General features: G+C 54.4%; 1 protein-coding gene across 2 annotated transcripts; it reads right to left on the bottom strand.

Moving 5' to 3' along the window:
- Positions 1 to 16,724: 16,724 nt before the first annotated feature.
- On the bottom strand, positions 16,725 to 130,271 carry klhdc3 (kelch domain containing 3). Of its 2 annotated transcripts, none has more exons than XM_070870685.1 (11): positions 130,208 to 130,271; positions 102,740 to 102,981; positions 88,813 to 88,989; positions 85,824 to 85,939; positions 80,129 to 80,200; positions 58,241 to 58,454; positions 56,267 to 56,353; positions 51,980 to 52,088; positions 25,465 to 25,538; positions 22,310 to 22,388; positions 16,725 to 18,133 (listed from the first exon to the last, which is right to left on the bottom strand). In XM_070870685.1, exons 2-11 carry the CDS (start codon positions 102,891 to 102,893, stop codon positions 18,067 to 18,069), a joined length of 1,149 nt encoding a protein of 382 aa, XP_070726786.1. In that variant the 5' UTR covers positions 102,894 to 102,981; positions 130,208 to 130,271; the 3' UTR covers positions 16,725 to 18,066. The 2 variants fall into 2 exon arrangements, with proteins under 2 accessions (XP_070726786.1, XP_070726787.1); XM_070870686.1 differs by lacking the exon at positions 130,208 to 130,271 and adding an exon at positions 114,411 to 114,563.
- Positions 130,272 to 137,906: the final 7,635 nt, after the last annotated feature.

The raw sequence follows: 137,906 nt of genomic DNA, 5'->3' as shown, positions 1-137,906 counted from the left end.
GCCCCAGCCCCTCTCCCCGCCCCAGCCCCTCTCCCCCTCTCCCTGCCCAGCCCCTCTCCCCCCCCAGCCCCTCTCCCTGCCCCAGCCCCTCTCCCCGCCCCTCTCCCCTCTCCCCGCCCCAGCCCCTCTCCCCCTCTCCCCGCCCCAGCCCCTCTCCCCCTCTCCCTGCCCCAACCCCGCTCCCCCTCTCCCTGTCCCAACCCCGCTCCCCCACTCCCTCTCCCTCTCCCTGCCCCAGCCCCTCTCCCCCCCTCCCTGCCCCAGCCCCGAGCCCCCTCTCCCCTCCCAGCCCCTCTCCCCCCCTCCCTGCCCCAGCCCCGAGCCCCCTCTCCCCCCCCAGCCCCTCTCCCCCTCTCCCTGCCCCAGCCCTCTCCCCCTGTCCCAACCCCTCTCCCTCTCTCCCTGTCCCAACCCCTCTCCCTCTCTCCCTGTCCCAGCCCCTCTCCCTCTCTCCCTGTCCCAGCCCCTCTCCCCCTCTCCCTGTCCCAGCCCCTCTCCCCCTCTCCCTGTCCCAACCCCTCTGCCCCTCTCCCTGTCCCAGCCCCTCTCCCCTCTCCCTGTCCTAGCCCCTCTCCCCCTCTCCCTGTCCTAGCCCCTCTCCCTGTCCTAGCCCCTCTCCCCCTCTCCCTGTCCTAGCCCCCAGCCCCCTCTCCTGTCCTAGCCCCCACTCCCCACTCCCTGTCCTAGCCCCCAGCCCCCACTCCCCATCCTAGCCCCCACTCCCTGTCCCAGCCCCCAACCCCCTCTCCCTGTCCTAGCCCCCAACCCCCACTCCCTGTCCCAGCCCCCAGCCCCCTCTCCCTGTCCTAGCCCCCACTCCCTGTCCTAGCCCTCACTCCCTGTCCTAGCCCCCAGCCTCCACTCCCCGTCCCAGCCCCCACTCCCTGTCCTAGCCCCCAGCCCCCACTCCCTGTCCCAGCCCCCACTCCCTGTCCTAGCCTCCAGCCCCCTCTCCCTGTCCTAGCCTCCAGACCCCACTCCCTGTCCCAGCCCCCTCTCGCTGTCCCAGCCCCCACTCCCTGTCCTAGCCCCCAGCCCCCTCTCCCTGTCCCTGTCCCAGCCCCCTCTCCCTGTCCCAGCCCCCTCTCCCTGTCCCAGCCCCCAGCCCCCTCTCCCTGTCCCAGCCCCCACCCTCTGTCCCAGCCCCCTCTCCCTGTCCCAGCCCCCTCTCCCTGTCCCAGCCCCAGCCCCCTCTCCCTGTCCCAGCCCCCTCTCCCTGTCCCAGCCCCCTCTCCCTGTCCCAGCCCCCTCTCCCTGTCCTAGCCCCGAGCCCCCTCTCCCTGTCCCAGCCCCTCTCCCTGTCCCAGCCCCTCTCCCCCTCTCCCTGTCCTAGCCCCGAGCCCCCTCACCTTGTCCTAGCCCCCAGCCCCCTCTCCCTGTCCCAGCCCCCTCTCCCTGTACTAGCCCCTAGCCCCCTCTCCCTGTCCCTGTCCTGGTCCCCAGCCCCGAGCCCCCTCTCCCTGTCCTAGCCCCCAGCCCCCTCTCCCTGTCCCAGCCCCCAGCCCCCTCTCCCTGTCCCAGCCCCCTCTCCCTGTCCTAGCCCCCAGCCCCTCTCCCTCTCCCTGTCCCTGTCCCAGCCCCCTCTCCCTCTCCCTGTCCCAGCCCCTCTGCCCTTACCTCGGTCAGTCTCTCAGCCCCCTCTCCCGCTCTCCCACCGATCTTTATACCCGCCGCCGGCTCAACCTCGTCACCTTTGTTTATAAAACAGCTAAAGTTACTCGGAGTGTTGAGGGGAAAAAAAAGCCAGTGACGCAATTACGAAAAGAAAACACACACAATCTTGAGCTTTTTATAGAAAGATTGGGTCTAAAAATAGCCCAGAGCGAGACTGAGACCCAGGGCTCCCCTGGGGCGAGGGGAGGCTGGAGACCATCGGCAGAAAGTCGTCAGATTCTCTGTTTCCCTAAACCCCATCCAGGTAAGTGTATAACCCCCAAATAATCCCCACCCAGGTAAGTGTATAACCCCCAAATAATCCCCACCCAGGTAAGTGTAAAACCCCAAAATAATCCCCACCCAGGTAAGTGTATAACCCCCAAATAATCCCCACCCAGGTAAGTGTATAACCCCCAAATAATCCCCACCCAGGTAAGTGTATAATCCCCAAATAATCCCCACCCAGGTAAGTGTATAATCCCCAAATAATCCCCACCCAGGTAAGTGTATAATCCCCAAATAATCCCCACCCAGGTAAGTGTATAATCCCCAAATAATCCCCACCCAGGCAAGTGTATAACCCCAAATAATCCCCATCCAGGCAAGTGTATAACCCCAAATAATCCCCATCCAGGCAAGTGTATAACCCCAAAATAATCCCCACCCAGGTAAGTGTATAATCCCCAAATAATCCCCATCCAGGTAAGTGTATAATCCCCAAATAATCCCCACCCAGGTAAGTGTATAACCCCCAAATAATCCCCACCCAGGTAAGTGTATAACCCCCAAATAATCCCCACCCAGACAAGTGTATAACCCCCAAATAATCCCCACCCAGGTAAGTGTAAAACCCCCAAATAATCCCCACCCAGGTAAGTGTATAACCCCCAAATAATCCCCACCCAGGCAAGTGTATAACCCCCAAATAATCCCCACCCAGGCAAGTGTATAATCCCCAAAATAATCCCCACCCAGGTAAGTGTATAACCCCAAATAATCCCCACCCAGGTAAGTGTATAACCCCAAATAATCCCCATCCAGACAAGTGTATAACCCCCAAATAATCCCCACCCAGGTAAGTGTATAATCCCCAATAATCCCCATCCAGGTAAGTGTATAACCCCAAATAATCCCCATCCAGGCAAGTGTATAACCCCAAATAATCCCCACCCAGGTAAGTGTATAATCCCCAATAATCCCCATCCAGGCAAGTGTATAACCCTCAAATAATCCCATCCCAGGCAAGTGTATAACCCTCAAATAATCCCATCCCAGGCAAGTGTATAACCCTCAAATAATCCCATCCCAGGCAAGTGTATAACCCTCAAATAATCCCATCCCAGGCAAGTGTATAACCCCCAATAATCCCCATCCAGGTAAGTGTATAACCCCCAATAATCCCCATCCAGGCAAGTGTATAACCCTCAAATAACCCCATCCCAGTTTACAGCTCAAAACAATCCCAATTAGCACAAAAACCTCTCCACAAACTTACTCTTTAATCATTCAAATCCCTGCATCAATCCTGAAATTATTCTGATGGGTTATATTTTATTGAGGGGAGAGAGACATAGACAGACAGAGAGGAAGAGACAGAGAGGGAGATAGAAAGGGAGAGGGAGAGACAGAGAAGGAGAGAGCGAGGCAGAGATGCAACATCTTCCAGAAACACGGAGTCAGTTTCCACATGTACACTGAGACACCCAGCTCTACCTCACCCCCACTTCTCTCAACCCCCCCCTCGGTCTCTAAATTGTCAGACTGCTTGTCCCACATCCAGTACTGGATGAGCAGAAATTTTCTCCAATTGAATATTGGGAAGACCAAAGCCATTGTTTGCAGTTCCTGCCACAAACTCCATTCCCTAGCCACTGACTCCATCCCTCTCCTCAACTTCCGTCTGAGGCTGAACCAGACTGTTCGCAACCTTGGTGTCATATTTGACCCTGAAATGAGCTTTCAGCCACATTGCCGCAGCATAACTAAGGCCACCTATTTATCCTCCGTAACATCGCCCATCTCCACCCCTGCCTCAGCACATCTGCTGCTGAAACCCTCATCCATGCCTTTGTTACCTCTAGACTTGACTATTCCAACGCACTCTACGTAAACTGGAGGTCATCCAAAACTCGGCAGCCTGTGTCCTAACATGCACCAAGTCCCACTCACCCATCACCCCTGTGCTCGCTGACCTACATCCGGTTAAGCAACGCCTCAATTTCAAAATTATCATCCATATTTTCAAATTCCAACATCACCCCTCCCTATCTCTGTAATCTCCTCCAGCCCCACAACCCTCCCAGATGTCTGCGCTCCTCTAATTCTGTCCTCCGGAGCATCCCTGATTGTAATCGTTCAACCATTGGTAGCCGTGCCTTCCGTTGCCTGGGCCTCAAGCTCTGGAACTCCCTGCCTAAACCTCTCCGTCCTCCTTCATGACGCTCCTTAATGCTCGTTGACCAAGCTTTTGGTTATCTGCGCTAATTTTTACTTATGCAGCTCGGTGTCAAATTTCTATTGCATAACACTCCTGTGAAGCACCTTGGGGCACTTCACTACGTTAAAGGCGCTATATAAATACAAGTTGTTGTTGCAGAGACAGAGGGGGAAGAGACAGAGGAAGAGAGAGATGGCGACAGAGATAGAGAGAGCGACAGAGAAGGAGAGATGGAGACAGAGAGAGAGAGAAAGAGGGATGGAGAGAGAGAGAGAGGTGGAGAGAGGGATGGAGAGAGAGAGAGAGAGATGGAGAGAGAGAGAGAGAGAGAGAGAGAGAGAGGGATGGAGAGAGAGAGGGAGGGATGGAGAGAGAGGGAGAGAGAGAAAGGGAGAAATGGAGACGGAGAGAGACTGAAAGGGAGAGACAGAGAGAAAGGGAGAGAGAGAGAGAAAGGGGGAGAGACAGAGAGAAAGGGGGAGAGACAGAGAGAAAGGGGGAGAGACAGAGAGAAAGGGGAAGAGACAGAGAGAAAGGGGGAGAGACAGAGAGAAAGGGGGAGAGACAGAGAAAGGGGGAGAGACAGAGAAAGGGGGAGAGACAGAGAAAGGGGGAGGGAGAGACAGAAAGGGAGAGACTGAGAGAAAGGGAGAAACAGAGACAGAGACAGAGGAAGAGATAGAGAGCGCGACAGGGGCTGAGAGAGAGATGATTTTTTGGAGGTTCCAATAATCTTTGGAAGCCATCAATCTGAATCACGTGTGGAACCTGCCCACCGTGTTGACTCACCTATTGCAGTGGCTGTACACACCAAACAGCCCAGCCTTCTACACCACATGGGATTACGGAGACGTGGCTCCAGGATGATCAGGGCTGGGAACTCAACATTCAGGGGTATTCAACATTCAGGAAGGATAGAATAAAAGGAAAAGGAGGGGGGTAGCATTGCTGGTTAAAGAGGAGATTAATGCACAGTTAGGAAAGACATTAGCTTGGATGATGTGGAATCTATATGGGTAGAGCTGCAGAACACCAAAGGGAAAAAAACGTTAGTAGGAGTTGTGTACAGACCTCCAAACAGTAATAGGGATGTTGGGGAGGGCATCAAACAGGAAATTAGGGGTGCATGCAATAAAGGTGCAGCAGTTATAATGGGTGACTTTAATATGCACATAGATTGGGCTAGCCAAACTGGAAGCAATACGGTGGAGGAGGATTTCCTGGAGTGCATAAGGGATGGTTTTCTAGACCAATATGTCGAGGAACCAACTAGGGGGGAGGCCATCTTAGACTGGGTGTTGTGTAATGAGAGAGGATTAATTAGCAATCTCATTGTGCGAGGCCCCTTGGGGAAGAGTGACCATAATATGGTGGAATTCTGCATTAGGATGGAGAATGAAACAGTAAATTCAGAGACCATGGTCCAGAACTTAAAGAAGGGTTACTTTGAAGGTATGAGGCGTGAATTGGCTAGGATAGATTGGCGAATGATACTTAGGGGGTTGACTGTGGATGGGCAATGGCAGACATTTAGAGACCGCATGGATGAATTACAACAATTGTACATTCCTGTCTGGCGTAAAAATAAAAAAGGGAAGGTGGCTCAACCGTGGCTATCAAGGGAAATCAGGGATAGTATTAAAGCCAAGGAAGTGGCATACAAATTGGCCAGAAATAGCAGCGAACCTGGGGACTGGGAGAAAATTAGAACTCAGCAGAGTAGGACAAAGGGTTTGATTAGGGCAGGGAAAATGGAGTACGAGAAGAAGCTTGCAGGGAACATTAAGGCGGATTGCAAAAGTTTCTATAGGTATGTAAAGAGAAAAAGGTTAGTAAAGACAAACGTAGGTCCCCTGCAGTCAGAATCAGGGGAAGTCATAACGGGGAACAAAGAAATGGCAGACCAATTGAACAAGTACTTTGGTTCGGTATTCACTAAGGTGGATACAAACAACCTTCCGGATATAAAAGGGGTCAGAGGGTCTAGTAAGAAGGGGGAACTGAGGGAAATCTTTATTAGTCGGGAAATTGTGTTGGGGAAATTGATGGGATTGAAGGCCGATAAATCCCCAGGGCCTGATGGACTGCATCCCAGAGTACTTAAGGAGGTGGCCTTGGAAATAGCGGATGCATTGACAGTCATTTTCCAACATTCAATTGACTCTGGATCAGTTCCTATGGAGTGGAGGGTAGCCAATGTAACCCCACTTTTTAAAAAAGGAGGGAGAGAGAAAACAGGGAATTATAGACCGGTCAGCCTGACCTCAGTAGTGGGTAAAATGATGGAATCAATTATTAAGGATGTCATAGCAGTGCATCTGGAAAATGGTGACATGATAGGTCCAAGTCAGCATGGATTTGTGAAAGGGAAATCATGCTTGACAAATCTTCTGGAATTTTTTGAGGATGTTTCCAGTAAAGTGGACAAAGGAGAACCAGTTGATGTGGTATATTTGGACTTTCAGAAGGCTTTTGACAAGGTCCCACACAAGAGATTAATGTGCAAAGTTAAAGCACATGGGATTGGGGGTAGTGTGCTGACGTGGATTGAGAACTGGTTGTCAGACAGGAAGCAAAGAGTAGGAGTAAATGGGGACTTTTCAGAATGGCAGGCAGTGACTAGTGGGGTACCGCAAGATTCTGTGCTGGGGCCCCAGCTGTTTACATTGTACATTAATGATTTAGACGAGGGGATTAAATGTAGTATCTCCAAATTTGCGGATGACACTAAGTTGGGTGGCAGTGTGAGCTGCGAGGAGGATGCTATTAGGCTGCAGAGTGACTTGGATAGGTTAGGTGAGTGGGCAAATGCATGGCAGATGAAGTATAATGTGGATAAATGTGAGTTTGTCCACTTTGGTGGTAAAAACAGAGAGACAGACTATTATCTGAATGGTGACAGATTAGGAAAAGGGAAGGTGCAACGAGACCTGGGTGTCATGGTACATCAGTCATTGAAGGTTAGCATGCAGGTACAGCAGGCGGTTAAGAAAGCAAATGGCATGTTGGCCTTCATAGCGAGGGGATTTGAGTACAGGGGCAGGGAGGTATTGCTACAGTTGTCCAGGCCTTTGGTGAGGCCACACCTGGAGTATTGTGTACAGTTTTGGTCTCCTAACTTGAGGAAGGACATTCTTGCTATTGAGGGAGTGCAGCGAAGATTCACCAGACTGATTCCCGGGATGGCGGGAATGACCTATCAAGAAAGACTGGATCAATTGGGCTTGTATTCACTGGAGTTCAGAAGAATGAGAGGGGACCTCATGGAAACGTTTAAAATTCTGACGGGTTTAGACAGGTTAGATGCAGGAAGAATGTTCCCAATGTTGGGGAAGTCCAGAACCAGGGGACACAGTCTAAGGATAAGGGGTAAGCCATTTAGGACCGAGATGAGGAGAAACTTCTTCACCCAGAGAGTGGTGAACCTGTGGAATTCTCTACCACAGAAAGTAGTTGAGGCCAATTCACTAAATATATTCAAAAGGGAGTTAGATGAAATCCTTACTACTAGGGGGATCAATGGTTATGGCGAGAAAGCAGGAAGGGGGTACTGAAGTTTCATGTTCAGCCATGAACTCATTGAATGGCGGTGCAGGCTAGAAGGGCTGAATGGCCTGCTCCTGCACCTATTTTCTATGTTTCTATCTTGTGGAGAAACCGTATGTTTTACTTAAGGTGATATTACCCTGGGGAAAGGAAGGGAGTTAGCGAGGGAGCATGAGTCAGGAGGGAGTCGGGACCCGAGCAGGTCTAGCAATACGTTAAGGATCGCGGTAAATCAACAAATGTTCAATTACCCACCCAGCAGGCCTTTTACCACCGTACATGTAAAGATGTGACACCAGATTCAAAGTAATATTTGGCAGCATGTCAAGTAAAGTGTGCAATTCTGGCCACCGCACTTTAGGACAGATGTTCGGGACCTGGAGAGGGTGCAGAAGACATTGATGAGAATGGTTCCAGGGATGAGGGACTCCAGTTATGTGGAGAGACAGGAGAAGCTGGGCTTGTTCTCCCTGCAGCAGAGAAGCTTAACGGGAGATTTAATAGAGAAATCAAAATCATGAGGGGTTATATAGAGTCAATAAGAGAATGTTTCCAGTGACAGGAGGGTCGGTAACCAAAGAACATAGATTTAATGAACCAGAGGGGAAGTGAGTTTTATTTTTACGCATCAAGTTGTTGTGATCGGGGACGCGCTGATTGAAAGAGCGGTGGGAGCAGATTCAATAGTAACTTTCAAAAGGGATATTGGATAAATACTGGAAGGGGAGAATGTGCCGGGCTGTGGGGAAAGAGCGGGGAGGAGTGGGACTGATCGGATCGCTCTGTCACAGGCTCGATGGGCCCAATGGCCTCCTTAGAAACATAGAAAATAGGTGCAGGAGTAGGCCATTCGGCCCTTAGAACCTGCACCACCATTCAATAAGATCATGGCTGATCATTCACCTCAGTCCCCCTTTCCTGTTTTCTCTCCATACCCCTTGATACCTTTAGCCGTAAGGTCCGCATCTAACTCCCTCTTGAATATATCTAACGAACTGGCCTCAACAACTCCCTACGGTAGAGAATTCCACAGGTTCACAATTCTCTGAGTGAAGAAGTTTCTCCTCTCGGTCCTAAATGGCTTACCCCTTATCCTTAGACTGACCGCTGGTTCTGGACTTTCCCAACATCGGGAACATTCTTCCCGCATCTAACCTGTCCAATCCCGTCAGAATCTTATACGTTTCTATGAGATCCCCTCTCATTCTTCTAAACTCCAGTGTATAATGGCCCAGTCGATCCAGTCTCTCCTCATATGTCAGTCCCGCCATCCCGGGAATCGGTCTGGTGAACCTTCCCTGCACTCCCTCAATAGCAAGAACGTCCTTCCTCAGATTAGGAGACCAAAACTGTACACAATATTCCAGGTGAGGCCTCACCAAGGCCCCTGTACAACTGCAGTAAGACCTCCCTGCTCCGATACTCAAATCCTCTCGCTATGAAGGCCAACATGCCATTTGCCTTCTTCACTGCCTGCTGTACCTGGATGCCAACTTTCTCCTCCTGTGCTGTCCCAGTTTATCAGAGTAAAATGTAAGGGCCATAAACTGAAGCTTTGCATTCATTCAAATAATACCAACCCCTGGAGGAAAGAGCCGGAACAGACAAGGAAAAGATCGCCCCCTTCAGATCAATCAAATCACGGAGTTGAAATGAATGGCGAGAGGAGGGATGCCACGGGGGGGGGAAAATACTAAACACAAATCAGACTGAGCGTGGGGGCAGCAATCACGGAGAAGGCATGGCATGGTACCGGTCAGGGCAAGGCCCCTGATCACAGTCTGAGGGGTGATATTGTCATGTATCTTACATTATTATATATAACTGTATCCTAACATGCTATACATGACTGTAATAAGATATGACCTGTAACCACCAGCATACCTTACCACCAGGGGTGCACTTGCAAGAGACAGGTATATAAGCACAGGTCTCAGGCAAGTGCAGCATTCCAGAGCTGTGAAATAAAGGTGCAGGTCCAGAGTGACCTTGACTTCACCACATGCCTCATGTGAATCTGTACTGAGGGGACAGGACTTTACAGTGGCGACAAGTTACGGGATTACAGAATCCACAGAATGGCGAACAACGGATCAGATGAAAAATACAATGCGGGAGACAATTGGGAGGACTTTATAGAAAGGCTCCAGCAAAGCTTTGTAACCAAAGACTGGTTCGGAGACAATAAGGCAGACAAGAGAAGAGCCCATCTCTTGACCAGCTGTGGCTCAAAAACATACTCTTTAATGAAGGATCTGTTGGCACCCGAGAAACCAGCAAGCAAGTCGTTTGAAGAATTGAGTACACTGGTAAGAGACCACCTGAAGCCAGCGAGCAGCCGACACATGGCCAGACACAGGTTCTACAACTACAGACGCTGTGTGGGCCAGAGCATACCCGACTTCGTGGCGGAACTTCGGAGGTTGGCTAGTTTATGTGAGTTCTCCGATGAACTGAGGAGAGAAATGCTGAGAGACTTTTTCATTGAAGGAATAGGCCAAGGAGGCATATTCCGAAAGCTTATAGAGACCAAGAACCTGACCTTAGAGGCAGCAGCACTGGTTGCACAGACATTCTTGGTAGGGGAAGAAGAAACGAGGTTGATTTACAATGCAGGTACGACAACTAACAAAATATCAGAAGAAGTTCACAGCACTAAACAAGCTGCTACCCCCACACACAGACAAAACCGGGAGAATAGGCTCTCGACAGCAGGCATAAGCCATCAAGGGCCACAGGAACGGCCGTTCACACCTCATCAACCCACAATGCGATCAATCAACTACAAACTGAGAGAAGCTCAAGAGAGATCAGCCAGATGCAGCTCATTCTTTGGGAACACTTTGAACAATGGAACAGGTCTGTGCTGGAGGTGTGGGGGTGGGCACTCGGCAAGGGGATGTCGATTTCAGCAGGCTGTTTGCAGAAATTGTTAATATACAGGGCATTTGGCCCGCATGTGCAAAAAAACGGCAGCTCGGCTGGTATACGAATCGGATGGGTTGGAAAGCGGAACAGAAGATGGTGGGGACAGTACCCAGGACACCGATGTACAGCGGGTCAACACGATCAATGGCCGCTGCTCCTACAAACAGGATGCCTCCTATAATGATGAGGGTTCTACTCAACGGGATATCTGTCAACATGGAGCTGGATACGGGAGCGAGTCAATCTCTCATGGGCGCTCAACAATTTGAACAACTGTGGCCACATAAAAGAGACAGACCAAAACTCACAAGGGTCGACACCACACTAAGGACCTATACCAAAGAAATCGTACCAGTCCTCGGCAGCGCCATGCTCTCTGTCACACACAAAGGGACAGTGAACCGACTTCCCCTGTGGATTGTCCCCGGAGACCCCCCAGCACTGCTGGGGAGAAGCTGGCTGGCAAAACTAAACTGGAAACGGGATGATGTCCATGCCATGTCATTAGAGGAACGGACCTCCTGCTCAACAGTTATAAAGCGATTTGAACATCTCTTTCAGCCAGGCGTGGGCACTTTCAAAGGGGCCAAAGTCAAAATCTACATCACACAGGATGCTAGACCGGCCCATCACAAGGCCAGAGCTGTACCCTATGTGATGAGGGAAAAGATTGAACATGAACTAGACAGGCTTCTGTGGGAAGGCATTATATCACCTGTGGAATTTAGCGACTGGGCAAGTCCCATCGTCCCAGTCATGAAGCCTGATGGATCCGTACAAATCTGTGGGGACTACAAATCTACCATAAACAGAGTCTCCCTACAGGACCAGTACCCGCTGCCCAGAGCGGAGGACTTATTTGCCACATTGGCTGGAGGTAAACTTTTCTCAAAATTAGACCTCACATCTGCGTATATGACGCAAGAATTGACCGAGGAATCCAAGCTACTCACCACCATCAACACACATCGAGGCCTTTTCATGTACAATTGATGCCCATTCGGCATCAGGTCGGCAGCTGCCATATTCCAGCGCAACAAGGAGAGTCTGCTCAAGTCCATCCCGGGGACGGTTGTATTTCAAGACGACATACTTATCACGGGCAGGGACACCGACTCCCATCTCCGTAATTTGGAGGAAGTACTAAAGCGGTTGGATCGGGTAGGCCTACGAGTCAAGAAATCCAAGTGCCTGTTTCTCGCACCCGAGGTTGAATTTTTGGGCAGAAGGATTGCTGCTGATGGAATCCACCCAACAGAGTCCAAAACCGAAGCAATTCGCCTGGCACCCAGGCCCCGGAATGTCTCAGAACTGCGCGCCTTTCTCGGGCGACTCAATTACTTTGGGAACTTTATGCAGAACTTAAGCACGCTGCTGGAGCCTCTCCATGTGCTACTCAGGAAGGGGTGCGATTGGTTTTGGGGGGGGGCCCAGGAACGCGCCTTCAATAAGGCACGCAACCTTCTGTGTTCCAACAGTGTTTTGACTTTCTTTGACCCAGGTAAAAAGCTAGTTCTCACATGCGATGTGTCAGCGTACGGGGTCGGGTGTGTTTTGCAACATGTCAAGAGTGCGGGCAAATTACAACCTATAGCTTATGCCTCCAGATCACTTTCGCGGGCGGAGCGTGGGTACGGAATGGTGGAGAAGGAGCTCGCGTGCGTGTACGGTGTCAAAAAGATGCACCAATACCTTTTCAGGGCCAAGTTAGCGTTAGAAACCGACCACAAGCACCTCACGTCCCTCCTATCCGAGAACAAGGCAATAAACGCCAACGCCTCGGCGTGAATTTAACGGTGGGCACTCATGCTGGCGTCCTACGATTACACGATAAGGCACAGACCAGGCACAGACAACTGTGCCGACGCGCTCAGCAGGCTACCCCTGGCGACCACGGAAGGGTCTGACGAACAGGACTGTGAGATAGTCATGGCAATCAATGCCTTTGAGTCCACAGGTTCGCCCATGACGGTTCACCAAATCAGAGCCTGGACGGCCAGCGACCCCACGTTATCCCTAGTAAAAAGATGTGTCCTAATCGGTGACTGGGCAGAGGCTCGCGATGCCTGCCCCGAGGAATTAAAACCCTTTCACAGGCGCATGCATGAGCTATCACTATAAGCAGACTGCCTGATGTGGGGCAGCCGAGTAGTCATGCCTCTGCGAGGCAGAGAGGCATTTGTCCAGGAGCTCCACCGCGAGCACCCGGGGATCGTTCTCATGAAGGCCATAGCCAGATCCCACGTCTGGTGGCCTGGTATTGACGTGGACTTGGAGCTCTGCGTCCGAAGGTGCATCATTTGTGCCCAACTGAGTAATGCCCCCAGGGAGGCTCCACTGAGCCCCTGGCCCTGGCCTACCAAACCGTGGTCACGTTTGCACGTAGACTATGCGGGCCCATTCATGGGCAAAATGTTCCTCGTAGTTGTGGATGCATTTTCAAAGTGGATCGAATGCATCATTTTAAACTCGAGCACAACCTCCACCACTGTGAAGAGCCTCGCAACCATGTTTGCAACGCACGGAATCCTTGACATATTGGTCAGTGACAATGGTCCGTGCTTCACCAGCGCAGAATTCCAAGACTTTATAATTGACCACGGCATAAATTACGTCAAGACAGCACCGTTCAAACCAGCCTCCAAAGGCCAAGCGGAGAGAGAAGTGCAAATCATTAAACAAGGCATGCTTAAAATCCAAGGTCCCACGCTGCAGGGTCGCCTGTCGCGTCTGCTGCTGGCATACAGATCTCGTCCGCACTCATTGACTGGGATCCCCCCCGCGCAACTGTTGATGAAAAGGACTTTAAAAACAAGGCTCTCATTAATCCTCCCAGACATGCACAAAATAGTTGAGGCAAAGCGCCGTAAGCTGACTGAGTACCATGACTGAAATTCGAGGGGACAAAGTGTTTGTACTAAACTATGGCAGGGGTCCCAAATGGCTTGCAGGGACAGTAACGGGCAAGGAAGGAAATAGGCTACTGGTAGTACAAATGGACAATGGCCAAACCTGCCGGAGGCATGTAGACCAAGTCAAAAGCAGATTTACCAACAACACTGCGGAACCAAAGGCAGACTACAATGTGGAACTCGCACCACACCTGGTGGACAGACAGAGGGAACAACCTGAGGAAAGGGCAATCCCAACAGAGAGCCCAGGCGAGTCAACAACAATCACACCAATCGAAACAGACAGCCCAGGCGAGATACCAGCAACCACACCCAAAGAAAAACAGACACCAAGGCAAACAACTGAACCATAACTCAGACGCTCCACGCGAGACGTAGACCACCTGAGAGACTGAACCTATAAAGACAATAAGACCTTGGGGGAGGGTGATGTCATGTATCTTACATTATTATATATAACTGTATCCTAACATGCTATACATGACTGTAATAAGATATGACCTGTAACCACTAGCATACCTTACCACCAGGGGTGCACTTGCAAGAGACAGGTATATAAGGACAGGTCTCAGGCAAGTGCAGCATTCCAGAGCTGTGAAATAAAGGTGCAGGTCCAGAGTGACCTTGACTTCACTACATGCCTCGTGTGAATCTGTACTGAGGGGACAGGACTTTACAGATATAATCGGCTGCAGCGGTCCCTGGGTGAGTGAGGGTAAACTCGGGCTCCTGCTCCCGATTACTGTCGAGCGACGCTGATTGGAACGTGTGTGGAGACTGGGTTGTACAAATTATTCAAAGCTCACGGTCTACACCCTCACAACACAAACATGCAACAGAAATGGGGTGAGAATGAGCCCAGAGAGTCAACAAGGCCAGACAAAGGAAAGCTTCAGCGGCAATAGAAGATATAACAGGCTCGAGGGGCTGAATGGGCCTCCTCCTGTTCCTGCGTAACAGGCTCGAGGGGCTGAATGGCCTCCTCCTGTTCCTGCGTAACAGGCTCGAGGGGCTGAATGGCCTCCTCCTGTTCCTGTGTAACAGGCTCGAGGGGCTGAATGGCCTCCTCCTGTTCCTGCGTAACAGGCTCGAGGGGCTGAATGGCCTCCTCCTGTTCCTGTGTAACAGGCTCGAGGGGCTGAATGGGCCTCCTCCTGTTCCTGTGTAACAGGCTCGAGGGGCTGAATAGCCTCCTCCTGTTCCTGTGTAACAGGCTCGAGGGGCTGAATGGTCTCCTCCTGTTCCTGTGTAACAGGCTCGAGGGGCTGAATGGCCTCCTCCTGTTCCTGTGTAACAGGCTCGAGGGGCTGAATGGGCCTCCTCCTGTTCCTGTGTAACAGGCTCGAGGGGCTGAAGGGCCTCCTCCTGTCTGTGTTCAATTGGTCAAATGTGAATGCAGGTGAAGTAATTGGCTCTCTGCTCCAACAACTGGCGCAAAATAAGAGGCAGACACCAGCTCAAAAAATGACAGCTTTATATTTTTATACAAGTGCATCAACACATTTGTTTTTACAAAAAGAAAATGGAGAAAATAAATTCCAAGTTGCTCGAGGTGCGGACTGGGTGTGGAGAGGTGACAGGTCGGAGAGAGTTCACAGGTCGGGGGTCGTGTCGACACCACGCTGGGCGATGGACGGAAGCTCCCCCGTGAATTGGCCGCCGAGCTCCCACTGCCTCCCCGAGGGGTGGGGTCCGAGCTGGGACCAGGCAGCTGGGCGCGGAGAGCAGGCCGGATGGTCCAGACACCAGGCAGCGGCTCCTGCTCCCAGCACTGCTCCTCTGGTATGGGACGGGGGAGGTGCTGGAATGGTGGGATCGTCAAGTGCCCACCCTCCACCCCCGGCACCAGCAACACCCGCCCAATGTGGCTACAACAGGCACCGAGGGGGCTTGGCGAGGGGGCGGCCCCTGCCCCTCGGTCAGTGGTTCCTGCACCACACTGCAAGGGTCGGGTGTCGGAGCCTACATCCCACACGGTCCTGTAAACGACCCTGGCCGGGAGGCAGCTCTCTCCGGGTGGGCACAGCGTCCTCAGAGTCCCACTGTGTGCCCAGCTCAGCTGGGGCAATCGGCCTGGGAGCCCCTGAGCTGGGGGGGGGGGGGGGGCGGTGGGGGAAGTGCGATGGACAGAGAGGTGATGAGAGGGAAGAGTATGATGAGGAGGGGGCAAAGGAAGGAGAGAGAGGGCACTAGGAAGAGAGGGGTGTGGTGGGGGAGAGCGCGACGGAGAGAGAAAGAGGGAGGGAGAGATAGCGTGAGAGAGAGAGAGAGAGAGAGAGAGATGTGGGGAGGGTGATGGGGTGGGGGTGAGGGGAGAGAGGGAACACAAGGGAGAGAAGGGGAGAGAGAACGATGAGGAGGGAACGATTAGGAGGGGACGAAAGAAATGTGGGTGAGGGGGAGAGAGAGAAAGAGAGAGACGGGTGAGGGGAAGAGCGAGAGAGAGACGGTGAGGGGAAGAGCGAGAGAGAGAGAGACGGTGAGGGGAAGAGCGAGAGAGAGAGAGACGGGTGAGGGGAAGAGCGCGAGAGAGAGACGGGTGAGGGGAAGAGCGCGAGAGAGAGAGACGGGTGAGGGGAAGAGCGAGAGAGAGAGAGACGGGTGAGGGGAAGAGCGCGAGAGAGAGAGAGAGAGAGACGGGTGAGGGGAAGAGCGCGAGAGAGAGAGAGAGAGAGACGGGTGAGGGGAAGAGCGCGAGAGAAGGGCGAGGGGGAGCGAGAGAGAAGGGCGAGGGGGAGCGAGAGAGAAGGGCGAGGGGGAGCGAGAGAGAAGGGCGAGGGGAAGAGCGAGAGAGAAGGGCGAGGGGGAGCGAGACAGACGGGCGAGGGGGAGCGAGAGAGAAGGGCGAGGGGGAGCGAGAGAGAAGGGCGAGGGGGAGCGAGAGAGAAGGGCGAGGGGGAGCGAGAGAGAAGGGCGAGGGGGAGCGAGAGAGAAGGGCGAGGGGGAGCGAGAGAGAAGGGCGAGGGGGAGCGAGAGAGAAGGGCGAGGGGGAGCGAGAGAGAAGGGCGAGGGGGAGCGAGAGAGAAGGGCGAGGGGGAGCGAGAGAGAAGGGCGAGGGGGAGCGAGAGAGAAGGGCGAGGGGGAGCGAGAGAGAAGGGCGAGGGGGAGCGAGAGAGAAGGGCGAGGGGGAGCGAGAGAGAAGGGCGAGGGGAAGAGCGAGAGAGAAGGGCGAGGGGGAGCGAGAGAGAAGGGCGAGGGGGAGCGAGAGAGAAGGGCGAGGGGGAGCGAGAGAGAAGGGCGAGGGGGAGCGAGAGAGAAGGGCGAGGGGGAGCGAGAGAGAAGGGCGAGGGGGAGCGAGAGAGAAGGGCGAGGGGAAGAGCGAGAGAGAAGGGCGAGGGGAAGAGCGAGAGAGAAGGGCGAGGGGCAGAGCGAGAGAGAAGGGCGAGGGGAAGAGCGAGAGAGAAGGGCGAGGGGGAGCGAGAGAGAAGGGCGAGGGGGAGCGAGAGAGAAGGGCGAGGGGAAGAGCGAGAGAGAAGGGCGAGGGGAAGAGCGAGAGAGAAGGGCGAGGGGCAGAGCGAGAGAGAAGGGCGAGGGGAAGAGCGAGAGAGAAGGGCGAGGGGGAGCGAGAGAGAAGGGCGAGGGGGAGCGAGAGAGAAGGGCGAGGGGAAGAGCGAGAGAGAAGGGCGAGGGGAAGAGCGAGAGAGAAGGGCGAGGGGAAGAGCGAGAGAGAAGGGCGAGGGGGAGAGCGAGAGAGAAGGGCGAGGGGAAGAGCGAGAGAGAAGGGCGAGGGGAAGAGCGAGAGAGAAGGGCGAGGGGAAGAGCGAGAGAGAAGGGCGAGGGAAAGAGCGAGAGAGAGAGAGAGAGAGAGAGAGAGTGTGAGAATATATCAGCCAGGTTCCCCGGATTCCTCGCCACCCCGTGTTGTGCGAGGAGCAGGCTCGGTCATGCTATCCCTCACACACCAGCCCCAGCCCACCAGTGGGGGCGATTCCCAATCCGGTGGGGGGAAGCGGTCACGGAGTTGGGGAGGGGTTCGAGGGAAGGCAGGGGTGGGAGCAGATTAAAGATGGGGCCGGAGGAGGAATAATCCCAGTCCAGCGGGGTATGAGGGGGACAGATTGACCCCCCAGTGCTGTCAGGGGAGGGGCAACACTGGGACACGTTTGATTTCTCTGCCCCACGACTCCACACCCGGCAACGGCAGGCTTGTTTTTAAAACAAAATAATAACCACAAATGTCTCCTGGCCTGGGAGTCTCCAAGACCCAGCAGTGAACGAGACCCGATCCGGCTAAGGGTCTCGCAGCTGGTGTGAGGTATTACACGTCAGAGCACCTTTGGGTGACAGCATCCGATGCAGTCCCGTGTCACAGCACCCACAACGCACGGCAGCAAAAACAGCACCTTCTCGCCAAGGCGTCAGAAATATATTTCAGCCAGAGCACTCCATGGCCGCAGGGTTCTCGCGCCGCGCAGGAACCGGGCTGCAAAGATCCACACGAATCCGCCGGTAAACGGTGGTGTGTGTCTCTTCCCCCTCCTCCTGGTGTTCAGGTGAAGTCTCCCTCGCCTGCAGTCCCCTCCCGCACCACAAGGGGCAGCGTCCAGGGAGCTGCTTACAGTCACGGACTGAGGAAGAGGAGCTTGGTTAGCCGTGGGAGGAGAAGATGGGCCGACTGATGTTGCTGTTGGTGGTCATCGCAGTCAGCTCCCACCTGCAACGGAAAACGACAAACACTCGCATCATTCCTGCACGCCGCGTACTGAAAATCCACACGTAAACATTCATCATGGCAAAGTCCCAAAAATAAACTTTCTGCTGGCCGAATGGCCTACTCCTGCACCTATTTTCTATGTTTCTATGTTAATGAAGCATTCGAATCTCTTAAATTGATTAGACAACCATGTTCATCGACACTCCCAGTGCAGTACTGAGGGAGTGCCGCACTGTCGGAGGGGCAGTACTGAGGGAGTGCCGCACTGTCGGAGGGGCAGTACTGAGGGAGTGCTGCACTGTCGGAGGGGCAGTACTGAGGGAGTGCAGCACTGTCGGAGGGACAGTACTGAGGGAGGGCCGCACTGTCGGAGGGGAAGTACTGAGGGAGTGCCGCACTGTCGGAGGGGCAGTACTGAGGGAGTGCCGCACTGTCGGAGGGGCAGTACTGAGGGAGTGCTGCACTGTCGGAGGGGCAGTACTGAAGGAGTGCTGCACTGTCGGAGGGACAGTACTGGGGGAGTGCGGCACTGTCGGAGGGGCAGTACTGGGGGAGTGCCGCACTGTCGGAGGGGCAGTACTGGGGGAGTGCCGCACTGTCGGAGGGGCAGTACTGGGGGAGTGCCGCACTGTCGGAGGGGCAGTACTGGGGGAGTGCCGCACTGTGAGAGGGGCAGTACTGAGGGAGCGCCGCACTGTCGGAGGGGCAGTACTGGGGGAGTGCCGCACTGTGAGAGGGGCAGTACTGAGGGAGCGCCGCACTGTCGGAGGGGCAGTACTGGGGAGTGCCGCACTGTCGGAGGAACAGTACTGAGGGAGCGCTGCACTGTCGGAGGGTCAGTACTGAGGGAGTGCCGCACTGTCGGAGGGGCAGTACTGAGGGAGTGCCGCACTGTCGGAGGGGCCATCTTTCGATGAGACATTGAACCGAAAATCTGCCCTCTGAGGTGGATGTAAAAGATCCCATGGCTGTATTTCAAAGAAGAACACGAGAGTAATGTCTATCGCTCAATCAACATAACAAAAACAGATTATCTGGTCATTATCGCATTGCTGTTTGTGGGAGCTTGCTGTGTGCATGTATCTGCAGAGATTCCCACGGGGGTTTAGGGAGGGACACGGGGGGAGGGGGAGGGGTGGGGGGAACGGAGGAACGGTGGGGGGGGGGGGGGGAGAAGGCGGGGGGGGAAGGGGGGGAAACGGTGGGAGGGGGAAACGGTGGGAGGGGGAAACGGTGGGAGGGGGAAACGGTGGGAGGGGGAAACGGTGGGAGGGGGAAACGGTGGGAGGGGGAACGTTGGTTGAGGGGGGAACGGTGGTGGGAGGCGGCGGTGGTGGGGGTGAAGGGGGAATTGTGGGGGGAATGGGGGAACGAGAGGGTGGGGAGCATGGGGTGAGGGGGCACGGTGGGGGGGGGGAATGACAGACTGGGTGAGTTGGGTTATGGGGAAGTTGGGGTACAGGGGACGATAGGCTGGGGGAGTTGGGGTACATGGAACGATAGACCGGGGAGTTGGGGAATGGGGGAGTTGGGGTACAGGGGACGATAGACCGGGGCAGGGTGGGCTGGAGGGATCGAGTAATGTCCTTATATCAGAGCTCACTATGTGTACAATGTACAGCACCACCCTCCCTTCCACCCTCCTGGGGGTTCCACAGCTCACCCTCTCCCCTTGGGGGGGGGGGGGGAGGAGTCCACAGCACTGCTGTCGTCCAGGAGTGCGCCCGAAATAGGGATGACTGAACCTGGCAGCATTGCTGAGGGCTGGCCCCAGGAAGCCCATCAATTCTGGATCAGCAAATCCAGGACGAGTGCCCCAACTCCCCCAGTCTATCGTCCCCTGTACCCCAACTCCCCCAGTCTATCGTCCCCTGTACCCCAACTCCTCCAGTCTATCGTCCTCTGTACCCCAACTCCCCCAGTCTATCGTCCCCTGTACCCCAACTCCTCCAGTCTATCGTCCTCTGTACCCCAACTCCCCGGTCTATCGTCCCCTGTACCCCAACTCCCCGGTCTATCGTCCCCTGTACCCCAACTCCCCCAGTCTATCGTCCCCTGTACCCCAACTCCTCCAGTCTATCGTCCCCTGTACCCCAACTCCCCGGTCTATCGTTCCCTGTACCCCAACTCCCCGGTCTATCGTCCCCTGTACCCCAACTCCCCGGTCTATCGTTCCCTGTACCCCAACTCCCCCAGTCTATCGTCCCCTGTACCCCAACTCCCCGGTCTATCGTCCCCTGTACCCCAACTCCCCCAGTCTATCGTCCCCTGTACCCCAACTCCCCCAGTCTATCGTCCCCTGTACCCCAACTCCTCCAGTCTATCGTCCCCTGTACCCCAACTCCCCGGTCTATCGTCCCCTGTACCCCAACTCCCCCAGTCTATCGTCCCCTGTACCCCAACTCCCCCAGTCTATCGTCCCCTGTACCCCAACTCCTCCAGTCTATCGTCCCCTGTACCCCAACTCCCCGGTCTATCGTCCCCTGTACCCCAACTCCTCCAGTCTATCGTCCCCTGTACCCCAACTCCCCGGTCTATCGTCCCCTGTACCCCAACTCCTCCAGTCTATCGTCCCCTGTACCCCAACTCCCCCAGTCTATCGTTCCCTGTACCCCAACTCCTCCAGTCTATCGTCCCCTGTACCCCAACTCCCCCAGTCTATCGTTCCCTGTACCCCAACTCCTCCAGTCTATCGTCCCCTGTACCCCAACTCCCCGGTCTATCGTCCCCTGTACCCCAACTCCCTGGTCTATCGTCCCCTGTACCCCAACTCCCCGGTCTATCGTCCCCTGTACCCCAACTCCCCCAGTCTATCGTCCCCTGTACCCCAACTCCCCCAGTCTATCGTCCCCTGTACCCCAACTCCCCCAGTCTATCGTTCCCTGTACCCCAACTCCTCCAGTCTATCGTCCCCTGTACCCCAACTCCCCCAGTCTATCGTCCCCTGTACCCCAACTCCCCCAGTCTATCGTTCCCTGTACCCCAACTCCTCCAGTCTATCGTCCCCTGTACCCCAACTCCCCCAGTCTATCGTTCCCTGTACCCCAACTCCCTGGTCTATCGTCCCCTGTACCCCAACTCCTCCAGTCTATCGTCCCCTGTACCCCAACTCCCCCAGTCTATCGTTCCCTGTACCCCAACTCCCCCAGCCTATCGTCCCCTGTACCCCAACTCCCCCAGTCTATCGTCCCCTGTACCCCAACTCCCCCAGTCTATCGTCCCCTGTACCCCAACTCCCCCAGTCTATCGTCCCCTGTACCCCAACTCCCCGGTCTATCGTTCTCTGTACCCCAACTCCCCAGTCTATCGTCCCCTGTACCCCAACTCCCCCAGTCTATCGTCCCCTGTACCCCAACTCCCCGGTCTATCGTCCCCTGTACCCCAACTCCCCCAGTCTATCGTCCCCTGTACCCCAACTCCCCGGTCTATCGTCCCCTGTACCCCAACTCCCCCAGTCTATCGTCCCCTGTACCCCAACTCCCCCAGTCTATCGTCCCCTGTACCCCAACTCCCTGGTCTATCGTTCCCTGTACCCCAACTCCCCGGTCTATCGTTCCCTGTACCCCAACTCCCTGGTCTATCGTCCCCTGTACCCCAACTCCCTGGTCTATCGTTCCCTGTACCCCAACTCCCCGGTCTATCGTCCCCTGTACCCCAACTCCCCGGTCTATCGTCCCCTGTACCCCAACTCCCTGGTCTATCGTTCCCTGTACCCCAACTCTCCCAGTCTATCGTTCCCTGTACCCCAACTCCTCCAGTCTATCGTTCCCTGTACCCCAACTCCCCAGTCTATCGTTCCCTGTACCCCAACTCCCCAGTCTATCGTTCCCTGTACCCCAACTCCCCCAGTCTATCGTCCCCTGTACCCCAACTCCCTGGTCTATCGTTCCCTGTACCCCAACTCCTCCAGTCTATCGTTCCCTGTACCCCAACTCCTCCAGTCTATCGTCCCCTGTACCCCAACTCCCCGGTCTATCGTTCCCTGTACCCCAACTCCCCGGTCTATCGTCCCCTGTACCCCAACTCCCTGGTCTATCGTCCCCTGTACCCCAACTCCCCCAGTCTATCGTCCCCTGTACCCCGATTGGACAGTTTGTCCAGACCCGTTGATCATTTTTAAACACATCTCCAGGCAGCAGAGTCCTGGAGAACAGGAGCAAACGAGAATGAACTTGCCTGATGTCGTGCGGGAGCACGGACTGGTCTAAGCTGTACTGAATCACCGCCAGTTTGCATAAAGTCTTCAGACTTGGACCTGCCAAACAATGAAACAAACCCTTCAAATGGTCCTCGTCAGCGTTATTACACACTACTCTAACACACTGGGCGATCATTATACTGCACAGAATCCCAGAGTAATTACACTCTCCTCACCCCATCCCCCACCTTCAACACTCACTCCCTCCACCACCGGCGCCCCCTGGCTGCAGTGTGCACCATCTACACGATGCACTGCAGCAACTCGCCAAGGCTTCTTCGGCAGCACCTCCCAAACCCACGACCTCTACCGCCTAGAAGGACAAGGGCAGCAGGCTCATGGGAACACCATCACCTCCACGTTCCCCTCCCAGTCACACACCATCCCAACTTGGAAATATATCGGCCGTTCCTTCATCGTCGCTGGGTCACAACCCTGGAACTCCCTCCCTAACAGCACTGTGGGAGCACCTTCACCACACGGACTGCAGCGGTTCAAGAAGGCAGCTCACCACCACCTTCTCAAGGGCAATAAATGCCGGCCTCTCTCCAAGGCCAATATATCCTCCCTAAGGTGTGGTACCCAGAACTGCTCACAGTGCTCCAGGTGTGGTCTAACCAGGGCTTTGTACAGCTGCAGCATAACTTCTACCCTCTTGTATTCTGGGCCTCTAGATATAAAAGCCAGCATTACATTAGCCTTTCTGATTATTTTCTGTACCTCTTCACGATATTTTAATGATCTGTGTACCTGAACCTCCCAAGTCTTTTTGGACCCCACTACTTTTATCTTTTCACCATTTAGAAAGTGTCCTGTTCTATCCCTTTTAGGTCCAAAGTGGATGACCTCACACTTGCCTACATTGAATTCCATTTGCTACTGTTCTGCCCATTCACTTAACCTAGCAATATCCCATTGTAATTTTATCTAGCCATCTACACTGCCTCTATGCCGCCTATCTTTGTGTCGCCAGAAAACTTGGATAAGTGGCTCTCTATCCCATCATCCAAGTCATTAATAAATACGGTGAATAGCTGAGGCCCCAACACAGATCCCTGCGGGACACCACTAGTCACATCCTGCCGACAGGAACACCCGCTCATTATCCCCACTGCCTGTCTCCTGTCGCTCAGCCAATTTCATAACCCGGTCAATAATTTGCCCTCAATTCCGTGGGCTACTACCATAGTTTATTTGAATTTCCAGATGGCATTCGATAAGGTGCCACATAAAAGGTTACTGCGCGAGATAAAAGTACACGGGGTTGGGGTTAATATATTAGCATGGATAGAGGATTGGCTAACTAACAGAAAACAGAGAGTTGGGATAAATGGGTAATTTTCCAGTTGCCAACCAGTAACTAGTGAGGTGCCGCAGGGATCAGTGCTGGGTCCTCAACTATTTACAATTTATATTAATGACTTGGATGAAGGGACTGAGTGTAATGTGGCCAAGTTTGCTGATGATACAAAGATGGGCGGAAAAGTAAATTGTGAGGAGGACACAAAAAATCTACAAAGGGATATAGACAGGCTAAGTGAGTGGGCAAACATTTGGCAGATGGAGTATAATGTGGGAAAATGTGAGGTTATCCACTTTGGCAGAAAAAAATAGAAAAGCAAATTAAAATTTAAATGGAGAAAAATTGCAAAGTGCTGCTGTACAGAGAGACCTGGGGGTCCTTTGCATTAAACACAAAAAGTGAGTATGCAGGTACAGCAAGTGATCAGGCAGCCCAATGTAATGTTGGCCTTTATTGCAAGGGGGATAGAGTATAAAAGCAGAGAAGTCCTGCTACAACTGTACAGGATATTGGTGAGGCCACACCTGGAGTACTGCGTACAGTTTTGGTCTCCGTATTTAAGGAGGGATATACTTGCATTGGAGGCTGTTCAGAGAAGGTTCACTCGGTTGATTCCGGAGATGAGGGGGTTGACTTATGAAGAAAGGTTGCATCTATATTCATTGGAGTTCAGAAGAATGAGAGGTGATCTTATCGAAACATACAAGATAATGAGGGGGCTTGACAAGATGGATGTAGAGAGGATATTTCCACTTGTAGGGGAAACTAAAACTAGGGAACAGAGTCTCAGAATAAGGGGCCGCCCATTTAAAACTGAGATGAGGAGGAATTTCTTCTCAGAAGGTTGTAAATCTGTGGAATTCTCTGCCCCAGAGAGCTGTGGAGGCTGGATCATTGAATACATTTAAGGCGGTGATAGATAGATGTTTGAGCGATAAGGGAGTAAAGGGTTATGGGGAGCGGGCAGGGAAGTGGAGCTGAGCCCATGATCAGATCAGCCATGATCTTATTGAATGGCGGAGCAGGCTCGAGGGGCCAAATGGCTGACTCCTGCTCCTGTTTCTTATGTTCGTAACATTGTCTTATGCGGGACTTTATTAAATGCCTTCTGGAAGTCCATATAAATAACATCCATAGACATTCCCCTGTCCACTACTTTAGTCACATCCTCAAAAAATACCATCAGGTTTGTCAGGCATGACCTGCCTTTCACAATCCATGCTGGCTCTGTCTGCTCAACTAAAAATGTTCAGTGTTCAGTCACTCTTTGCTTAATTATAGACTAGTAATTTCCCGACTGATGTTAGGCTAACCGCGCTATAATTCCCTGCTTTCCCCCTCTCACCATTCTTAAATAGCGGAGTGGCGTGTGCAAGTTTCCAATCTAAAGGGATGGCTCCTGAATCGAGAGAAGTTTGGTAGATTATAGTTGGGGCATCTGCAACGTGCTCACCTACTGAACACTGGCCAGAGCAGTGATGCTGACAGGTGCTGTGACACATGCGTTACTGAGCCAACATACGATAGGCGGACACTGGGCCCTGCGCCCCTCCCAGTGCCCCACACTCCGGCCTCTGCCCGTGAGCTGGTGTGAACGACAGGTATGTAAGGTAACAGTACCCTCCCCCCCCCCCCCCCCCCCCCCCCACCTTTCTGTAACATCATTATCACCCATACAAGCCACACCCCAAACTGGAGGTAACAATTAACTCACATATAAGGCACACCCCCAACACACACACATGATTTGCCTCTTTCTCGGAGGAGTGCAGCCTATATGCGAGTTATCGCTCCACACAGAAACAGAGAGCAAAGAAAAGGCTTACGTACTGAAATCCAGGATGTACAGGTCTGAGTGATCCATCAGGTTAAACTCATCCCCCATTCCTTGCTCTGGGCATGGGCTATGGAGGAGAGAGAGAGACATTAGTGCAACCGGTGGTGAGGGACAGGGGGAGAGAGAGGCAGGGAACAAGGGGAAGGGGCAGGGATGGGTACCAGGCGAGGGGCAGGTATGAGGGGGGGCAGGGAGAGGGGCGCAGGGAGAGGGGCAGGGCCCATGTCCTTTAGCAGAGTGAGCATTGGTACCAAGCAGGTGGACTTGCTCCACTTATCTTTTCACTTTTCTCTTCAAACATTAACTTTGGAATCTCTTTCTACCTTTCGTTTCTCTCCCACGACTAGTTGGCAGTCAGCCCACGTCACATTAACGGAGGCAGGAAGTAAGCATCTGCTCGGTGATAAGCTAATTGCCTCGACTCACGATACAGCAACATCCCTCTTGTTACGGGATATTGTTCACTTGCTATTTACTCTCAGCTCGTCTCTCCGGGGTTGTGTGTTTGAGCCCCAAGCCCGGCACGGGAGCACATGGACTAGGCTGACACAGTGGGTCAGTACTGAGGGAGTACTGCACTGTCGGAGGGGCAGTACTGAGGGAGTGCTACACTGTCGGAGGGGCAGTACTGAGGGAGTGCTACACTGTCGGAGGGGCAGTACTGAGGGAGTGCTACACTGTCGGAGGGGCAGTACTGAGGGAGTGCTGCACTGTCGGAGGGGCAGTACTGAGGGAGTGCTGCACTGTCGGAGGGGCAGTACTGAGAGAGTGCTGCACTGTCGGAGGAGCAGTACTGATGGGGGGCTGCACTGTCGGAGGAGCAGCACTGATGGGGGGCTGCACTGTCGGAGGGGCAGTACTGACGGAGTGTCGCACTGTTGGAGGGGCAGTACTGAGGAAGCGCTGCACTCTTGGGGAGGGGGGGCAGTACTGAGGGAGCCCTGCACTGTGGGAGGGGCAGTACTGAGGGAGCGCCGTACTGTCGGAGCGGCAGTACTGAGGGAGTGCCACACTGTCGGAGGGGCAGTACTGAGGGAGTGCTGCACTGTCGGAGGGGCAGTACTGAGGGAGTGCTGCACTGTCGGAGGGGCAGTACTGAGGGAGCGCTGCACTGTCGGAGGGGCAGTACTGAGGGAGTGCTGCACTGTCGGAGGGGCAGTACTGAGGGAGTGCCGCACTGTTGGAGGGGCAGTACTGAGGGAGCCCTGCACTGTGGGAGGGGCAGTACTGAGGGAGCGACGCACTGTCGGAGGGGCAGTACTGAGGGAGTGCCGCACTGTTGGAGGGGCAGTACTGAGGGAGTGCTGCACTGTCGGAGGGGCAGTACTGAGGGAGTGCCGCACTGTTGGAGGGGCAGTACTGAGGGAGTGCCGCACTGTCGGAGGGGCAGTACTGAGGGAGCGCTGCACTGTGGGAGGGGCAGTACTGAGGGAGTGCTGCACTGTCGGAGGGGCAGTACTGAGGGGGGGCCGTACTGCCACTATCGCCCGGGGATACCATACCCTGAGTGAGCAGAGTGCTCTCAGTAACCCTGTGGCCTGTATTTCTGTCATGCAATGGTTCGTCAGTGACGCAGGAAATAATGTACGAGGTGAGTGAGCTAAAATAATGCACTTGCCAGTGATGGACTGCATCTGGTTGGGTCACTGTGGCCCAGGCTATCTTATCTTTGAATATTAAACAACCAATGTCACAGGAAGCCCACTGAGTGCTTTAAAACACACGCACTCCATCACAGGCGCTGCATTGAGACGGAGGAATCGCTGCAACACCACATCAATCAGAGAGGGTGTTTAATTCCACCACTCGTTGCCTCAAGATGGAAACAGGTCACAGAATCAAAGAAATTTACAGCATGGAAGGAGGCCATTCGGCCCATCGTGTCCGTGCCGGCCGATAAAGATATCCGGCCTAATCCCACTTCCCAGCTCTGGGTCCGTAGCCCTGCAGGTTACAGCACTTCAGGGGCACATCCAGGTACTGTTTAAATGTGGTGAGGGTTTCTGCCTCTACCACCCTTTCAGGCCGTGAGTTCCAGACCCCCACCTCCCTCTGGGTGAAATTTCCCCTCAAGTCCCCTCTAAACCTCCTTTAAATCTACGCCCCCTGGATATTGACCTGCTGAGTGAAATAGATCCTTCCTATCCACTCTATCTAGGCCCCTCATAATTTTATACACCTCAATTAAATCTCCCTTCTGCCTCCAAAGAAAACTAACCCAGCCTATCCAATCTTTCCTGATAGCTAAAATTCTCCAGTCCCGGCAACATCTCCAGTCCTGGTAAGTCTCCGCTGTACCCGCTCACCTGTAATTCTAACTGTGATTGTACAACGGTTACTGCACAGACAGAGGCCATTCGGCCCATCGAGCCCGTGCCCACTCTCTGCAACAGCACCTCAGCCAGTCCCACTCCCCCGCCCTTTCCCCGTAATTTATTTCCTTCAGGTACTTATCCAACTCCCTTTTGAAAGCCACGATTGAGTCTGCCCCCACCACCCTCTCAGGCCGTGCATTCCAGATCCTAACCACTCGCTGCGTAAAATCGTTTTCCCTCATGTCGCCTTAAATCTGTGTCCTCTGGTTCCCGACCCTTCCACCAATGGGAACAGTTTCTCTCTCTCTACTCTGTCCAGATCCCTCATGATTTTGAACACCTCGATCAAATCTCCTCTCAACCTTCTCTGCTCCAAGGAGAACAATCCCAGCTTCTCCAGTCTATCCACGTCACTGAAGTCCCTCATCCCTGGAACCATTCTCGGAAATCTCCTCTGCTCCCTCTCTAAGGCCCTCACATCCTTCCTAAAGTGCGGGGCCCAGAATTGGACACAATACTCCAGTTGGGGCCGAACCAGTGTTTTATACAGGTCCATCATCATCTCCCCGCTTTTGTACTCTGTGCCTCTATTTATGAAGCCCAGGATCCAGATAGCTTTCTCAACCTGCCCTGACACCTTCAGCGATTTGTGCACATATACCCCCAGGTCTCTCTGTTCACGCACCCCCTTTAGGATTGTACCCTTTAGTTTATATTTCCTCTCCTCATTCTTTCTACCAAAATGTATCACTTTGCACTTTTCTGCGTTAAATTGCATCTCCCACGTGCCCGCCCATCCCACCAGCCTGTCTGTGTCTTCCTGAAGTCTATCACTACCCTCCTCACTGTTCACTATACTTCCGAGTTTTGTGTCATCTGCAAATTGTGAAATTGTGCCCCGTACACCCACATCCAAGTCATTAATATATATCAGGAAAAGCAGTGGTCCCAGTACCGACCCCTGGGGAACACCACTGTATACCTTCCTCAGTCCCAGAAACAACCATTCACCACCACTCTCTGTACAGCTTGCAGTGCCCCTCACTCCCAGCACTCATTCCATGACCCAGGCAGTCAATGCCAATGGCAAATCTGCCCAGCCATCACCGTTCCCGACTCCTTCCTCGGCCGAGATCCAGACACGTGCACTTTCCCGCACGGGATGGGGAGGTCACTGGATGGTGTTCGGGAGCAGAGATCCAGTCACCCCCCACCCCCTCCCCCGGGTGTGGGTGTGAGAGGGCGATGAGGAGGGGAACGAGTTGGGACACGCCAACCACTGTCCCAAGAACCGCAAACAGAGACTGGTTTTCGAAGAAGAGCAGAGGAGTTATGTTCGGTGTCCTGGGGCCAATATTTATCCCTCAATCAACATCGCTAAAACAGATTATCTGGGTCATTATCACATTGCTGTTTGTGGGAGCTTGCTGTGTGCACAATTTGGCTGCCGCGTTTCCCACATTACAACAGTGACTGACAACACTTCAAAAAATACTTAAGCAAAATACTGCGGATGCTGGAATTCTGAAATAAAAACAGAAAATGCTGGAAATAGTCAGTAGGTCAGACAGCATCAGAACTGCTGAAAGGTCACCGACCTGAAACGTTAACTCTGTTTCTCTCTCCAGACGCTGCCTGACCCGCTGAGTATTTCCAGCATTCTCTGTTTTTACTTCAAAAGTACTTCATTGGCTGTAAAGCACTTTGGCATGACCTGAGGTTGCGAAAGGCGCTATAGAAATGCAAGTTCTTTGTCTGTTTTGGGTATAACCCCAGCACCAGGACTTTAATTCGGGCACTCTCCAGATGCTGCTGGTTCCCCACGGCAGTTCATTTTCTCGGTTAGATTCGTACTGCCACGATTGAGATTGGCTAACACAGCCTGGAGCAGGACCTCGGCCCAACAGCTTAGGGTCTGCGTAGGGCCATGTACTGCACAGGGACTGTGTGCACACAGTAGGCCACTCGGGAACTTGGAGACCCTGTGATACACAGCCTCTACGATACACTCAGTCTCCCAACGACAAGCATGGTCAGCTGGCCAGTCGACTGAAGAGTTAGACCTTTGGCTGTGTGCTGTGTTTGAGGTCACCTCACCGCAGTTTTACCCGTCTTCACAAAGTGAAAATATCCAGATAAAGTCAATGCGCTGGCTAGTCTCAGCCAAGGGGGAGCAGGGAGAGAGAGAGAGAGGAGGGGGAGTGAGAGAGTGTGAGAGGGAGAGAGAAGAGGGAGCGAGAGAGAGAGAGACGAGGGGGAGTGGGAGAGCAAGACAGAGAGAGCGAGAGAGAGAGGGAGAGAAAAGGGAGCAAGAGAGAGAGAGAAAAGAGGGGGAATGGGAGACAGGACTAAGAGAGAGAGAGAGAGAGAGAGAAGGGGGAGCGGGAGAGAGCGAGAGAGAGAGAGGCGAGAGAGAGGAGAGAGCAAGATAGAGAGAACGAGAGAGAGAGAAAAGGGAGCAGGAGAGAGAGAAAGAAAAGAGGGAGAGCGGGGGAAGAGAGAGAGAAAAGAGGGGGAGTGGGAGAGCAGGACAAAGAGAGAGAGAGAGAGAGAGAGAGAGAAGGGTGACATGAATTAATGAGACTGTACATACTGATGAGAGGGGGAGAGCGAGAGATCACACAACGTCACGGGGGGGCAGTGGGCTGGTATACCGCCGTTTGTGCAGCATCATTGTCGGACTGTGGATTTCCCCGTTCCTGCGCAAGGAATACAGAGATACAGGTTGAGGTCTGTGGTACCCCCAGGGTCTGTGGCTGTTAACTGAGTGAAGAGCGCTGGCCATCACAGCCAAGTACACAAACACTGCTTGGGTCCCGCAGCCTCCCGCCAGCAGCCCGTTAAAGGCTGCGTACGTGTAAGCTCTGCCGATCAGATGCACTGTGACTGTGAGCTCCCCCTAAATCACGACGCACAGGACTGGGCGCCATGTGCTCAGAGCGAGAGAATGCTGAACACACACAGGCGGGGTTTTACGACGGTGTGATGGGCAAGGGGGGGGGGGCGGGGGGCCCTGGGAGCATCAGTCCACTGCATGTTGTAAGTCAGAGTGTCGTGAGGGCCGGGAAATGCTCAGGAGCCGGTGTGCAGCCTCCGCACAAAGTGGCTGAGCTTCAGTTTGAAAAGCAACGTGACTGAGATCCGGAAAGCACTTCTCAGAAGCTGCTTCTGGTTTTGTGCAGAGGAAAGGGGTAAGTGGGGGTAACGGAACGGCAAAGCAGGAGCAACACAGATTAATCCTCCCACAAAACCAAATCCACACTCGCACTGCCATGGGGAACACAAGCTTAGGAGAAAACCATTTCAAAAAGATTTGCATTTCTGTAGCGCCTTACACGACCTCAGGATGTCCCAAAATGCTCTCCAGCCAATGAAGTACTTTTGAAACGCAGCAGACAATTTGCACACAGCAAAATACCACAAACAGCAATGTTTTACTGATGCTGCTCGAGGGATAAATATTGGCGGGGACACCGGGGAAAACACACCTGCTCTGCTTCAAATAGTGCCGTGGGATCTTTCATATCCACCTCGGTTTAACGTCTCATCCCTCAGTACTGCCCCTCCGACAGTGCAGCGCTCCCTCAGTACTGCCCCTCTGACAGCACTCGCTCAGTACTGCCCCTCCAACAGCGCGGCGCTCCCTCAGTACTGTCCCTCCGACAGCGCGGCGCTCCCTCAGTACTGCCCCTCCGACAGCGCGGCGCTCCCTCAGTACTGCCCCTCCGACAGCGCGGCGCTCCCTCTTTACTGCCCCTCCGACAGTGCGGCGCTCCCTCAGTACTGCCCCTCCGACAGTGTAGCACTCCCTCAGTACTGCTTCTCCGATAGTGCGGCGCTCCCTCAGTACTGCCCCTCCGACAGCGCGGCGCTCCTTCAGTACTGTCCCTCCGACAGCACTCGCTCAGTACTGCCCCTCCGACAGTGCGGCGCTCCCTCAGTACTGCCCCTCCGACAGTGCAGCACTCCCTCAGTACTGCCCCTCCGACAGTGCGGCGCTCCCTCAGTACTGCCCCTCTGACAGCACTCGCTCAGTACTGCCCCTCCGACAGCGCGGCGCTCCCTCAGTACTGTCCCTCCGACAGTGCGGCGCTCCCTCAGTACTGCCCCTCCGACAGCGCGGCGCTCCCTCAGTACTGCCCCTCTGACAGCACTCGCTCAGTACTGCCCCTCCGACAGTGCGGCGCTCCCTCAGTACTGCCCCTCTGACAGCACTCGCTCAGTACTGCCCCTCCGACAGTGCGGCACTCCCTCGGTACTGCCCCTCCGACAGCGCGGCGCTCCCTCAGTACTGTCCCTCCGACAGCGCGGCGCTCCCTCAGTACTGCCCCTCCGACAGCGTAGCACTCCCTCAGTACTGCCCCTCCGACAGCGCGGTGCTCCCTCAGTACTGCCCCTCCGACAGCGCGGCGCTCCCTCAGTACTGCCCCTCCGACAGCGCGGCGCTCCCTCAGTACTGCCCCTCCGACAGTGCGGCGCTCCCTCAGTACTGCCCCTCCGACAGTGTAGCACTCCCTCAGTACTGCCCCTCCGACAGCGCGGCGCTCCCTCAGTACTGCCCCTCCGACAGCGCGGCGCTCCCTCAGTACTGCCCCTCCGACAGCGCGGCGCTCCCTCAGTACTGCCCCTCCGACAGCGCGGCGCTCCCTCAGTACTGCCCCTCCGACAGCACTCGCTCAGTACTGCCCCTCCGACAGCACTCGCTCAGTACTGCCCCTCCGACAGCACTCGCTCAGTACTGCCCCTCCGACAGCACTCGCTCAGTACTGCCCCTCTGGTGCTTTTGCCAATCACTGTGAATCTATGCCCTACAGTTACTGACCCTCCAGCCACTGGAAACAGTCTCTCTCTATTTACTCTATCAAAACACCTCATGATTTTGAACATTATTACATCTCTGCTCTGATCATTATATTAAAACAAATCTCCCTGATGTCGAAAAGCTACATGTGTGTTGATATAGCACCTACAATGCAGAGAAGCACCCCGGGACTTCACAGAGCATCCAGGACAGACCAACTCGCTTCCGATGACAAATCACTCCCGTAAACACTAACCTGCCTGTCCCCTTTTCAGACACTGTGTATCTGACATTATCTGTTTTTTAAAAATATAATCACAGACGTCAGCTCTCAATGTTATTAGCCTCGCACCTGGAGAAGGCATTTGGAGTCAACGAGCCCCCAGAGAGCTGTCCTTCCGCCCCCCCCCCGCCCCACACACCCCCCTAACAGGGCAGGTCAGTGCAATGGGGCATGCTTCGGTTTAAACCGTGACTGTTTCACATCAACAGCAGAGGTGTCGGGGGAGTAACGGAGACACCAGATACTTGCTGCAATCTCCATTACTGCTGTCAGGAAAAACTCACGGTTGGGCTGGGGGTGGGGAGAGCGCGACAGAGAGAGGGAGGGAGGGGGCAGGAAATGGAAAATACACTTGTGATGTTAAGCAGATGGCGTGTGGCCCAATAGGTCCCGTCTACTGAGAATACTTCACCCTGCGCGGTGTCTCCTTTCTCCGAAGCTACACGTTGCCCCTCCTCCGATTCCCAATCGCGTTCACCCAGCGCGTTCCAGCGCCAACGCACGCCCTCTGCGCCCGTCCCCCCACCCAGGACTGGCACACGTCCCCTTCTGGTGCCGACACGACGCGCACATTTCACCAACCCCGGGACAAGCTGGACCGGACATGACACAGTGGCAGAGTCCGCGTGGTGGGGTGGGATCTGGACGCACTGCGCTGGTCGCGATGGGGTGAGTTTGTTCCAGGAGCGCTGCTCTGCTCCAATGGCTAGGCACTGAGCGCCGCCGGACTGCTTCGATGGAGAGAGCTGCCCGATCGTGTCACTCGCCACAACCCACACACACACACACACACACACACACACACGTTCCCCCCGGGAGGGGCGGCTGGACAGCACGGGGGGGTGGGGCGCGCGGAGGAGTAGGACCATCGCCGGTATTGCTGTTCCTAGACCAGGGCACTGAGACCTGCTCCAGTACCCCCTCCCACCACCTCAGCCCGGACCACAAGATATCAGTGAACTGGTCAGGTTAACATTGGCAAATGGAATTGAATCCGGAGAACACAAGAAATAGGGGCAGGAGTAGGCCATACGGCCCCTCGAGCCTGCTCCGCCATTTAATACGATCATGGCTGATCCGATCATGGACTCAGGTCCACTTCCCCGCCCGCTCCCCATAACCCCTTATTCCCTTATCGGATAAGAAGTGTGAGGTAATGCATTTGGGGAGGGCTAACAAGGTACAGGAATACACATTAAATGGTAGGGCACTGAGAAGCGTAGAGGAACAGAGGGACCTGGGAGTTGCAGGTCCACAGATCCCTGAAGGTAGCAGGCCAGGTAGATAAGGTGGTTAAGAAGGCATACGGAATACTTGCCTTTATTAGCCGAGGCTTGGAATACAAGAGCAGGGAGGTTATGCTTGAACTGTATAAAATTCTGGTTAGGTCACAGCTGGAGTACTGCGTGCAGTTCTGGTCACATTACAGGAAGGATGTGATTGCACTGGAGAGGGTACAGAGGAGATTTATGAGGTTGTTGCCGGGAGTGGAGAATTTTAGCTATGAGGAAAGATTGGAAAGGCTGGGGTTATTTTCTTTGGAACAGAGGAGGCTGAGGGGAGACCTGATTGAGGTGTATAAAATGATGAGGGGCCTGGATAGAGTGGATAGGAAGGACCTGTTACCCTTGGCAGAGGGGGAGCTGTGTCTCGGTTCCTTCGGTGTTTCTCTGTCTCACCGCTCGGATCCCAGACGCCTTGCTGTGTGTGTGTGTGTGTGTGTGTGTGTCCTTTCTTTACCCCGCTCGGAGGAACTGCAGTCTGCTTTGGAACAATCCCACTGCTCCCTTTCCACAATCAGGCCGGGATCTGAGTGAACAAATCCCCAAGTGGCTCAGAAAGCCCTCTTCAAATCCCACCGAGGCCTCAACAGGATGTACGCGCTGTCAAACAGGCTGAACCACGGGTAAGCTGACACCAAACTAATCACTTTCAAATTCTCGCCTGCTTCAGCTGGCTGAGCCTCGTGCTGCCAGCCGGGGTCAGAGGTCAGAGCCCGCACAACCAACTCTCTCAATCCGTACCACCCACCGCTCTCAACCCAGTAACTGGAGGAGCCACCTCAGTTCCATGCCCTCACACATTCTGGCCTCCGGCGTATCCAGTGTCTCCATCACTCCACCACTGGCTGGCCGTACCTTCAGTTGCCGAGGCCTCCACTTACATAAGAACATAAGAAATAGGAGCAGGAATCAGCCATACGGCCCCTCGAGCCTGCTCCGCCATTCAATACGATCATGGCTGATCTGATCATGGACTCAGTTCCTCTTCCCTGCCCGCTCCCATAACCCTTTACTCCCTTATCGCTCAAACATCTGTCTATCACCGCCTTAAATATATTCAATGACCCAGCCTCCACAGCTCTCTGGGACAGAGAATTCCATAGATCTACAACACTCAGAGAAAAAATTCTTCCTCGTCTCAGTTTTAAATGGGCGGCCCCTTATTCTGAGACTATGCCCCCTCGTTTTAGCTGCTCCTATATCGGAAATATCCTCTCTGCAACCACCTTGTCGAGCCCCCTCATTATCTTGTATGTTTCAATAAGATCACCTCTTATTCTTCTAAACTCCAATGTGTATAGGCCCAACCGTCTCAACCTATCTTCATAAGTCAACCGCCTCATCTCTGGAATCAACCGAGTGAACCTTCGCTGAACACTGTCGGAGGGGCAGTACTGAGGGAGTGCTGCACTGTCGGAGGGACAGCATTGAAGGAGTGCTGCACTGTCGGAGGGGCGGTACTGAGGGAGTGCTGCACTGTCGGAGGGGCAGTACTGAGGGAGTGCTGCACTGTCGGAGGGGCGGTACTGAGGGAGCGCCGCACTGTCGGAGGGGCGGTACTGAGGGAGCGCCGCACTGTCGGAGGGGCAGTACTGAGGGAGTGCTGCACTGTCGGAGGGGCAGTACTGAGGGAGCGCTGCACTGTCGGAGGGGCAGCACTGAAGGAGCGCCGCACTGTCGGAGGGGCAGCATTGAGGGAGCGCCGCACTGCACTGTTGGAGGGGCAGTACTGAGGGAGTGCTGCACTGTCGGAGGGGCAGCACTGAGGGAGCGCCGCACTGTCAGAGGGGCAGCACTGAGGGAGCGCCGCACTGTCGGAGGGGCAGTACTGAGGGAGTGCTGCACTGCACTGTCAGAGGGGTAGCACTGAGGGAGCGCCGCACTGCACTGTCAGAGGGGTAGCACTGAGGGAGCGCCGCACTGTCAGAGGGGTAGCACTGAGGGAGCGCTGCACTGTCAGAGGGGCAGTACTGAGGGAGCGCCGCACTGCACTGTCAGAGGGGCAGCACTGAGGGAGCGCCGCACTGCACTGTCAGAGGGGCAGCACTGAGGGAGCGCCGCACTGTCAGAGGGGCAGCACTGAGGGAGTGCCGCACTGCACTGTCAGAGGGGCAGCACTGAGGGAGCGCTGCACTGTCCTGGGGCCAATATTTATCCCACAACCAACATCACAAACAGATTATTGGGTCATGATCATGTTGCTGTTTGTGGGAGCTTGCTGTGCACAAGTTGGCCGCTGCGTTTCCCACATTACAACAGTGACCACAATCCATTGTCTGCTAAGGGTTATGGGATGTCCCGAGGTTATGAAAACCAACAAAAAATAATCTACCGATGTTGGTCTTGAATTCTCTAACTGACCCCCAGCATCCACAGGGTTTTGGGGGAGAGAGTTCCAGATTCCCACTGCCCTTGGTGTGAAGAAGTGTTTCCTGATCTCACTCCTAAGGCCTGGCTCTAATTTTGAGGTTCTGCCCCCTCGTCCTGGGAAAGGTATGTTCCTCGCAGGCACATAAGAATTAGGAGCAGGAGTCGGCCATTCGGCCCCTCGAGCCGCTCCGCCATTCAATAAGATCATGGCTGATCTTCAACGTTCCTGTCCCATCGCCATATCACTTGATTCCCTTAATATCCAACAATCGATCGATCTCGAAAATAACCACAAATTGCATTTATATAGCGCCTTTAACGTGGTGGAACATCCCGAGGTGCTTCACAGGAATGCTATACTCAACGACTGAGCCTCCACAGGCCTCTGGGGCAGAGAATTCCAGAGATTCATCCCCCTCAGTGAAGAAATTTCTCCCCATCTCAGTCCTAAATGGCCGAGCCCTTATCCTGAGACTGTGACCCCTGGTTCCAGACTCCCCAGCCCAGGGGGAAACATCCTCCCTGCATCTACCCTCTCAAGCCCTGTAAGAATGTTGTGTGTTTCAATGAGATCACCTCTCATTCTTCTAAACTCTGGAGAATATCGGCCTAGTCTGCTCAATCTCTCCTCATAGGACAATCCTCCATCCCAGGAATCAGTCTGGTGAACCTTCGCTGCACTCCCTCTATAGCAAGTATATCCTTCCTTAGGTAAGGAGACCGACACTGTACACAATACTCCCGGTGTGGTCTCACCAGGGCCCGATATAATTGCAGTAAGACATCTTTACTCTTATATTCAAATCCTCCTGTAATAAAGGCCCACATACCATTTGCTTTCTGAATTGCTTGCTGTACCTGCCTGTTAACTTTCAGTGACTGGTGTACAAGGACACCCAGGTCCCTCTGAACACCAACGTTTCCCAATCTCTCACCGTTTAAAAAATATTTGGCTTTTCTATTTTTCCTACCCCAGTGGGTAACTTCACATTTCTCACAGTCAATACAGACGGCAATGTTGGGAGGGATCTGACAGAGATTCTCAGCAGAGGCTCATCCCGTCAGGGCAGCATTGCTGAATAGCACAGTCTCTGCACCAGGGACAGAAGGCTGGCCTGATGTGGAAGCAGAGCCCGTGTGTGTAGTTAGCCCCCCCCACCCCCAGCTTCCTTATCAACATGGACACTGCTCCGCCTCAGTGATACTCTGCCTTATCTCCGGTCAGATACACCAGGTGCTGACCAGCCCACCCGTGGGGAGGGAGGGAGGGAGGGAGGGGCCGACACTTTTTTCCGCTCCAGCTTCAGGAAACGTTTAACCCTTAAAAAGAAACTCTGCACGAGCAGCACGCGGCTTAAAGCGGTGAATCTGGTCAACAGATCGTTCCCTCTAACGTTCCCCTCACTCTCAGCACAGCAAGGCCTGGTGAGTGCAAAACGCTGGCACAGGAGGAGGCCATTCAGCCCCTCAGGCATGTTACACAGGAACAGGCCATTCAGCCCCTCGGGCCTGTTACACAGGGACAGGAGGCCCATTCAGCCTCTCGAGCCTGTTACACAGGGACAGGAGGCCCATTCAGCCTCTCGAGCCTGTTACACAGGGACAGGCCATTCAGCCCCTCGAGCCTGTTACACAGGGACAGGCCATTCAGCCCCTCGAGCCTGTTACACAGGAACAGGCCATTCAGCCCCTCGAGCCTGTTACACAGGGACAGGAGGAGGCCCATTCAGCCCCTCGAGCCTGTTACACAGGGACAGGCCATTCAGCCTCTCGAGCCTGTTACACAGGGACAGGAGGAGGCCCATTCAGCCCCTCGAGCCTGTTACACAGGGACAGGAGGAGGCCATTCAGCCTCTCGAGCCTGTTACACAGGGACAGGAGGAGGCCCATTCAGCCCCTCGAGCCTGTTACACAGGGACAGGAGGCCCATTCAGCCTCTCGAGCCTGTTACACAGGGACAGGAGGCCATTCAGCCCCTCGAGCCTATTAAATAGGAACAGGAGGAGGCCCATTCAGCCCCTCGAGCCTGTTACACAGGAACAGGAGGAGGCCCTTCAGCCCCTCGAGCCTGTTACACAGGAACAGGAGGAGGCCCATTCAGCCCCTCGAGCCTGTTACACAGGAACAGGAGGCCATTCAGCCCCTCGAGCCTGTTACACAGGAACAGGAGGCCATTCAGCCCCTCGAGCCTGTTAAATAGGAACAGGAGGAGGCCCATTCAGCTCCTCGAGCCTGTTACACAGGAACAGGAGGAGGCCCATTCAGCTCCTCGAGCCTGTTAAATAGGAACAGGAGGAGGCCATTCAGCCCCTCGAGCCTGTTACATTAGAACATAAGAATTAGGAACAGGAGTAGGCCATCTAGCCCCTCGAGCCTGCTCCACCATTCAATAAGATCATGGCTGATCTGGTCGTGGACTCAGCTCCACTTACCCGCCCTCTCCCCGTAACCCTTAATTCCCTTATTGGTTAAAAATCTATCTATCTGTGACTTGAATACATTCAATGAGCTAGCCTCAACTGCTTCCTTGGGCAGAGAATTCTACAGATTCACAACCCTCTGGGAGAAGAAATTCCTTCTCAACTCGGTTTTAAATTGGCTCCTCTGTATTTTGAGGCTGTGCCCCCTAGTTCTAGTCTCCCCGACCAGTGGAAACAACCTCTCTGCCTCTATCTTGTCTATCCCTTTCATGATTTTAAATGTTTCTATAACATCACCCCCCATCCTTCTGAACTCCAACGAGTAAAGACCCAGTCTACTCAATCTATCATCATAAGGTAACCCCCTCATCTCCAGAATCAGCCTAGTGAATCGTCTCTGTACCCCCTCCAAAGCTAGTATATCCTTCCTTAAGTAAGGTGACCAAAACTGCACGCAGTACTCCAGGTGCGGCCTCACCAATACCCTGTACAGTTGCAGCAGGACCTCCCTGCTTTTGTACTCCATCCCTCTCGCAATGAAGGCCAACATTCCATTCGCCTTCCTGATTACCTGCTGCACCTGCAAACTAACTTTTTGGGATTCATGCACAAGGACCCCAGGTCCCTCTGCACCACAGCATGTTGTAATTTCTCCCCATTCAAATAATATTCCCTTTCACTGTTTTTTCCCCCAAGGTGGATGACCTCACACTTTCCGACATTGTATTCCATCTGCCAAACCTTAGCCCATTCGCTTAACCTATCTAAATCTCTTTGCAGCCTCTCTGTGTCCTCTACACAACCCGCTTTCCCACTAATCTTTGTGTCATCTGCAAATTTTGTTACACTACACTCTGTCCCCTCTTCCAGGTCATCTATGTATATTGTAAACAGTTGTGGTCCCAGCACTGATCCCTGTGGCACACCACTAACCACTGATTTCCAACCCGAAAAGGACCCATTTATCCCGACTCTCTGCTTTCTATTAGCCAGCCAATTCTCTATCCATGCTAATACATTTCCTCTGACTCCGCGTACCTCTATCTTCTGCAGTAACCTTTTGTGTGGCACCTTATCGAATGCCTTTTGGAAATCTAAATACACCACATCCATCGGTACACCTCTATCCACCATGCTCGTTATATCCTCAAAGAATTCCAGTAAATTAGTTAAACATGATTTCCCCTTCATGAATCCATGTTGCGTCTGCTTGATTGCACTATTCCTATCTAGATGTCCCGCTATTTCTTCCTTAATGATAGTTTCAAGCATTTTCCCCACTACAGATGTTAAACTAACCGGCCTATAGTTACCTGCCTTTTACCTGCCCCCTTTTTTAAACAGAGGCGTTACATTAGCTGCTTTCCAATCCGCTGGTACCTCCCCAGAGTCCAGAGAATTTTGGTAGATTATAATGAATGCATCTGCTATAACTTCCGCCATCTCTTTTAATACCCTGGGATGCATTTCATCAGGACCAGGGGACTTGTCTACCTTGAGTCCCATTAGCCTGTCCAGCACTACCCCCCTATTGATAGTGATTGTCTCAAGGTCCTCCCTTCCCACATTAGGAACAGGAGGAGGTCACTCAGCCTCTCGAGCCTGTTACATTAGGAACAGGAGGAGGCCCATTCAGCCCCTCGAGCCTGTTACATTAGGAACAGGAGGAGGCCCATTCAGCCCCTCGAGCCTGTTACACAGGAACAGGAGGAGGTCACTCAGCCTCTCGAGCCTGATACACCATTGAATTACACTATGGCTGATCTGTATGCTAACTCCATTTACCTGCCTTTGCTCTATATCCCTTGATACCCTTACCCAACAAAAATTGATCAGTCTCTGCCTTGAAAGCTCCAATTGACCGCCAGCATCCACAGCGTTTTGGGGGCCAGATTCCCACTGCCCTTTGTGTGGAGAAGTGTTTCCCGACATCACCCCTGAACGGCCTGGCTCTAATTTGAAGGTGACGCCCCCTTGTTCTGGACTCCCCCCGCCAGAGGGAATGGTTTCTCCCGATCTACCCTAAAGAATCCTTTAACCATCTTAAATACCTCGAAGAGATCACCCCATAATCTTCTAAACTGGAGGGAACACAACACAATCTCTGTCCTCATATCTTAAGCCCCAGTCTCACTCTGGTGAATCAGAGCTACACCTTTCCTTACACTCCACGGCAAATCCCGCTTAAATCCGTCACATTCAACCCTACCTAAACTAGAGCTGATCCAAAACTCAGCAGCCCGTGTCCTAACTCACACCGAGTCCCACTCACCCATCACCCCCTGTGCTCACTGCCCCATGTCCTAACTCGCACCGAGTCCCACTCACCCATCAACCCCTGTGCTCGCTGACCCCGTGTCCTAACTCGCACCGAGTCCCGCTCACCCATCACCCCCTGTGCTCGCTGACCCCGTGTCCTAACTCACACCCAGTCCCACTCACCCATCACCCCGTGCTCGCTGACCCCATTTCCTAACTCGCACCCAGTCCCACTCACCCATCACCCCCTGTGCTCGCTGACCCCGTGTCCTAACTCGCACCGAGTCCCGCTCACCCATCACCCCCTGTACTCGCTGCCCCGTGTCCTAACTCGCACCGAGTCCCACTCACCCATTACCCCCTGTGCTCACTGCCCCGTGTCCTAACTCACACCGAGTCCCGCTCACCCATCACCCCCTGTGCTCGCTGACCCCGTGTCCTAACTCGCACCGAGTCCCGCTCACCCATCATCCCCTGTACTCGCTGCCCCGTGTCCTAACTCGCACCGAGTCCCACTCACCCATTACCCCCTGTGCTCGCTGCCTGTGTCCTAACTCACACCGAGTCCTGCTCACCCATTACCCCCTATACTCGCTGCCCCGTGTCCTAACTCGCACCGAGTCCCGCTCACCCATCACCCCCTGTCCTAACTCGCACCGAGCCCTGCTCACCCATCACCCCCTGTGCTCGCTGCCCCGTGTCCTAACTCACACCATTCCCGCTCACCCATCACCCCTGTGTCCTAACTTGCACCAAGAGGAAATTAATGCAATAGTAAGGAGGGACATTAGCTTGGATGATGTGGAATCGATATGGGTGGAGCTGAGGAATACTAAAGGGCAGAAAACGCTAGTGGGAGCTGTGTACAGACCAAACAGTAGTAGTGAGGTTGGGGACAGCATCAAACTAGAAATAAGGGATGTGTGCAATAAAGGTACAGCAGTTATCATGGGTGACTTTAATCTACATATTGATTGGGATAACCAAACTGGTAGCAATGCGGTGGAAGAGGATTTCCTGGAGTGCATTAGGGATGGTTTTCCAGACCAATATGTCGAGGAACCAACTAGAGAGCTGGCCATCCTAGACTGGGTGATGTGTAATGAGAAAGGACTAATTAGCAATCTTGTTGTGCGAGGCCCCTTGGGGAAGAGTGACCATAATATGGTAGATTTCTTCATTAAGATGGAGAGTGACACAGTTAATTTGGAAACTAGGGTACTGAACTTAAGGAAAGGTAACTTCGACGGTATGGGACATGAATTGGCTAGAATAGACTGGCAAATGATACTTAAAGGGTTGACGGTGGATAAGCAATAGCAAACATTTAAAGATCACATGGATGAACTTCAGCAATTGTACATCCCTATCTGGAGTAAAAATAAAACGGGGAAGGTAGCTCAACCGTGGCTAACAAGGGAAATTAGGGATAGTGTGAAAGCCAAGGAAGAGGCATACAAATTGGCCAGAAAAAGCAACAAACCTGAGGACTGGAAGAAATTTAGAATTCAACAGAGGAGGACTAAGGGCTTAATTAAGAGGGGGAAAATAGAGTACGAGAGGAAGCTTGCAGGGAACATAAAAACTGACTGCAAAAGTTTCTATAAATATGTGAAGAGAAAAAGATTAGTGAAGACAAACGTAGGTCCCTTGCAGTCGGATTCAGGTGAATTTATAATGGGGAACAAAGAAATGGCAGACCAATTGAACATATACTTTGGTTCTGTCTTCACAAAGGAAGACACAAATAACCTTCCCGAAGTATTAGGGGTCCGAAGGTCTAGTGAGAAGGAAGAACTGAAGGATATCCTTTAGGCAGGAAATTGTGTGAGAGAAATTGATGGGATTGAAGGTCGATAAATCTCCGGGGCCTGATAGTCTGCATCCCAGAGTACTTAAGGAAGTGGCCCTAGAAATAGTGGATGCATTGGTGATCATTTTCCAACAGTCTTTCGACTCTGGATCAGTTCCTATGGACTGGAGGGTAGCTAATGTAACACCACTTTTTAAAAAAGGAGTGAGAGAGAAAACGGGTAATTATAGACCGGTTAGCCTGACATCAGTAGTGGGGAAAATGTTGGAATCAATCATTAAGGATGAAATAGCAGCGCATTTGGAAAGCAGTGACAGGATCGGTCCAAGTCAGCATGGATTTATGAAAGGGAAATCATGCTCGACAAATCTTCTGGAATTTTTTGAGGATGTAACTAGTAGAGTGGACAAGGGAGAACCAGTGGATGTGGTGTATTTGGACTTTCAAAAGGATTTTGACAAGATCCCGCACAAGAGATTGGTGTGCAAAATTAAAGCACATGGTATTGGGGGTAATGTACTGACGTGGATAGAGAACTGGTTGGCAGACAGGAAGCAGAGAGTCTGGATAAACAGGTCCTTTTCAGAATGGCAGGCAGTGACTAGTGGAGTGCCGCAGGGCTCAGTTCTGGGACCCCAGCTCTTTACAATATACATTAACGATTTAGATGAAGGAATTGAGTGTAATATCTCCAAGTTTGCAGATGGCACTAAACTGGGTGGCGGTGTGAGCTGTGAGGAGGATGCTAAGAGGCTGCAGGGTGACTTGGACAGGTTAGGTGAATGGGAAAATGCATGGCAGATGCAGTATAATGTGGATAAATGTGAGGTTATCCATTTTGGGGGCAAAAACATGAAGCCAGAATATTACCTAAATGGCGGCAGATTAGGAAAAGGGGAGGTGCAACGAGACCTGGGTGTCATGGTTCATCAGTCATTGAAAGTTGGCATGCAGCCACAGCAGGCAGTGAAGAAGGCAAATGGTATGTTGGCCTTCATAGCGAGGGGATTTGAGTATAGGAGCAGGGAGGTCTTACTGCAGTTGTACAGGGCCTTGGTGAGGTCTCACCTGGAATATTGTGTTCAGTTTTGGTCTCCTAATCTGAGGAAGGACGTTCTTGCTATTGAGGGAGTGCAGTGAAGGTTCACCAGACTGATTCCAGGGACGGCTGCACTGACATATGAGGAGAGACTGGATCAACTGGGCCTTTATTCACTAGAGTTTAGAAAGATGAGAGGGGATCTCATAGCAACATATAAAATTCTGACGGGACTGGACAGGTTAGATGCGGGAAGAATGTTCCCGATGTTGGGGAAGTCCAGAACCAGGGGACACAGTCTTAGGATAAGGGATAGGCCATTTAGGACTAAGATGAGGAGAAACTTCTTCACTCAGAGAGTTGTTAACCTGTGGAATTCTCTACCGCAGAGAGTTGTTGATGCCAGTTCATTGGATATATTCAAGAGGGAGTTAGATATGGCCCTTATGGCTAAAGGGATCAAGGGGTATGGAGAGAAAGCAGGGAAGGGGTACTGAGGTGAATGATCAGCCATGATCTTATTGAATGGTGGTGCAGGCTCGAAGGGCCTACTCCTGCACCTATTTTCTATGTTTCTAAGTCCCGCTCACCCATCAACCCCTGTGCTCACTGCCCCGTGTCCAAACTCGCACCGAGTCCCGCTCACCCATCACCCCCTGTGCTCGCTGCCCCATGTCCAAACTCGCACCGAGTCCCGCTCACCCATCACCCCCTGTGCTCACTGCCCCGTGTCCAAACTCGCACCGAGTCCCGCTCACCCATCACCCCCTGTGCTCGCTGCCCCCGTGTCCAAACTCGCACCGAGTCCCGCTCACCCATCACCCCCTGTGCTCACTGACTGACATTGATTCCCGGTTAGGCAACGCTTTGATTTCAAAATTCTCATCCTTATTTTCAAATCCCTCCCTAGCCTTCACCCCTCCCTATCTCTGTAACCTCCTCCAGCCCCACAACTCCTCCCGCCTCCCGAGATGTCTGCACTCCTGTAATTCTGCCCTCCTGACCATCCCTGATTGTAATCGCTCCACCATCGGTGACCGTGCCTTTTGTTGCCTGGGCCCCAAGCTCTGGAACTCCCTCCCTAAACCTCTCCGCCTCTCCACCTCTCTTTCCTCCTTCAGGGTGTTCCTTAAAATTGACCTCACCTGTCCTAATTTCCACTTTTGCGGCTCGGTGTCAAATCTTTGTCTCATAACCCTCCTGTGCAGCGCCTTGGGACGTTTCATTACGTTAAAGGTGCTATATAAATACAAGTTGTTGTTGTCGACCCTACGCCCGCCCTGCACCGTGCCATACCGGGGTTGGCAGCTCGCAGACGAGGTCGCTCCCTTCCTGATCCGCGGCTACAGTCCCCGGCCCCAAACCCGTGGAGTGCGCCCTGGGGAGGGGGTCGGTACTGGGTCACCCCTTCACCATCGGGCACGGGGCAGAGGGGGGTCCCGCTTGGGTGGGCAATCCCCGAACCCTACCCCCCTCTGCCCAATAAAGCTGCGGTGTCCACACGGCCCCCCGACGCTCCTGGCTTGCACTGCGGGGCGAGGGTGGGCGAGGCAGCGGGCAGGGCTTGGCACAGTGCCTCGGGGCTGCCAGAGATACAAAGATGGGAGGAAAAGCCATGTGTGAGGAGGACACAGAAAATCTGCAAAGGGACAATGGCTAAGTGAGTGGGCAAAAATTTGGCAGATGGAGTATAATGTTGGAAAGTGTGAGGTCATGCACTTTGGCAGAAAAAAAATCAAAGAGCAAGTTATTATTTAAATGGAGAAAGATTGCAAAGTGCCGCAGTACAGCGGGACCTGGGGGTACTTGTACATGAGACACACAAGGATAGTATGCAGTTACAGCAAGTGATCAGGAAGGGCCAATGGAATCTTGGCCTTTATTGCAAAGGGGATGGAGTATAAAAGCAGGGAAGTCTTGCTACAGTTATACAGGGTATTGGTGAGGCCACACCTGGAATACTGCGTGCAGTTTTGGTTTCCATATTTACGAAAGGATATACTTGCTTTGGAGACAGTTCAGAGAAGGTTCACTCGGTTGATTCCGGGGATGAGGGGGTTGACTTATGAGGAAAGGTTGAGTAGGTTGGGCCTCTACTCAGTGGAATTCAGAAGAATGAGAGGTGATCTTATCGAAATGTACAAGATTATGAGGGGGCTTGACAAGGTGGATGCAGAGAGGATGTTTCCACTGATGGGGGAGACTAGAACTAGGGGACATGATCTTAGAATAAGGGGCCACCCATTTAAAACAGAGATGAGGAGGAATTTCTTCTCTGAGGGTTGTAAATCTGTGGAATTCACTGCCTCAGAGAGCTGTGGAAGCTGGGACATTGAATATATTTAAGTCAGAGATAGACAGTTTCTTGAATGATAAGAGGATAAGGGGAGCGTGCGGGGAAGTGGAGCTGAGTCCATGATCAGATCAGCCATGATCTTATTAAATGGCGGAGCAGGCTCGAGGGGCCGTATGACCGACTCCTGCTCCTATTTCTTATGAGTGCGTCGCCGCGGATGATAAAAACCGCGTCACGCTCAAACTGCAGTCACACAGGGGACCTGCGATGGTGTTGAACCAGCTCAGCTCCTCCCAGTGCAAGTCAGGCAAGGTCTCGGAGCTTGTTATCAGTCAGTCCGGCTGCCCAGCCTGATAAGGCGCTGTAAAAGCTCGCTTAAGCAGCTGATAACAGCTCCCGATTGCAGCCGCTGCTGGTTAATGGTGTGCCTGGCTTCAGCACTCTCCTCTGTCCTCGGCCCTCACCCCCAGGACAGCTGCTTGCTGAAAGGCCTGGCTGTTTGAAGCAAGGAATAGTTTCCATTCACTAATCAGGGCCTGCGATCTTTAGTAGCAGCAGATTGAGGAAACACACGAGCGGAAAGGCGGACCGAGGGGCTCCACGCACTGCTTTCCTTATCAGGGTCCGCGCGCGTGTGTGTGTGTGTGTGTGGAGCTGCTTGCTGAGCGAGAGTAAGCAGAGGGCTGCGAACTGCTGGGTAAGGAGCTCTCTCACCCCTGATCAGCGGGACCACGCTCCGCGCGGGCAACGAACTCAGCGTTTCCAGCTGCTGCTGATGGCGGGGACGCAGAGCACAGACCAGCGCCGCTCACCCTGGCGAGCTCCTGAACAGAGACAGGGCCCCTCCCCTCCGACGGAGCTCCGTGCGGCAGGGTAGCTGGGACTCCGGACCGGCTCCGTGGAGCAGGGTAGCCGGCGGAGCTCCGTGGGGCAGCGTGACTCGGGGCCAGCTCCGTGGGGCAGGGTAGCCGGCGGAGCTCCGTGGGGCAGCGTGACTCGGGGCCAGCTCCGTGGGGCAGGGCGACTCGGGGCCAGCTCCGTGGGGCAGGGTAGCCGGCGGAGCTCCGTGTGACGGGGTAACTCGGGACCAGCTCCGTGAGACGGCCTGTCACTCGCTCGCTCCCTGGCTGACCTGGATAGAGAGCGGGTGGGCCGCTTGGCCCGTTTCTGTGCTGGAGATACAATGTTAAGACGGACACTGCACCCCTTCAGTGATACTCTGCCGCTTCACCCCGGATCTGCGGTCAGATACACCAGCTGCTGACTGGCCCGCCCGTGCAGAGGGAGGGGCCAAATGTTTAACAGCGGCAGCTTCAGGAAACGTTTAACCCGAAAAACATCTGCACAAGGTTTCAAGCGATCAGTCTGAGCGACACACTCCGCCAATGTTCCCTTTGTGTGGCACGTTGAAAATACCGCACACACTTGTTTTTTCCTCTGTAATCGCCGGTGAGCTGTCTGTGTGGGTGCTGCAGAGCGCTGTACAGCCTGCATCATCAATGACTGCACAGTGTTCAGTGCCATTCACAACTCCTCAGATAATGGAGCAGTCCGTGCCCACATACAGCAAGACCTGGACAACATTCAGGCTTGGGCTGATAAGTGGCAAGTAACATTCACACCACACAAGTGCCAGGCAATGACCATCTCCAACAAGCGAGAGTCTAACCACCGCCCCTTGACATTCAGCGGCATTACCATCACCGAATCCCCCACCATCAACATCCCGGGGGTCACCATTGACCAGAAACTTAACTGGACCAGCCACATAAATACTGTGGCCACAAGAGCAGGTCAGAGGCTGGGTATTCTGTGGCGAGTGTCTCACCTCCTGACTCCCCAAAGCCTTTCATAGAAACATAGAAACATTGTAAATAGGTGCAGGAGTAGGCCATTCGGCCCTTCTAGCCTGCACCGCCATTCAATGAGTTCATGGCTGAACATGCAACTTCAGTACCCACTTCCTGCTTTCTCGCCATACCCCTTGATCCCCCGAGTAGTAAGGACCTCATCTAACTCCTTTTTGAATATATTTAGTGAATTGGCCTCAACAACTTTCTGTGGTAGAGAATTCCACAGGTTCACCACTCTCTGGGTGAAGAAGTTTCTCCTCATCTCGGTCCTAAATGGCTTACCCCTTATCCTTAGACTGTGATCCCTGGTTCTGGACTTCCCCAACATCGGGAACATTCTTCCTGCATCTAACCTGTCTAACCCCGTCAGAATTTTAAACGTTTCTATGAGGTCCCCTCTCATTCTTCTGAACTCCAGTGAATACAAGCCCAGTTGATCCAGTCTTTCTTGATAGATCAGTCCCGCCATCCCGGGAATCAGTCTGGTGAACCTTCGCTGCACTCCCTCAATAGCAAGAATGTCCTTCCTCAGGTTAGGAGACCAAAACTGTACACAATACTCCAGGTGTGGCCTCACCAAGGCCCTGTACAACTGTAGCAACACCTCCCTGCCCCTGTACTCAAATCCCCTCACTATGAAGGCCAACATGCCATTTGCTTTCTTAACCGCCTGCTGTACCTGCATGCCAACCTTCAATGACTGATGTACCATGACACCCAGGTCTCGTTGCACCTCCCCTTTTCCTAATCTGTCACCATTCAGATAATAGTCTGTCTCTCTGTTTTTACACCAAAGTGGATAACCTCACATTTATCCACATTATACTTCATCTGCCATGCATTTGCCCACTCACCTAACCTATCCAAGTCGCTCTGCAGCCTCATAGCACCCTCCTCTCAGCTCACACTGCCACCCAACTTAGTGTCATCCGCAAATTTGGAGATACTACATTTAATCCCCTTGTCTAAATCATTAATGTAGTGTAAACAACTGGGGCCCCAGCACAGAACCTTGCGGTACCCCACGAGTCACTGCCTGCCATTCTGAAAAGTACCCATTTACTCCTACTCTTTGCTTCCTGTCTGACAACCAGTTCTCAATCCATGTCAGCACACTACCCCCAATCCCATGTGCTTTAACTTTGCACATTAATCTCTTGTGTGGGACCTTGTCGAAAGCCTTCTGAAAGTCCAAATATACCACATCAACTGGTTCTCCCTTGTCCACTCTACTGGAAACATCCTCAAAAAATTCCAGAAGATTTGTCAAGCATGATTTCCCTTTCACAAATCCATGCTGACTTGGACCTATCATGTCACCATTTTCCAGATGCACTGCTATGACATCCTTAATAATTGATTCCATCATTTTACCCACTACTGAGGTCAGGCTGACCGGTCTATAATTCCCTGTTTTCTCTCTCCCTCCTTTTTTAAAAAGTGGGGTTACATTGGCTCCCCTCCACTCGATAGGAACTGATCCAGAGTCAATGGAATGTTGGAAAATGACTGTCAATGCATCCGCTATTTCCAAGGCCACCTCCTTAAGTACTCTGGGATGCAGTCCATCAGGCCCTGGGGATTTATCGGCCTTCAATCCCATCAATTCCCCGACTAATAAGGATTTCCCTCAGTTCCTCCTCCTTACTAGACCCTCTGACCCTTTTATATCCGGAAGGTTGTTTGTGTCCTCCTTAGTGAATACCGAACCAAAGTACTTGTTCAATTGGTCCGCCATTTCTTTGTTCCCCGTTATGACTTCCCCTGATTCTGACTGCAGGGGACCTACGTTTGTCTTTACTAACCTTTTTCTCTTTACATATCTATAGAAACTTTTGCAATCCGTCTTAATGTTCCCTGCAAGCTTCTTCTCGTACTCCATTTTCCCTGCCCTAATCAAACCCTTTGTCCTCCTCTGTCCTCCTCCCCGGGTTCGCTGCTATTTCTGGCCAATTTGTATGCCACTTCCTTGGCTTTAATACTATCCCTGATTTCCCTTGATAGCCACGGTTGAGCCACCTTCCCTTTTTTATTTTTCCACCATCTACAAGGCACAAGTCAGGAGTGTGATGGAATACTCTCCACTTGCCTGGATGAGTACAGCTCCAACAACACTCAAGAAGCTCGACACCATCCAGGAGAAAGCAGCCCACTTGATGGGCCCCCCATCCCCCACCTTCAACATTCACTCCCTCCACCACCGGCGCCCCCTGGCTGCAGTGTGTACCATCTACAAGATGCACTGCAGCAACTCGCCAAGGCTTCTTCGGCAGCACCTCCCAAACCTGCGACCTCTACCCCCTAGAAGGACAAGGGCAGCAGGCGCATGGGAACACCACCACCTCCACATTCCCCTCCCAGTCACACACCATCCTGACTGGGAAATATATCGGCCGTCCCTTCATCGTCGCTGGGTCACAATCCTGGAACTCGCTCCCTAACAGCACTGTGGGAGCACCTTCACCACACGGACTGCAGCGGCTGAAGGAGACGGCTCACCCCCACCTTCTCAAGGCCGGGGCCACTGCAGGGAGCAGCGCGTGCTGCTGCAGGAGGGCGACGGCTGCGAAGCCAGGTCGCTGATTGCAGTGCGGGCAGGCACAGCAGGAGGGGCGAAGGAGCGGCAAGAGATTGTAGAGGGAAGTGACCGGGGCCCAGGAGAGGCGTGAATCTGAAGCCCAGAAGCGGCGAGGGCCCAGGGGCAGCACGGGCCGAGCCCACACTGTGCGATATGTGTGGGCACTGGGTCTGTGCAGCAGAGCTGGTCCCCAGTCGTCCTGGTTAACCCTTGCCACTGGACCAAGACCTCGCTCTGTCAAGCCCGTGTGGGGGCTGGTGTACAACGGTCATCCCACGTTAAAACAATCCACTCACAGGCATCTTCCACCCTTCAGGATGTAGTTCGGGATCTGGAATATTAGGTCCTTCATTGAAACACCTGTGAACTCATCCCTTTTTTGGCGTGGAAGCAAGTCATCCTCGATATCCACGAAAGACAGCACCTTCGACAATGCGGCGCTCCCTCAGTACTGCCCCTCCGACAGTGCAGCACTCCCTCAGTACTGCCCCTCCGACAGTGCGGCGCTCCCTCAGTACTGCCCCTCCGACAGTGCAGCACTCCCTCAGTACTGCCCCTCCGACAGTGCGGCACTCCCTCAGTACTGCCCCTCTGACAGTGCAGCACTCCCTCAGTACTGCCCCTCCGACAGTGCAGCACTCCCTCAGTACTGCCCCTCCGACAGTGCAGCACTCCCTCAGTGCTGCCCCTCCGACAGTGCAGCACTCCCTCAGTGCTGCCCCTCCGACAGTGCGGCGCTCCCTCAGTACTGCCCCTCCGAAAGTGCAGCACTCCCTCAGTACTGCCCCTCCAACAGTGCGGCGCTCCCTCAGTACTGCCTCTCCGACAGTGCGGCGCTCCCTCAGTACTGCCCCTCCGAAAGTGCAGCACTCCCTCAGTACTGCCCCTCCGACAGTGCGGCACTCCCTCAGTACTGCCCCTCCGACAGTGCAGCACTCACTCAGTACTGCCTCTCCGACAGTGCGGCGCTCCCTCAGTACTGCCCCTCCGACAGTGCAGCACTCCCTCAGTACTGCCCCTCCGACAGTGCGGCGCTCCCTCAGTACTGCCCCCTCTGACAGTGCAGCACTCCCTCAGTACTGCCCCTCCGACAGTGCGGCACTCCCTCAGTACTGCCCCTCCGACAGTGGTTTAGTCTGAAACTCGCCGACACCCCCCAACACACAGAACAAGCCAGGGTTCACTAGCCCACACTAACCTGGTGCCTCCGAAGAGGATGATTTTGTCGCCGACCATACAGCAACACTGCCTCCTTCGAGGACAGGGCCCCTTGCCCTTTGGTTCAACCTTCCTCCATGTCGAGGACTCTGAAAGGGAAGCGTGTCCATCAGCTCACTGTCACACCGCACCAAGCAACAAGTCACACACCCAGTATCGTTATCAATTCAACACAGCAATCCGGGTCAGCAAGTGTCTGCAGATGTAAAGTATTTCGTAGATTATCGACATTACACTCGTCTACTGTGCTGACTTATACTTTCACGAGTCCAAATCCCACCAGCGCACTGCAGCAACTCGCCAAGGCTTCTTCGGCAGCACCTCCCAAACCCACGACCTCTACCACCTAGAAGGACAAGGGCAGCAGGTCCATGGGAACACCATCACCTCCACGTTCCCCTCCCAGTCACACACCATCCTGACCTGGAAATATATCGGCCGTTCCTTCATCGTCGCTGGGTCACAATCCTGGAACTCCCTCCCTAACAGCACTGTGGGAGCACCTTCACCACACGGACTGCAGCGGTTCAAGAAGGCGGCTCACCACCACCTTCTCAAGGGGCGATTAGGGATGGGCAATAAACGCCGGGCTGGCCAGCGACGGTCACATCCCAGGAATGAATTTTTAAAAAGGACATTTATTTGAAGAGGAGTTATTTGGAGGGTTATGGGGAAAAATGGAGAGTGGGATTAACTTGGGCAGCTGGTTCAAAGAGCCGGAACAGCAATTCTGGAGCAAGTGGTCTATTTCTGTGCTGCAAGATGCTATAATCCTATGACCGTTAGTGTTACCTTTAGGTTAAAACTGTCATTATTGAAGGAGGGATACACTTGCATTGGAGGCAGTTCAGAGAAGGTCGATTTCGGGGATGAGGGGATTGACTTATGAGGAAAGGTCGAGTCAGTTGGGCCTATACACATTGGAATTCAGAAGAATGAGAGGTGATCTTATCGAAACGTATAAGATTATGAGGGGGCTTGACAATGTTAATGCAGAGAGAATGTTTCCACTGATGGGGGAGACTAGAACTAGGGGGCATGAAAAGGGGGCAGACAAAAGGCAGGTAACTATAGGCCGGTTAGTTTAACATCTGTAGTGGGGAAAATGCTTGAAACTATTAAGGAAGAACTAGCGGGACATCTGGATAGGAATAGTGCAATCAAGCAGACGCAGAATGGATTCATGAAGGGGAAATCATGTTTAACTAATTTACTGGAATTCTTTGAGGATATAACGAGCATGGTGGATAGAGGTGTACCGATGGATGTGGTGTATTTAGATTTTCAAAAGGCATTCGATAAGGTGCCACACAAAAGGTTACTGCAGAAGATAGAGGTACGCGGAGTCAGAGGAAATGTATTAGCATGGATCGAGAATTGGCTGGCTAACAGAAAGCAGAGAGTCGGGATAAATGGGTCCTTTTCGGGTTGGAAATCGGTGGTTAGTGGTGTGCCACAGGGATCAGTGCTGGGACCACAACTGTTTACAATATACATAGATGACCTGGAAGAGGGGACAGAGTGTAGTGTCACAAAATTTGCAGATGGCACAAAGATTAGTGGGAAAGCGGGTTGTGTAGAGGACACAGAGAGGCTGCAAAGAGATTTAGATAGGTTAAGCGAATGGGCTAAGATTTGGCAGATGGAATACAATGTCGTAAAATGTGAGGTCATCCACCTTGGGAAAAAAAAACAGTAAAAGAGAATATTATTTGAATGGGGAGAAATTACAACATGCTGAGGTGCAGAGGGACCTGGGGGTCCTTGTGCATGAATCCCAAAAAGTTAGTTTGCAGGTGCAGCAGGTAATCAGGAAGGCGAATGGAATGTTGGCCTTCATTGCAAGAGGGATCGAGTACAAAAGCAGGGAGGTCCTGCTGCAACTGTATAGGGTATTGGTGAGGTCGCACCTGGAGTACTGCGTGCAGTTTTGGTCACCTTACTTAAGGAAGGATATACTAGCTTTGGAGGGGGTACAGAGACGATTCACTAGGCTGATTCCGGAGATGATGGGGTTACCTTATGATGATAGATTGAGTAGACTGGGTCTTTACTCCTTGGAGTTCAGAAGGATGAGGGGTGATCTTATAGAAACATTTAAAATAATGGAAGGGATAGACAAGATAGAGGCAGAGAGGTTGTTTCCACTGGTCGGGGAGACTAGAACTAGGGGGCACAGCCTCAAAATACGGGGGAGCCAATTTAAAACTGAGTTGAGAAGGAATTTCTTCTCCCAGAGGGTTGTGAATCTGTGGAATTCTCCGCCCAAGGAAGCAGTTGAGGCTAGCTCATTGAATGTTTTCAAGTCACAGAGAGATAGATTTTTAACCAATAAGGGAATTAAGGGTTACGGGGAGCGGGCGGGTAAGTGGAGCTGAGTCCACGGCCAGATCAGCCATGATCTTGTTGAATGGCGGAGCAGGCTCGAGGGGCTAGATGGCCTACTCCTATTCCTAATTCTTATGTTCTTATGATCAGTTCCCCTCCAAGTTACATACCGTCTTGACTTGGAAATATATCGGCCGTTCCTTCGTCGTCGCTGGATCACAATTCTGGAACTCCCTCCCGAACAGCACTGTGAGAGCACCAGCCCGAGCGGGATCCCCCCCCCACAGTCAGCCCCAGTCCGGGTGGGATTGTCCCACAGTCAGTCCCAGTCCGGGTGGGATTGTCCCCACAGTCAGTCCCAGTCCGGGTGGGATTGTCCCACAGTCAGTCCCAGTCCGGGTGGGATTGTCCCCACAGTCAGTCCCAGTCCGGGTGGGATTGTCCCCAGTCAGTCCCGGTGGGATTCCCCCCCACAGTCAGTCCCAGTCCGGGTGGGATTCCCCCCCCAGTCAGTCCCAGTCTGGGTGGGATTCCCCCCACAGTCAGTCCCAGTCCGGGTGGTATTGTCCCACAGTCAGTCCCAGTCCGGGTGGGATTGTCCCCAGTCAGTCCCAGTCCGGGTGGGATTGTCCCCACAGTCAGTCCCAGTCCGGGTGGGATTGTCCCACAGTCAATCCCAGTCCGGGTGGGATTGTCCCACAGTCAGTCCCAGTCCGGGTGGGATTGTCCCCACAGTCAGTCCCAGTCCGGGTGGGATTGTCCCACAGTCAGTCCCAGTCCGGGTGGGATTGTCCCACAGTCAGTCCCAGTCCGGGTGGAATTCCCCCCCCAGTCAGTCCCAGTCCGGGTGGGATTGTCCCACAGTCAGTCCCAGTCCGGGTGGGATTGTCCCACAGTCAGTCCCAGTCCGGGTGGGATTGTCCCCACAGTCAGTCCCAGTCCGGGTGGGATTGTCCCACAGTCAGTCCCAGTCCGGGTGGGATTGTCCCACAGTCAGTCCCAGTCCGGGTGGAATTCCCCCCCCAGTCAGTCCCAGTCCGGGTGGGATTCCCCCCACAGTCAGTCCCAGTCCGGGTGGGATTCCCCCCCCCCCAGTCCCAGTCCGGGTGGGATTCCCCCCCCCCCCAGTCAGTCCCAGTCCGGGTGGGATTGTCCCACAGTCAGTCCCAGTCCGGGTGGGATTGTCCCCACAGTCAGTCCCAGTCCGGGTGAGATTCCCCCCACAGTCAGTCCCAGTCCAGGTGAGATTCCCCCCACAGTCAGTCCCAGTCCGGGTGAGATTCCCCCCCCAGTCAGTCCCAGTCCGGATGGGATTCCCCCCACAGTCAGTCCCAGTCCGGATGGGATTCCCCCCCCAGTCAGTCCCAGTCGGGTGAGATTCCCCCCACAGTCAGTCCCAGTCCGGGTGAGATTCCCCCCCCCAGTCAGTCCCAGTCCGGATGGGATTCCCCCCACAGTCAGTCCCAGTCCGGATGGGATTCCCCCCCCAGTCAGTCCCAGTCCGGGTGAGATTCCCCCCACAGTCAGTCCCAGTCCGGATGGGATTCCCCCCACAGTCAGTCCCAGTCCGGATGGGATCCCCCCCCCCCCAGTCAGTCCCAGTCCGGGTGGGATTTCCCCCCAGTCAGTCCCAGTCCGGGTGTGATTCCCCCCCCAGTCAGTCCCAGTCCGGGTGGGATTTCCCCCCAGTCAGTCCCAGTCCGGGTGGGATTCCCCCCACAGTCAGTCCCATTCTCAGTATATAAATGCTCGCCTTGCCTGAGGATGAATTAGAGACTCTCTGTGTGAAGTGCTGTGAGACAGAGTGATTGTGTGCTCCATATAAAAATGGTAAATTTCTCCCTCGGTATAAAGACGACTCAATCTCTGCAACCTCTCGGTACCACTGCGTCAAACGATGGAAGTTAGCAAGTGCCGAGATATGGCAGTCAGTACTCACCAGGATTATACTTCCACAGGTCATTAAAGTGCCGGTCTAATCTTGCATTGTAACCACCGAATATGTACAATTCACTCTTGTAGGTAACTGCAGGGAAGCGAGGGCAGAGATTAGGGAAGGCAGCCAATTTACGCACAGCAAGCTCCCACAAACAACGTGTCCATGACCAGATAATCTGTTTTAGTGATGGTGGTCAGAGGATAAATATTGGCCCTGGAAACAGGGGATGACTCCACCTCACTTATTCAAAATAGTGGCCATATGATCTTTAACGTCTGAGAGCAGACGGGACCTCGGTTTAACGTTTCGTCCGAAAGCTGGCACCTGCGACAGTGCAGCACTCCCTCAGTACTGCCCCTCCGACAGCACGGGGCTCCCTCAGTACTGCCCCTCCGACAGCACGGGGCTCCCTCAGTACTGCCCCTCCGACAGCACGGGGCTCCCTCAGTACTGCCCCTCCGACAACACGGAGCTCCCTCAGTACTGCCCCTCCGACAACGCGGAGCTCCCTCAGTACTGCCCCTCCGACAGTGCGGTGCTCCCTCAGTACTGCCCCTCCGACAGTGCGGCGCTCCCTCAGTACTGCCCCTCCGACAGCACGGGGCTCCCTCAGTACTGCCCCTCCGACAGTGCGGCACTCCCTCAGTACTGCCCCTCCGACAGCACAGGGCTCCCTCAGTACTGCCCCTCCGACAGTCCGGCACTCCCTCAGTACTGCCCCACCGACAGTGCGGCACTCCCTCAGTACTGCCCCTCCGACAGCACGGCACTCCCTCAGCACGGCACTCCCTCAGCACGGCACTCCCTCAGCACGGCACTCCCTCAGCACGGCACTCCCTCAGCACGACACTCCCTCAGCACGACACTCCCTCAGCACGACACTCCCTCAGCACGACACTCCCTCAGCACGACACTCCCTCAGCACGACACTCCCTCAGCACGACACTCCCTCAGCACGACACTCCCTCAGCACGACACTCCCTCAGCACGACACTCCCTCAGCACGACACTCCCTCAGCACTGCTCTGGAGTGTCAGCCTAGATTTAAGTGCTCCAGTCCCTGGAGTGGGACTTGAACCCACAACCTTCGGACTCAGAGTGCTATTCACTGAGCCATGGCTGATGACACTTTATGGCACAGGTCCGGAGTGACCCACCCCAGGATGTTGATGTTGGGACTCTCCGATCGTGGTGCCGTTGAAGGCGATGGGGAAATGGCTGGGCTTTCTCTTATTGGCCATGGCCATACCCCGGCACTGATGCGGTGGGAAGGTTGCCTGCCCCCCGTGAGGAATGGATAACCAATGTGAAGGCACGTGGTGAGCACAGCAAGGTGCAAGAAATCGTGAATTGGAAGAAATAACTGGAGACCAAAAAGTCTCTTCAGACTGGTGTTCGAATTGAAGCGTTGATTCCGTGTTACGATAGCTAAAGCGACTCGAACAGCTTGAACATAAATAACTGATAGCAGGCAGCTCCAGACATGTGCAGGCCAAGAATGGCCTGTCTGACTGCAAGCTCAGGAGAATGGAGTTTCAGAAAGTATAAACGGGAAAGACATGTGAAGGGGAGGGTTTCACCTCAGCGTGGAGACAAAGCCATTGGGGCACCCTGCTTTGGGAAGAGTCCTTGGAGGTTAAATGGTCCCATCGGTCATGTTCCCCCAGGCCCACCCCAAAAAACACAATAAAACGATGAAAATAAGAACTGCTCGTGCCACCAGCCGTCTCGGCTGTCCGATCGGGACTAGTACCAGCTACTTGTCATGGTCGTATGTCGACTATGTCTATCCTGACTGTGTTTGACTGTATTTGAACTACCGCTCCCTTAATAACATGCCTTATTGCTGGTCCCCTTTGGGTATGTGGATGTGACCTGTGACCCTAATCTTAGAGGGCTCGGTCAGGCCCTGGCTTGACTACACGCGGTGCCATCCCTCCCACCGACTGACGGCGCCCCGGAGACATCACTTACAGGCAGAGTGGCTGCGACGTCCCTCCGGGAGCAGCTGTGCGCTGGGGGAGTCCAGCCAGTGATTGGTCTCCGTGTCGAACACCTTGATGCGGTTGCAGTAGATTTCGTTGTTAGAGTGGAATGGACCGAAGCGGTCAGCCCGACCTCCGAACACGTACATCCGGCTGCCCATCACTGTGGCCGAATGGAAATCCCGCCAACGTGCCGGGTTACCCTGCCGGGGGGGGGGGGGAAAGATATTGAAAGTGTTCAGCAACAAACAACCAACATCCCGGGAACGATCGCAACTGAGGACCCCTCCCCCCCCCCCGACACACACAGAGACTCCTCCCCCTCCCGACACACACAGAGACCCCTCCCCACCCCGACACACACAGAGACCCCTCCCCCTCCCGACACACACAGAGACCCCTCCCCCTCCCGACACACACAGAGACCCCTCCCCCTCCCGACACACACAGAGACCCCTCCCCCTCCCGACACACACAGAGACCCCTCCCCCTCCCGACACACACAGAGACCCCTCCCCCCCCCCGACACACACAGAGACCCCTCCCCACCCCGACACACACAGAGACCCCTCCCCCCCCCGACAAACACAAAGACCCCTCCCCCCCCGACACACACAGAGACTCCTCCCCCCCCCGACACACAGAGACTCCTCCCCCTCCCGACACACACAGAGACCCCTCCCCCTCCCGACACACACAGAGACCCCTCCCCCTCCCGACACACAGAGACTCCTCCCCCTCCCGACACACAGAGACTCCTCCCCCTCCCGACACACAGAGACTCCTCCCCCTCCCGACACACACAGAGACCCCTCCCCCCCCGACACACACAGAGACCCCTCCCCCCCCCGACACACACAGAGACCCCTCCCCCCCCCGACACACACAGAGACCCCTCCCCCCCCCGACAAACACAGAGACTCCTCCCCCCCCCCGACACACACAGAGACCCCTCCCCCTCCCGACACACACAGAGACCCCTCCCCCCCCCGACACACACAGAGACCCCTCCCCCTCCTGACACACACAGAGACCCCTCCCCCCCCCGACACACACAGAGACCCCTCCCCACCCCGACACACACAGAGACCCCTCCCCCTCCCGACACACACAGAGACCCCTCCCCCTCCCGACACACACAGAGACCCCTCCCCACCCCGACACACACAGAGACCCCTCCCCCTCCCGACACACACAGAGACCCCTCCCCCCCCCGACACACACAGAGACCCCTCCCCCCCCCGACACACACAGAGACCCCTCCCCCTCCCCGGCGCACACACAGAGACCCCTCCCCCTCCCCGACACACACAGAGACCCCTCCCCCCCCGACACACACAGAGACCCCTCCCCCCCCCCGACACACAGAGACCCCTCCCCCCCCCCCGACACACAGAGACCCCTCCCCCCCCCGACACACACAGAGACCCCTCCCCACCCCGACACACACAGAGACCCCTCCCCTCCCCGACACACAGAGACCCCTCCCCCCCCCGACACACACAGAGACCCCTCCCCTCCCCGGCACATAGACCCCTCCCCCCCCCCGACACACAGAGACCCCTCCCCCTCCCCGGCGCACACAGAGACCCCTCCCCCTCCCGACACACACAGAGACTCCTCCCCCCCCCGACAAACACAGAGACCCCTCCCCCCCCGACACACAGAGACCCCTCCCCACCCCGACAAACACAGAGACCCCTCCCCCCCCCGACACACACAGAGACCCCTCCCCCTCCCGACACACACAGAGACCCCTCCCCCTCCCCGACACACAGAGACTCCTCCCCCCCCCGACACACAGAGACTCCTCCCCCTCCCGACACACAGAGACCCCTCCCCACCCCGACAAACACAGAGACCCCTCCCCCCCCCGACACACACAGAGACCCCTCCCCCTCCCCGACACACAGAGACCCCTCCCCTCCCCGGCACACAGAGACCCCTCCCCTCCCCAACACACACAGAGACTCCTCCCCCCCCCGACACACACAGAGACTCCTCCCCCCCCCGACACACACAGAGACTCCTCCCCCCCCCCGACACACAGTGACCCCTCCCCCTCCCGACACACACAGAGACCCCTCCCCACCCCGACACACAGAGAGACTCCTCCCCCCCGACACACAGAGACCCCTCCCCCTCCCGACACACACAGAGACCCCTCCCCCTCCCGACACACACAGAGACCCCTCCCCCTCCCCGACACACACAGAGACCCCTCCCCCCCCGACACACAGAGACCCCTCCCCCCCCGACACACAGAGACCCCTCCCCCTCCCCGACACACACAGAGACTCCTCCCCCCCCGACACACAGAGACCCCTCCCCCTCCCGACACACACAGAGACCCCTCCCCACCCCGACACACACAGAGACCCCTCCCCCTCCCCGACACACACAGAGACCCCTCCCCCCCCGACACACACAGAGACCCCTCCCCTCCCCGACACACACAGAGACCCCTCCCCCCCCGACACACAGAGACTCCTCCCCCCCGACAAACACAGAGACCCCTCCCCCCCCGACACACAGAGACCCCTCCCCCCCGACAAACAGAGACCCCTCCCCACCCCGACACACAGAGACTCCTCCCCCCCCCGACACACACAGAGACCCCTCCCCCCCCCGACACACACAGAGACCCCTCCCCCCCCCGACACACACAGAGACCCCTCCCCCCCCCGACACACACAGAGACCCCTCCCCCCCCCGACAAACACAGAGACTCCTCCCCCCCCCCGACACACACAGAGACCCCTCCCCCTCCCGACACACACAGAGACCCCTCCCCCCCCCGACACACACAGAGACCCCTCCCCCCCCCGACAAACACAGAGACTCCTCCCCCCCCCCGACACACACAGAGACCCCTCCCCCCCCCGACAAACACAGAGACTCCTCCCCCCCCGACACACAGAGACCCCTCCCCCCCCCGACACACACAGAGACCCCTCCCCCCCCCGACACACACAGAGACCCCTCCCCCCCCGACACACACAGAGACCCCTCCCCCCCCCGACACACACAGAGACCCCTCCCCCCCCCGACACACACAGAGACCCCTCCCCCTCCCCGGCGCACACACAGAGACCCCTCCCCCTCCCCGACACACACAGAGACCCCTCCCCCCCCCGACACACACAGAGACCCCTCCCCCTCCCCGGCGCACACACAGAGACCCCTCCCCCCACGACACACACAGAGACCCCTCCCCCCCCCCCGACACACAGAGACCCCTCCCCCCCCCGACACACACAGAGACCCCTCCCCACCCCGACACACACAGAGACCCCTCCCCTCCCCGACACACAGAGACCCCTCCCCTCCCCGGCGCACACACAGAGACCCCTCCCCCCCCCGACACACACAGAGACCCCTCCCCTCCCCGGCACATAGACCCCTCCCCCCCCCCGACACACAGAGACCCCTCCCCCTCCCCGGCGCACACAGAGACCCCTCCCCCTCCCGACACACACAGAGACTCCTCCCCCCCCCGACAAACACAGAGACCCCTCCCCCCCCGACACACAGAGACCCCTCCCCACCCCGACAAACACAGAGACCCCTCCCCCCCCCCGACACACACAGAGACCCCTCCCCCTCCCGACACACACAGAGACCCCTCCCCCTCCCCGACACACAGAGACTCCTCCCCCCCCCGACACACAGAGACTCCTCCCCCTCCCGACACACAGAGACCCCTCCCCTCCCCGGCACACAGAGACCCCTCCCCTCCCCGACACACACAGAGACTCCTCCCCTCCCCGACACACACAGAGACTCCTCCCCCCCCCGACACACACAGAGACTCCTCCCCCCCCCGACACACAGAGACCCCTCCCCCTCCCGACACACACAGAGACCCCTCCCCACCCCGACACACAGAGAGACTCCTCCCCCCCCGACACACAGAGACCCCTCCCCCTCCCGACACACACAGAGACCCCTCCCCCTCCCGACACACACAGAGACCCCTCCCCCTCCCCGACACACACAGAGACCCCTCCCCCCCCGACACACAGAGACCCCTCCCCCCCCGACACACAGAGACCCCTCCCCCTCCCCGACACACACAGAGACTCCTCCCCCCCCGACACACAGAGACCCCTCCCCCTCCCGACACACACAGAGACCCCTCCCCACCCCGACACACACAGAGACCCCTCCCCCTCCCCGACACACACAGAGACCCCTCCCCCCCCGACACACACAGAGACCCCTCCCCTCCCCGACACACACAGAGACCCCTCCCCCCCGACACACAGAGACTCCTCCCCCCCGACAAACACAGAGACCCCTCCCCCCCCGACACACAGAGACCCCTCCCCCCCGACAAACAGAGACCCCTCCCCACCCCGACACACACAGAGACTCCTCCCCCCCCCCGACACACACAGAGACTCCTCCCCCCCCGACACACAGAGACCCCTCCCCCCCCGACAAACACAGAGACCCCTCCCCCCCCCGACAAACACAGAGACCCCTCCCCCTCCCGACACACACAGAGACCCCTCCCCACCCCGACAAACACAGAGACCCCTCCCCCCCCCGACAAACACAGAGACCCCTCCCCCCCCGACACACACAGAGACCCCTCCCCCCCCCCGACAAACACAGAGACCCCTCCCCCCCCGACACACACAGAGACCCCTCCCCCCCCCGACAAACACAGAGACCCCTCCCCGGCACATAGACCCCTCCCCACCCCGACAATCACAGAGACACCTCCCCCCCCCCGACAAACACAGAGACCCCTCCCCCCCCCGACAAACACAGAGACCCCTCCCCCCCCGACAAACACAGAGACTCCTCCCCCCCCAGAGACCCCTCCCCCTCCCCGGCGCACACACAGAGACCCCTCCCCCTCCCGACACACAGAGACCCCTCCCCCTCCCGACACACAGAGACCCCTCCCCTCCCCGACACACACAGAGACCCCTCCCCTCCCCGACAAACACAGAGACCCCTCCCCACCCCGACAAACACAGAGACCCCTCCCCCTCCCCGACAAACAGAGACCGCTCCCCCTCCCCGACACACAGAGACCCCTCCCCCTCCCCGACACACAGAGACCCCTCCCCCCCCGACACACAGAGACCCCTCCCCCCCCGACAAACACAGAGACCCCTCCCCACCCCGACAAACACAGAGACCCCTCCCCCCCCCGACACACAGAGACCCCTCCCCCCCCCGACACACAGAGACCCCTACCCCTCCCCGACACACAGAGACCCCTCCCCCCCCCCCGACACACAGAGACCCCTCCCCCTCCCCGGCGCACACACAGAGACCCCTCCCCCTCCCCGACACACACAGAGACCCCTCCCCACCCCGACACACAGAGACCCCTCCCCCTCCCCGGCGCACACACAGAGACCCCTCCCCCTCCCGACACACACAGAGACCCCTCCCCCTCCCCGACACACACAGAGACCCCTCCCCCTCCCCGACACACACAGAGACCCCTCCCCACCCCGACACACAGAGACCCCTCCCCCTCCCCGGCGCACACACAGAGACCCCTCCCCCCCCGACACACACAGAGACCCCTCCCCACCCCGACACACAGAGACCCCTCCCCCTCCCGACACACACAGAGACCCCTCCCCCCCCCGACACACAGAGACCCCTCCCCCCCCCCGACACACAGAGACCCCTCCCCCCCCCCCCGACACACAGAGACCCCTCCCCACCCCGACACACAGAGACCCCTCCCCCCCCGACACACAGAGACCCCTCCCCCTCCCGACACACACAGAGACCCCTCCCCCCCCGACACACACAGAGACCCCTCCCCCTCCCGACACACACAGAGACCCCTCCCCCCCCCGACACACACAGAGACCCCTCCCCACCCCGACACACAGAGACCCCTCCCCCTCCCGACACACACAGAGACCCCTCCCCACCCCGACACACACAGAGACCCCTCCCCCTCCCTGGCGCACACACAGAGACCCCTCCCCCTCCCTGGCGCACACACAGAGACCCCTCCCCACCCCGACACACAGAGACCCCTCCCCACCCCGACACACAGAGACCCCTCCCCACCCCGACACACAGAGACCCCTCCCCCTCCCTGGCGCACACACAGAGACCCCTCCCCACCCCGACACACAGAGACCCCTCCCCCTCCCTGGCGCACACACAGAGACCCCTCCCCACCCCGACACACACACAGAGACCCCTCCCCCCCCCGACACACAGAGACCCTCCCCACAGAGACCCCTCCCCACCCCGACACACAGAGACCCCTCCCCACCCCGACACACAGAGACCCCTCCCCACCCCGACACACACAGAGACTCCTCCCCCCCCCGACACACACAGAGACCCCTCCCCACCCCGACAAACACAGAGACCCCTCCCCCTCCCGACACACACAGAGACCCCTCCCCACCCCGACACATAGACCCCTCCCCCTCCCTGGCGCACACACAGAGACTCCTCCCCCCCCCCGACACACACAGAGACCCCTCCCCACCCTGACAAACACAGAGACCCCTCCCCACCCCGACACACACAGAGACCCCTCCCCACCCCGACAAACACAGAGACTCCTCCCCACCCCGACAAACACAGAGACTCCTCCCCCCCCGACAAACACAGAGACTCCTCCCCCCCCCGACACACACAGAGACCCCTCCCCACCCCGACAAACACAGAGACTCCTCCCCCCCCCCGACACACACAGAGACCCCTCCCCTCCCCGACACACAGAGACCCCTCCCCTCCCCGACACACAGAGACCCCTCCCCCCCCCCCCGACACACACACAGAGACTCCTCCCCCACGCCGACAAACACAGAGACCCCTCCCCTCCCGACAAACACAGAGACCCCTCCCCTCCCCGACACACAGAGACCCCTCCCCTCCCCGGCGCACACACAGAGAACACCCCCCCCCCCACCACCGGCACAACGACCCCACCACCGGCACACAGAGACCCCTCCCCCCCGACACACACAGAGACCCTCCCCCCCGACACACACAGAGACCCCTCCCCACCCCGACAAACACAGAGACCCCTCCCCACCCCGACAAACACAGAGACCCCTCCCCACCCCGACAAACACAGAGACCCCTCCCCACCCCGACAAACACAGAGACCCCTCCCCACCCCGACACAACACAGAGACCCCTCCCCTCCACAGAGACCCCTCCCCCCCCGACCACACAGAGACCCCTCCCCCCCCGACACACACAGAGACCCCTCCCCACCCCGACAACACAGAGACCCCTCCCCACCCCGACAAACACAGAGACCCCTCCCCACCCCGACAAACACAGAGACCCCTCCCCACCCCGACAAACACAGAGACCCCTCCCCCTCCCGCCACATGCCCTCCACACAGAGACCCCTCCCCTCCCCGGGCACATAGACCCCTCCCCACCCCGACAAACACAGAGACTCCCTCCCCCTCCCCGACACACACAGAGACCCCTCCCCCACCCCGACAAACACAGAGACTCCTCCCCCCCCCGACACACACAGAGACCCCTCCCCACCCCGACAAACACAGAGACCCTCCCCCTCCCCAGCACACACACAGAGACCCCTCCCCCTCCCCGGCACATAGACCCCTCCCCACCCCGACAAACACAGAGACTCCTCCCCTCCCCAGCACACACACAGAGACCCCTCCCCTCCCCGGCACATAGACCCCTCCCCTCCCCGACAAACACAGAGACTCCTCCCCTCCCCAGCACACACACAGAGACTCCTCCCCCCCCCGACACACACAGAGACCCCTCCCCTCCCCAGCACACAACAGAGACCCCTCCCCACCCCGACAAACAGAGACTCCTCCCCCCCCGACACACACAGAGACCCCTCCCCTCCCCAGCACACAAACAGAGACCCCTCCCCTCCCCGACACACACAGAGACCCCTCCCCTCCCCAACACACAAACAGAGACCCCTCCCCTCCCCGACAAACACAAACAGAGACCCCTCCCCTCCCCGACAAACACAGAGACTCCTCCCCTCCCCAACACACAAACAGAGACCCCTCCCCTCCCCGACACACACACAGAGATCCCTCCCCTCCCCTCCCCGACACACACACACACAGACCCCTCCCCGGCGCACACACACAGACCCATCTCCACACACACACACACACACACACACAGAGACCCCTCCCCTCCCCGGCACATAGACCCCTCCCCACCCCGACAAACACAGAGACTCCTCCCCTCCCCGACACACACACACACACACACACAGACCCCTCCCCGGCGCACACACACAGACCCATCTCCACACACACACACACACACAGACCCCTCCCCTCCCCGGCACATAGACCCCTCCCCACCCCGACAAACACAGAGACTCCTCCCCTCCCCAACACACACACACACAGAGATCCCTCCCCTCCCCGACACACACACACACACACACAGAGACCCCTCCCCGGCGCACACACACAGACCCATCTCCACACACACACACACACAGACCCCTCCCCTCCCCGGCACACACAGAGACGCACTCACAGATCACTGCGAGGTTCAATCTGGGGAGTTCTCAGAGACTGTGACTGTTTTCCTCCCTGACATTTCCCTGGGCGGGTGAGGTGCAGTGATTGAGGGGGGAGCTTTTGTGTTCAGTGAAGTGAAGCAAGACAGTGCGAGGGATGTGGCATAAGCTCACACCCAGAATCAAACACTCCCAGGGCAGGTACAACACGGGTTAGATACAGAGTAAAGCTCCCTCTACACTGTCCCATCAAACACTCCCAGGGCAGGTACAGCACGGGTTAGATATAGAGTAAAGCTCCCTCTACACTGTCCCATCAAACACTCCCAGGGCAGGTAGAGCACGGGTTAGATACAGAGTAAAGCTCCCTCGACGCTGTCCCATCAAACACTCCCAGGGCAGGTACAGGGGGTTAGATACAGAGTAAAGCTCGCTCTACACTGTCCCATCAAACACTCCCAGGGCAGGTACAGGGGGTTAGATACAGAGTAAAACTCGCTCTACACTGTCCCATCAAACACTCCCAGGGCAGGTACAGCACGGGTTAGATACAGAGTAAAGCTCCCTCTACACTGTCCCATCAAACACTCCCAGGACATGAAAGAGTCCTTGGCTCTCCCGCCAGAGGCTGGGAAGTTGAAGAGGAAGAATCATAGTGCAGGGATGGGAAGTTAGAGTAGAATGCGGGCCGGTAACCACAGGGTGAGTGCTCTGTAGGAGGGAGCAAAGCGGATTGGAGCCAAGTACAGGAGGAGAGGGTCCAGTCGGAGTGCTGGTGGGGAGGAGGTTACCCAGCACAGGACAGTGAGCACGCACTGACATCTGGTGGTGCACAGCAGTACTGCAGGGCGATTGGTTAAAGGTGCAGCTCCAGAAGGGAGAGTGCAGAGCTCCCTAATCTCACGCAAAGTGAAGCAGCAGTAAACAACAACTTGCATTTATATAGCCACGTTAACATAGTCCCCATCCCTGTAACCTTCTACAGCCCGAGAGAGCCCTCCGCGATCTCTGTGCTCCTCCAATTCTGGCCGATTGAGCACCCGGATTTTAAACGTTGCACAAGTGGCCAGTGCCCCAAGCTCTGGAATTCCCTCCCTGAACCTCTCTGCCACCGTATCCTCCATTCAGCGATCCTTTAGTCCTTCTCCTTTGACAAAGGTATTGGTCGCCTGCCCAATATCTGCTCATCTGGCTCGGTGACAAAGTGTGCGTTAGAATGCTCAGGTGAAGGGCCCGAGCACTTTCCACGGTGTCATAGGCGCTATATAAAGGAATTTGTTGTTGCATGCTCTTTAGTATCAGGCTGCCCTGCAATACTGGCGACCCATCGCACGTGACACTCCCCCAGACCTCCGACACATCGCACGTGACACTGACACTCCCCCAGTCCCCGGGACACATCGCACGTGACACTGACACTCCCCCAGACCCCCGACACATCGCACGTGACACTGACACTCCCCCAGTCCCCGGGACACATCGCACGTGACACTGACACTCCCCCAGACCCCCGACACATCGCACGTGACACTGACACTCCCCCAGACCCCCGACACATCGCACGTGACACTCCCCCAGACCCCCGACACATCGCACGTGACACTGACACTCCTCCAGTCACCCCGACACATCGCACGTGATACTGATACTCCCCCGACACATCGCACGTGACACTGACACTCCCCGGGACACATCGCACGTGACACTGATACTCCCCCGACACATCGCACGTGACACTGACACTCCCCGGGACACATCGCACGTGACACTGACACTCCCCGGGACACATCGCACGTGATACTGACACTCCCCGGGACACATCGCACGTGACACTGACACTCCCCCCGACACATCGCACGTGACACTGATACTCCCCCAGTCCCCCGACACATCGCACGTGACACTGACACTCCCCCAGTCCCCCGACACATCGCACGTGACACTGACACTCCCCCAGTCCCCCGACACATCGCACGTGACACTGACACTCCCCCAGTCCCCCGACACATCGCACGTGACACTGATACTCCCCCAGTCCCCCGACACATCGCACGTGACACTGACACTCCCCCAGTCCCCCGACACATCGCACGTGACACTGACACTCCCCCCGACACATCGCACGTGACACTGACACTCCCCCGACACATCGCACGTGACACTGACACTCCCCCAGGCCCCGGGACACATCGCACGTGACACTGACACTCCCCCAGGCCCCGGGACACATCGCACGTGACACTGACACTCCCCCAGTCCCCGGGACACATTGCACGTGACACTCCCCCAGTCCCCCGACACATCGCACGTGACACTGACACTCCCCCAGTCCCCGGGACACATCGCACGTGACACTGACACTCCCCCAGACCCCCGACACATCGCACGTGACACTCCCCCAGACCCCCGACACATCGCACGTGACACTCCCCCAGACCCCCGACACATCGCACGTGACACTGACACTCCTCCAGTCACCCCGACACATCGCACGTGACACTGACACTCCCCCAGTCCCCGGGACACATCGCACGTGACACTGACACTCCCCCAGTCCCCGGGACACATCGCACGTGACACTGACACTCCTCCAGTCCCCGGGACACATCGCACGTGACACTGACACTCCCCCAGACCCCCGACACATCGCACGTGACACTGACACTCCCCCAGTCCCCCGACACATCGCACGTGACACTCCCCCAGTCCCCCGACACATCGCATGTGACACTGACACTCCCCCGACACATCGCACGTGACACTGACACTCCCCCCGACACATCGCACGTGACACTGACACTCCCCCGACACATCGCACGTGACACTGACACTCCCCCAGTCCCCGGGACACATCGCACGTGACACTGACACTCCCCCAGTCCCCCGACACATCGCACGTGACACTGACACTCCCCCAGGCCCCGGGACACATCGCACGTGACACTGACACTCCCCGGGACACATCGCACGTGATACTGATACTCCCCCAGTCCCCCGACACATCGCATGTGACACTGACACTCCCCCGACACATCGCACGTGACACTGACACTCCCCCCGAGACACTGACACTCCCCCGACACATCGCACGTGACACTGACACTCCCCCCGACACATCGCACGTGACACTGACACTCCCCCCGACACATCGCATGTGACACTGACACTCCCCCGACACATCGCACGTGACACTGACACTCCCCCAGTCCCCGGGACACATCGCACGTGACACTGACACTCCCCCAGTCCCCCGACACATCGCACGTGACACTGATACTCCCCCGACACATCGCACGTGACACTGATACTCCCCCGACACATCGCACGTGACACTGACACTCCCCGGGACACATCGCACGTGACACTGACACTCCCCCAGTCCCCCGACACATCGCACGTGACACTGATACTCCCCCAGTCCCCCGACACATCGCACGTGACACTGACACTCCCCGGGACACATCGCACGTGATACTGACACTCCCCGGGACACATCGCACGTGACACTGATACTCCCCCAGTCCCCCGACACATCGCACGTGACACTGACACTCCCCGGGACACATCGCACGTGACACTGACACTCCCCCAGTCCCCCGACACATCGCACGTGATACTGACACTCCCCCAGTCCCCCGACACATCGCACGTGACACTGACACTCCCCGGGACACATCGCACGTGACACTGACACTCCCCCAGTCCCCCGACACATCGCACGTGACACTGACACTCCCCCAGTCCCCCGACACATCGCACGTGACACTGACACTCCCCCAGTCCCCGGGACACATCGCACGTGACACTGACACTCCCCCCGACACATCGCACGTGATACTGACACTCCCCCAGTCCCCCGACACATCGCACGTGACACTGACACTCCCCCAGTCCCCCGACACATCGCACGTGACACTGACACTCCCCCAGGCCCCGGGACACATCGCACGTGACACTGACACTCCCCCAGGCCCCGGGACACATCGCACGTGACACTGACACTCCCCGGGACACATCGCACGTGACACTGACACTCCCCCAGTCCCCCGACACATCGCACGTGACACTGACGCTCCCCCAGGCCCCGGGACACATCGCACGTGACACTGACACTCCCCCCGACACATCGCACGTGATACTGACACTCCCCCAGTCCCCCGACACATCGCACGTGACACTGACACTCCCCAGGCCCCGGGACACATCGCACGTGACACTGACACTCCCCGGGACACATCGCACGTGACACTGACACTCCCCGGGACACATCGCACGTGACACTGACACTCCCCGGGACACATCGCACGTGACACTGACACTCCCCCAGTCCCCGGGACACATCGCACGTGACACTGACACTCCCCCCGACACATCGCACGTGACACTGACACTCCCCAGGCCCCGGGACACATCGCACGTGACACTGACACTCCCCGGGACACATCGCACGTGACACTGACACTCCCCCCGACACATCGCACGTGACACTGACACTCCCCCCGACACATCGCACGTGACACTGATACTCCCCCAGTCCCCCGACACATCGCACGTGACACTGACACTCCCCCAGTCCCCGGGACACATCGCACGTGACACTGATACTCCCCCAGTCCCCCGACACATCGCACGTGACACTGACACTCCCCCCGACACATCGCACGTGACACTGACACTCCCCCAGTCCCCCGACACATCGCATGTGACACTGACACTCCCCCCGACACATCGCACGTGACACTGACACACCCCCAGTCCCCGGGACACATCGCACGTGACACTGACACTCCCCCAGTCCCCCGACACATCGCACGTGACACTGACACTCCCCCCGACACATCGCACGTGACACTGACACTCCCCCAGTCCCCGGGACACATCGCACGTGACACTGACACTCCCCCCGACACATCGCACGTGACACTGACACTCCCCCCGACACATCGCACGTGACACTGACACTCCCCCAGTCCCCGGGACACATCGCACGTGACACTGACACTCCCCGCGACACTAACACTCCCCCAGTCCCCGGGACACATCGCACGTGACACTGACACTCCCCGGGACACATCGCACGTGACACTGACACTCCCCGGGACATATCGCACGTGACACTGACACTCCCCCAGTCCCCGGGACACATCGCACGTGACACTGACACTCCCCCAGTCCCCGGGACACATCGCATGTGACACTGACACTCCCCCAGTCACCCCGACACATCGCACGTGACACTGACACTCCCCCCGACACATCGCACGTGACACTGACACTCCCCCGACACATTGCACGTGACACTGACACTCCCCCAGTCCCCGGGACACATCGCACGTGACACTGACACTCCCCGGGACACATCGCACGTGACACTGACACTCCCCGGGACACATCGCACGTGACACTGACACTCCCCGGGACACATCGCACGTGACACTGACACTCACCCAGTCCCCGGGACACATCGCACGTGACACTGACACTCCCCCAGGCCCCGGGACACATCGCACGTGACACTGACACTCCCCCAGTCCCCCGACACATCGCATGTGACACTGACACTCCCCCAGGCCCCGGGACACATCGCACGTGACACTGACACTCCCCCAGGCCCCGGGACACATCGCACGTGACACTGACACTCCCCCAGTCCCCGGGACACATCGCACGTGACACTGACACTCCCCCAGTCCCCCGACACATCGCATGTGACACTGACACTCCCCCAGTCCCCCGACACATCGCACGTGACACTGACACTCCCCCAGTCCCCCGACACATCGCATGTGACACTGACACTCCCCGGGACACATCGCACGTGACACTGACACTCCCCCGACACATTGCACGTGACACTGACACTCCCCCAGACCCCCGACACATCGCACGTGACACTGACACTCCCCCAGTCCCCCGACACATCGCACGTGACACTGACACTCCCCGGGACACATCGCACGTGACACTGACACTCCCCCGACACATTGCACGTGACACTGACACTCCCCCAGACCCCCGACACATCGCACGTGACACTGACACTCCCCCAGACCCCCGACACATCGCACGTGACACTGACACTCCCCCAGTCCCCCGACACGTTGCACGTGACACTGACACTCCCCCAGTCCCCCGACACATCGCACGTGACACTGACACTCCCCCAGACCCCCGACACATCGCACGTGATACTCCCCCAGTCCCCGGGACACATCGCACGTGACACTGACACTCCCCGGGACACATCGCACGTGACACTGACACTCCCCGGGACACATCGCACGTGACACTGACACTCCCCCAGACCCCCGACACATCGCACGTGATACTCCCCCAGTCCCCGGGACACATCGCACGTGACACTGACACTCCCCCAGTCACCCCGACACATCGCACGTGACACTGACACTCCCCCAGTCCCCCGACACATCGCACGTGACACTGACACTCCCTGGGACACATCGCACGTGACAATGACACTCCCCGGGACACATCGCACGTGACACTGACACTCCCCCGACACATTGCACGTGACACTGACACTCCCCCAGTCCCCGGGACACATCGCACGTGACACTGACACTCCCCGGGACACATCGCACGTGACACTGACACTCCCCGGGACACATCGCACGTGACACTGACACTCCCCCAGTCCCCCGACACATCGCACGTGACACTGACACTCCCCGGGACACATCGCACGTGACACTGACACTCCCCGGGACACATCGCACGTGACACTGACACTCCCCCAGACCCCCGACACATCGCACGTGATACTCCCCCAGTCGCCGGGACACATCGCACGTGACACTGACACTCCCCGGGACACATCGCACGTGACACTGACACTCCCCCAGACCCCCGACACATCGCACGTGATACTCCCCCAGTCGCCGGGACACATCGCACGTGACACTGACACTCCCCGGGACACATCGCACGTGATACTCCCCCAGACCCCCGACACATCGCACGTGATACTCCCCCAGTCGCCGGGACACATTGCACGTGATACTGACACTTCTCCAGTCCCCGCGACGCTCTCTCTATCTCTCGCTCCCCCCGCTACCCTTTCTCTCTCCCCTCTATGCTCTCTCTCCCCCCCATTCCGCGCGACGCTCTCTCTCTCCTAGTCCCCGTGATACATTCTCGCTCTCCCCCAGGCCTCGCTACGCTCTCTCTCGCCCCCAGTCCCCACGACTCTCTCTCTCTATATCCCCCAGTCCCCGTGACATTCTCTTTCTCTCTCGCTCCCTCGATCCCCCAGTACCCGCGACGATCTCTCTCTCATTCTCCGCAAGATCCTATCTCCCCGCGACGCTCTCACTCTCACTCATTCCCCGTGAGGCTCTCTCTCTCTCTCTCTCTCTCTCTCTCTGCGACGCTCTCACCCGCCCCCCCCCCCCGCGGTGGGACGAGGCGAGCCCACGGACATGTGTTCTGCACTCTAGGAATGGTGACAGGAGTAACACTGGCTGTCTCCTGCTTTCACTGACACAATGTGAACAGGAATCTGGAAGTGCCCAGGGACTGAGCAATCGGCCAGATGAGACGCTCTCTGAATGTCACCACCCCTCCAAAATGCTTTTAGGGGATTAGCGTCCGCAATCACCAGCTGTCCACCCAGATCCCGCGTCACACCACACTGTCAGCAAGCTGCACAGATTATACCTCCCACACCCCCATCCACTGAGCCCCTCGCCCCACCTCCCCCGCCCACTCACTCCCTCCCCCCGCCCACTCACTCCCCTCCTACCCCCCTCCGTCCACTGAGCCCCTCGCCCCACCTCCCCCGCCCACTCACTCCCTCCCCCCGCCCACTCACTCCCCTCCTACCCCCCTCCGTCCACTGAGCCCCTCACTCTACCTCCCCCGCCCACTCACTCCCCTCCTACCCCCCTCCGTCCACTGAGCCCCTCGCCCCACCTCCCCGCCCACTCACTCCCCTCCCCCCGCCCACTCACTCCCCTCCGTCCACTGAGCCCCTCGCCCCACCTCCCCGCCCACTCACTCCCCTCCCCCGCCCACTCACTCCCCTCCCCCCGCCCACTCGCTCCCCTCCTACCCCCCTCCGTCCACTGAGCCCCTCGCCCTACCTCCCCCGCCCACTCACTCCCTCCCCCCGCCCACTCACTCCCCTCCCCCGCCCACTCACTCCCCTCCTACCCCCCTCCGTCCACTGAGCCCCTCACTCCCCTCCCCCGCCCACTCACTCCCTCCCCCCGCCCACTCACTCCCCTCCCCCCGCCCACTCACTCCCCTCCGTCCACTGAGCCCCTCGCCCCACCTCCCCGCCCACTCACTCCCCTCCCCCCGCCCACTCACTCCCCTCCCCCCGCCCACTCACTCCCCTCCCCCCGCCCACTCACTCCCCTCCTACCCCCCTCCGTCCACTGAGCCCCTCACTCTACCTCCCCCGCCCACTCACTCCCCTCCTACCCCCCTCCGTCCACTGAGCCCCTCACTCTACCTCCCCCGCCCACTCACTCCCCTCCTACCCCCCTCCGTCCACTGAGCCCCTCGCTCTACCTCCCCCGCCCACTCACTCCCCTCCCCCCCGCCCACTGACCCCTCCTACCCCCCTCCGTCCACTGAGCCCCTCACTCTACCTCCCCCGCCCACTCACTCCCCTCCTACCCCCCTCCGTCCACTGAGCCCCTCACTCTACCTCCCCCGCCCACTCACTCCCCTCCCCCCCGCCCACTCACTCCCCTCCTACCCCCCTCCGTCCACTGAGCCCCTCACTCCCCTCCCCCGCCCACTCACTCCCTCCCCCCGCCCACTCACTCCCCTCCCCCTGCCCACTCACTCCCCTCCCCCCGCCCACTCACTCCCCTCCCCCCGCCCACTCACTCCCCTCCTACCCCCCTCCGTCCACTGAGCCCCTCACTCTACCTCCCCCGCCCACTCACTCCCCTCCTACCCCCCTCCGTCCACTGAGCCCCTCACTCTACCTCCCCCGCCCACTCACTCCCCTCCTACCCCCCTCCGTCCACTGAGCCCCTCGCTCTACCTCCCCCGCCCACTCACTCTACCTCCCCCGCCCACTCACTCCCCTCCTATCCCCCTCCGTCCACTGAGCCTCTCGCTCTACCTCCCCCGCCCACTCACTCCCCTCCTACCCCCCTCCGTCCACTGAGCCCCTCGCTCTACCTCCCCCGCCCACTCACTCCCCTCCCCCCCGCCCACTCACTCCCCTCCTACCCCCCTCCGTCCACTGAGCCCCTCGCTCTACCTCCCCCGCCCACTCACTCCCCTCCCCCCCGCCCACTCACTCCCCTCCTACCCCCCTCCGTCCACTGAGCCCCTCGCTCTACCTCCCCCGCCCACTCACTCCCCTCCCCCCGCCCACTGACTCCCCTCCTACCCCCCTCCGTCCACTGAGCCCCTCACTCTACCTCCCCCGCCCACTCACTCCCCTCCCCCCGCCCACTCACTCCCCTCCTACCCCCCTCCGTCCACTGAGCCCCTCGCTCTACCTCCCCCGCCCACTCACTCCCCTCCTACCCCCCTCCGTCCACTGAGCCCCTCACTCTACCTCCCCCGCCCACTCACTCCCCTCCCCCCCGCCCACTGACTCCCCTCCTACCCCCCTCCATCCACTGAGCCCCTCGCTCTACCTCCCCCGCCCACTCACTCCCCTCCTACCCCCCTCCATCCACTGAGCCCCTCGCTCTACCTCCCCCGCCCACTCACTCCCCTCCTACCCCCCTCCGTCCACTGAGCCCCTCACTCTACCTCCCCCGCCCACTCACTCCCCTCCCCCCCGCCCACTCACTCCCCTCCTACCCCCCTCCGTCCACTGAGCCCCTCACTCTACCTCCCCCGCCCACTCACTCCCCTCCTACCCCCCTCCGTCCACTGAGCCCCTCACTCTACCTCCCCCGCCCACTCACTCCCCTCCCCCCCCGCCCACTGACCCCTCCTACCCCCCTCCGTCCACTGAGCCCCTCACTCTACCTCCACCGCCCACTCACTCCCCTCCCCCCCGCCCACTGACTCCCCTCCTACCCCCCTCCATCCACTGAGCCCCTCACTCTACCTCCCCCGCCCACTCACTCCCCTCCTACCCCCCTCCGTCCACTGAGCCCCTCGCTCTACCTCCCCCGCCCACTCACTCCCTTCCCCCCGCCCACTCACTCCCCTCCTACCCCCCTCCGTCCACTGAGCCCCTCGCTCTACCTCCCCCGCCCACTCACTCCCCTCCCCCCGCCCCTCACTCCCCTCCTACCCCCCTCCGTCCACTAAGCCCCTCGCTCTACCTCCCCCGCCCACTGACTCCCCTCCCCCCCCCGCCCACTGACTCCCCTCCCCCCCCCGCCCACTCACTCCCCTCCCCCCGCCCACTGACTCCCCTCCCCCCCCGCCCACTCACTCACTCCCCTCCACTGAGCCCCTCGCCCCACCTCCCCCATCCAATGTCTGTCTCCACCGCCCCCCTCCGGCACCATCCACTGACACCCTCCTGCCTGTTCCCTGTTCAGACTCCCTCCCACTAACCCCCCCCCCCTCACCCCTGCCTCCTGTCCACGGACTCCCTGCCAATGAGGGAGATATAGAAACATAGAAATGTACAGCGCAGAAGGAGGCCATTTCGGTCCATCGTGTCCGCGCCGGCCGACAAAGAGCCGCCCGGCCCTCGGTCAGCAGATCTGAAGGTTACATATAAACCTAGAACAATGAACAATGGCGGAAAGGCAAAGAGCACCCAGCCCAACCAGTCCGACCCACACAACTGAGACACCCCTTACACTGAAACATTCTACACTCCACCCCAACCGGAGCCATGGGATCTCCTGGGAGAGGCAAAAACCAGGTTAAAAACCCAGAACAGTTTAGGGAGGAATTTTCCCAGATATTTTTCTCTCCAACCCATCAATCGAAACTAGTCCAGGTGGTCACCCTGGCCGTATTCGATTCCCTGCAGTACTTACCATTATATTTGCACCAGCCAACAAAAGGTTATCCAGTCTAATCCCAATTACCAGCTCTAGGTCTGTAACTCTGCAGGTTACTGCACTTTAAGTGACCATCCAAGCATCTCTTAAAAGTGGTGAGGGTTTCTGCATCCACCACTCTTCCAGGCAGCGAGTTCCAGATCCCCTCTGCGTAAAGAAGCCCCCCCTCAAATCCCCTCGAAACCTTCCAACAACCACCTTAAAACTATGTCCCCTTGTAATAGCCCCCTCCACCAAGGAAAGTAGGCCCTTGATGTTCACTATGTCCAGGCTCCTCAATATTTTGTACACCTCAATGAGGTCTCCCCTCAGCCTCCTCTGTTCCAAGGAGAACAAACCCAGCCTATCCAATCTAACCTCATAGCTAAGATTCTCCATTGCAGGCAGTGAGCTGCCTTTCAGCGCTCAGGCTGAGCGGCTATAATTAGAGGCAGCAGGAAGGCAGAGCAGGGCCTCGGTATAAATAGTCGGCCCTCATTGTGCTCACCATTCTTGGTCAGTCCCAATCAGCCCACCAGCCTCTCGCTCTCGCAATGTGTTTGAGGTCTGGCTGGCTGGAACAGGCCCAATTCACAGCCGTGCAGAAAGCTCCACACGCTCAGGAGAAAACGTCCTTTTCTGCAGCACATTACATGACCTCAGGTCGGCCCAAAGTGCTTCACAGCTAACGAGAGACCATCTCAAGTCGCAATGTGGGAATCGCGGAAGACACCACTCCCTCAGTGCTGTCCCTCCGACAGTGCGGGGCTCCCTCAGTACTGTCCCTCCGACAGTGCGGCACTCCCTCAGTGCTGTCCCTCCGACAGTGCGGCGCTCCCTCAGTACTGCCCCTCCAACAGTGCGGGGCTCCCTCAGTACTGTCCCTCCGACAGTGCGGTGCTCCCTCAGTGCGGTGCTCCCTCAGTACTGTCTCTCCGACAGTGCGGTGCTCCCTCAGTACTGTCCCTCCGACAGTGCAGCACTCCCTCAGTACTGCCCCTCCGACAGTGCGGTGCTCCCTCAGTACTGTCCCTCCGACAGTGCGGCGCTCCCTCAGTACTGCCCCTCCGACAGTGCGGCGCTCCCTCAGTACTGCCCCTCCGACAGTGCGGCGCTCCCTCAGTACTGCCCCTCCGACAGTGCGGCACTCCCTCAGTACTGCCCCTCCGACAGTGCAGCACTCCCTCAGTACTGCCCCTCCGACAGTGCGGCGCTCCCTCAGTATTGCCCCTCCGACAGTGCGGTGCTCCCTCAGTACTGTCCCTCCGACAGTGCGGCGCTCCCTCAGTACTGCCCCTCCGACAGTGCGGCGCTCTCTCAGTACTGCCCCTCCGACAGTGCGGTATTCCCTCAGTACTGTCCCTCCGACAGTGCGGCGCTCCCTCAGTACTGCCCCTCCGACAGTGCGGCGCTCCCTCAGTACTGCCCCTCCGACAGTGCGGCGCTCCCTCAGTATTGCCCCTCCGACAGTGCGGCGCTCCCTCAGTACTGCCCCTCCGACAGTGCGGCGCTCTCTCAGTACTGCCCCTCCGACAGTGCGGTATTCCCTCAGTAATGCCCCTCCGACAGTGCGGTGCTCCCTCAGTACTGCCCCTCCGACAGTGCGGCGCTCCCTCAGTACTGCCCCTCCGACAGTGCGGCACTCCCTCAGTACTGCCCCTCCGACAGTGCGGCACTCCCTCAGTACTGTCCCTCCGACAGTGCGGCACTCCCTCAGTACAGTACTGTCCCTCCAACAGTGTGGTGCTCCCTCAGTACTGCCCCTCCGACAGTGCGGCACTCCCTCAGTACTGTCCCTCCAACAGTGCGGCACTCCCTCAGTACTGCCCCTCCGACAGTGCGGCGCTCCCTCAGTACTGCCCCTCCGACAGTGCGGCACTCCCTCAGCACTGCTCCTCCGACAGTGCGGCACTCCCTCAGTACTGCTCCTCTGACGGTGCGGCACTCCCTCAGTACTGCCCCTCCGACAGTGCGGCACTCCCTCAGCACTGCACTGGAGTGCCAGCCTGGATTTTGTGCTCAAGTCTCTGCAGTGGGGTCGACCCGACAACCTTCTGACTCAAGAGGCAAGAATGCTGAGACAACATCCTCACTCCCATCCACCTCTGCCCAGACCCACAGCGTGGCAAAGGGGGGAGGAGCACTATCTTGCACAGCAATATCAGTCCTATTAGACGGGGGCAGGGGTTGGGGAAGCATTGCCACTGGAGAAGCTTTCAGATCCTACCATGAGGGACCCAATAGCGACACAAACTGTAGCACGGATAACAAAGGACATTACCCTTCAGAATCATCCCAGAGAAGCCGGTTAGTAAAGATTATCAGGCTAGGGTGGTTACATGCAATGCTGGGTTGGAAAATTGCTGGAATGGTTTAACCCTCTGTAGCTGGGGTCCAGGAATTGCATCCACTGCCCATCCTGGGTCCGGGCAGCTTGTTGACTCACCTTTGCATTGATCAGGGTCCATGTCATTGTCATAGCATCAAGGCGATGGATGTCGTTCGAAAAGCAGTCAGCCTGTGTGGATACACGAAATGTGTTAAACACCAGGCAAGAATACAGATAGATCCGAACACTCTTAAATATGGGACAAAGACAGATTAGTTGCCGTCTCCATATTATAAAGACAATATAGAGGCCCTGGAGAAATTGCAAAACAGATTTACAAGGCTGATACCTGAACCGAGAGTTTATACCTATCAGGAAGCAGAGAGGTCCTGCTAGAACTGTACAGGGTACTGGTGAGGCCACACCTGGAGTACTGCGTACAGTTTTGGTCTCCGTATTTAAGGAAGGATATACTTACATTGGAGGCTGTTCAGAGAAGGTTCACTGGGTTGATTCCGGAGATGAGGGGGTTGACTTATGAAGATAAGTTGAGTAGGTTGGGCCTCTACTCATTGGAGTTCAGAAGATTGAGAGGTGATCTTATCGAAATGTACAAGATAATGAGGGGGCTCGACAGGGTGGATGCAGAGAGGATATTATAGGGGAAAACTAAAACTAGGGGACATAGAAACATAGAAAATAGGTGCAGGAGTAGGCCATTCGGCCCTTCGAGCCTGCACCACCATTCAATAAGATCATGGCTGATCATTCACCTCAGTACCCCTTTCCCGCTTTCTCTCCATACCCCTTGATCCCTTTAGCCATAAGGGCCATATCTAACTCCCTCTTGAATATATCCAATGAACTGGCATCAACAACTCTCTGCGGCAGGGAATTCCACAGGTTAACAACTCTCTGAGTGAAGAAGTTTCTCCTCATCTCAGTCCTAAATGGCCTACCCCTTATCCTAAGACTGTGTCCCCTGGTTCTGAACTTCCCCAACATCGGGAACATTCTTCCCGCATCTAACCTGTCCCGTCCCGTCAGAATCTTATACGTTTCTATGAGATCCCCTCTCATCCTTCTAAACTCCAGTGTATAAAGGCCCAGTTGATCCAGTCTCTCCTCATGTGTACGCCTGCAGTCTTATCTCTCGATCACAATGGAGAAGGATGAGAGTTTGAGACAATGGAGCAGGATATTAACCAGGATATGGCCCTATCACTGTATGTGTCCAGCAATCTGCCCGATCAGCCACAGGTCATAAAACCCCCGACCGAGACAAACTCACAGTATATTGGAGGGTGACAAAGCCTCCGTCAGGAGGAATGTACTGGAGGAGAGGTACAGAAAATGGTTTGGACAGGCAATCACTCACGGTTCACTGCTCTGTACATACACATTAAATGGTCGGACACTGAGAAGAACAGAGACACCTTGGAGTCGTGTCCACAGATGGATACGGGGATAGTGCAGGAAAATGGAGTTGAGGTCGAAGATCAGCCATGATCTTAGTGAATGGTGGAGCAGGCTTGAGGGGCAGAACGGCCTACTCGATCCCTGAAGGTAGCAGGCCAGATAGATAAGGTGGTTAAGATGGTATAAGGGATACTTGCCTTTATTAGACAAGGCATGGAATACAAGAGCAGGGAGGTGATGCTTGAACTGTATGAAACACTGGTTAGGCCACAGCTGGAGTACTGCGTGCAGTTCTGGTCACCGCATTACAGGAAGGACGTGATTGCACTGGAGGGGGTACAGAGGAGATTTACGAGGATGTTGCCGGGACTGGAGAATTTTAGCTATGAGGAAAGATTGGATAGGCTGGGGAACAGAGGAGGCTGAGGGGCGATTTAATTGAGATGGATAAAATTATGAGGGACCTGGATCGAGTGGATAGGAAGGACCTGTTTCCCTTAGCAGAGGGGTCAACAACCAGGGGGCATAGATTTAAAGTAATTGGTAGAAGGTTTAGAGGGGATTTGAGGAGAGCTTTTTTCACCCAGAGGGCGGTGGGGGGTCTGGAACTCACGGCCTGAAAGGGTGGTAGAGGCAGAAATCCTCACCACATTTAAACAGTACTTGGATGTGCACTTGAAGTGCCGTAACCTACAGGGCTACGGACCCAGAGCTGGGAAGTGGGATTAGGCTGGGTAGCTCTTAGTCGGCCGGCGCGGACACGATGGGTCGAAATGACCTCCTTCCGTGCTGTAAATTTCTATGATTCTATGTATGTAGTCGCAAGGTGAATGTTTTGAAACAATGATAAATGAAGTTAATTGTCATACATATTACTGTCTCCAGTGCCCACGAATTCGTTATTAATAGGGCAAGGATAATCCTAAGACCATGCCAGGAGCAGCACCAGGCGTACCTAAAAATGAGATGCCAACCTGGGGCAGTTGCAACACAGGACTACATGCATGGTAAACCACACAAGCAGCATGCTATAGACAGAGCTCAGCGATCCCACAATCAACAGATCAGATCAAAGCTCTGTAATCCTGCCACATCCATCGTGAATGGTGGACCATTCAACAACTAACGGGAGGAGGAGGCTCCATGAATATCCCCATCCTCAATGATGGCGGAGCCCAGCACGTGAGCGCAAAAGACAAGGCTGAAGCGTTTGCAACCATCTTCAGCCAGAAGTGCCGAGTGGATGATCCATATCGGCCTCCTCCTGAGGTCCTCACCATCACAGAAACCAGTCTTCAGCCAATTCGATTCACTCCACGTGATATCAGGAAACGGCTGAGTGCACTGGATACAGCAACGGCTATGGGCCCCGAGAACATCCCGGCTGTTGTGCTGAAGACTTGTGCTCCAGAACTAGCCGCGCCTCTCGCCAAGCTGTTCCATTACAGCTACAACACTGGTATCTACCCGACAATGTGGAAAACTGCCCAGGTATGTCCTGTCTACAAAAAGCAGGACAAATCCAATCCGGCCAATGACCGCCCCATCAGTCTACTCTCAATCATCAGCAAAGTGATGGAAGGTGTCATCGACAGTGCTATCAAGCGGAACTTACTCACCAATAACCTGCTCACCGATGCTCAGTTTGGTTCCACCAGGATCACTCGGCTCCAGACCTCATTACAGCCTTGGTCCAAACATGGACACAAGAGCTCAATTCCAGAGGTCATCATCATCATAGGTAGTCCCTCGGAATCGAGGAAGACTTGCTTCCACTCTTAAAAATGAGTCCTTAAGTGGCTGAACAGTCCAATACGAGAACCACAGTCCCGGTCACCTTTCCAGAAGAAGGTGTAACCTCCACCTTGTTCCTGGAGCTGGCCTTCCCCTGCCCGCCGGGTCTCGCTTAGGGCGGTGATGTCGATATCGAAGTGTCTAAGTTCCCGGGCAACTATGGCGCTGTTTGGGTTGTCCATGAGGATCCTGACGTTCCAGGTTCCGAACTTCATGTTAGAGGAGTGGAAGATGCCGGTGTGGAAGTTATTTTAACGTGGGGTGGCCGTTGCACACTGGCTTAGCTGAGCAAGGTCTTGGTCCAGTGGCAAGGGGATCCAAGACGACTGGAGACCAGGCACTGCTGTATGGGCCTCATTGCCTACAGCGAGATGTTGGCCGTAAGCTCGGCGCTGAGTAGCGCCATTGATGGTAGGTGGACCGAGGCTTGGTTGGGGGCAGGCATTGGGGGGGGGGGGGGGGTCAGTGATCCACTGGGGTTCAGAATGGGGGGGGGGTCAGAGCCATGGTACTCACCACGTGCTGGAGAGGAGGAGGCCAGGTCACCAGTGGAGAAGGTGACCTCCTCCTCAATGGTGATCGGATCCTCTCCTACGACGGCGGCTGGCCTCCCTTCCTCCTTCAGCGACGACTGGAGCTCTCCTTCCCCACAGGTGATTCCAGAGGTGAGCTGAGAGTGACTGCCCTCGACATCAAGGCAGCTTTTGACCGAGTGTGGCATCAAGGAGCCCGAGTAAAACTGGTCAATGGGAATCGGGGAAAACTCCCCACTGGCTGGAGTCATACCCAGCACACAGGAAGATGGTTGTGGTGGTTGGAGGTCAATCATCCCAGCCCCAGGACATCGCTGCAGGAGTTCCTCAGGGCAGTGTCCTCGGCCCAAACATCTTCAGCTGCTCCATCAATGACCTTCCCTCCATCATAAGGTCAGAAGTGGGGATGTTCGCTGATGACTGCACAGTGTTCAGTGCCATTCACAACTCCTCAGATAATGGAGCAGTCCGTGCCCACATACAGCAAGTCCTGGACAACATTCAGGCTTGGGCTGATAAGTGGCAAGTAACATTCACACCACACAAGTACCAGGCAATGACCATCTCCAACAAGCGAGAGTCTAACCACCGACCCTTAACATTCAACGGTATTACCATCACCGAATCCCCCATCAACATCCTGGGGGTCACCATTGACCAGAAACTTAACTGGACCAGACACATAAATACTGTGGCCACAAGAGCAGGTCAGAGGCTGGGTATTCTGCAGTGAGTGTCTCACCTCCTGACTCCCCAAACCTTTTCCACCATCTACAAGGCACAAGTCAGGAGTGTGAGGGAACACTCTCCACTTGCCGGGATGGTGCAGCTCCAACAACACTCAAGAAGCTCGACACCATCCAGGACAAACCCGCCCGCTTGATCAGCCCCCCATCCACCACCTCCAACACTCACTCCCTCCACCACCGGCGCCCCCTGGCTGCAGTGTGTACCATCTACAAGATGCACTGCAGCAATTCGCCAAGGCTTCTTCGGCAGCACCTCCCAAACCCGCGACCTCTACCGCCCAGAAGGACAAGGGCAGCAGATGCATGGGAACACCACCACCTCAACGTTCCCCTCCCAGTCACACACCATCCTGACTTGGAAATATATCGGCCGTTCCTTCATCGTCGCTGGGTCACAATCCTGGAACTCCCTCCCTAACAGCACTGTGGGAGCACCTTCACCACACGGACTGCAGCGGTTCAAGAAGGCGGCTCACCACCACCTTCTCAAGGGGCAGTTAGGGATGGGCAATAAATGCCGGCCTTGCCAGCAACGCCAACATCCTGTGAACGAATAAAAATGACACAGGGACCTGGCCTTGGCAGATACGAACAGCACCTCAATAACTTGTCTTTAACAGTGCCTTTAATGTAGGCAGACATAAGTATTTGAAGGTGTCAGGACAAGTCCATAAAGCTGCTATAAAAAAGCTTATGGGGTCCTTGGTGACTTTATACATAGAGGCAAAGTGTCCAAAAGTAAGGCAGTATTGCTGAACATTTTATAAAGATCACTGGTTAGGCCCCAGCTGGAGTATTGTGTCCAATTCTGGGCACCGCACTTTAGGAAGGATGTGACGGCCCTGGAGAGGGAGCAGAGGTGATTTATGAGAATGGTTCCAGGGATGAGGGACTTCAGTTACGGGGAGAGACTGGAGAAGCTGGGGTTGTTCTCCTTGGAGCAGAGAAGGTTAAGAGGAGATTTAACAGAGGTGTTCAATACCATGAAGGGTTTTGATCGGGAGAAACTTTCCAGAGGCCGAAGGCTCGATAACCAGAGGACACGGGTTTAAGGTGATTGGCAAAAGAACCAGACACTTATTAAACGCAGCGAGTTGTTGTGATCTGGAACGCGCTGCCTGAAAGGGCGCTGGGAGCAGATTCAGTCGTGACTTTCTAAAGAGAATTGGATAAATAATTGTTGGGGAAGATTGACAGGACTACGTGGAAAGGGCAGGGGAGCGGGATTAATTGGACAGCTCGGTCACAGAGCCAGCACCGGCACAATGGGCCGAATGGCATCTGGCTACGGGGGTAAGATTCTGGGACAGTGCTTACCAGCTGCTCGTAGCCTCCGAAGATGAACATGCACTTGCTCAGAGCGCAGGCCGAGTGTCCGTCCCGGGCTCCAGGAATCGAGCCATAAACCTTCGGCGTGGACCAGCTGTGAGAGCCTGCGGGTGGAAGCATAGTACCAGGATAATGTGTGTGTGCAGGCGGAAGATGTGGCTATGGCTCTTAACGAATACTGTGTGGCTGTTCTCACTTAGGAAAGAAGCAATGCAGATACAGGTTCGACCTCCCGAATCCAGCAACCTCGGGACCGAAGCCGAGCCGATTTTCGTGTTTTTCCGGACTTCGGAACGTCTTTCTGACGTCACGAAATCCGGAAACACCCGAGCCCAGGTTCGGGTATTTCTGGATTTCAGAACATCAGAAAGGGAGGGGGGGGGATGGGGGAAAAGAGTGCTCCCGAGGAGCTGTTCGGGTCACCGGGCCCATCGATGAGGTCGTCGGGCGGGGCCAAGCCGCGAGGAAGTGGAGGGAGGGGGGACGAGGTCGGGGTGAGGTCGGGCCGGGGCGAAGTCGGTTCGCCGAGGAGGGGGGAAGTCCGGATATCGGAACATTTTCCGATTTCCGGACGATCCCGCCACAGATCGACCCGGTGTCCGGATTCCGGATTTTGGAGGTTGAACGTGTACTGCTATCGAGGAGAGAGTGTGAAATTCTGGACGAAATAAACAAAGCGAGAGAGGAGGTATTAAGGGGTTTAGCAGCTTTGAAAGTGAGTAAGTTCCCAGGCCCGGATGAAATGCTGTTGAGCGAAGCAAAAGAGGAAATAGCAGAGGCCTTGACCATCATTTTCCAGTCCTCTTTGGATTTGGGCATGGTGCCAGAGGACTGGAGGACTGCCAATGTGGTATCCTTGTTTAAGGAGGGAGAAAGAGATAGGCCGAGTAATTACAGGCCTACCCTCAGTGGTGGGTAAATTATTGGAAAAAATCCTGAAAAACAGGATAAATCGACATTTGGAAAGGCAAAGATTAATTAGGGATAGTCAGCATGGATTTGTTAAGGGAAAATCATGTTTTGACTATTTTTTGAGGAGATAACCAGGAGGGTCAATGAGGCTAGTGTGTACGATGTACTGTATATGGACTTTAGTAAAGCTTTTGATAAGGTCCCACATGGTAGACTGGTCAACAAAGGTTTAAGCCCATGGGATCCAGGGCAAAGTGGCAAGTTGGATCCAAAATTGGCTTCAAGGTAGGAAGCAAAGGGTAATGGTCGATGGATGTTTTTGTGACTGGAAGGATGTTTCCAGTGGGGTTCCACAGGTCTCAGTACTGGGTCCCTTGCATTTTGTGGTATATATCAACGATTTAGATTTGAATGTAGTAAGTATGATTAAGAAGTTTGCAGATGACACTAAAACCGGCTGTGTGGTTGATAATGAAGAAGAAAGCTGTAGACTGCAGGAAGATATCAATGAACTGGTCAGGTGGGCAGAGCAGTGGCAAATGGAATTTAATCCAGAGAAGTGTGAGGTGATGCACTTTGGGAGGGCTAATAAGGAAAGAGTATACACATTAAGCGGTAGGCCACTTAATTGTGTAGATGAACAACGGGACCTTGGAGTGTTTGTCCACAAATTCCTGAAAGTAGCACGCCAGGTGGATAAGGTAGTTAAGAAGGCATACGGAATGCTTGCCTTTATTGCTCGAGGCACAGAACCCGGGGGGGGGGGGGGCCGATTGGTGGGGGCGGAGACAGATCCCAGGGGGCGGGGCGGAGACAGATCCCAGGGGGCGGGGCGGAGACAGATCCCAGGGGACAGGGAGCAAGAACCCTGGGCAGCTTCTGTGAATCAGTAGGCACATTATTTATGGTGTTACACTAGCTAGCGCTCTCACCTCACAGTAAAGGTGGTCACGGGTTCAAAAGAAAGAAACTGCATTTTATACAGGACGCCCCGAAACGCTTAACAGCCAAAGAAGAACTTTATGAAGAGCGGTCACTATTGTAATTCAAGCCTTGCTCCAGGGACTTGAGCACATAATCCAGGCGGGCACTTCAGTGCTGCACTGAGGGAGCACTGCACTGTCGGAGGGGCAGTACTGAGGGAGAGCCGCACTGTCGGAGGGGCAGTACTGAGGGAGCACTGCACTGTCGGAGGGGCAGTACTGAGGGAGCACTGCACTGTCGGAGCGGCAGTACTGAGGGAGTGCCGCACTGTCGGAGGGGCAGTACTGAGGGAGTGCTGCACTGTCGGAGGGGGAGTACTGAGGGAGTGCTGCACTGTCGGAGGGGCAGTACTGAGGGAGTAGTGCACTGTCGGGTGGGCAGTACTGAGGGAGTGCCGCACTGTCGGAGGGGCAGTACTGAGGGAGTGCCGCACTGTCGGAGGGGCAGTACTGAGGGAGTGCCGCACTGTCGGAGGGGCAGTACTGAGGGAGAGCCGCACTGTCGGAGGGGCAGTACTGAGGGAGTGTCGCACTGTCGGAGGGGGAGTACTGAAGGAGAGCCGCACTGTCGGAGGGGCAGGACTGAGGGAGTGTTGCACTGTCGGAGGGGCAGGACTGAGGGAGCGCCGCACTGTCGGAGGGGCAGTACTGAGGGAGTGCCGCACTGTCGGAGGGGCAGTACTGAGGGAGTGCCGCACTGTCGGAGGGGCAGTACTGAGGGAGTGCCGCACTGTCGGAGGGGCAGTACTGAGGGAGTGCCGCACTGTCGGAGGGGCAGTACTGAGGGAGTGCCGCACTGTCGGAGGGGCAGTACTGAGGGAGTGCTGCACTGTCGGAGGGGCAGTACTGAGGGAGTGCCGCACTGTCGGAGGGGCAGTACTGAGGGAGTGCCGCACTGTCGGAGGGGCAGTACTGAAGGAGCACCGCACTGTCGGAGGGGCAGTACTGAGGGAGTGCCGCACTGTCGGAGGGGCAGTACTGAGGGAGTGCCGCACTGTCGGAGGGGCAGTACTGAGGGAGTGCCGCACTGTCGGAGGGGCAGTACTGAGGGAGTGCCGCACTGTCGGAGGGGCAGTACTTACTGATATCGAACGCGTACAGCACGTTGCACGCTCCCTCGGTGTCATTCCTGCCGCCCCAGATGTAGATGGTGTCATCGACGAGCACTGCGGTGTGTCCGTACCTCATGTATGGCACCGCAGGGGATTGTTCCCTCCTCTCCGAGCGGAAGGGCGGCAGCTTCATCCAGCGAAGTGAAACTGAAGTGGAGAAGGAAACACGGATCAGGTGGTGGAGAACTCGCTGCGCACCAGCAGAGAAACACTGAGTCTGGCCGTCAGAAACTGGTTACAGCTGCACAGCATTTGGAGCCCCAGACACAAGGGTGCAGTACTGGCGAGTCAGCGCTGGGAATCACAGCAACAAGTGATGGGCAAGAGTATTGGCTTATCTCTGTAATCTCCTCCAGCCCCACACCTCCCCGAGATCTCTGCGCTCCTTGAATTCTGCCCTCCTGACCATCCCTGATTATAATCGCTCAACCATCGGTGGCCGTGCCTTCTGTTGCCTGGGCCCCAAGCTCTGGAACTCCCTCCCTAAACCTCTCCGCCTCTCTTTATTCCTAAAAAGCCACTTCCTTGACCAAGCTAATGTCTACTTATGTGGCTCGGTGTCCAAATTTTACCGCATCATCATAGGCAGTCCCTCGAAATCGAGGAAGACTTGCTTCCAATCTAAAAATGAGTTCTCAGGTGACTGAACAGTCCAAAATGGGAATTACAGCCCCTGTCACAGGTGGGACAGACAGTGGTTGAAGGAAAGGGTGGGTGGGACAGGTTTGCCGCACGCTCCTTCCACTGCCTGCGCTTGATTTCTGCATGCTCTCGCCGATGAGACTCGAGGTGCTCAGCGCCCTCCCAGATTCTCTTCCTCCACTTAGGGCAGTCTTTGGCCAGGGATTCCCAGGTGTCGGTGGGGATGTTGCACTTTATCAGGGAGGATTTCAGGGTGTCCTTGAAACGTTTCCTCTGCCCACCTGGGGTGCGCTTGCCATGAAGGAGTTCCGAGTACAGCACTTGCTTTGGGAGTCTTGTGTCAGACATGCGAACAATGTGGCCCGCCCAGCGGAGCTGGTCGAGTGTGGTCAGTGCTTCAATGCTGGAGATGTTGTAAAGCACCTCGGGACGTTTCACTGCGTTAAAGGCGCTTTATAAATGCAAGTTGTTGTTGCTAATACTGCAGCTGAATATGTCTCGATTATTCCCCACGTTCCCCATCATTGTGATCCCACGCACTGAGCTCACCGAGCCCCGGGCGATCCCGCGCACCGAGCCCCGGGCGATCCCGCGCACCGAGCCCCGGGCGATCCCGCGCACCGAGCCCCGGGCGATCCCGCGCACCGGGCGATCCCGCGCACCGAGCCCCGGGCGATCCCGCGCACCGAGCCCCGGGCGATCCCGCGCACCGAGCGATCCCGCGCACTGAGCCCCGGGCGATTCCGCGCACCGAGCCCCGGGCGATCCCGCGCACCGAGCCCCGGGCGATCCCGCGCACCGAGCCCCGGGCGATCCCGCGCACCGAGCCCCGGGCGATCCCGCGCACTGAGCATGCCGAGCCCGGTGTGTGTGATGCTTTCTCCGAGGTGTGGACAGTTTTGCCGCTGGGTGGGGAGTACTGCAGGCGGCTCATAATCCGGGCTGTTTGGGGCTATTCACTTGCCTGAGGCAGTTCAGAGAGGGTTCACAAGATTTATTCGGGGATGAGGGGGATTGACTTATGAGGAAAGGTTGAGTAGTTTGGGCCTCTACTCATTGGAATTCAGAAGAATGAGAGGTGATCTTATCGAAAGGTATAAGATTATGAGAGGGGCTTGACAAAGTGGATGCAGAGAGGATGTTTCCACTGATGGGGGAGACTAGAACTAGAGGGCATGGTCTTAGAATAAGGGGCTGTCCATTTAAAACAGAGATGAGGAGGAATTTCTTCTCTCACAGAGGATTGTGGATCTGTGGAATTTGTTGCTTCAGAGCTTTGGAAGCTGGGACATTGAATATATATAAAGCAGAAATGAACAGTTTCTTAACCGATAAGATGATAAGGGGTTTTGGGGAGCGGGCGGGGAAGTAGAGCTGAGTCAATGATCGGATCAGCCATTATCGTATTAAATGGCGGAGCAGGCTCGAGGGACCAAATGGCCTACTCCTGCTCCTATTTCTTATGTTCTTATGTTCTTAAATAGCAGCAGATTTATAAGATGGACTTTGCTCGTCAACGTGTCCTCGTCCTGAATCCGTGGGCCGCAGTCTTTGTTTCCCCAAGAGGAGACCCTGTCCTCCTGTCCGACTAGACAGCGCTGACCAACCATTCAGAGACCTCGCATCCAGCAACCTGCTCTTTCAACTCAAACAGACACGATGGCCACCGTCCAAACCAAGAGTTCGAGGTCAGGCGAGGAGTGGGTACAAAGAGGGCAGTCGATGAGTTTGTGTGACGCAGGGAATTAAAAGCAAAACAGACTCCTCGAGCTGCACGGACAGCCGATACCATTATATAGGAACTGGATAATGGTGCCAATGACCAGCTGTCTCACCGTGTCCAGAACAGCAGAAGCTAAATTCACAACTAATTGCGGCAACAATACATCAGTGAGCGAGGTCAATCTATGGAGTAGGCTCCCTCGGGAGTGGCTGGAAGGAACATCAACAGGAGGACGACATTCAGCCCCTCCAGCCTGCTCCGATATATGGCTGACCTGCAGCCTAACTCCATCTACCCGCCTCTGGCCCATATCCCTCAATACCTGTGGTTAACATAAAGCTATCAATCTCAGATTTAGAATTAACAATTCATCTAGCCTTAACTGCCTTTTGCAGAATTGGTTCATTCACAGGTAATGGTGTGTGGGGGGGGGGGGGGGAGAAACAGGCAAGTTCACTATTTCAGTCTGAGACAAAACACCAACAGCTGGAAGGCTCAGTGGGTTACACAATAACCAGGTTATCACTGCATTCAGCGCACTGCTAATGAATGCTGATACTCACCACAGGAACAGGAGGGGTCCTTTGAGCCTGCTCCAGCATTCAATGAGATCACGGCTAATCTCTATCGTATCGCCATCCACCCGTCTTAGTTTCGTAACCCTTAATGTCCATGGGCGTTATGCCTGGCTCAGTGCGTTACACTCTCACCTTGGAGTCAGAAGGTTGTAGGCTTGCGTACCACTCCTGACTTTAGCACGTAATCCAGGCAGACACTCCCAGTGCAGTACTGAGGGAGCGCCGCACTGTTATAGGGGCAGAACTGAGGGAGCGCGCACTGTCGGAGGGTCAGTCCTGAGGGAGTGCTGCAGCGTCGGAGGGGCAGTACTGAGGGAGCGCCGCACTGTTATAGGGGCAGAACTGAGGGAGCGCGCACTGTCGGAGGGGCAGTACTGAGGGAGCGCCGCACTGTCGGAGGGGCAGTACTGAGGGAGCGCCGCACTGTCGGTGGGGCAGTACTGAGGGAGTGCTGCACTGTCGGTGGGGCAGTACTGAGGGAGTGCTGCAGTGTTGGAGGGGCAGAACTGAGGGAGCGCTGCAATGTCGGAGGGGCAGAACTGAGGGAGCACTGCACTGTCACACCGGGAGTACTGAGGGAGCGCCGCACTGTCGGAGGGGCAGTACTGAGGGAGTGCTGCAGTGTTGGAGGGGCAGTACTGAGGGAGTGCTACAGTGTTGGAGGGGCAGTACTGAGGGAGCACTGCACTGTCACACGGGCACTCTTTCGGATGAGACATTAAACTGAGGCCCCGTCTGCTCTCTCAGGGAGATGTAAAAGATCCCACGGCACTATTCTGAAGAACAGGGAAGTTATCCCCAGTGTCCTGGAGCCAATATTTATCCCTCAATCATCAGAACATAAGAACACTGGTTAGGCCACAGCTAGAGTACTGCGTGCAGTTCTGATCACCGCATTATAGGAAGGACGTGATTGCACTGGAGAGAGTAGAGGAGATTTACGAGGATGTTGCCGGGACTGGAGAATCTTAGCCACGAGGACAGATTGGATAGGCTGGGTTTGTTTTCATTGGAACAGAGGAGGCTGAGGGGAGACCTGATTGAAATCTATAAAATTATGAGGGGCCTGGATATAGTGGATAGAAAGGGCATATTTCTCTTGGCAGAGAGGTCAACAACCAGAAGGCATAGATTTAATGTAATTGGTAGAAGGTTTAGAGGGGATTTGAGGGGAAATGTCTTCACCCAGAGGGTGGTGGGGGGTCTGGAACTCACTGCCTGAAAGGGTGGTAGAGGCAGAAACCCTCACCACATTTAAAAACTACTGGATGTGCACCTGAAGTTCCGTAACCTGCAGGGCTACAGACCTAGAGCTAGAAAGTGGGATTAGGCTGGGTAGCCTCTTGTTGGCCGTCGTAGACACGTGCTGTAAACTTCTATGATTCTTCGATGATTCTAACGTAAGAACTAGGAGCAGGAGTTGGCCATTTGGCCCCCTCGAGCCTGCTCCGCCATTTAATAGGATCATGGCTGACCTGATCATGGGCTCAGCTCCACTTCCCTGCCCACTCCCCATAACCCTTTACTCCCTCATCACTCAAAAACCTGTCTATCGCCGCCTTAAATATATTCAATGACCCAGCCTCCACAGCTCCCTGGGGCAGAGAAATCCCCTCTAAGTGGAAATATTCTCTCTGCGTCCACCTTGTCGAGCCCCCTCATTACCTTATGTCTCAATAAGATCACCTCTTATTCTTCTAAACTCCAATGAGTAGAGGCCCAACCTCCTCAACCTAGCCTCATAAGTCAACCCCCTCAACTCCAGAATCAACCAAGTGAACTTTCTCTGAACAGCCTCCAATGCAAGTATATTCTACCTTAAATACAGAGACCAAAACTGTACGCAGTACCCCAGGTGTGGCCTCACCAATACCCTGTACAGTTGTAGCAGGACTTCTCTGCTTTTATACACTATCCCCCTTGCAACAAAGGCCAACATTCCATTTGCCTTCCTGACCACTTGCTGTATCTGCGTACTAACGTTTTGTGTTTCATGCATAAGGACCCCCAGGTCCCTCTGTACTGCAGCACTTTGCAATTTTTCTCCATTTAAATTATAATTTGCTTGTCTATTATTCCTGCCAAAGTGGATAACCTCACACTTTCCCACATCATACTCCATCTGCCAAATTTTTGCCCACTCACTTAGCCTGTCTATATCCCTTTGCAGATTTTTTGTGTCCTCCTCACAATTTACTTTCCCGCCCATCTTTGTATCATCAGCAAACTTGGCCACATCAGCATCATCGCCCCAACCCTCTTCTCGATCTTCCTCGCTGCCGTACTCACGCCCAACAAGTTCCCCGCTGGAGTGGAACCAAACTACAGAACCAATGGGAGCCTGTTCAAGCTTCGTCGTGTCCAGACCAGATCCAAGACTGTCCCATCCTCTGTCATCGAACTACAGTACGTGGACGGCGCTTGCATCTGCGCACACTCGGGAGGCCGAACTCCAAGTCATCGTCAACATCTTCACCGAGGCGTACGAAAGCATGAGCCTTACACTAAACATCCGTAAGACAAAGGTGCTTCACCAACCTGACCCCGCCACACAACACTACCCCCCGGTCTTCAAAATCCACAGCATGGCCTTGGACAACGTGGACCATTTTCCATACCTTCAGAACCTACTAGCAGCAAGAGCAGACATCGATGACGAGATGCAACACCGCCTCCCATGTGCTAGCACACCCTTCGGAAGAGTGTTTGAAGACCAGGCTTATGGTCTACAGAGCTGTAGTGATACCCGCCCTCCGAGATGGCTCAGAGACATGGACCATATACAGTAGACACCTCAAATCGCTGGAGAAATACCACCAGCACTGCCTCTGCAAGATCCTGCAAATCCCCTGTGAGGACAGAAGCACCAACGTCAGTGTTCTCGATCAGGCCAACATCCCCAGCTTCGAAGCACTGACCACACTCGACCAGCTCCACTGCGCAGGCCGCATGCCCGACACGAGACTCCTAAAGCAAGCGCTCTACTCGGAACTTGTGGCTTGAGCAGTGGTGCAGCAGGGAGGGATTCAAATTTCTGGGGCATTGGAACAGGTTCTGGGGGAGGTGGGACCAGTACAAACCGGACGGTCTGCACCTGGGCAGGACCGGAACCAATGTCCTCGGGGGAGTGTTTGCTAGTGCTGTTGGGGAGGAGTTAAACTAATATGGCAGGGGGATGGGAACCAATGCAGGGAGACAGAGGGAAACAAAAAGGAGACAAAAGCAAAAGACAGAAAGGAGATGAGTAAAAGTGGAGGGCAGAGAAACCCAAGGCAAAAAACAAAAAGGGCCACTGAATATAAAGGGGCTGCAGGAGGGGTTAAAACTAAAAATCATGGTTTAAAAACTAGGATTAAAACACTACCTAAACGCACGCAGCATTCGAAATAAAGTAAATGAGTTGACGGCACAAATCATTACAAATGGGTATGATTAGCTGGCCATTACAGAAACATGGTTGCAGGGTGGCCAAGACTGGGAATTAAACATACAGGGGTATCTGACAATTCGGAAAGATAGACAAGAAGGGAAAGGAGGTGGGGTAGCTCTGTTAATAAAGGATGATATCAGGACAGTTGTGAGAGACGATATTGGCTTTAATGAACAAAATGTTGAATCATTGTGGGTGGAGATTAGAGATAGTAAGGGGAAAAAGTCACTGGTGGGCGTAGTTTATAGGCCCCCAAATAATAACTTTACGGTGGGGCGGGCAATAATCAAGGGAATAATGGAGACATGTGAAAAAGGAACGGCAGTAGTCATGGGGGATTTTAACCTACATATCGATTGGTCAACTCAAATCGCATGGGGTAGCCTGGAGGAGGAATTCATAGAATGCATACGGGATTGTTTCTTAGAACAGTATGTTACAGAGCCTACAAGGGAGCTAGCTATCTTAGATCTGGTCCTGTGTAATGAGACAGGAAAAATAAAAACGATCTCCTAGTAAAAGATCCTCTCGGAATGAGTGATCACAGTATGGTTGAATTTGTAATACAGATTGAGGGTGAGGAAGTTGTGTCAGAAACGAGCGTACTATGCTTAAACAAAGGGGACTACAGTGGGATGAGGGCAGAGTTGGCTAAAGTAGACTGGAAACACAGACTAAATGGTGGCACAATTGAGGAACAGTGGAGGACTTTTAAGGAGCTCTTTCATAGTGCTCAACAAAAATATATTCCAGTGAAAAAGAAGGGCGGTAAGAGAAGGGATAACCAGCCGTGGATAACCAAGGACATAAAGGAGAGTATCAAATCAAAGACCAATGCATATAAGGTGGCCAAGGTTAGTGGGAAAATAGAAGATTGGGAAAATTTTAAACAACAGCAAAGAATGACTAAGAAAGCAATAAAGAAAGGAAAGATAGATTACGAAGGTAAACTTGCGCAAAACATAAAAACGGATAGTAAAAGCTTTTACCGATATATAAAATGGAAAAGAGTGACTAAAGTAAATGTTGATCCCTTAGAAGATGAGAAGGGGGATTTAATAATGAGAAATGTGGAAATGGCTGAGACCTTAAACAATTATTTTGCTTCGGTCTTCACAGTGGAAGACACAAAAACCATGCCAAAATTTGCTGGTCACAGGAATGTGGGAAGGGAGGACCTTGAGACAATTACTATCACTAGGGGGGTAGTGCTGGACAGGCTAATGGGACTCAAGGTAGACAAGTCCCCTGGTCCTGATGCAATGCATCCCAGGGTATTAAAAGAGATGGCGGAAGTTATAGCAGATGCATTCGTTATAATCTACCAAAATTCTCTGGACTCTGGGGAGGTACCAGCGGATTGGAAAGCAGCTAATGTAACGCCCCTGTTTAAAAAAAGGGGGCAGACAAAAGGCAGGTAACTATAGGCCGGTTAGTTTAACATCTGTAGTGGGGAAAATGCTTGAAACTATCATTAAGGAAGAAATAGCGGGACATCTAGATAGAAATAGTGCAATCAAGCAGACGCAGCATGGATTCATGAAAGGGAAATCATGTTTAACTAATTTACTGGAATTCTTTGAGGATATAACGAGCATGGTGGATCGAGGTGTACCGATGGATGTGGTGTATTTAGATTTCCAAAAAGCATTCGATAAGGTGCCACACAAAAGGTTACTGCAGAAGATAAAGGTACGTGGAGTCAGAGGAAATGTATTAGCATGGATAGAGAATTGGCTGGCGAACAGAAAGCAGAGAGTCGGGATAAATGGGTCCTTTTCGGGTTGGAAATCAGTGGTTAGTGGTGTGCCACAGGGATCGGTGCTGGGACCACAACTGTTTACAATATACATAGATGACCTGGAAGAGGGGACAGAGTGTAGTGTAACAAAATTTGCAGATGACACAAAGGTTAGTGGGAAAGCGGGTTGTGTAGAGGACACAGAGAGGCTGCAAAGAGATTTGGATAGGTTAAACGAATGGACTAAGGTTTGGCAGATGGAATACAATGTCGGAAAGTGTGAGGTCATCCACCTTGGGGAAAAAAACAGTAAAAGGGAATATTATTTGAATGGGGAGAAATTACAACATGCTGAGGTACAGAGGGACCTGGGAGTCCTTGTGCATGAATCCCAAAAAGTTAGTTTGCAGGTGCAGCAGGTAATCAGGAAGGTGAATGCAATGTTGGCCTTCATTGCGAGAGGGATGGAGTACAAAAGCAGGGAGGTCCTGCTGCAACTGTACAGGGTATTGGTGAGGCCGCACCTGGAGTACTGCGTGCAGTTTTGGTCACCTTACTTAAGGAAGGATATACTGGCTTTGGAGGGGGTACAGAGACGATTCACTAGGCTGATTCCGGAGATGAGGGGGTTACCTTATGATGATAGATTGAGTAGACTGGGTCTTTACTCGTTGGAGTGCAGAAGGATGAGGGGTGATCTTATAGAAACATTTAAAATAATGAAAGGGATAGACAAGATAGAGGCAGAGAGGTTGTTTCCACTGGTCGGGGAGACTAGAACTAGGGGGCACAACCTCAAAATACGGGGGAGCAAATTTAAAACGGAGTTGAGAAGGAATTTCTTCTCCCAGAGGGTTGTGAATCTGTGGAATTCTCTGCCCAAGGAAGCAGTTGAGGTTAGCTAATTGAATGTATTCAAGTCACAGATCGATAGATTTTTAACCAATAAGGGAATTAAGGGTTACGGGGAGCGGGCGGGTAAGTGGAGCTGAGTCCACGGCCAGATCAGCCATGATCTTATTGAATGGCGGAGCAGGCTCGAGGGGCTAGATGGCCTACTCCTGTTCCTAATTCTTATGTAACTCCTACATGGCAAGCGAGCCCCAGGTGGGCAGAGGAAACGTTTCAAGGACACCCTCAAAGCTTCCTTGATTAAGTGCAACATTCCCACCGACACCTGGGAATCTCTGGCCAAAGACCGCACTCAGTGGAGGAAAAGCATCCGGGAGGGCGCTGAGCATCTCGAGTCTCATCGCCAACAGCATGCAGAAACCAAACGCAGGCAGCGGAAGGAGCGTGCGGCAAACCAGTCCCACCCTCCCCTTCCCTCAACCACTGTCTGTCCCACCTGTGACAGGGACTGTAATTCCCGTATTAGACTGTACAGTCACCTGAGAACTCACGTTTAGAGTGGAAGCAAGTCTTCCTCGATTTCGAGGGACTGCCTATGATGATGATGATGATGATAGATTGTAAATAGTTGAGGCCCCAGCACCAATCCCTGCGGCACCCCACTAGTTATTGTTTGCCAACCGGAAAATGACCCATTTATCCCAAATCTCTGTTTTCTGTTTGCTAGCCAATCCTTTATCCATGCTAATATATTACCCCCAACCCCGTGAGCTCTTAGCTGGTGCAGTAATCTTTTATGTGGCACCTTATCGAATGCCTTCTTGAAATCCAAATATACCACATCCACTGGTTCCACCTTATCCACCCTGCTCGTTGCATCCTCAAGGAATTCCAGGAAATTTACATAAGAACATAAGAAATAGGAGCAGGAGTAGGCCATTTGACCCCTCAAGCCTGCTCCGCCATTTAATTTGTCAAACATGATTTCCCTTTCATAAATCCATGCTGACTCTGCTTGATTGAATTATACTTTTCCAAATGTCCTGCTACTACTTCCTTAATAATGGGCTCCAGCATTTTCCCAATCACAGATGTTAGGCTAACTGGTCTATAGTTTCCGGCTTTTTGTCTGCCTCCTTTTTTAAATAGGGGCATTACATTTGCAGTTTTCCAATCTGCTGGGATCTCCCCAGAATCCAGGGAATTTTGGTAAATTACAACCAATGCATCCACTATCTCTACAGTCATTTCTTTTAAGACCCTAGGATGTAAGGCATCAGGTCCAGGGAACTTGTCCACCTTTAGTCCCATTATTTTACCGAGTATTACTTCATCAGTGATAGTGATTGTATAATCCCTGTAGCCCCTTGATTATCCACTATTGGGATGTTTGTAGTGTCTTCTCCAGTGAAGACCGATACACAATATTTATTCAACGTCTCTGCTATTTCCCTGTTCCCCATTATTAATTCCCAGTCTCATCCTCTAGGGGACCAACATTTACTTTAGCCACTCTTTTCCCTTTTATGTACCCGTAGAAACTCTTACTATCTGATTTTATATTTCGTTCTAGTTTACTTTCATAATCTATCGTCCCTCTTTTTATTATTTTGTCGTTCTTTGCTGGTTTTTAAAAAAGTTTCCCAATCCTGTGGCCTCCCACTAGTCTTGGCCACACTGTATGCCAACATCACTAAACCAGATTATCTGGGTCATTATCACATTGCTGTTTGTGGGAGCTTGCTGTGCGCAAATTGGCTGCCGCGTTTCCCACATTGCAACAGTGACCACGCTTCAAAAAGTACTTCTTTGTCTGTAAAGTGTTTTGAAACGTCCTGTCGCTGTGAAAGGTGCTATAGAAATGCACTCTTTCTTCATTTCCAACAAAAATTCATCAAGCCCCAATTGATCCTTTTGGGGGAGAGTTCCAGATTCCCACGACCCTGTGTGTGAAAAAGTGCTTCCTGACATCTCCCCTGAACGGCCTGGCTCTAATTTTAAGATTGCATCCCCCTTGTTCAGGATTCCCCCCCCACCCGAGGAGAGAGTTTCCCTCTCTGTACCGCTTCAAATCCTCTCATCTTTTTAAACATCTCGATTAGATCACCCCTCAATCTTCTAAACTCGAGGAACTACAAGGTTAGTCTGTGAAACTGGTCCTCATAATGTAACCCGTTTATTGTCTGGTGAATCTGCGCTGCTCCCTCTCCGAGGCCACTATATCCTCCCTGAAGGGCGGGGCCCAGTGCTCAGGATGGGGGCTGACCAGAACATACCCAGCATTGAAGCACTGACCACACTCGACCAGCTCCGCTGGGCAGGCCACATTGTCCGCATGCCTGGCACGAGATTCCCAAAGCAAGCGCTCTACTCGGAACTCCTTCACAGCAAACGAGCCAAAGGTGGGCAGAGGAAACGTTACAAGAGACACCCACACAGCCTCCCTGATAAAGTGCGACATCCCCACTGACACCTGGGAGTCCCTGGCCAAAGACCGCCCAAAGTGGAGGAAGTGCATCCGGGAGGGCACTGAGCACCTCGAGTCTCGTCGCCGAGAGCGTGCAGAAACCAAGCGCAGGCAGCGGAAGGAGCGTGCGGCAAACCTGTCCCACCCACCCTTTCCCTCAACCACTGTCTGTCCCACCTGTGACAGGGACTGTGGCTCTCGTATTGGACTGTTCAGCCACCTAAGGACTCATGTTAAGAGTGGAAGCAAGTCTTCCTCGATTCCGAGGGACTGCCTTTGATGATGATGACACCTGTAACATCACTTCCTCCCCTTTGTATGCCAACCCTCGAGATAAAGGCCAAAGTTCCATTTGTCTTATCAATTGCTTGTGTATCTGTCTAATGTTCTGTTCATAGACCCCTAAATCTCTCTGCTCCTCCACCGTTCTAAGTTTCTCCAAACCACCTTCCCCTCGCAACGAGTTCCCAATCTTGGCTGGGTTAGGAACGAATCGAACTAAACAAGCTCGAGGGGCTGAATGGCCTCCGACCTTCACCAGAGGTGCCCAGTGGAGGTCGGGCACACCAGCCTGTGGTTATGTTACTGGACCAGTAAACCAGAGGCCTGGACTAATGAGCCAGAGTCACGAGTTCAAATCCCACCACGGCAGCTGGGGAATTGAAATACAGTTCACTGAATTTTGAAAAATTCTGGAGGAAAAAAGCTGGAATCAGTAATGGCGACCATGAAACTACGGATTGTCACAAAAACCGATCTGTTTCACTAATTGTTGTGTGGGGCGGACTGGTTGGGCCAGGTGCTCTTTACCTCTCCGCCATTGTTCATAGGTTTATATGTAACCTTCAGGGCTGCTGACCGAGGGCCGTGTGGCTCTTTGACGGCTGGCGCAGACACGATGGGCTGAAATGGCCTCCTTCTGTGCTATAGATTTCTATGTTTCTAATGCCCTTCAGGGAAGGAAATCTGCCGTCCAGAGAGCTGTGGAGGCTGGGTCATTGAATATATTTAAGGTGGACATAGACAGATTTTTGAGCAATAAGGGAGTATAGGGTCATGGGGAGCGGGCAGGGAAGTGGAGCTGAGTCCATGGTCAGATCAGCCATGATAGTGAATGGCGGAGCAGGCTCGAGTGGCCAGGTGGCCGACTCCTGCTCCTATTTCTTACGTCCTTACCCAGTCTGGGCCTATATGTGACTCCAGACCCACAGCAACATGGTCGACTCTGAAATGGCCCAGCGAGACACTCAGTTGTATAAGGCGGCTGGCTCACCACCACCTTCTCCAGCGCAATCAAGGATGGGCAATAAATGCCGGCCTGGCCAGCGACGCGGACATGAACGAATAAATGCCAGAAGTGAGCCGACGCGTCTCATTCTGTACAGGGTGCCCAGCTGCAGAGCGAGGCTGGCAGAGGCTCAGGAGGTACACACACGCCGAGGCGCGGGAGCGGCCCATTGTCCAACAGCAAAGTCCTCTCAGCGCAAGCGTTTCTACCTCAGGCTGTTGCAAAATACATAAAAATATATATAAAAATATATAAACATTTTGGCTCGAAGTAACTGCGGATTAGATATTCTATTAACATATAGATATCTATCTGAGAGAGGGTTAGGGAGCGTGAATGTGGAGAGGATGTCGGAGGTCGGGGATCGGGTCCCCCCCCCACTCGCCCCGAGCTCAGGGATTGTGCATAATGGATTCCAGGGGGAAGGCAGAAAGCAAGGAAGACAGAATAAAAGAGACACATACGGAGGGAGTCTCCTTACCTAAGGAAAGATATCTTTGCCATTGAGGGAGTGCAACAAAGGTTCGCTGGACTGCTTCCTGGGAAGAGGGGAAGCTGGGTCATTGAATAAATTAATGACAAATTTAAGAGTGATAAGGGAATAAGGGGAGCGGGCAGGGAACTGGAGCTGAGACCATGATCGGTTCGGCCATGATCGTATTGAATGGTGGAGCAGGCTCGAGGGGCCGTATGGCCTACTCCTGCTCCTAGTTCTTATGTTGGAATCAGAAGAATCATAGAAGTTTACAGCACGGAAGGACGCCATTTCCACTCATAGGGGAGACTAGAACTAGGGTACATAGTCTCAGAATAAGGGGCCGCCCATTTAAAACGGAGATGAGGAGGAATTTCTTCTCTCAGAGGGTTGTAAATCTGTGGAATTCTCGGCCCCAGAGAGCTGTGGAGGCTGGGTCAGTGAATATATTTAAAGCGGAGATAAGACAGATTTTTGAGCGATAAGGGAGTAAGGGGTTATGGGGAGTGGGCGGGGAAGTGGAGCTGAGCCCATGATCGGATCAGCCGTGGTCTTATTGAATGGCGGAGCAGGCTCGAGGGGCCGAATGGCCGACTCCCGCTCCTATTCCTTATGCAGGTACGACAACGGAGAAGCTGGAAACCAGCGAACAGATAAAGGCAGGCCCATGATCAGCCGCAAACAGGTCCCCCAGTGCTTACCCGCATTAAAGATGTGAACGTCAATCTGCCGAAGGGTCTCGTAGTCCTCCCCCGAGCAGTACCCGCCGAAGGAGTAGACTTTGTGCCCGACAGCCACGGCGGCATGGTTCACCCTCCGCGGACCTCCTTCCAGGTGCACTGCCCACCGCAACATCCCCCTCAGTTGGGCATCGGCCTCGTCAGGTGCACCAGCCCAGCCAGGCCGCACCGAGCTCCTCAGGGCCGGCTCATTCTCACCGCAGCTACAGGAGGGAGGGGAGGAGAACACAAAGACACGCAAGTTACTCCCCCCTGGCCAGACGGTCGACCCCCCCGCAAGTTACTCCCCCCTGGCCAGACGGTCGACCCCCCCCCCCCCCGTGGCTTCAGGACCCGTGGCCCTCGCTCCACCAGTTGACCCTACGCTGCCTCAGCTCCGCGAGGAGCAAAGCTCTTCCTTTGGGATGTGCAAGGGCGAGGAATGCCACCTGGCTGGCTGATGGCCCTCACCGTCGGGGGACAATTTTATTTGACGTGCATAGAATTTGCAGCACAGAAACAGGGCCGGTGTTTCTGCTCCAGACCAGCCTCCTCCCACCCCCTCATCATCTCACCCCCTCAAACATATCCTTCTATTCCGAAGGAATAGAAGGATATGTTTGATGGGGCGAGATGTGATGCAGTCCCACTCCTCCAGGCTGACACTCCAGTGCAGTGCTGAGGGAGCGCCGCACTGTCAGAGGTGCCGTCTTTCCGATGAGACGTTAAACCGAGGCCCCGCCTGCTCCCTCAAGTGGACATAAAACATCCCGCGGCACGATCTCGAAGAAGAGCAGGGGAGTTGTTCCCGGTGTCCTGGCCAATATTTATCCCTCAACCAACGTCACAAGAAAGATTATCTGGTCATTATCACATTGTTGTTTGTGGGAGCTTGCTGTGCGCAAATTGGCTTTCCTGTATTGATTCTGTTAGTTGCCGTTGGTTTCTGCTGATGCCAATAACCCTTCAACCGGGCTGGAGTTGAATATTTTGATTATTTCAAATAACAGTGTGCCGATATTTGACGTCTCCAAGGTAAGGGGAGACTAATTGATGTCCTGTCACTGACTGTCCCATTTTTGAGCGGGGCGGAGGAGCGGTGAGCAATCAGGGCCCAGGAGAGGCGAGAGTTCGGGATGCAGAAGAGGCGAGGGCCCAGGAGCAGCACGGACCAGCCCACACTGCGATATGTGAGCGCACTCGGTCCGTGCAGCAGAGCAGGTCTCCAGTCGTCTTGGTTAATCCTTGCCACTGGACCAAGACCGAGCTCGGTCAAGCCAGTGTGGTGGCTGGTGTACAACGGCCACCACACGTTAAAAAAAATCCACCCACAGGCATCTTCCACCACTTAGGGTGCAGTTCAGGACCTGGAATATTAGATCCTTCATTAAAACACCTGTGAACTCATCCTTTTTTGGTATGGAAGCAAGTCATCCTCGATACGAGGGAATGCCTAATACTATACTATTACAACAGTGACCACACTTCAACAGTATTTCATTGGCTGTAAAGGATTTTGGGATGTCCGATGGTCGTGAAAGGTGCTACATAAATGGAAGTATTTTTCTGCCCTCGTGTTTATTTAGTGTCCGTCTCACATCGAAACCTAGAATCATAGACATTGACAGCACAGGAGGCCATTCGGCTCATAGTGTCCGCGCCGGCCGACCAAGAGCTATCCAGTCTAATCCCACTTTCCAGCTCTCGGTCCGTAGCCCTGCAGATTACGGCACTTCAGGTGCACATCCAAGTAGTTTTTAAATGTGGTGAGGGTTTCTGCCTCTGCCACCCTTTCAGGCCATGAGTTCCCGACCCTCACTACCCTCTGGGTGAAAAAAGGTTCTCCGCAACTCAAATCCCCCCTCATCCTTCTATCGATTACTTCAAATCTATGTCCCCTAGTTGTTGACCCTTCTGCTAAGGGAAATAGGTCCTTCCTATCCACTCTATCTATGCCCCTCATAATTTGATACACCTCAATTAAGCCTCCCCTAAACCTCATCTGTTCCAGACCCCCAGTCACCCTCCAACACGTCTAGGCCATGTCACCCTGCCCCCAGTCACCCTCCAATACGTCTATCCCATGTCACCCTGCCTCCAGTCACCCTCCAACACGTCTATCCCATGTCACCCTGCAACACGTCTAGCCCATGTCACCCTGCCCCCAGTCACCCTCCAATACGTCTAGCCCAGGTCACCCTGCCTCCAGTCACCCTCCAACACGTCTAGCCCAGGTCACCCTGCAACACGTCTAGCCCAGGTCACCCTGCCTCCAGTCACCCTCCAACACGTCTAGCCCAGGTCACCCTGCCTCCAGTCACCCTCCAACACGTCTAGCCCCCATCACACCAACCTTCAGAACAGGCTCTCACTCCCACCCGCCGAGCAGCTCCCGATATAAATGGGTCAGTGTTTAAAGAAGCTGACACCGCGGGACATGGTGCTTCTGGCTGTGCCCACACCCTGCTCACACCAGCAACTGTAGTGTAAATGGTCCAGAATTTCTAAAATGCATTCAGGAGAACTTCTTTAGCCAGTATGTAACAAGCCCAACAAGGGAGGGGGCGGTTCTGGACTTGGTTTTGGGGAATGAAGAGGGACAGGTGGAAGGGGTATCAGTGGGAGAGCATTTTGGTGCTAGTGATCATAATTCAGTTAGATTTAGGGCAGTTATGGAAAAGGACAAAGGCGGACCAGGAATAAAAGTTCTCAATTGGGGTAAAGCCAATTTTGCTGAGCTGTGATGGGATTTGGCGAAAGTGGACTGGAAACAGCTACTCGATGGTAAATCAGTGTCAGAGCAGTGGGAGGCATTCAAGGAGGAGATCCTGAGGGTCCAGAGCAAGGATGTTCCCTTAAAACAAAGGGTGGGACTAACAAATCTAGAGCCCCCTGGATGTCAAGGGACATACAGAGTAGGATAAAGAAAAAAAGGGAAGCTTATGACAGATAGCGAGGGCTCAATACTGCAGAGACTCTGGAGGAGTACAAGAAGTGCGGGTGTGCAATTAAAAAAGATATCAGGAAAGCAAAGAGATAGCATGAAAGAATGTTGGCAAGTAAAATCAGGGAACACCCAAAGATGTTTTATAAATACATTAAGCGCAAGAGGATAACTAGAGAAAGAGTGGGGCCTAGTAGAAACCATAAAGGAAATCTGTGTCTGGGTAGTACTGCGTTGTCGGAGGGGCAGTACTGACAGAGCGTCGCACTGTCAGTACTGAGGGAGTGCTGCACTGTCAGAGGGGCAGTACCGAGGGCAAGAAGGGTTCACCCTGCATGGAGATCCACAATCTTGAAAAAGCAAAATCCTTTTGGACCGAAATGCAAACAACTGGGAATGTGGAGCGTGTCAGAGGGGCAGTACTGAGGGAGAGCTGCAGTATTGGAGGTGCAGTACTGAGTGAGTGCCGCACTGTTGGAGGGGCAGTACTGAGGGAGCGCCGCACTGTCAGAGGGGCAGTAACATAGAAAATAGGCGCAGGAGTAGGCCATTCGAGCCTGCACCAGCATTCAATATCATGGCTGATCATGCAACTTCAATACCCCATTCCTGCTTTCTCCCCATGCCCCTTGATCCCTTTAGCCGGAAGGGCCATATCTAACTCCCTTTTGAATATACACGGACGGGGGGGGGAGACACGGACGGACGGGGGAGGACACACACACGGACGGGGGACACACACACACACACACGGACGGGGGAGGACACACACACGGACGGGGGAGGACACACACACGGACGGGGGAGGACACACACACACACGGACGGACGGGGGAGGACACACACACACACGGACGGGGGAGGACACACACACACACGGACGGACGGGGGAGGACACACACACACACGGACGGACGGGGGAGGACACACACACACACGGACGGACGGGGGAGGACACACACACACACGGACGGGGGAGGACACACACACACACGGACGGACGGGGGAGGACACACACACACACGGACGGACGGGGGAGGACACACACACACGGACGGACGGGGGAGGACACACACACACACGGACGGGGGAGGACACACACACACACACGGACGGGGGAGGACACACACACACACGGACGGGGGAGGACACACACACACGGACGGGGGAGGACACACACACACACACGGACGGGGGAGGACACACACACACGGACGGGGGAGGACACACACACACGGACGGGGGAGGACACACACACACGGACGGGGGAGGACACACACACACACGGACGGGGGAGGACACACACACACGGACGGGGGAGGACACACACACACACGGACGGGGGAGGACACACACACACGGACGGGGGAGGACACACACACACACGGACGGGGGAGGACACACACACACACGGACGGGGGAGGACACACACACACACGGACGGGGGAGGACACACACACACACGGACGGGGGAGGACACACACACACACGGACGGGGGAGGACACACACACACGGACGGGGGAGGACACACACACACGGACGGGGGAGGACACACACACACACACGGACGGGGGAGGACACACACACACACACGGACGGGGGAGGACACACACACACACACACGGACGGGGGAGGACACACACACACACACACGGACGGGGGAGGACACACACACACACACGGACGGGGAAGGACACACACACACGGACGGGGGAGGACACACACACACGGACGGACGGGGGAGGACACACACACACACACGGACGGGGGAGGACACACACACACACACGGACGGGGGAGGACACACACACACACACACACGGACGGGGGAGGACACACACACACACGGACGAGGGAGGACACACACACACACATTGAACAAGTACTTTGGTTCGGTATTCACGAAGGAGGACACGAACAACCTTCCGGATATAAAAGGGGTCGGGGGGTCTAGTAAGGAGGAGGAACTGAGGGAAATCCTTATTAGCCGGGAAATTGTGTTGGGGAAATTGATGGGATTGAAGGCCGATAAATCCCCAGGGCCTGATGGACTGCATCCCAGAGTACTTAAGGAGGTGGCCTTGGAAATAGTGGATGCGTTGACAGTCATTTTTCAACATTCCATTGACTCTGGATCAGTTCCTATGGAGTGGAGGGTAGCCAATGTAACCCCACTTTTTAAAAAAGGAGGGAGAGAGAAAACAGGGAATTATAGACCGGTCAGCCTGACATCGGTAGTGGGTAAAATGATGGAATCAATTATTAAGGATGTCATAGCAGTGCATTTGGAAAGAGGTGACATGATAGGTCCAAGTCAGCATGGATTTGTGAAAGGGAAATCATGCTTGACAAATCTTCTGGAATTTTTTGAGGATGTTTCCAGTAGAGTGGATAAGGGAGAACCAGTTGATGTGGTATATTTGGACTTTCAGAAGGCGTTCGACAAGGTCCCACACAAGAGATTGATGTGCAAAGTTAGAGCACATGGGATTGGGGGTAGTGTACTGACATGGATTGAGAACTGGTTGTCAGACAGGAAGCAAAGAGTAGGAGTAAATGGGTACTTTTCAGAATGGCAGGCAGTGACTAGTGGGGTACCGCAAGGTTCTGTGCTGGGGCCCCAGCTGTTTACACTGTACATTAATGATTTAGATGAGGGGATTAAATGTAGTATCTCCAAATTTGCGGATGACACTAAGTTGGGTGGCAGTGTGAGCTGCGAGGAGGATGCTGTGAGGCTGCAGAGCGACTTGGATAGGTTAGGTGAGTGGGCAAATGCATGGCAGATGAAGTATAATGTGGATAAATGTGAGGTTATCCACTTTGGTGGTAAAAACAGAGAGACAGACTATTATCTGAATGGTGACAGATTAGGAAAAGGGGAGGTGCAAAGAGATCTGGGTGTCATGGTACATCAGTCATTGAAGGTTGGCATGCAGGTGCAGCAGGCGGTTAAGAAAGCAAATGGCATGTTGGCCTTCATAGCAAGGGGATTTGAGTACAGGGGCAGGGAGGTGTTGCTACAGTTGTACAGGGCATTGGTGAGGCCACACCTGGAGTATTGTGTACAGTTTTGGTCTCCTAACCTGAGGAAGGACATTCTTGCTATTGAGGGAGTGCAGCGAAGGGTCACCAGACTGATTCCCGGGATGGCGGGACTGACATATCAAGAAAGACTGGATCAACTGGGCTTGTATTCACTGGAGTTCAGAAGAATGAGAGGGGACCTCATAGAAACATATAAAATTCTGACGGGGTTAGACAGGTTAGATGCAGGAAGAATGTTCCCAATGTTGGGGAAGTCCAGAACCAGGGGTCACAGTCTAAGGATAAGGGGTAAGCCATTTAGGACCGAGATGCGGAGGAACTTCTTCACCCAGAGAGTGGTGAACCTGTGGAATTCTCTACCACAGAAAGTTGTTGAGGCCAATTCACTAAATATATTCAAAAAGGAGTTAGATGAGGTCCTTACTGCTAGGGGGATCAAGGGGTATGGCGAGAAAGCAGGAATGGGGTACTGAAGTTGAATGTTCAGCCATGAACTCATTGAATGGCGGTGCAGGCTAGAAGGGCCGAATGGCCTACTCCTGCACCTATTTTCTATGTTTCTATGTTTCACACGGACGGGGGAGGACACACACACACACGGACGGGGGAGGACACACACACACATGGACGAGGGACACACACACACACACACACACGGACGGGGGAGGACACACACACACGGACGGGGGAGGACACACACACACACACGGACGGGGGAGGACACACACACACGGACGGACAGACAGCGACACAGGGGTACACAGGAAAAATGCAATGGATACGGAGCTGCCGGTGACAGCAGCATTATTGGGTGTGTGCCACAGGACCAGACATTTTGAGCACATGTGCAGTACAAAAGCAGTGTTACGCTGACGGAGTGGAGTTGACAGCAGATACTGGCACTGTAGGAGGACAGAACCTGACCTTCACACACAGACAAGTGCACCGCCCCCCCCCACCCCCCTTCCCCCGAGCTCTACGAGCTGCTGTGGTTCCTCCGCAACGCGTGCAGCCCACGATACTGGCCACCAGTTTGCAAGCGCCTCAGTCGAAGAACCTGCAGGAGGCGAGGGAAAGGGGGGGAGGGAGGGGGGTGAGAAAGGGGTGGATGGAGATCGCGGTGCCAGAATTCTACAACGCTTGGAATGGCATAATGGGAGCGCATGTAATGCAGTAAAACAACCCGAGGCATCTCACAGGAGCATCATCAAACAACATGTGACACCGAGCCACATAAGGAGACATCAGGGCCGGCGAGCAAAAGCTCAGACAAAGGGGTCGGTTTTGAGGAGCGTCTTAAAAGAGGAGGAGAGAGAGAGGTGGAGGTTTGGAGAGTGAATTCCAGAGCTTGGGGCAACTGAGGGCAAGGCCGCCAAAAATGAAGGCTGAGGGGGTGACCTAATAGAAGTCTTTAAAATGTTGAAAGGTTTTGATGGAGTGGATACAGAGAGAGAGTGTTTCCACTTGTGGGGAAGAGCATAACTAGAGGCCATCAATATAAGATCGTCACCCAGAAATCTAATGGGGAATTCAGGAGAAACCTCTTTACCCAGAGAGCGGTGAGAATGTGGAACTCGCTGTCACAGGGAGGGGTTGAGGCGAGTAGTATCGATGTATTTAAGGGGAGGCTACACAAGCATTGGGGGGAGAAGGGAATAGAGGGTTATGGTGATAGAGTTAGATGAGGAAAGACGGGAGGAGGCTCGAGTGGAGTATAAACGCCGGCAGGGACTGGTTGGGCCGAACGGTCAGTTTCTCTGCCGTATATCCCGTGTAATCCTGTGTAATGGTGGAGTATTGAACATCGGGGATGTTGAAGAGGCCAGAATTGGAGGTGCACAGAGATAGGGAGGGGTGTGGGGCTGGAGGGGGTTACAGAGATAGGGAGGGGTGTGGGGCTGGAGGAGGTTACAGAGATAGGGAGGGGTGTGGGGCTGGAGGAGGTTACAGAGATAGGGAGGGTTGTGGGGCTGGAGGAGGTTAGAGATAGGGAGGGGTGTAGGGGCTGGAGGAGGTTACAGAAATAGGGAGGGTTGTGGGGCTGGAGGAGATTACAGAGATAGGGAGGGGTGTAGGGCTGGAGGAGGTTAGAGATAGGAGTAAGGGCTGGAAGAGGTTACAGAGATAGGGAGGGTTGTGGGGCTGGAGGAGGTTACAGAGATAGGGAGGGGTGTAGGGCTGGAGGAGGTTACAGAGATAGGGAGGGGTGTAGGGGCTGGAGGGGGTTACAGAGATAGGGAGGGGTGTAGGGGCTGGAGGAGGTTACAGAGATAGGGAGGGGTGTAGGGCTGGAGGAGGTTACAGAGATAGGGAGGGGTGTGGGGCTGGAGGAGGTTACAGAGATAGGGAGGGGTGTAGGGGCTGGAGGGGGTTACAGAGATAGGGAGGGGTGTAGGGGCTGGAGGGGGTTACAGAGATAGGGAGGGACATAGGAGCTGGAGGCTCATTGTAAAATGGAGGCTTTGCTGGACCGGGAGCCAATGTAGGTGAGCGAGGACTGGGGTGATGGGTGAGCGGGACTCGGTGAGAGTTAGGACATGGGTAGCAGGGCTTTGGGAGGAGCTGAGGAACAATAATCCTCTGAGGGACGGCCTACATCTGTTGTGCCAACACTTGCCGGGAGCGAAGTAAAGGCGATAATGAAGCCAATCAGACAGGCGCGGGGTCGCAGCATCCACAAGGGAGATCCCTGCTTCTAACAACAAATATTCACACCTCATTACCCGCACTAAAGGCCAGCCCATGAGGATGCACAGCCAGCTGAGTGCTTGCTGGCAATGTTCGATAAACACCTTGAGATAATAAATGGATTTGGAGTGCGACTCTTAAACGGGTGCAATTGGGTACAATTTAGCTGTTGACTCATGTCAGGCACACACCCTCGTTCACCGCACAGCTATTTACTTCATTCTAGCAGAGAAATTTACAGCACAGGAGGCCATTTGGCCCATCGTTTCCACACCGGCAGACCATGTGCTACCCAGCTTAATCCCACTTTCCAGCTCCAGATCCGTAGCCCTGCAGGTTACGGCACTTCAAGTGCACATCCAGGTACTTTTTAAATGTGGTGAGGGTTTCTGCCTCTACCACCCTTTCAGGCCGTGAGTTCCAGACCCCCACCACCCTCTGGGTGAAGAAGCCTTTCCTCAAATCCCCTCTAAACCTTCTACCAATTACTTTAAATCTCATAATCATCATCATCGGCAGTCCCTCGGAATCGAGGAAGACTTGCTTCCGCTCTTAAAATATGTCCCTAAGTGACTGAACAGTCCAATACGAGAGCCACAGTCTCTGTCACAGGTGGGACAGACAGTGGTTAAAGGAAAGGGTGGGTGGGGGAGTCTGGTTTGCCGCACGCTCCTTCCGCTGCCTGCGCTTGCTTTCTGCACGCTCTCGGCGATGAGACTCGAGGTGCTCAGCGCCCTCCCGGATGCACTTTCTCCACTTAGGGCGCTCTTTGGCCAGGGACTCCCAGGTGTCGGTGGGGATGTTGCATTTTATCAGGGAGGCTTTGAGGGTGTCCTTGAAACGTTTCTTCTGCTCACCTGGGGCTCGCTTGCCATGAAGGAGTTCCGAGTAGAGCGCTTGTTTTGGGAGTCTCGTGTCTGGCATGCGGACAATGTGGCCCTGCCCAGCGGAGCTGATCAAGTGTGGTCAGTGCTTCGATGCTGTGCCCCTGGTTAAATTTATGCCTCTGGTTACTGACCTCTCTGTTAAGGGAAATAGGTCCGTCCTATCCATTCTATCCAGGTACTTCATAATTTTATACACTTTGATTAAATCTCCCCTCAGCCTCCTCTGTTCCAAAGAAACCAACCCCAGCCCGAAATACCATATTCTGGAAGAAGTAAAACACACGCTCTGGTCACTGCCGTACAGCGCACCCAACGACCCCTCAGACAATCATTGAGTTTCTGAAGTAAAATCACGGGTGAGGATAAAACAGAGCGGCCAATGTGCCAACAAGGCCCCACAAACAACCAATGAGAGGAATGTCTGCTAATGTGAAGCTGGAGCAATGACTGCCAAACACTGGGAGAACTGCCGTGCAATTCTTTGAATTGTGCCGTGGGATTGTTTACATTCACCCGAGGGGGCAGGCAGAGCTTCGGGCTGGGGTTGGTTTCTTTGCAATATCTCATCTGAAGGTCAGCACCACCAATGGTGCGGCACCCCCTCAGTACTGCCCCTCCGACAGTGTGGCACCCCCTCAGTACTGCCCCTCCGACGGTGCAACACTCCCTCAGTACTGCCCCTCCGACGGTGCAACACTCCCTCAGTACTGCCCCTCCGACGGTGCAACACTCCCTCAATACTGTCCCGCCAACAGTGCGATGCTCCCTCAGTACTGCCCCTCCGACAGTGCAGCACTCCCTCAGTACTGCCGCTCCGACAGTGCAACGCTCCCTCAGTACTGCCCCTCCGACAGTGCTCCCTCAGCACTGCACCTCCGACAGTGCTCCCTCAGCACTGCACCTCCGACAGTGTTCCCTCAGCACTGCACCTCCGACAGCGCAGCACTCCCTCAGTACTGCCCCTCCGACAGTGCTCCCTCAGTACTGCCCCTCCGACAGTGCAACACTCGGCCCCTCTGACAGTGCAGTGCTCCCTCAGTACTGCCCCTCCGACAGTGCAGCACTCCCTCAGTACTGCCCCTCCGACAGTGTGGTGCTCCCTCAGTACTGCCCCTCCGACAGTGTGCCGCTCCCTCAGTACTGACCCTCCGACAGCGCTCCCTCAGTACTGCCCCTCCGACAGTGCGCCGCTCCCTCAGTACTGCCCCTCCGACAGTGTGGTGCTCCCTCAGTACTGCCCCTCCGACAGTGCAGTGCTCCCTCAGTACTGCCCCTCCGACAGTGTAGCACTTCCTCAGTACTGCCCCTCCAACAGTGCAGCACTCGGCCCCTCTGACAGTGCGGCACCCTCTCAGTACTGCCCCTCCGACAGTGCAGCGCTCCCTCAGTACTGCCCCTCCGACAGTGTGCCGCTCCCTCAGTACTGACCCTCCGACAGCGCTCCCTCAGTACTGCCCCTCCGACAGTGCGCCGCTCCCTCAGTACTGCCCCTCCGACAGTGCGCCGCTCCCTCAGTACTGCCCCTCCGACAGTGCGCCGCTCCCTCAGTACTGCCCCTCCGACAGTGCGCCGCTCCCTCAGTACTGCCCCTCCGACACTCCCTCAGTACTGCCCCTCCGACACTCCCTCAGTACTGCCCCTCCGACAGTGCGGCGCTGCTCCCTCAGCACTGCACTGGAGCATCAGCCTTGATTATATGCTGAAGTCGCTGGTGTGGGACTCTAGTTAACACTCGGGGAGTCTGTAAAAGCTGCATACAACCATCGTTGCTGAAGGGTCTATCATTAGACTGGGCAGCACAGAATTCTCTCAAGCTGTAAACAATTTGCTCACGGACAAATCATGTTTCATTCCCTCAAAACCTTGTGCTTCACCCTCTGGCGGGACACCGAAATTACACAGGGGCAATCTCTTCAATCGGGAAACGCAGAGTTTACACAGTTATTGAAAGGCTATTCTATTCTCACAGTGGATAAATGTTGCCGCTAGCCAATTATCACCCAAACAGCCCACATCCAGTCTGACCAGCTGCCGTCACTGCCCGCAGTGAAGAGGGATTTTGTCAAAGCACAGGCACTTACTTACCCCCTGGGCTGATGTTACAAGTTGTGATTTCAGGAATCGTTTTCTCCTCGTATATGGCAGCGCAAGTGGGAAATGAATCCCCAGGACTCACCCTACGCTGTACAGTACCCTTAGATATATTCAGTCGCTCCGAACGTTTGGCACGAGGCTCCCCAAGACTGGAAATAGACCCTCGGTTCCTTGTATTCCATACAAGCTGTGCTATTTCCAGCACGCAGTACTTGTTCCGTCCAATAGAGAACGGAGGAACAGCGAGGTTATCGACTGACATTTATCAACAGCATTTTTTTTTTTAAATGGTAGCCTGCACGGACCTGCAAAAGGTCGCAGGGTCAAAGGTCGATGCTCACCCCTTTTATTTTTGTCTTTGAACTCTGGTGTTGTGAGCGACGGGTGCTTTTGCAAATCACTCAAGGACCTGGACATTTGTTGACCACGGATCACAAAGAGCCCCGGTAGATTGGGTCTCTTAAAACTGAGCAGAACAAGGCAGCGCTCCAAGTCCTGTGTCAAAATGCACGGTTCGTGTCAAAAGGAGCTTCAAATGACATGAAACCAACAGCACGTCTGGGAGTTCTCTCACTGGGCACACCTTGACCCATCAGATCAATTCTAGATCTTAGCTCGTGAAAAGAAAGGACTTGTAGTTCCATTAGACCTTTCAACACATCCCCAAAGTGCCAAAGAAGTACTTTCTGAAGCGTGGTCTCTGTTGGAATGTGGGAAACGCGGCAGCCAATATGCGCACAGCAAGCTCCCACAAATAGCACTGAGATAATGACCAGATGATCTGTTTTAGTAAGAACATAAGAAATAGGATCAGGAGTGGGCCATTCGGCCCTTCGAGCCTGCACCGCTATTCAGTAAGATCATGGCTGATCTTCGACCTCAACTCCACTTTCCCACCCAATCCCCAAGTCCCTTGGTTCCCCGAGAGTCCAAAAATCTATCGATCTCTGCCTTGAATATAGTCGTCTGGGGTAGAGAATTCTAAAAATTCACAATCCTCCCGAGTGAAGACATTTCTCATCTCAGTCCGAAATAGCTGAGACTGTGACCCCTGGTTCTAGACTCCCCAGCCAGGGGAAACATCCTCCCTGCATCTACCCTGTCAATCCCCCTCAGAATCTTGTGTGTTTCAATGAGATCACCTCTCATTCTTCTAAACTCCAGAGAACATAGGCCCAATCTACTCAATCTCTCCGCATAGGACAACCCATTACTCCAGGGATCAATCTAGTGAACCTTCGTTGCACCCCGTCTAAGGCAAGTATATACTTTGGAACCAATCCCGCGATTGGCAGGTGGACGTACTGCTCTGTCTCCTATCACCGTTTCTGTTTTGTGATGGTGGGGAGAGAGAAGGGAAATCTCTTTTATTCCCTGTTGAAAAATGCTCTCCGTCTCAGCTCACCATGTGGATTACGGTTATACAGGTACAATGTACTGACACATGACACACCTGTCCCTTCAAAGGACACAGTATAACTATGATCAACATCGAAGCACTGACCACACTCGATCAGCTCCGTTGGACGGGCCACATTGTCCACATGCCCGACACAAGATTCCCAAAGCAAGCGCTCTACTCGGAACTCCTACATGGCAAGCGAGCCCCAGGTGGGCAGAGGAAATGTTACAAGGACACCCTCAAAACCTCCCTGATAAAGTGCAACATCCCCACCGACACCTGGGAGTTCCTGGCCAGAGACTGCCCTAAGTGGAGGAAGTGCATCCGGGAGGGTGCTGAGCACCTCGAGTCTCGTCGCCGAGAGCATGCAGAAAACAAGCGCAGGCAGCGGAAGGAACGTGAGGCAAACCAGACTCCCCACCCATCCTTTCCCTCAACCACTGTCTGTCCCACCTGTGACAGAGACTGTAATTCCCGTATTGGACAGTACAGTCACCTGAGAACTCACTTTTAGAGTGGAAGCAAGTTCCTCGATTTCGAGGAACTGCCGATGATGATGATGATGATGATAATGATCAGCTACACATTAATTCTAATTGAAAAACAGGCCTGTGGCCAGATTAAGCAGCTGCAGAGTATTGGCACGTGTTGAAGCTTAGAGTGGTTTGTACTCCACAAGTTAACGTATGTTAGTCAATCATTAATAGTTCAAACCAACAGGAAAGGAAGACTTGTAATTCTGTAACGCCTTTCACAACCACCAGACATCACAAAGCGCTTTACAGCCAATGAAGTACTTTTTGAAGTGTAGTCACTGTTGTAATGTGGGAAACGCGGCCGCCAATTTGTGCACAGCAAGCTCCCGCAATAATCTGTTTTAGTGGTTTTGGTTGAGGGATATATATTGGCCAGGACACCGGGGATAACTCCCCTTCGAAATAGTGCGATGGGGTCATTTACATTCACCCGAGGGGACAGACGGGGCCTCGGTTTAACGACTCATCCAAAAGACGGCACCTCCGACAGTCATGAGTTCCCTCAGTACTGCCCCTCCGACAGTCAAGAGTTCCCTCAGTACTGCCCCTCCGACAGTCGAGAGTTCCCTCAGTACTGCCCCTCCGACAGTCGAGAGTTCCCTCGGTACTGCCCCTCCGACAGTCGAGAGTTCCCTCAGTACTGCCCCTCCGACAGTGCGGCGCTCCCTCAGTACTGCCCCTCCGACAGTGCGGCGCTCCCTCAGTACTGCCCCTCCGACAGTGCGGCGCTCCCTCAGTACTGCCCCTCCGACAGTGCGGCTCTCCCTCAGTACTGCCCCTCCGACAGTGCGGCACTCCCTCAGTACTGCCCCTCCGACAGCGCGGCACTCCCTCAGTACTGCCCCTCCGACAGCGCGGCACTCCCTCAGTACTGCCCCTCCGACAGCGCGGCACTCCCTCAGTACTGCCCCTCCGACAGCGCGGCACTCCCTCAGTACTGCCCCTCCGACAGAGCGGCACTCCCTCAGTACTGCCCCTCCGACAGAGCGGCACTCCCTCAGTACTGCCCCTCCGACAGCGCGGCACTTCCTCAGTACTGCCCCTCCGACAGTGCGGCACTCTCCCAGTACTGCCCCTCCGACAGTGCGGCACTCCCCCAGTACTGCCCCTCCGGCACTCCCTCAGTACTGCCCCTCCGACAGTGCGGCACTCCCTCAGTACTGCCCCTCCGACAGTGCGGCACTCCCTCAGTACTGCCCCTCCGACAGTGCGGCACTCCCTCAGTACTGCCCCTCCGACAGTGCGGCACTCCCTCAGTACTGCCCCTCCGACAGTGCGGCACTCCCTCAGTACTGCCCCTCCGACAGTGCGGCACTCCCTCAGTACTGCCCCTCCGACAGTGCGGCACTCCCTCAGTACTGCCCCTCCGACAGTGCGGCACTCCCTCAGTACTGCCCCTCCGACAGTGCGGCCCTCCCTCAGTACTGCCCCTCCAACAATGCAGCACTCCCTCAGTACTGCCCCTCCGACAGCGCACGCTCTCCCTCAGTACTGCCCCTCCGATAGTGCTGTGCTCCCTCGGTACTGCCCTGCAGTGTCAGTGTAGATTTTTGTGTTCAAGTCTCTGGAGTGGGAATTGAACCCACAACCTTCTGACTGAGAGGTGAGAGTGCTGCCCACTGTAGGGGAGGACGAAAACCCCCTCATTTTACCCAGAAGGAAAAGGGTTGTGGGATCAGTCTGTGCTGTGAATTGAAACCGATAACAGTTTGACTTTGGCAAAGCAGTGATTGGACGGGGGAGGACACCGGAGGGCCAATGGTGAGACAGAGTCAGCCCGAAGCATGGGGCTTTCAAGCCAATGGGAGAGCACTTGCTCGAAAACTGTGGGACTGACTCATCGCCATTATCGGACTATTGTCTTCCCCATGTTTGCACTATGGAAGGAAATTATGCAGATCTTCAGAAAACTAGGGAACCCAAAACAAACCAAGGACCTACACAATGGCCACAGGAGGCCAACCCAACTAACACCTACTCAAACCTTGAGTAGGTTAACATCAGTGGAAAAACCCGCAATAATCTAAATCTGCTGCATTTTTCAAAATCACAAAGCCCACCAATGGGAAGAATCGATTTCAGCAGGAGAGGCGGACTGGATATCTGGCTATAAAAAGGGGTTTCTAACATAGTGTGGGTGGTTCCCTGCCCTCGTCATCCAACAACCACAGCCAGCAAGCCTCTCGACACTGAAGGAAAACCAGTGTCCGAAGACACCGAAGATAGAAGAAACAAACCACCAGACTGCGGAAGGCACAGTAGTGAGTATAACCTCTGGTCCCCAGAACTCCCAACTCAGTTAGGCCAGGAAAGGTGGGAGGTTGGGCATTGTACTGCTAAGCTGGTGTAAAGATTTTCGTTGTGTCCGTTTAGTGGGATTTAGGGGGATTGTTTTGTTGGTGTATTGCTGTTTGTTGAGATACACCTTGTCAAATAAATTAGAAGCCTAAGTTCCTCTTGGAATCACCTTGTCTCAGTTCTATTGTATTACATCTCCTGATCGTGAGTCTTATGTCAGAACAGTGTAAGGGAAGCTAGGAGCGCCTCGAAAACGCTTAACTGTGTGTCACAGGCTAGGGAAGAAGGGGTTAGGAATGTTTGACACTCGCAGGTGCCTCACAGGCTAGGCATAAGCTGTGGGGACGCACGAGTCTCAAAACCCCCTTCATAAGCTGTGGACACAGTCTCTCCAGGGGTGCTCTTGCAGCGCTCAGGGTACCTCACAGGCCAGGCATAAGCTGTGAGGGCAGAAGCCCAGAGAGAGACACCCAAGGCACAACAACACTCCCTGAGAAAACCCCTTACACCACTGATCCACGGCGGAAAATATAAATAATCTGTCTGCATGGCACCAACAATGACTGAACTTTACAAGATGGCTATGACACTTGTGTCAGAGTATTATAAATGCAGGTTAACTCATTCTTTCTTATTGAGCAGCGTGTCAACGCAGCACCAGATTAGGTTTTTTTTGTTGATCTACGGAAAACTCTTGCCTAACTACAGTCGTGTCAACAAAGACTTGCACCGTGGAGGTACAACACAACCACAAACAGCTCCACGTCACCATTACATACAAACAAAATACCTGAGCAGATCAGATAACATTGCAAAACACTCTACACACTCGGAGCACTGACTCTCCATTGACAGCCATTCCAGGAGGGGGTCATAGATCACCGCAAGGGCCTGAAATGCCAGGTGAGCACAATGACCCTGAAATCCCGGCCTCCCTGGGTCCGTATGGAGTGTGTACGGACCCGGGAAGGCATCACAAAAGCTGGTTTTCGGCGCGCAATGTGCATGCGCCAAAACCGGCTTTTCCGATCTGTCAAGTTTCCGGCTTGACCGCTCGCACGCAACTCTGGGAGAAAGACATTCCCACAGCAGAGATTGGGCTATTTGCCCAACTCTTGCCCAGCGAGTGTCCTTAAACCTCTTGCGCCTGGTAAAAGCAGGTGCATAGCTTACTTTTACCAGCGTAAGAGTTTTAAAACATATCAAAAACATCTAAAAATTAAATTTTAAAATACATATTTATGTTAAAAACCTGCCTACTCAGGTAATTTTATTTTAAACCATAATTAAAACTTTTTTTTTAATTGGCAAATTTTTTTTTCAAAACATTTCTATCAACTTTAATTTCTGTAATGTATTTATGTGAGGCGTTTTTTTTAATGTTTTACGTAGTGTTTTGGGGTGTTTCTCATTTGATGCTGTCCCCAACATCACTACTACTGTTTGGTGGTCTGTACACAACTCCCACTAGTGTTTTCTGCCCCTTGGTATTCCGTAGCTCCACCCATACCGATTCCACATCATCCAAGCTAATGTCCTTCCTTACTATTGCGTTAATTTCCTCTTTAACCAGCAACGCCACCCCACCTCCTTTTCCTTTCTGTCTAAGCTTCCTGAATGTTGAATACCCCTGGGTGTTGAGTTCCCAGCCTTGGTCATCCTGGAGCCATGTCTCCGTAATCCCAATTATATCATATTCGTTAATAGCTGCCTGTGCAGTTAATTCGTCCACCTTATTCCAAATACTCCTCGCATTGAGGCAGAGAGCTTTCAGGCTTGTCTTTCTAACACACCTTGTCCCTTTAGAATTTTGCGATACAGTGGCCCTTTTTGATTTTTGCCTTGGGCTTCTCTGCCCTCCACTTTTACTTTTCTTCTTTCTATCTTTTGCTTCTGCCCCCATTCTACTTCCCTCTGTCTCCCTGCATAGACTCCCATCCCCCTGCCATATTAGTTTAACCCCTCCCAACAGCTCTCGCAAACACTCCCCCGAGGACATTGGTTCCAGTCCTGCCCAGGTGCAGACCGTCCGGTTTGTACTGGTCCCACCTCCCCGAGAACCGATTCCAATGCCCCAGGAATTTGAATCCCTGCCTGCTGCACCACTGCTCAAGCCACATATTCATCTGAGCTATCCTGCGATTCCTACTCTAACTAGCACGTGGCACTGGTAGCAATCCTGAAATGACTACCTTTGAGGTCCTGCTTTTTAATTTAACTCCTAGCTCCCCAAGTTCAGCTCATCCCGTTTTTTACCTATATCGTTGGTACCTTTATGCACCACGACAACTGGCTGTTCACCCTCCCCCTCCAAAATGTCCTGCAGCCGCTCCGAGACATCCTCAAAACCAGAGTCTGTTACTCAGCAATCAACAACCAGTCTAATAGAAACATAGAAAATAGGTGCAGGAGTAGGCCATTTGGCCCTTCGAGCCTGCACCACCATTCAATAAGATCATGGCTGATCATTCCCTCAGTACCCCTTTCCTGCTTTCTCTCCGTACCCCTTGATCCCTTTAGCCGTAAGGGCCATATCTAACTCCCTCTTGAATATGTCTAACGAACTGGCATCAACTTTCTGCGGTGGAGAATTCCACAGGTTAACAACTCTCCGAGTGAAGAAGTTTCTCCTCATCTCGGTCCTAAATGGCTTACCCCTTATCTTTAGACTGTGTCCCCTGGTTCTGGACTTCCCCAACATCGGGAACATTCTTCCCGCATCTAACCTGTCCAGTCCCATCAAAATTTTATACGTTTCTATGAGATCCCCTCTCATCCTTCTTAAACTTCAATCCAGTCAATCCACTCTCTCCTCATATGTCAGTCCAGCCACCCCGGGAATCAGTCTGGTGAACCTTCGCTGCGCTCCCTCAATAGCAAGAATGTCCTTCCTCAGATTAGGAGACCAAAACTGAACACAATATTCCAGGTGAGGCCTCATTAAGGCCCTGTACAACTACTCTTATACTCAAATCCTCTAGCTATGAAGGCCAACAGACCATTTGTTTTCTTCACCGCCTGCTGTACCTGCATGCCAACTTTCAATGACTAATGCACCATGACACCCAGGTCTCGCTGCACCTCCCCTTTTCCTAATCTGCCGCCATTCAGGTAATATTCTGTCTTCGTGCTTTTGCCACCAATGTGGATAACCTCACACTTATCCACATTATACTGCATCTGCCATGCATTTTCCCACTCACCTAACCTGTCCAAGTCACCCTGCAGCCTCTTAGCATCCTCCTCACAGCTCACATCACCACCCAGCCAAGTGTCATCTGCAAACTTGGAGATATTACACTCAATTCCTTCATCTAAATCATTGATGTATATTGTAAATAGCTGGGGTCCCAGCACTGAGCCCTGCGGCACTCCACTCATCACTGCCTGCCATTCTGAAAAGAACCCGTTTATCCCGACTCTCTGCTTCCTGTCTGCCAACCAGTTCTCTATCCACGTCAATACATTACCCCTAATACCGTGTACTTTAATTTTGCGCACCAATCTCTTGTGTGGGACCTTGTCAAAAGCCTTTTGAAAATCCAAATACACCACATCCACTGGTTCTCCCTTGTCCACTCTACTAGTTACACCCTCACAAAATTCTAGAAGATTTGTCAAGCATGATTTCCCTTTCATAACTCCATGCTGACTTGGACCGATCCTGTCACTGCTTTCCAAAGGCGCTGCTATTTCATCTTTAATAATTGATTCCAACATTTTCCCCACTACTGATGTCAGGCTAACCGGTCTATAATTACCCGTTTTCTCTCTCCCTCCTTTTTTAAAATGTGGTGTTACATTAGCTACCCTCCAGTCCATAGGAATTGATTCAGAGTCGATAGACTGTTGGAAAATGATCACCAATGCATCCACTATTCCTAGGGCCACTTCCTTAAGTACTCTGGGATGCAGACTATCAGGCCCGGAAGATTTATCGGCCTTCAATCCCATCAATTTCCCTAACACAATTTCCCTCTTTATAAAGATATCCTTCAGTTCCTCCTTCTCACTAGACCCTCGGTCCCCTAGTATTTCCGGAAGGTTATTTGTGTTTTCCTTCGTGAAGGCAGAACCAAAGTATTTGTTCAACTGGTCTGCCACTTTTTTGTTCCCCATTATAAATTCACCTGATTCTGACTGCAAGGGACCTACGTTTGTCTTCACTAATCTTTTTCTCTTCACATGTCTATAGAAGCTTTTGCAGCAGAGTCTATTACTCAGCAATCAAACAGTCTATTACTTAGCAACCAGCAAACGGTATATTTACTCAACGAACAACAGTCAGAGTCTATTTAAGCAGAGTCTGTACGAACTACAGCAAGCAGAACTGATGACCAAAACTACAGCAACCTCTGCTGATAAAGACAGGGTGATTTCTCCAGCAGGTTGCAGTGAGTGGAGGATAGTTACAGACAAATGATGCACGTAACATCAATCCCAGTCACTTACAGCAGTGCTGTCTCCAGGCGGGACTGATGGGGAATTACCCAATCATCTCCATTCTGGCCGGGACATGTGCAGTCTTCTTTCTAGGGTTTCTCGCACGGCTTTCTCAGACACCGTCTTCCCCAGTGGAGGGGGAGGGGCAAATTTCATTGACTCCCTGCTCCGCAACGCATTTCAGGAGTTTAAAAAAAAGCAGGAAGGACTCGGTTATCAGTCCCAGGTTCAGTCAAAGTGAGATTGTGATAAGGTGATTTAAGGGCTAATCTAAAGTTATCGGTTGCCTTTGAAAGCTGTGGACTTTACTACACCAACGCACTCCTGGCTGGCCTCCCATGTTCTACCCTCCGTAAACTTGAGGTCATCCAAAACTCAACTGCCCGTGTCCTAACTTGCACCTGTGCTCGCTGATCTACACTGGCTCCCGGTTAATCAACGCCTCGATTTCAAAATTTTCATCCTGGTTTTCAAATCCCTCCATGGCCTCACCCCTCCCGATCTCTGTAATCTCCTCCACCCTCACCCCCCTCCCCGAGATATCTGCACTCTTGAGCATCTCTGATTATTATCGCGCCACCATTGGTAGCTGTGCCTTCTGTTGCCTGGGCCCCAAGCTCTGGAACTCCCTCCCTAAACCTCGCTGTCTCTCTACCTCTCGTTCCTCTTTTAAGACGCTCCTTAAAACTGACCTCTTTGACCAAGCTTTTAGTTACCTGCCCTAATTTCTCTTTATGTGGCTTGGTGTTAAATTCTTTGTCTCATAATACTCCTGTGAAGCGTTAAAGGCGCTATATAAGTTCAAGTTGTTGTTGTTGTAGTAGTGGACAAGGACAGCATGCCGGATATTCCAAGGAAACTAATATTGAATCAAGGTCTGGGACTCAATAAAACTAATGCAAGTGAAATAACTAGTAATGAATGGCACTAAAGAGTGACAAATCCCCAGGGCCAGATGGCTTCCATCCCAGGGTTTAACAGAAGTAGGTGAGCACGTTGCAGATGCCCCAACTATAATCTACCAAACTTCTCTCGATTCAGGAGCCATCCCTTTAGATTGGAAACTTGCACACGCCACTCCGCTATTTAAGAATGGTGAGAGGGGGAAAGCAGGGAATTATAGAGCGGTTAGCCTAACATCAGTCGGGAAATTACTAGTCTATAATTAAGGAAAGGGTGACTGAACACTGAACATTTTTAGTTGAGCAGACAGAGCCAGCATGGATTGTGAAAGGCAGGTCATGCCTGACAAACCTGATGGTATTTTTTGAGGATGTGACTAAAGTAGTGGACAGGGGAATGTCTATGGATGTTATTTATATGGACCTCCAGAAAGCATTTGGTAAAGTCCCGCATAAGAGACTGTTAACAATGGTAGAAGCCCACAGAATTGAGGGCAAATTATTGACCGGGTTATGAAATTGGCTGAGCGACAGGAGACAGGTAGTGGGGATAATGGCCGGGTATTCCTGTCAGCAGGATGTGACTAGTGGTGTCCCGCAGGGATCAGTGTTGGGGCCTCAGCTATTCACCGTATTAACGACTTAGATGATGGGATAGAAAGCCACTTATCAAAATTTGCCGATGACACAAAGATAGGCGGCATAGCAGGCAGTGTAGATGAAAGCATAAAATTACAACGGGATATTGCTAGGTTAAGTGAATGAATTCCATTTGCCACAGTTCTGCCCAATGTAGGCAAATGTGAGGTCATCTGCTTTGGACCTAAAAAGGATAGAACAGGGCACTTTCTAAATGGTGGAAAGCTAAAAATAGTGGGGTCCAAAAAGACTTGGACAGAACATTAGAATATCATGAGCAGGTGCAGAAAATAAGAACATAAGAAATAGGAGCAAGAGTCGGCCATTTGGCCCCTCGAGCCTGCTCCGCCATTCAATAAGATCATGGCTGATCTGGTCATGGGCTCAGCTCCACTTCCCTGCCCACTCCCCATAACCCCTTATTCCCTTATCACTCAAAAATCTGTCTATCACCACCTTAAATATATACAATGACCCAGTTTCCACAGCTCTCTGGGGCAGAGAACTCCACAGATTTACAACCCTCTGAGAAGAAATTCCTCCTCATCTCAGTTTAAATGGGCGGCCCCTTATTCTGAGACTATGCCCTCTAGTTTAGTCGAACCCCCTCATTATCTTATGTTTCGATAAGATCACCTCTCATTCTTCTGAACTTAAATGGGTGTCGGCCCAACCGACTCAACCTATCTTCATTAGTCAACCCCCTCATCTCCGAAATCAACCTAGTGAACCTTCTCTGAACAGCCTTCAATGCAAGTATATCCTGCCTTAAATACGGAGACCAAAACTGCACGCAGTACTCCAGGTGTGACCTCATCAATACCCTGTACAGTTGCAGCAGGACTTCTCTGCTTTTGCACTACATTCCCCTTGCAATAATCAAAAAGGCTCATGGAATGCTGGCCTTTATATCTGGAGTACCAGAATACAAGGGGGTAGAAGTTATGCTGCAGCTGTACAAAGCCCTGGTTAGACCACACCTGGAGCACTGTGAGCAGTTCTGGGTACCACACCTTGGAAGAATATATTGGCCTCAGAGGGAGTAGGTTTACCAGAATGATACCTGGACTTCAAGGGTGAAGTAGGAGGAGCAATTACGCACATTAGGGTTGTATTCCTTACAATTTAGAAGGTTAAGGGGTGATCTGATTGAAGTTCTCAGTATATTAAGGGGAACAGATAGGGTAGATAGAGAGAGAAACTATTTTTGCTGGTTGGGAGTCTAGGACAAGGAGGCATAGTCTCGAAATTCGGCCTTTCAGTAGGGAAATTAAGAAAGAAAGACTTGCATTTATACAGCACCTTTCATAAGAATTAGGAACAGGAGTACGCCATCTAGCCCCTCGAGCCTACTCCGCCATTCAACAAGATCATGGCTGATCTGGCCGTGGGCTCAGCTCCACTTACCCGCCCGCTCCCCGTAACCCTTAATTCCCTTATTGGTTAAAAATCTATCTATCTGTGACTTGAATACATTCAATGAGCTAGCCTCAACTGCTTCCTTAGGCAGAGAATTCCACAGATTCACAACCCTCTGGGAGAAGAAATTCCTTCTCAACTCGGTTTTAAATTGGCTCCCCCGTATTTTGAGGCTGTGCCCCCTAGTTCTAGTCTCCCCGACCAGTGGAAACAACCTCTCTGCCTCTATCTTGTCTATCCCTTTCATTATTTTAAATGTTTCTATAAGATCACCCCTCATCCTTCTGAACTCCAACGAGTAAAGACCCAGTCTACTCAATCTATCATCATAAGGTAACCCCCTCATCTCCGAAATCAGCCTAGTGAATCATCTCTGTACCTCCTACAAAGCCAGTATATCCTTCCTAAAGTAAGGTGACCAAAACTGCACGCAGTACTCCAGGTGCGGCCTCACCTATACCCTGTACAGTTGCAGCAGGACCTCCCTGCTTTTGTACTCCATCCCTCTCGCAATGAAGGCCAACATTCCATTCGCCTTCCTGATTACCTGCTGCACCTGCAAACTAACTTTTTGGGTCATGCACAAGGACCCCCAGGTCCCTCTGCACCACAGCATGTTGTAATTTCTCCCCATTCAAATAATATTCCCTTTTACTGTTTCCCCCCCCCCCCCCCCTTCAAGGTGGATGACCTCACACTTTCCGACATTGTATTCCATCTGCCAAACCTTAGCCCATTCACTTAACCTATCTAAATCTCTTTGCAGCCTCTCTGTGTCCTCTACACAACCTGCTATCCCACTAATCTTTGTGTCATCTGCAAATTTTGTTACACTACACTCTGTCCCCTCTTCCAGGTCATCTATGTATACTGTAAACAGTTGTGGTCCCAGCACCGATCCCTGTGGCACACCACTAACCACCGATTTCCAACCCGAAAAGGACCCATTTATCCCGACTCTCTGCTTTCTGTTAGCCAGCCAATTCTCTATCCATGCTAATACATTTCCTCTGACTCCTCGTACCTTTATCTTCTGCAGTAACCTTTTGTGTGGCACCTTATCGAATGCCTTTTGGAAATCTAAATACACCACATCCATCGGTACACCTCTATCCACCATGCTCGTTATATCCTCAAAGAATTCCAGTAAATTAGTTAAACATGATTTCCCCTTCATGAATCCATATTGCGTCTGCTTGATTGCACTATTTCTATCTAGATGTCTCGCTATTTCTTCCTTAATGATAGTTTCAAGCATTTTCCCCACTACAGATGTTAAACTAACCGGCCTATAGTTACCTGCCTTTTGTCTGCCCCCTTTTTTTAAACAGAGGCGTTACATTAGCTGCTTTCCAATCCGCTGGTACCTCCCCAGAGTCCAGAGAATTTTGGTAGATTATAACGAATGCATCTGCTATAACTTCCGCCATCTCTTTTAATACCCTGGGATGCATTTCATCCGGACCAGGGGACATGGCTACCTTGAGTCCCATTAGCCTGTCCAGCACTACCCCCCTAGTGATAGTGATTGTCTCAAGGTCCTCCCTTCCCACATTCCTGTGACCAGCAATTTTTGGCATGGTTTTTGTGTCTTCCACTGTGAAGACCGAAGCAAAATAATTGTTTAAGGTCTCAGCCATTTCCACATTTCCCATTATTAAATCCCCCTTCTCATCTTCTAAGGGATCAACATTTACATTAGTCACTCTTTTCCATTTTATATATCGGTAAAAGCTTTTACTATCTGTTTTTATGTTTTGCGCAAGTTTACCTTCGTAATCTATCTTTCCTTTCTTTATTGCTTTCTTAGTCATTCTTTGCTGTTGTTTAAAATTTTCCCAATCTTCTATTTTCCCACTAACCTTGGCCACCTTATACGCATTGGTTTTTAATTTGATACTCTCCTTTATTTCCTTGGTTATCCACGGCTAGTTATCCCTTCTCTTACCGCCCTTCTTTTTCACTGGAATATATTTTTGTTGAGCACTATGAAAGAGCTCCTTAAAAGTCCTCCACTGTTCCTCAATTGTGCCACCGTTTAGTCTGTGTTTCCAGTCTACTTTAGCCAACTCTGCCCTCATCCCACTGTAGTCTCCTTTGTTTAAGCATAGTACGCTCGTTTGAGACACTACTTCCTCAACCTCAATCTGTATTACAAATTCAACCATACTGTGATCACTCATTCCGAGAGGATCTTTTACTCGGAGATCGTTTATTATTCCTGTCTCATTACACAGGAGCAGATCTAAGATAGCTTGCTCCCTTGTAGGTTCTGTAACATACTGTTCTCAGAAACAATCCCGTATGCATTCTATGAATTCCTCCTTCATGACCACCAGACGTCTCAAAGCGCTTTACAGCCAATAAAGTACATTTGAAATGCAGTCTCTGTTGTAATGTCGGAAATTAGGAAACACTTCTACATGCAAAGGGTGTAAAAAGTTCAGAACTCTCTTCTGCAAATGGCACTTAGAATCATAGAAATTTACAGCATGGAAGGAGGCCATTTCAGTCCATCGTGTCCGCGCTGGCCGACCAAGAGCGATCCAGCCTAATCCCACTTCCCAGCTCTTGGTCCGTCGCCCTCTAGGTTTCGGCACTTTAAGTGCATATCTAAGTATTTTTCCATGCCTCGACTAATAAAGGCAGGTATTCCATATGCCTTCTTCACCACCTTATCTACCTGGCCTACTACTTTCAGGGATTTGTGGACCTGCACTCCAAGGTCCCTTTGTTCCTCTACACTTTTCAGTGTCATACCATTTATTGTGTATTCCCTTGCCTTGGTCGGGGCCATAAAAGGAGCAGCGAGTGGCCTCGGTAGCAGCGTAGCGACCCCGACCCGCGTGAGAACACCAGCGGCAGGTCGGGGTCATAAAAGGAACGCTGAGCGGCCCCGGGAGCAGTGTGCAGGCGTACTACCTCATAGAGCAGCGTGAGCTGGTGCAGGAGAGCGACGGCAGTGAAGAGTGACGTCATCAAGGTCCAGGTCGGTGATTGGAGCGTGGGCAGGTACAGCAGGAGCGGCGAGGTCGGGGCGAAGGAGCGGCGAGAGATTGTAGAGGGACGTGATCGGGGCCCAGGAAAGGCGCGAGTTCGGGGCTAGGGGCAGCACGGGCCAGCACACACTGCGATATACGTGCACACTAGATCCATGCAGCAGAGCTGGTCTCCACTGGACCAAGACCTCGCTCTGTCAAGCCCATGTGGGGGCTGGTGTACAACGGCCACCCCACGTTAAAAAAATCCACGCACAGGCATCTTCCACCCTTCAGGATGTAGTTCGGGATCTGGAATATTAGGTCCTTCATTGAAACACCTGGGAACTCAGCCCCTTTTGGCGTGGAAGCAAGTCATCCTCGCTTTGAGGGACTGCTTATGGTGATGATGGGGCTGCCTCTGACTGCCCAAATGCATTACCTCACACTTATCTGAATTGAATTCCATTTGCCACTGTTCTGTCCACCTGACCAGTACATTGATATCTTCCTGCAGTCCGCAGCTTTCTTCTTCATTATCAACCACACGGCCTATTTTAGTGTCATCTGCAAACTTCTTAATCATACCCCCAACATTTAAGTGCAAGTCACTGATATATACCACAAAAAGCAAGGGACCCAGAACTGAGCCCTGCTGAACCCACTGGAAACATCCTTCCAGTCACAAAAACACCCATCGACCATTACCCTTTGCTTCCTGCCTCTGAGCCAATTTTGGATCCAACTTGTCACTTTGCCCTGGATCCCGTGGGCTTTTACCTTCGTGACCCAGCTGCCATGTGGGACCTTATCAAAAGCTTTGCTAAAGTCCATGTACACTACATCGTACGCACTGCCCTCATCAACCCTCCTGGTTACCTCCCCGAAAAGTCACACCCGGATTGTGCCCCACAGTCACACCCGGATTGTGCCCCACAGTCACACCCGGATTGTGCCCCACAGTCACACCCGGATTGTGCCCCACAGTCACACCCGGATTGTGCCCCACAGTCACACCCGGATTGTGCCCCCACAGTCACACCCGGATTGCCGCCCGGGGGGGTGAGGAGTTGCGGGCCCCGGTGTTTCCCGGTGCTCACACTCCGCCGCCTCACAGCCCGAGCCCGGGCCCCGGACACCCAGCCCCCGTGTCCCCGAGCCGCGGCCTTACCTCACACGCCGCCGCCGCCGCCCCGGGGCTCGGCTGTCCGGCCGCGCTCGGACACCGCTCTCTCCCCCCCCCACCCCCCACAGCGCCTCCCGCCTTTTCCCCCGAACACCCGGATTGGCCGCCACCCACAGACGCCCGCTCAAAGGAGACGCGGGGTGAAAGAGCGGCCCGCTTCCCCCGCCGCGGCAGTGGCACAGTCCGGCCCGCCGTTGCCCGCGAGGCGGACGCCGGCCTCGCCCACTGCGACGGCAGGGGAGCGGCGAGCAATGGTGCGGACCCCCCCCCCCAAACTCCTCCTCCTCCCGCTCCCGGCGCGCCTCCGCCGACGCGCGCGGCCTGACGGGAGTTGTAGTTCCCGCGCCGGCGGACGGGCCTGAAGGCGCGACGCGCCTGCGCGCGGCCGCGGGGGGGCACGCTGGGATCTGTAGTTCCCGCGCCGCCTGGGGCCTCCTGGGAGTTGTAGTCCGCGAGCCTCGAAGCGAGCTTTGAGCGGGTTTTTATTTGGGCAGCAACTCAAGGTTGAACCGAGCGGCGTCCATCTGTGATCGGCATCGGGACCGTGCGGCCAGTGCCAACAGTTTCTGTCCGTCCACTCTGTCCAGGCCCCTCAGCATTGGCAACGGCTCCATCACATCTCCTAGGCAACCGCTCCCCCCCCCCCAGCTGTCCACCCAACTGAAGGCCCTCAGCCCTGGGACCATTCTCGGACACCTCCCCCCCCTGCACCCTCTCCAAGGCCCTCACTCACACCCTGCCCCCAACGTGCGGTGCCCACAATTCTCCGGCTCAGGCCGAGCCAGCGTTCTGCCCGCTCTTAACCACCCTCACAATTGGGAGCAGCAGTCGTCCATTCGGCCCCTCCAGCCCGCTCCGCCATTCAATGAGATCCTGGCCTGGCCTGGCCTGGTGGTCGCCTTCGTCGACCCTCAGCCCCACTTTCCCGCCCCGCCTCCATAATCCATCGATTTCCCCACCTCCAGGCCGCAGCAACATGGACACTAGGTGCAGGAGCAGGCCATTCGGACCCTCCAGCCCGCTCCGCCATTCAATGAGATCCTGGCCTGGTGGTCGCCTTCGTCGACCCTCAGCCCTACTTTCCCGCCCCGCCTCCATAATCCATCGATTTCCCCACCTCCAGGCCGCAGCAACATGGACACTAGGTGCAGGAGCAGGCCATTCGGACCCTCCAGCCCGCTCCGCCATTCAATGAGATCCTGGCCTGGCTGGTCGCCTTCGTCGATCCTCAGCCCCACTTTCCCACCCCGCCTCCATAATCCCTCGATTTCCCCACCTCAAGGCCGCAGCAACATGGACACTAGGTGCAGGAGCAGGCCATTCGGACCCTCCAGCCCGCTCCGCCATTCAATGAGTCCATGGCTGAACATGCCACTTCGGTACTTCAGTACCCCATTCCTGCTTTCTCACCATACCCCTTGATCCCCCCGAGTAGTAAGGACTTCATCTAACTCCTTTTTGAATATATTTAGTGAATTGGCCTCAACAACTTCCTGTGGTAGAGAATTCCACAGGTTCACCACTCTCTGGCTGAAGAGGTTTCTCCTCATCTCGGTTTACCCCTTATCCTTAGACTGTCTCCCCTGGTTCTGGACTTCCCCAACATCGGGAACATTCTTCCTGCATCTAACCTGCAGGAGTAGGCCATTCGGCCCTTCGAGCCTGGCACCGCCATTCAATAAGATCATGGCTGATCAGTCACCTCAGTACCCCTTTCCTCCTTTCTCTCCATACCTATGGTCCAAACTCCCAAGGCCCCCCACCCCACTGCTGGCCAAGAACGGGGAAACACTCATCAAGGACACCGAGGCTGTCAGGGCCCGCTGGAAGGTGCACTTTGAAGATCTCCTCAATCGAGACTCTGCCCTTGAACATAAGAAGAACATAAGAATTAGGAACAGCAGTCGGCCATCTAGCCCCTCGAGCCTGCTCCGCCACTCAACAAGATCACGGCTGATCTGGCCGTGGACTCAGCTCCACTTACCCACCCGCTCCCCATAACCCACATCATCAGTAGGTAAAACTAACCTGTCTCACGACGGTCTAATCCCAGCTCACATTCCCTATTAGTGGGTGAACAATCCAACGCTTGGTGAATTCTGCTTCACAATGATAGGAAGAGCCGACATCGAAGGATCAAAAAGCGACGTCGCTATGAACGCTTGGCCGCTACAAGCCAGTTATCCCTGTGGTAACTTTTCTGACATCTCTCTGCTTAAAACCCAAAAGGTCAGAAGGATCTTTTGACGCGAGTGTTCTCGACTCCATCCCGCAGCATGTGACCCGCCACCACCTCAGTGAAACCCCAACGTTGCACGAGGTAGACAAAGTCATAAAACACCTCAAAAATAACAAGGCTACTGGAGCGGATGGAATCCCTGCTGAGGCGCTAAAGTATGGCGGAGAGGCGCTGTTGGCGTGGATACATGACCTCATCTCTCTCATCTGGAGGGAGGAGAGCATGCCGGGAGATCTCAGAGATGCAGTGATTGTGACCATTTTTTAAAACGGGGGACAAGCCCGACTGCGGCAACTACAGGGGAATCTCCCTGCTATCAGCCACTGGGAAAATTGTCGCTCGAGTTCTCCTCAACCGTCTTCTCCCTGTGGCCGAGGAGCTCGTCCTGGAATCACAATGTGGATTTCGTCCCCTACGGGGCACAACGGACATGATCTTTGCAGCGCGACATTTGCAGGAAAAATGCAGGGAGCAGCGCCAGCCCTTATACATGGCCTTTTTCGGTCTTACAAGGGCCTTTGACACTGTCAACCGTGAGGGTCTATGGAGTGTCCTCCTCCGTTTCGGATGTCCCCAAAGGTTTGTCAACATCCTTCGCCTGCTTCACGATGGCATGCAGGCCGTGATCCTTACCAACTCCTTCATGGTAAACGAGCCAAAGGAGGACAGCGGAAACGTTATAAGGACACCCTCAAAGCCTCCCTGGTAAAGTGTGACATCACCACTGACACCTGGGAGACCCTGGCCGCAGACCGCCCGAGGTGGAGAAAGTGCATCCGGGAGGGCGCTGAGCTCTTTGAGTCTCAACGCAAAGAGCATGAAGAGGCCAAGCGCAGGCAGCGGAAGGAGCGCGCGGCAAACCAGCCCCACCCACCCCTTCCCTCGACGAATGTCAGTCCCACCTGTAACAGGGTCTGTGGCTCTCATATCGGACTGTTCAGCCATCAAAGAACTCACTTTGGGAGTGGAAGCAAGTCTTCCTCGATTCCGAGGGACTGCCGACGATGATGATTTCCCCTAGACTCTAAAAATCTATCCATTTCAGCCTTGAATATATTCAGTGACTCAGCATCCACAGCCCTTTGGAGTAGAGAATTCCGAAGATTCACCACCCTCTGAGTGAAGGAATTTCTCCTCATCTCGGTCTTAAATGGCCGACCCCTTGTCCTGAGACTATGCCCCCAGTTCTAGACATTCCAGCCAGGGGAAATAACTTCTCAGCATCTGTCCTGTCAATTCCCTTCAGAACCTTTTGTGTTTCAACGAGAGAAGAGGCCATGCATTCGTGCCAGTAGTGCCTCTCCACCATACTTTAGTGCCTCGACTAGGATTCCATCTGCTCCTGATGCCTTGTTGTTCTTGAGCTGGCGGATGGCCTTTTCTACCTCGTGCAGGGCTGGGGTTTTGCTGAGGTGGTGGCGGGTCGCATGCTGCGGGTTGGAGTCGAGAACACTCGTGTCAAAGGCAGAGTCTCGATTAAGGAGATCTTCAAAGTGCTCCCTCCAGCGGACCCCAAAATGCCTCGGTGTCCTTAATGAGTGTCTCCCTATTCTTGGCCAGCAGTGGGTTAGGGCCTTGGGTGCTTGGACCGTAGGTGGACTTAACTGCGGTGAAGAATCCTCGCACATCATGGCTGTCGGCCAGCTGTTGGATCTCCTATATAACCATAGAACCATATAACCACAGAACCAATGGGAACCTGTTCAACATTCGTCGCCTCCAGGCTAGATCCAAGACCGTCCTATCCTCTGTCGTCGAATTACAGTACGCGGACGATGCTTGTGTCTGCGCACATTCAGAGGCCGAACTCCAAGCCATCGTCAACATCTTCATCGAGGCATACGAGAGCATGGGCCTTACACTAAACATCCGTAAGACAAAGGTCCTCCACCAACCTGACCCCGCCACACAACACTGACCCCCCCCCCCCAGTCATCAAAATCCATGGCACAGCCTTGGACAATGTGGACCACTTTCCATACTCGAGAGCCTATGATCAGCAAGGGCAGACATCGACATCGAGGTCCAACACTGCCTCCAGTGTGCCAGCGCAGCCTTCAGTCGCCTGAGGAAGAGAGTGTTTGAAGACCATGACCTCAAATCTGGCACCAAGCTCATGGTCTACAGGGCAGTAGTAATACCCGCCCTCCTGTATGACTCAGAGACATGGACCATGTACAGTAGACACCTCAAAGCGCTGGAGAAATATCCTGCAAATCCCCTGGGAGGACAGACGCACCAACGTCAGTGTTCTCGATCAGGCTAACATCCCCAGCATCGAAGCACTGACCACACTCGACCAGCTCCGCTGGGCGGGCCACATTGTCCGCATGCCCGACACGAGACTCCCAAAGCCAACGCTCTACTCGGAACTCCTACACGGCAAGCGAGCCCCAGGTGGGCAGAGGAAACGTTTCTAGGACACCCTCAAAGCCTCCCTGATAAAGTGCAACATCCCCACCGACACCTGGGAGTCCCTGGCCAAAGACCGCCCTAAGTGGAGGAAGTGCATCCGGGAGGGCGCTGAGCACCTCGAGTCTCGTCGCCGAGAGCGTGCAGAAACCAAGCGCAGGCAGCGGAAGGAGCGTGCGGCAAACCTGTCCCACCCTCCCCTTTCCCTCAACCACTGTCTGTCCCACCTGTGACAGAGACTGTAATTCCCGTATCGGACTGTTCAGTCACCTGAGAACTCATTTTTAGTGTGGAAGCAAGTCTTCCTCGATTTCGAGGGACTGCCTATGATGATGATGATGTTTCATTGAGACCACCTCTCATCATAACTGCCTTGCATTTGTGCTCAAGGGGCTGAAAACTCGGTGGGATACTGCCCCGCGACTCAGAGGAGTACTGCCCGGGAGTGTCGCCCCTGGTATTGACCCGGTTTCAAAATATGGTTAGCGCTGAACCCGCAGTGACCCCGCCAGAGAATGGCATGCAGAGCTGTCCCGGTAATGGTGAGAGAAGCAATGAGGTAAGTGTGAGAGATGTTTTTTTGCGATATAAGTTTATTTGGGATGAGTAAGATACAGAGAATGTTTTCTGTTCCGATTCATTCTGCAGGTAGGCCTCTCTGAGGGCGCTACGAAGCCGGCACTTTAGCAACGGATATTCAGTTGCTCACCCGGTCTAGCTCCCTAAGATAAGTGTGGAACGCTTCCCTTTGTGTTCCACTCCACTGCCAACATCAACGTGAATTTATATAGCGCCTTTAACGTAGTGAAACGTCCCAAGGCGCTTCACAGGAGTATCATGCGATAAGAATTTGACACCGAGCCATACGAGTAGAAATTAGGGCAAGTGACCAAAAGCTTGGTCAAAGAGATCGGTTTTAAGGAGCAGCTTGAAGGAGAAAAGAGAGATAGAGAGACGGAGAGGTTTAAGGAGGGAGTTCCAGAGCTTAAGGCCCAGGCAAAAGAAGGCACGGCCACCGATGGTGGAGCGATTATAATCAGGGATGCTCAGGGGGCAGAATTAGAGGAGCGCAGACATCTCGGGGGGGTGTGGGGCTGGAGGAGATTACAGAGATAGGGAGGGGCGAGGCCATGGAGTGATTTGAAATCAAGGATGAGAATTGTGCAATCAAGGCGTTGCTGAACTTGAAGCCAATGTAGGTCAGCGAGTACAGGGATGATGGGTGAGCGGGACTTGGTGCGAGTTAGGACACAGGGCAGTGAGCACAGGGGGTGATGGGTGAGCGGGACTTGGTGCGAGTTAGGACACAGGGCAGTGAGCACAGGGGGTGATGGGTGAGTGTGACTTGGTGCGAGTTAGGACACGGGGCAGCGAGCACAGGGGGTGATGGGTGAGCGGGACGTGGTGGAAGTTAGGACATGGGGCAGCAAGCACAGGGGGTGATGGGTGAACGGGACTCGGTGCGAGTTAGGACACGGGGCAGTGAGCACAGGGGGTGATGGGTGAACGGGACTCGGTACGAGTTAGGACACGGGGCAGCGAGCACAGGGGGTGATGGGTGAACGGGACTCGGTACGAGTTAGGACACAGGGCAGCGAGCACAAGGGGTGATGGGTGAGCGGGACTCGGTGTGAGTTAGGACACGGGCAGCTGAGTTTTGGATCACCTCTAGTTTACGTAGGGTAGAATATGGGAGGCCAGCCAGGGGGGGTTGGAATAGTCAACCGGATTGGAGGGATACAAACATGGAATTGTGGGAAAGATGGTCACGGATTTCGGAGGAAATACATTCAAGGACTTTGGAGAGGAAAGGGAGTTGGAGATGGGACGGTAGTTTGCAAGGATGGAGAGGTCGAGGGTTTTTTTTAGAGAGGGGTGATGACAGCAGATTTGAGGGAGAGGGGGACAGTGCCTGAGGAGAGAGAACCATTAACAATGTCAGCTAACAGTGTCAGGGCTCAGCTGCTGAATTTCTTGGCTGTTATGTATGCAAGAAAGCTACAAACTGAGTACTGTTTAACTGAACAAGGTACACCCTTGGCTCTGCTTTATTACGGCCCAAAGTGCCTGACTCACAAAATGGCTGGCCTTTTATACCTGAGCAGCACCATATGCGTGCTGCTCAGTGACCTCCAACAATGACACCATCTGGTGGCTACAAACAGCATGTACATACATGACAATACCCTCCTCTGAGATCTTATCACAGTCTTTCACAAGTTGAGATGGTCCGGTGCTTTATGCTCGCGGGTTGACCATCTCAGTTCGATTCCAGCCTTGGGTGAATGTGCAGAGTCTGTTGTGGCTGGATGGCTGACTTGTTGGGGGTGGCAGTGGCCATGTCAGCAATTGCAAGGCCATTTTTATTGAACAAGTCCGTGATTGAAATTCCGGGTTCACTGATGACCCTTGAGTCCACTGAAGGCTGCTGGTAGGTTGGTTGGTCATCGACGGTTTCTTCGCCCGACTGTTCTGGCTCGTCTGTGTGCCTCAGCTTTGTTTGATCCATGTGTTTCCTGCAAGTTTGCCCATTCTTGAGCTTAATAACAAATACTCTGTTGCCCTCCTTGGCCATGACCGTACCAGCGATCCATTTGGGACCCTGACCATAATTCAACACGTATACAGGATCATTCACAGAAATCTCGCATGACACAGTTGCGCGATCGTGGTACCCTTGTTGACTGTCTTCTGTATTCAACATGATTACTTAAATCTGTGTACAAGAGATAACTTGGTCTTCAGACCTCTTTACATCTGAGTTCAGCAGATGAGACCCCTGTGGGGTCTTCCTGTAACTCAGCAATATGCAGGACAAACGGGTCTGCAGTGATCCTTGGGTTACTCTCCTCATGCTTTGCTTGATAATTTGTACTGCGCGTTCTGCTTGCCCGTTGGACGCAAGCTTGAACGGTGCTGACCTTACATGATTTATGCCGTTAAGTTTTACAAACTCCTGAAACTCCTGACTGGTGAAGCATGCCCCATTTTCGCTCAGCACTATGTCAGGCAGACCATGTGTCGCGAACATGA

The sequence above is a fragment of the Pristiophorus japonicus genome, unplaced genomic scaffold, assembly GCF_044704955.1.
Source record: "Pristiophorus japonicus isolate sPriJap1 unplaced genomic scaffold, sPriJap1.hap1 HAP1_SCAFFOLD_160, whole genome shotgun sequence".
Lineage (NCBI taxonomy): Eukaryota > Metazoa > Chordata > Chondrichthyes > Pristiophoridae > Pristiophorus > Pristiophorus japonicus.
This window is presented reverse-complemented; position numbering and strand designations above follow the sequence as displayed.

What these genes read in the sequence shown, in the direction of transcription:
- klhdc3 (XM_070870685.1), bottom strand. Translation starts at nt 102,893, where the DNA reads ATGTTGCGGTGGGCAGTGCACCTGGAAGGAGGTCCGCGGAGGGTGAAC. An exon ending in GCTGTACGCGTTCGATATCA is followed by an intron (nt 85,940 to 88,812) that starts GTAAGTACTGCC and finishes TTCCACCCGCAG; the next exon opens with GCTCTCACAGCTGGTCCACG. An exon ending in ACGTCGCAGCCACTCTGCCT is followed by an intron (nt 56,354 to 58,240) that starts GTAAGTGATGTC and finishes GCTTCCCTGCAG; the next exon opens with TTACCTACAAGAGTGAATTG.